Here is a 144,179-nt window from a genome sequence, read left to right as displayed (position 1 = left end):
GTTGCACGGCCCCAGTGCGTTCAGATAAAGTGGGGAAAGCGCCGTTGGTACGTTCACCCCTCCCGACTGAAACCGTTCTCGCCTCCATATGGCCTCCCCGTGTGTCGTGATGGCCGGGCGTGTGACGTGACCGGCGACCCAGAGGGGGAAATGTCTCTGCCTGATCCACACGTATTTTCGCCTGATCTGCTCCCAGGTGTCTCGGAACTGACAGCTGCCGATCACCGGCGGCCGGATCTCCGCGGCGGGGCCGGCCCCTTCAGGCCCGTTCCGCGCCGTCTGGAGCAACCGGAACCGCCGGACGGTCGTCAGTGTCCCGCCCCATATGATGGACCAGCCAGACGGACTCGCGCCAGGTCGTGCTACTTTGCATGACCTGCCTCGTGAGGAGTCGGGGCAGTTGGAGCGCCTCGTCACTGCGTGTAGTCGCAGGGACGTGGGGCGCGTTCGTTTCGAATTTGCTCGTATCGTGTTATTGTTGACTTTTCGTGTTCATTGTCAATCTGTACATAGTTATTCTTGTCGTTGTTGTTGTTGTGTTATGTTACGGGGCACACTCGGGGGGTTACGGGGTTTTTTTTTGTTGGTTGTCGTTTTATCATCGCGGTTGGTTGTTGTTAGCAGCCGGGCCGGCTGCGAGCTATGTGGGAGGGGGTGATGTAGTGGTGATACGCGCTGGGTGTATATGTCGTGTGCCAGCGCGTATGTACGGGTGTGTGTGTGGTGACGCGCGCTGACGGGGAGGAGCAGGCGTCAGTGCGCGGGTGGGGGTAGTGCTGCTGATTGGCTGTGTGCCGGTGACGCGCCCAGAGGGAGTGATCGGGTAGCAGCGCGGTGTGATTGGTCGGGGAGTGGAAACACGCGCTGAGCGGAACCGGATCGTAGGGATAGCGCGTGTGGATTGGGTAACTGAGGAGCGGTGCCGACGTTGAGGTCCGCATCCGCTCCGTCTCCCGGGAAGAAGGGGTATATAAGGTGATGCACAGAGGAGCAGGGGGCAGAAGTGGAACCATCTAAGAATGAAGACGAAGGTGCAGAGATAGAGCCAGTAGAGGAGAGTAATGGAGAGTAGAGGGGAGTAAGGTATAAGTGTGTAGCCAGCGAGAGAGAACGGTCTACACGAGCCGAGTAATGTATAGTGTGTAGCCAGCGAGAGAGAACGGTCTACACGAGCTGAGTAATGTATAGTGTGTAGCCAGCGAGAGAGAACGGTCTACACGAGCTGAGTAATGTATAGTGTGTAGCCAGCGAGAGAGAACGGTCTACACGAGCCGAGTATGCATACGGTGTAGCCAGCGAGAGAGGAAGGTCTACACGAGCCGAGTATGCATACGGTGTAGCCAGAGAGAGAGATGCAAAGTCTACACGAGGCGAGTGGAGAGTGTAGCAGAGGCGCAGAGTCTACACGAGGCGAGAGAGGAGTGTAGCCGAGGCGCGGAGTCTACACGAGGCACAGAGAGCCGGCAGCACAGAATCCAGAGTCAAGAGAAGCGCATTGTGAAGAAGAGAGGCCACGCGTTGTATTGTTACAAGTCAAGATTTAATAAAAGAAGTGTGTTCCCGTCAAGGAGTTTCCTGCCGTCATTTTCCAATACTTCACTATTAACACTCCTTCCCTTTATTAATGCTACCCCTATCCCCTCTCTTTGATGCTGCTAATCCTGCATAATGCGCGGGCATAAGTAGTACTATTCACATACCTGCATTTCCCATATCCCCTCCTTTTGATGCTGCTAATCCTGCATAATGCACGGGCATAAGTAGTACTATTCACATACCTGCATTTCCCATATCCCCTCCCTTTGATGCTGCTAATCCTGCATAATGCACGGGCATAAGTAGTACTAATCACATACCTGCATTTCACATATCCCTTCCCTTTGATGCTGCTAATCCTGCATAATGCACGGTCATAAGTAGTACTAATCACATACCTGCATTTCCCATAAATATGCTAAATTCCTCTTGATATGCATATTCTTTTGTCAAGGTGCCCTTTTCCCCCCTTCCAACCCAGCTTATATATATGCTCCAAGCACGTGTGCTGTTTCATTCAGACGCTGTCGCCTCGACAGACCTGGTTTTCACCTAATGACGGCTGCTTGCGTTGTGGCCGAAACGTCGTGAGAATTATTTTATTATATTTTATTTTTATTATTTTATTACTTCCCTTCTACGTGACTTTACCGAAAGAACCAAGAAGATGAATACCCTCTTGGTTGACAGACGTTACCGATGTTCAAAGCCTAGATAAAAAAAATCGACGTTCAAACCCTGGATAAATGGCTCATGATCGTTTGCCAACAAAGTCTGCGCATACAATAAAGCTATACCACAATCAGCCTTGTTGGAGGGGACCAACAACATCCCTTCCATGGTCGTTTCCCATCGAGTTATTTTTTCAAGCGCAAGGGAACGAGCATCTGTGCACCAGGGGGAATTTTAACGGTTTGTCTGGCCAGCGCTAGGACCGATGCATTAGCTGTGCGGAATTGAGTAGGCAATGACAGAAACGCCATTCGGCGGCCCGACGGCAACTCAATGCAGCCTTGATCCACAAGGATATTCAGCGGCATTTTCCCTATAAAATCGGTCCCTAACAGGCAGGGTACGGCTAGAGACGTTGAAACAAGTACAGGACCTATTAATCGAATGTCACCAATGCAGACTGTAGCCGATATCTGACCAATAATCCCTAAGAACTGTCCATTCACGGCAAAACATGGGACGTTAACGGGCCAAATGGTGGACGATTTTGGTGGCAAACAATTAAAAATCATTTCCGAAATGATAGTCGCAGATGCGCCGGTATCAACAAGCACTCACACCTCCACACCCTCGACGGTCCCGATAACAGTGGATGATCCCGCCGCCTCGGCGATAACACGGCGGCCCAAGGCCGACAATTGAGCAGGACGCCGTGGCCAACCATCGCCCACAACAACCCGGCCGACACGCGAAGCACTCCGGCAAGAATGCACGACCCGCGATTCCGAACCTGATGTATGAGGTAACTGCGAGGGCTATGTGTGTGGTGCGCCGCGACTTGCCTGAGGATAACCGTAGAATGGCGGAGATGTGAAGGGTCTCCCTCGTCGAGCACGGCAGCCCATCGAGACGTGTCCCGGCAGGCCGCACCTGAAGCAGACGACCGGATCGTCCTTCTGGCGAGGGAAGGTTCCCTTCAGTTGGTCCCGGCCACCTTGATGACTCGCGTCCGACTTCCTCCCCTTTGCACCGGGAAGGCAAGCACAGACTCAATTATTTTCTCCGTTCTCAGGGGCTCCATTGTCCTCGGAGGGTCCGATCAACGCGGTCACGTTGGTGTGTCGCTGGGTGTTGAAGTGCACCTCCAGGCACCACGCGACCTTGAGTGAAGACAGGTCGTCCTCCTCCGTGGCTGGCATCACATCTTGAAGTTCTTGAGCCAGCTGTAACATTATTTCGAGGACCAGTGAGTTTCTCCCCACTTGGTCCATCCCGGGATATGCCGATTTTGCCAGCGCCAGAAGCTCAAAGTGGAAGGCGAGGAGCGTCTCGGCCTCCCCCCACCTTCACGTGGTGAACTTCTGGTGCTTGTTTGATGGAGGAGCAAAAATCGCCCCCATCTGCGCAAGGGCTTGGGACAGCATGGACTTGTCCTCGTCCGGGATGGCATGGAAAGCCGCCAAGGCATCGTCATCCAGCGCTGTGGGAAGCGCCCACAGCGCCTCATTCTCCGTCCACCCCGAGAGATCGCAGACGGCGGCGAAGCGGCGTCGGAAGGCTTCCCAGTCGCCACTCGAAGCCGCAAACTCCCGGACGAACAGAAGCCTCTTCTTGAGAGCTAGGTCACCTTACAGAACAAGGTCGGAATTTTTCTTCTAAATTATTAAAGGAGGTGTGCGACTCCCTGGATACTAAAACGATCCAGACATCGCCCTACCATCTCCAGACTGACGGGATGGTAGAGCGCTTGCACAGTACGTCCATGCTGTGCCAACAGGTTATCGAGGCACAGTTTGACTGGGATGTGTACGTTCCGGGTGTTCTGGCCACGTATAGGATGGCCCCTCACGCCTCAACGGGGTTCTCCCCCTTTTTCCTCATGTATGGGAGGGAATGTGATACCCCCATGGAAGCACAGTAAAGCGTGGACCTGGGCAAAAAGAAGGTCGCTGTGCCCATGCCCATGCAGCTTACGATCAGGCAGCTGACGGAATCGCGGGAGGCGTCTCGAGGAAATTCAGCCAAACGGTAAGCCACCAATTAGAAGCTTGTGGGACTCCGTGAATCCAGAAACCCATGGACCGCTTCTTCTGGGTTTTCCCTGTTTCTCTTAATGTATGGAAGGGAGCGTGACCCACCAATTGATGCACAGCTCAAGCCACTACAAAATTGTAAAAAGATATTGAACCCCATGCGTCTTACCCTACAGCGTTTGGCAGAAACTAGGGAGGCGTCTCAGGGGAACTCGGCCTTACGGCAGGCGGCCAACGAACGTCGCGTCAAGCCCCGCCAGTCCACAACTATATGGACGCCTAGGGACAAGGCGTGGCTCCACTGCCCGCATGTCCTGGTGGGTACTTCCCCGAAATTACACAAACCATGGCAGGACCCGGTCGAAGTGGTGGAGGTGAGGAGTCCGCAGTGCGTGCGGGATCAGTGTGGCCGCCACCGCTGGTTTGTGTACCCGTCGCGGCTAAAAGTTTTTTTTCCACCTGCCGTTAGTCTTTCATCTCCACTTCCCGAGGGCTGGGTGTCTGGTCAGTCCAACAAACTGGGGCCCGCGTCGGCTGATGTCCTTCCTCAGGACAGTTCTATGGTTCCGCCAACAGGGTCCAAGTGCCTAACGCCCCCAACGTCGCCGGTAGTGACAGCCCGGGGTGGACCGGGGAGTCCGGAGCTGCCATCGCCCGACCCCCCACTGCTTGGCGGTTCTGCGCCTCGGGAGGTGCCGTGCTCATCGAGTCGTCTTCCGGCTGTTCCTGGAACCTCCCTCGCTTGACGGCCCGGCATTAAGGACTTGGGAAAAGACGTCTCGATTTAAATGACGATCCTCCGGCGTCTAAGTGCACCTACACCCGTGGTCCGCGGGCGCCGCTCGTGCCAGATGGGACAATGGCTGATGGCTGATCCGGGATCATCTTGTGCTCAGGAGCGGCGTCACATGTACGGGGTGTAGTGTGGGCTGTCCGGGGGGGTGGGTCCGCCATTGTAAATAGTTGCAACTTTTGTTTCCCATTCCCTCCCACTCTCCTTCCCCCTAGTCCTGTATATAGTATAAATATTGATTTATTCTTGAATTTAAGCTTTCGTGACTGCAGGAATCCATACTCTTTGGTTCTTTCAGTAAAGTCACGTAGGTAGAAAAATAATAGATCACGACGTTTCGATCGCAACACAAGCATTCGTCATCAGGTTCGTCATCAGGTGGGTCAACCACAGCAAGAAAAGACTGCTGAAGTAGGCGAGAGATCTGCCGTGGCACGAGGTTATATAGGACTTGGCAGCAGGGGGGAGAGAGAAGTGGGGGGGGGGGGAAGGCGGGGCAGAAAGTGGACCCCGCAGCACCCCCCCCACTTCTCTCTCCCCCCCCTACTGCCGAGTACTATATAACCTCGTGCCACGGCAGATCTCTTGCCTACTTCAGCAGTATTTTCTTGCTGTGGTTGTCCCACCTGATGACGATTGCTTGTGATCTTGATCGAAACGTCGTGATCTATTATTTTTCTACATACGTGACTAGAGTATTGTTTTATTCCTCGTTCGAAATTATTATTTATTGTTGTTATTGTTCTTGTTATGTTGCGTTAAAAGTTGGAGGCCCACACGTTGCATGGGTAATACATGTCGGTCAGCCGGGATGGCTGAGTTTCATTAAGGGGGGGGGGGGTGATGTCGAGACGTAAATAGCGTCTCTGCGGCGTATAAGCCGACTACAACCACAACTGTTGAATGAGTGCGCACTTAACCTCTCGAAGGGTGGCCAACAGAGACGTGGCGGGGAAGCAGGCCCTACTGAGCAGGGTCCTATCGGGCAATGCACTATCAGAGTAATGAGAGCTCGGGGTGAGCATCTACATCATGGGACCTCCTTTGCCAGTACCAAAATATGATAATAGGGTTTTCCCCTTTTTTCTGGCAACAAAACAGGTGTTAAGATGTTAAAACACCAAACTGAAACCTTTTACGAGGAATCATGCCTGAATTAACCACAATGCTTGTGGTCAGAATGCAAACAAAAAACATACTCTGATAAAATATGCATTGTCCATTAAACTGATTGAGCCACACCAACGACAGCTTTCTTTTGAGCCTGATCACAAACGGTGTGAGACCAGAGAACGCCAAAAAGCATACAGCCTAAAGACAATGCACTATTAGAGTAATGAGAGCTGGAGGATGAGCATCTACATCATGGGACCTCCTTTTCCAGTACCAAAATATGATAATAGGTTTTTCCCCTTTTTCTGGCAACAAAATGCAGACATGATTCCTTGTAAAAGGTTTCAGTTTGGTGTTTTAACATCTTAACACCTGTTTTGTTGCAAGAAAAAAGGGGAAACCCCTATTATTATGAATTGAGCCGTTTGGCTTTGATAAGAAAAAATGGCTTTTTATTTAAAAAATAAAATCCCCAGATGCCATCACCAAATTGCTAGAAAAGTAATAGTAATTTGGCAAGCATTGGCAGTAGGGCCTTCATGAAATGTTCTTGAAAACCTAATTTTATATTTTTCTGGGTAAATATTTGTTTTAATATTTTAATTGCTATCATTGGGGCGTACGTAACAGCCCACTGTGTGAATGTGGAGAGCAGGGGATCGTGGCGCACATCGTCTTCGGCTGTGAAGTCTGGTCGTTGCCCTGCACGTGCTGGAGGAGGAGGGAGGCTGCCGCATGGCTCTGTAGCTACGTGGGCTCACGTCCACTCACAATATAACATTGACATACATTTGCATTTATTTAATTATGTTTGTGTATCTGGTGCGCAGTGTAAAAGTCACGTGTAAAAGCATTCACTAAATAAATTGAAATTATTAATTGTAAAACATTCAATATCAACAATAACATTATTGGTGTGTACATTTTGTTTATTAAAAGGATAGGTAATCTCAAATTCGAATTACCACAAAGTTAAAGGTGCAGCTCTAAAAGTGCTTACACATACCACTGCTGGAGGAAGGGCATCCAGTAGAGTCGCTTTAGAGGGAAATTCTGGCCTACTCGTCCACACTGGCCAGATGTCTTAGAGAAGATGGGAGTACCCACAATTCACACCACCACATGCACCTGTGGTGTAGCCATTTACTGCTGGGTGGACAGAGGCAGTGGGGGACTCAAAGACATGTTCCCATCGATGTCAAATACACAAAGTTCAGACCTGTCAGTTTATAACTCAAATGCTCCAAGACAACCAGTCAGTTGTCCTCAAACCCCATCAGATGAGGCTGTAGACTTCACCAGAAAGGAGTCTCTATTACTGTATCAGCTTACATCTTAGTGACATAATCAGACTGATGTAGGCATAGTAATATCCACAGAAAAGAGGCATAGGCGGTTCAATTTCAAGCCCATATTCTGCTATCCATTGCTAGTCACAGCGACACGTGCACAGTGCATTCATTTATAAGGACGAGACCAAAGCACTAAGCCACACCGTTCCAACTGGTAGCGTTGTAGTGTATTATAGGATTATTTTTAAATGGGATTAAACGCTTGGTAGTGTGTCACGTGATTTTTTTTGTGTATATGGGATTGACAACGAAACCAGTGTCATCCTATTCCGGTCGGAACGGCGTGGCTCAGCGCTTTCTTTGGCGAATGTCAAACGATCACAAAACGTCCCATCGAGCTTCACTTTGGGGTTATGCGATTGAAAATCACAGCGGCTGCATGCGATTGTGTGGTCGCGGCAGACAGAGGCAACCGGTTCCACGTGGTGCTGCATTTGGCGCGGAGCGCTACAAACTCTGGGCGCGGGGCAGCAGTGGAGAGGCCGCTCGCTCGCTCGTCTGCCGCTGTCGCTGTTTGCTCCACGCCGGTCGTAAGTGCCAAACGTCGCTCGCCATGGGGCTGATTCGCTTCTACGCGAGTCCAGAGCGCGGCTTGTGGAGCAGGAAGATCGTGAAGAGCGCGGAGGCGGCCGCCTCGCTGGAGGCGGTGAGCGGCACCACCGCCACGGAGCTCTGCTACAATGTGGAGTGGGAGGGTGAGTGAGGCAGCTTCAGCAGCAGCAGCCATGGTCAGTCCACTGCTGGATGTGAACGCCTGCCACAGAGATGCCACCACGCGGTACTGTATTCTCCACCACTCGGGAGACAAAGGCGGCCCGGTGTGGTGCTGTCCACCCACCCCCTCGTGTGCCGTGCCGGCCTTCGTAGGTGCTACTCGCTAGCAGCACTTGCCCCGACAGTTTGTGAAGGCTACACGGGGATCATTGTCTTTTTATGCACACAACACAACTCTTCCAGTACGTCTGATTAACTTATACAGTACAAGTCTGGTCACAGATACACGTGCCCCGTATAGCCTTAACAGCGCCACGCTCGCACCAGGAACTCATTTGAGGCTGAGTCGACCTAGGGAAGATCCAGGACCGGTTCAGATAATCGCCACCGGTGTTGGCCGTGAGCGGGAATCGAACTCGGGTCGCTGGGTTCGTAGTGCAGCGCGCTAACCACTACACCACCGCTCCCCACAGACACGAACATCGATCGGGTTGCACCCCCCCCCATCTGCTTTAAACACAACCGGCAGAAGTGCGTGCGAATGGTGGACCGATTAGCACGGTTGGCTATGTACGGTGCGAAAGAAGTTATATATACATACAGCCGTGTTAATTGAAGGTGCGAACATAATCTGGTGCCATCCGATTTGGTCTCTCCATCTCCTCTTCGACGCGTGATATTCCTTGGCCTCCACTCCGTCACTAATGTTGACCATCGGCCACCACCGTCCATTCTCTCCAGCGGTCCTACCCAACCCCCCTTAGGGTCCTGAACTTTGTCAATGTTGTCTTCACCCTGCGGATGTCCTCTAATCCACGTGCGCCTCTTTCTATCAGCATCATTCCGAGCGTGCGTCTCTCCGTCACCTGCCGAGGAGATGGAGCGATGAAATCGGCTCGTGGCAGGGGCTAAGGGGGCATTGCCACACCGCAGGATCGTGAGAGATGGTGGCGGCTTGGGGAGACACGGTGGCGAGATGGGTGCCATGGTGGCTAGGAGATGTTAACTTCCTCGCCTGGTATACAGCAAATCGTGGGTTCAATCCCGACATTGACGATGCCTGCTGTGTATTTAGAGTTTGTGTCTCTTCTCTCCCCGTGGTCACGTGGATTTTTCTCCGGGACCTTCGGTTTTTCCCTCCACATTTAGAAGCATGGCTTTAGAGTATTTGGCTTGGCTGCTGCTATAAATGTCCACGTGATGATGGGCCACTTAGTTGAGCTGTCATTTGTGGCCAGGTCGCTTCTGAAAAGGAGCTCCAAAGCTCAGTGGGGCCTTACCTGGTGATGTTAAAAATAGACCTTCATCCAGCAGTGGATTCACCAAGGCTGGCGATGAAGGTCCCAGGGTGGCACGTGCCGTCAGTTTTTGTTGTTGTTTGGCAGCACCGTGGACGCAATGTTCCTAGACGATCTGGGCTCTCTGTTTGCGGATGGAGAGTTTCATGAATTGTTCCCGCATTGCACTTTGAACCGATTGAGTGATTGGCCATGGCTGACATCAGTGGCGAGTGCTATTTAAATCGATATTCCCCCCCCCCCCCTTCAACTTTCATTCACCAGCGTAGTGAAGTACAGTCAACCCCCCCCCCCCCACCATCAAAATGTATTGCCTCGGGAGACCCTCATCCAGCAGTGGATTGTCCAAAGGGCTGAACACATCTTTATTTTATTGTGCTCAACCGTTATGTATTTAAAGGCGATTCTGACCTTTCCAATGAAACTTGGTAGGGTTAAGAATGTGTCTCTGAACGACTGACTGTGATTGTAATGCTGTGGAATCCTCCCCCCCCCCCCTTCACGGTCACTGTCGCACAGGCCCCGAGGCGCCATCGGCCGAGGAGAGGCGCAAGCTCCTCTGGCTCTTCCACCCCATGCTGGGCGGCCCGGCCGCGTCGAGCCAGAGCTGCCTGAACCCCGAAGGGAACGACTGCCTCATCGAAGTCGGACCCAGGTCGCGTGTCCACCGGGGGCACGACGGCCGTGCCAGGCCCAAGCTAACCAAGCAAAAGCTTAGAGGGGGCCCCAAGCAGTTCAAGGGGCATCCACATCCGTGACAAAAATAGGGGTGCATCGAATAAAAGGGAAATTCCATCCTCAAACTTAGCGAGCTAATTCATATAAGACGCCAATTACTGTAATCTGCTTGTCTGCTTCTCTCATCTCGCCACGTGTATATGTCTGTCTCTGTTTCCCTCCTGTCGCTACAGCTATATCTCTTGCCTCTATCTTTTCTGTCCTCTCACTTGCAGTTTATCAGTTGAAGGGGACCCTGAATATAATCACTGATTAGGGCTGGCGCCATCACAGCCAAGTTCAATATTCTCGGTGCCTTAGAGTCGTGTATTTTACTGCGTCTGGGCCGGCCTCCACGAGGCCACCCAGGCCCCTCGAGCCCTTCCATCCTCCTGGAATGTCACAACACAACTTGGGATTGGCCCAATGCCACGCACTCGCCTTCGGCAGTACTTTTCAATCAAGAGTCTGGTTGATAACAGCTGGTTGGTGTCGAAATCAATTCTTGCCAGCCAGTATCAACCAGAATCACCATGGGAACGCATTACATTGGTATCAGCCATATTATTCGGTGGCAAATTCACTTTTCTGGCTAGGTCCCCAAGCCCTATTCCTGCCATGAGCCGGGCTGTGGTGGCTCCGCTGCACGTGGCCTGTAGTCCAGCGCTGTGTCGGCACTAGCAGGAGGTGTCCCTTATTCCTTGCTCCCTGTGGTTACGGAGATTTTTCTCCGGGTCCTTGGGTTTTTCCCTCCACATTTAGAATCAACTTACGTTTAAAATATTTGGTGACTATAAAGTTGCACATAAGCCACTGTTGAGCTGTCATTTGTGGCCAGGTTGCTTCTGAAAAAGAGTTATATACAAGTACCTGGTAAAATACATAGTTTAGTTTAGAAAGCGTTACAGCAAAATGTAGACTAATCTCTATCTTTCCCATTTGTATAGGATATTCGATTTTAACAATCCAACCACAATACCAGGTTGGGAATGTATGTTGAACTTATTTCGCACCAAACGTAGCCAATCGTGGTTTGAATTGACCAGCTGTAATGGGTACGTGACCTTGATTTGTGCCTTCCCCTGTGAATGCGTGGCTGCGGTCTTCGTGACGTGTCGGTTCACAGGCTCAATTTCTCCACCGCTTGGTCGACCAACGCGGTATCCATCTGCCACTCCATCGGGCTGCATCACGTGAAGCGAATTGAATGCTCGCAGCGCCATCTCTTCAAGGTGCATCCCTCTCAGTGGTGAAGCTGCTGCTTGTGTTTTAAGATTCGATTTTAACTTTGTGGTGGGTGGGGCGGCTCGTCAGGGTGATGCCTTGTCGTTGAAACTGAGCTGGCATCGCTGGGACTCGATGGTCGATGTCAGCCGCACGTGAATACACATTGCTTCTCAAGAGTAATCATTAAAATGTATAAAGTACCCTTAAATAATCGAGTCAATCTCCTGCCCAATCCCCCTTAGGATTCTAAATATTGTAATTAATTTCACCCTGTGGATGTCATCTAATCCACGTGCGCCTGTTTTGATCACATTCCGAGCGTGTGTCTCTCTGTCAACAAATAAATTACGGTCAATTTAATTTTCTTCGAATCATCACAACTTTGGAGAATAACAGTATTTTCCGTACATTGCCATATATCCATTTATTGGGGGATCTGGCAGAGGAAAGATCTGGCAGAGCAAAGAAAGCATTGGTGAGGTGTGGTGGTGGCATCGATGGCTTTGGCCATGATGATATCTTGATCATGATGATTTAAGTAGCGTCACAATACGATATCCAAACTTCTTGGCCAGTTGATTGCTTTTATTCAAAGATGAGTTGCGTGTGTGTCACCCATACCTCCTGGTAGTGTCTGTCATGCACAGGAGTTTCGGTGCGTTCCATTGTTTTGCGCCTGCTCCGGTGTTCGTGGTTCACGGGGATCTGCGCCTTGCGCCTCCCTCAGTGTCACCGGTTTGGTGCTCTAAGCCAGGACGGCGGAGTAAAATGCCACCAACCTGTTCATTCACTTCGGTCCCAGAGTCTTCAGAAAAAAAACTGGGAAGATACCATCTGGTCGTGCAGCTTTTTCAGCTTGGATTGGCAGCTACTGCATCATTTATTTCTGTACCTGGTAGGGGTGGTAAACATTGCCACTGTGGAAACAAAGGCGACCGGGCGTGGTGTTGGCCACCCACTCCCTTCATAGGTGCTCGCTAACAGTGCTCGCCCCAATAGTGTTTTCAGGCTATATGGGGGTCTTTTGCCTTTTGTGCTGTGGCTGCTGGTGAATTAGCACATTGTTGTGTAGCGGCCCGGCTCAGCCCATGGCAATGCAGCATCTTGAGACGTGGTCGCATTTAGACGCTGTATGAATACACACGTTGTTTAGGGCGCGGGGCCCGGGTCACATTGAGTGCCGCCGCATTTGCTACGCCGTGCAGTTTGCTGCAGTTGCTCATCGAGCAGTTTCAGGCATTGCACACAGAGATTGAACGTTGCAAGTGTTTCATAAACAAACGGCAGCAAGTTATTCCGATTGGGCCATCGGTGTCTCGTCTTGAGATGCAAGAATCCATTCAGAAATTGCAAAACGGTGCGACCCTTCGTGTTAGAGAGCTACTTCTGAGATCCTTTGAAGTGAGCTGTGGCCCGCTCATGGATATTTACGAATGTATTCGGTTTTTCGTGGACCAGAGTTCACTTGAAGTAGTGGCCATCAGTTTCCCACCCACCCTGCCACATGACAGTAATGTTCGTCACATGACGAGCCGGTATTTTTTATCCTGACAGCCGTAATTTAGCCAAATTAACAGCAGAACCGATTTTTAATTATGGGGTTTTTTTCCTACAATCATTGTGAACGGGCTGAGACCAGCAACTCGTTCCACTTTAGAAGCCGGTCTAACCGCGTGAGTCCGGCACGCGATTAGCCTCCTAATCCACCCGGCCACTTCTGCGCAAAGCAGCTCCAATACCGCTTTTTCCACTGCGCAACCGAGCCGCGGCGGGTCAGTGCTGGAACCGGCACTGGGTTGCTGTTCATCGCCGAAGCCGAGCCGTGCTGATCAAATCTCACGCAACGAACGTGCAGAGATGTGCGTAGGCAAATGCGTCGTTGGCCTCGCTCCTTCGCCCTGTTTGGCCCCGAATACAATTCCGACGCCTCGCGAAGCCGGCGTGTCACGGATCGGTTCCGCCTCGGCACGCGCAGGTCCATGGCGAGGAGGCGGTGGGCGAGCAGGCCCGGCGCGTGCTGGCGAGCGGCCTGCACGACCGCACGACGGAGTGCGTGTACGACCATCCCCTGGGCTCCTTCGCACTCAGCGTCCGCACGGAGCCCGTGTACGACGTCGACGTCCTGGGAGAGGGACGTGCCGCCCTGGAGAGAGCCAACCGCGAGCTGGGTACGCTTCTCACCGCAAGCCCCATACAGTCGCTCGTTCTGGCTCACAGGCCGGGCGCTCGGTCAGACTGCGCCGTGCAGGGACGACTGCCACTGGGGGTGCCCTTTCTCTTGTTTGAGATGACATTCCATGTAAATAGATTCCTGATCTGTAAAGCGCCGAGATGCCCCGTTCTTAAGGGCACTCTCAAAATCACGTTATAATTATGTATTTTTCATATTGATTGTGCTGATAGTGCAGCAGAGCTGCTGCAGCTGGATCACCGGCGTGCTCAGACAAGCACGTTCCGGTGACCCCTGCCAGCGTCGGGCCTTCGCTCCCCCACACAGGGGATGACTCTGGATAGCATCACGTGACGAAGTCAACCAGGCATCCCTTCTACTGGCCCCTCACAACGTCATAACGCGCTGTGGCTTGTGTGCCGAGTGGGTCAGAGGTCAGAACAGTGAGATGGCAACGCTGAGATCCTGGGTTCGGACTGAGGCAGCTGCCTATGAGTTAGTTGATGGGCACTGCCCCTTCGTAGCGTTAATACCATGAAAAGGGCCATTGCCAAAAAACGTCGCTTATTGATTACGTTTCCTTACAAGGCCACAGTGTTATTGACGAATGTGTTGCGTTTTTTGTTATTTGTGCACCACTGCTAATTTCAGCAGTAACATCACAGAATATTATTTGTTTCATCATTAAATTCGGAACCTACCATAATTTGACGTAATCCATCTCTGATGGTTACATTCTCAGTTTAATTGACATGCGACAAACATTGTCTGCAGGGCATATCAAGGTATCAAGCAGCGTGCACAAGTAATAAAGGATCGATCCTGAATGTACGTGGCGCGAGGTGTTTTAGCGAGGACAAACCTAGAATCGCTCCTAAGTCTGGGAAATGTCCTCGGCTCTGAAAGGCGCTCAATCTGGCGCCGGTCGCTTTGTTGCCAGGGACACCCAAACACGTTTTAGTTGCTGTGACACAACGGCCAACGGCTACCTGTGACCTCTCCCGGCTGTCTGTGACTTCTCCTGGCTGTCTGTGACCTCTCCCAGCTGCCTGTGACCTCTCCCGGCTGTCTGTGACCTCTCCCGGCTGTCTGTGACCCCTCCCGGCTGTCTGTGACCTCTCCCGGCTGTCTGTGACGTCTCCCGGCTACCTGTGACCTCTCCCGGCTGCCTTAGACCTCTCCCGGCTGTCTGTGACCTCTCCCGGCTGTCTGTGACCTCTGCCGGCTGTCTGTGACCTCTGGGCGGTGACGTGGGCCAGGCCTGGCGCTGGATGAGTGGGACCTGGATTACTACACGCGACTGTTCCGCGAGCGCGTGGGCCGGAACCCGACGAGCGTGGAATGCTTCGACATCGCGCAGTCAAACAGGCAAGCGAAGCCAGCGCCGGCACAAGTGATTTAGTTGGCATACACACACACACAACAACCACCAATCGCCACTAAGTGGCTGTGACATCATCAGGGCGGTTGTGCCAGCCTTGGTGCACTTTGAGGCCACATGAAGTGTCGATGCCTCACCGGCCGGAGGTCATGGATCAAACCCAGGTGCCGTGGGTTGACTGACTGAAATAACTGGTAGATAAACCACCTGTGGCCCCCTACTGTGCCAACCTGCAGTGCTTTAGCCGCTCCTTTGCCCTCCGCTGTGGTTGGAGAGCTACTGCCTCCAACTGTCCAGTAACGGCCTTCACGAGTCTCCTACGCACCACACCCGGCCACCTTTGTCTTCCTAATGGCGATGTTTACACACCGTACCAGGTACTCATTTGAGGCCGAGTCGGCCTAGGGGAGTGCCCGGACCGGTTCAGATAATTGTCACTGGTGTTAGCCGTGAGCGGGAATGGAAGTCGGGTCGCTGGGTTCGTAGTGCAGCACGCCAACTGCTACCTTACCGCTCCCCACGGTGGTACATACACGCACAGATCTCCATCACGATTTTAATCCAAGCGACGAGAGACGCGCAGACACACACAAATCCCGTTCCTATAAAACATTGCTTATGTGGCCTATCCCATAAATTAGCTGCCAATCAAAGCCATCCGCGTGTGACTTTAGGTTTCCCGTGATGTGGGCCGTTTAGTTTGCATCAGCTTTTTCATGATCAGATTTGCGCATGAATTACATTTCATAATGATGCCACTTGACACCGCTATTGGCAAGAATTGTGGACGCGACGTCACTTCCTGTGACATCATTTATCCGTGTCAACCAAAAGCTATTTTTCCGCACGGATCGTCCAAAATTTTGTGGATATTCCCTGGTTTGTGTCCTGTGCCTGCTCGTACGGCTAGCGCCGGGAGACGCCATCACGCCTTTATGTGACTCCCCACCTCCTGCGTCCCTCCGCAACCCCGCGACCCCTCACGATCCCGTGACCCTGTGACTCCGTGTTGTGCAGCGAACACAGCCGCCATTGGCTGTTTCGCGGCCGCCTCACCGTGGACGGCCAAGCCCTGGAGGAGTCGCTCTTCGACATGATCATCGGCACTCAGCAGCACAGCAACCCCAACAACGTCATCAAGTTCAGCGACAACAGCAGGTCGGTTGGGGCATCACAGTCTGAGCAGCATTTCCTTATCCCACGGTGCTCTCGGCATCGCACCAATAGCACTCGGCCTCTGTGCGTTGTGCAAGAAACCATGAGCACTTCCTGAAGAAATGTATTGTGGTGCATCAAAATAAATTGGAGTAAATGTGACTGCCTGACAGCAGCAGCAGCGGTGATGTAGTGGACAACTTGGGAATCGTGTCATCCTGATTGAGACTCATCAGTGCAGTGTGGTCACCAATGCTCGCTGCTGCAGACTGGGAGCCAGAGATGTGGAGTCCCCACTGACCACACTGGGGCACTCTGGCTGGGCTCATGTCAGCAATGATCGAATCTCTTAAGTGATGAGAAAATACCATCGCAACGGAATAATAGTGCAGGCGGACAGCCAAGAGAATACAAGGGTACGCTGATTAGGTTTGTAATGATTCACTCCTGCTGATGATGGTGTTGCTGCTGCTGATCAAGTTACCAATAATGCAGATTTTGCTGGTATTTTTATTTATTGTTATTATCAGTCCCTCCAGAAAAACGCGGAGTTTTTTGGTGATTGTTGCGGGCAAAAATTGTTGATTATGCGGCACGTTTTCTTAAAAAATGCGATGGAATATGCGGGATATTTATGCAATTTTATGCGATTAAATTGCGGGAACTTGCAAAAATTGCGGGAACTTGCAAAAACTGCGGTTTGATGAAAAAGAGAAAAAAAAGTGATTCCCCCAACACCCTATTCACTAGGCTACTACTTTAATGTAAAGAGTCATTTCTTATTACTTCCTATGATAAGCAAGCATACTACATCACAGAAAGTGCTGGGAATATTTAAGTTCTCATCTTGTTTTATTTCAGACCTTAACAAACAGATGGCTCAAACTTACAAAACATTGAGTCGAACAAGTTCTTTAGCTTTACAAAATGAATATGCTACAACTTCTGTAAAAATGAATAAATAAAATATTAAAAAATAAAATGTGTGCTTCCTGTTTTACAGAGGTAGCTATACAAAACAGACATCTTCTGTTAAAATAAGTGTTTTCAGTGCACAGTAACGTAAGCAATACATTAACAGTACAGTCTTACAGTAATGTAAATTTACATACTACTAACAAAAAAGTGCAATCTTACAACTGTAAAGTTGCATAAACTCCTGAATAAAACTAACTACATAGCCTCTAACACTGGCCAATCATTCACCATCCTCATCCTCCATCCCCTCTCCCTCAGTGTCCATCTCCTCCCCCTCCACCATCTCCTCCCTCTCAAATGCTCCACGGCGGACTCGTTGGTTATGGTAAAGGAAGACCAAGGCTTTGAGGTTTTGGTTGGTAGTTGATCTTCTTCGGTTAGACAACACTAGTTTGTAGATGCTGTTGCTGCGTTCAGCATCAGCTGAGTTTGAGACAGCATCTTTGTACCGCTTGGCCAAGGAACTCAGCACAGGAAGTCTCTCCTGTAGGCCAACCCAAAACACATCCAAATCCACCACGCCGAATGGTGCAGCTCTGAGTGCTGCTGGACCAAGAGTCTTGAAGTAAGAATCAAATTCATCACCCTGCACTTCAGTGAAACCTGGAATGGCCTGGTAGCTTGCTACGGAGTCATCTAGGAATGCAATGTGGCGAGGGTCAAACACCCTAACCTCCTGGAGAAACTCAATGGCCGGCTGCCCATGTGACATGTACTTGGTGAGCTTTTCTTCAGCGTTTTCATATGCCTGACCAACTGCAGAGGATCTGTGTCTTTGTGGTGTAAGGTAAGTTAAACCCTTCAAAGTATTCGGCACACGCCTCATACTGCAGCTCTTTGTTGGCAGCAAAGACCACCTGCAGATCCTCCAGATAAGTGAAGATCTTTGTGGTCACAGGACGTCTGCTCTGGAAGATATCGAGAAGACTTAGGAAGCGTTTGCACTTGTCAGCCATGATGTTGATCTGGACATTCAGGGACTGAGCTAGGTCTTTGGTCTTGAAGCATCTCGTGGAGTCTCTCCACAGACTGTGGAGCACTTCTGCTACACACCTATAAAAACACAAATAGAAAGAAAGGAATTAGGTCAAACATACAATATGTTCAATGCAATTATTTTTTTTACTTTGATCTTACTAAACTATTCATGTTTGTATGTGCAAAGGGGGTTAACTGATGAAGAAAAGGAAGTGTTAATTGTATTGAGGAATTATGTGAAGGAAGTTTTTACCTCGATTTCCATCTCTATGAACTCCTTGTACAGTCCAAAGTGCTGTGCGTGGTACTGCACTGCAGAGAACCAGGAGTTCCAGCGTATTGCACAGGGGTTTGGAGGCATGACCGCCTTTTTTCTAGGCAGCTTGTTTGACAAGAAGCAGAGGTATCTTCTCTTGCGTGATCCAGCATTGAAGAACATCTGGGAGAAACTTAGCATGAAGCTGTTCAACTGAACAAAAGGTTTGCGGAAGGCATTGCCAATGAGATTCATTATGTGTGCCATGCATGTGATGTGTATTGAGTTGGGGAACAACGACTGCAGAGCTGCTGTGAATGCCTTCTTCATGTAGGCTGCATTATCAGTGTCGAACACAATCACATCCTCGTTGTTAATGCTGTATTCTTGAAGGCACCTTACGACAGACATGGATACAGTGGAATGATTGCATTGCTCAAGGAAAACAGTATCTGCAAGGTAGGCCAAGATCCTCCCAGAATGATCCTTCTCAAGTGGTGCAAGGAGGATATTCAGGACACATCTCCCCTCGACATCTGGAGTCTCATCAAATATCACAGCAAGAGGTTTTCTGGCAAGAAGTGTCTTCAGCTCCTCTTTTTCCTTCTCATATACTGCTCCCAAGTACATATCTTGAAGCTGGTGAAACCCTGGAATGGCGCCGCCATTGATGACTTTCTCATTCAGAAATTTCCTCAGTGCAGGGTGGTCAGTCTTAGACAGTGGGATGTTGATGGTAGTGCAGGTGGCAACCCAGGTTTCACAAATCTACAAACAGAAAAATACTTTTGTATCATTGGGCTGTATTACACACACACACACAAAGTCCAGTGTAACCTACAGAAAACTGCTGTATAAAACTGAATCATTTACAGTAAGCCTTTCACAGAACAGTAGTGTTTCTGCAAATAAAACATAATTCTTTCATGCCAAAATCAATCATCTTGCATGGGAAATTACACTACTGTTAGTCTATCTAACCCTAACGTTAACTTACATCCACACACAACATACTTGGAAATCTCATTCACACACACCTCTCTCTGTTTCAATTTAACTATCAGCCTTTTCATAATTTTACAAGCTTTAATCTAATAGGCTACTGACCTTGATTCTTTCAGCCCTAGCAACTGTTTTGGAAGTTGACGCCTCGGTGTAGGTGAGCTGCTTCATCTTGGCTGATTCCGCTGCTGCTTTAACCATCCTCGAATGTTTGTCGGTTGCAAAGTGACTGTCCAGCGTCGACTTCCGCCTGTGGTCCAACACGCAGTTGCACGGAGTGCAAAATAATTTGCCCCCACTGTCATGTAACACACTGGGAAACTGCTTTGCGCGGTCTTTTGCGCTTATGTTTGTTAGCAAATGAGAAAGATTTGCGGGCTTCATCATGGTTTCATTGGCATCGCGGGGTTTGCAGCTTTTCAATGATGTCGCGTAATGAGTGACGTCACTTCATAACGTTCCCATGGCAACAGGGGAAATGGCTGCGCTTGTGTGAAGTAAACGCAACATTTTTCAACTTTCTGCTAAGATATATGTGACTTTTTGCAACGAAAATGCGGGGATTATGAAATCATGCAAGCCCGCATATTTTGCGCGCGGAAATCTGCAATTTATGCGGCGAAAGTGCGGCGTATTTGAAAAAACGCGCCCCCTGCATAAATATGCGGACTTTGGCTGATTTTGCATGGAATCATGCGATCGCATAATCGCGTTTTTCTGGAGGGACTGTATTATGCTTTGTTTACCCAGGAGGGCCTCGGTAAGTCTCGAGATTTTCTTCAGGAGGGTCCTGCCAGGTTGTCGTCGTTGGGGGCGATGTTGCAGCTGCTGTGTAATTTGCAGAAACATGTTCAGGATTGGGATGTTTGGCGAACAGCAGTTACATTGAATGTTGAGTGTTTTGGCTATGGGAGGGAACTGAAGAACCTGGAGGAAAGCCATGCAAAAGAGGGGGAGAGAATAAAAACTTCACACACGAATTGAACCCAGGCCCTGCTTGCTGCATCACACTGGTGTTTGTGACTTTGACACATGTGTGTGTGCGTGAAGCTGGCGTGTTTGTACTCGTGAAGCTGGCATGTGTGTACGCGAGTAACCTTAGCGCGTGTGATGCTGGCGTGTGTGTGGTTGACACTGGCGCGTGTAACGCTAGTGCATGTTGGTGTGATGCTGGCGTGTGTGTATGGCACTCGCGGTTGTGCGTGTGATGCTGATGCGTATGATGCTGGCATACATGACGCTGGTATACATGACGCTGGCGCGTGTGACACTGGCTTTTGTGCGTGTGACGCTGGCCTCGTGTGCGTGTGACACTGGCGTGTGTGTGCATCTCGGAGCGCAGCGCCATACGTGGAGGGGAGGTGCGCTGCCTGGTCCCCGCGGAGCCCGGCGCGCCGAGTGCGCTCCAGGAGACGCTCACCACACGGCACGTCATCTTCACGGCCGAGACTCACAACTTCCCCACAGGTACCGCCGCCTCCTTTCTCAGTTCCCTCTCGGTGGCGATCCAATGAACGGTGCGAGCGTCGATGCGTTGATGCTCGTCTATTGGCTGAAGACGTTTCAATTGATAGAGGACTGCAGAGAGATATTGGTTCCCCAGTGACTGTGAGAGATGCAATTTGCTGCTTAATACGAACACTTTATACAAGTACCATTATGTCTGTCTGCGACGGAGTATTGGGCTCTCCCAAGATCTCCACGTTCTTCCCCTTCCCATAAAGCAATCATCTCTATTAATCGGCTTTCGTTCCTCTCTTAAAGCAACCCCCAGACCATCATCGTCCTGCTACTCCCTGCCCCCCAGCTACGACCAAGCCTACCCCAACCACCATCACTACCCCTATCACTACTCCAGCCCCTATCACTACTCCAACCACCATCACTACTTCTAGATTTGAAGCTTTCGTGACTGCAAGGATTCATACTCTTAGGTTTTTTCGGTAAAGTCACGTAGGTAAAAAATTTAAATTAATAATTATTTTACTTTTATTAATAATTATTTTACTTTTATTAATTTGAATTTTTTACCTACGTGACTTTACCGAAAAAAAACCTAAGAGCACCATCACGACCCCAACCACCATCAGATGAGTGGTAAGGTCCCAAGCGCTGACTCCGTGGCTGCCGTGCCAGGTGTGGCGCCGTTCAGCGGAGCCACGACCGGGACGGGCGGGCGGATTCGCGATGTGCAGAGCACGGGCCGCGGCGCCCACGTCATCGCCGGCACCGCCGGGTACTGCTTCGGCAACCTCCTTATCCCCGGTGAGTCGTTGTTGGCGACGGTGGCCGACCTCCTCCTGCACAGCTCCCATGCACGACTCCGGCACACCACCGATGTTGTGTTTGGATGGCGGTGCGTGGTCGCGTGTGCGAGTGAGTGCGCCCCTCCACGTGCGCTTGCCCGTTCCCAACCGCGCGTTTCTCCGTGCACTTGAATCCCCCTGTCGTGGCGAAGCCTGCCTTACCGGGCTAGTTCTGCCAGCTTGTTGACGTCAGATACAGACGGATTCGGCGTCTCCCAGCTCCGCTTGTTGGCGAGCGAGCGGCTGGGGCCCGCGCCGAGCATTCGACGGCCAAGCGCGGTTATTTATTTATTTGTGTAATTGTGAGCGCTGGCGACGTTGCCGTGGTGCAGGGCGACGTTGCCGTGGTGTTATGCGGGCGTTGGCTATTTGTGTGCCAGCGTCGCAACGAGGCCCCGCGATCTTTGACTCCCACCGCGAAGCACACGGCAGGCAGTACTCGTGTTTCATGGTTATTGCGACCGCGGTGCTAACCGGGGCGGCCGGCCGGAGTAGAACCGCGAGCCCCCGTAAGTAGCGGCCGGGCCTCGCCACGACCCCCACGGGAGAGGTCTGCGATGCTGAGTGAGCTGCACGGTCCGTGGGCCAGGGTACGAGCTGCCCTGGGAGGACTCCTCGTTCCGGTACCCCGGCAACTTCGCCACCCCGCTGGAGATCGCCGTCGAGGCCAGCAACGGGGCGTCGGACTACGGCAACAAGTTCGGGGAGCCGCTGCTGGCAGGTTGGTTGGTCGGTGGCCCCCACCCCCCTGGACCCCCCTTGCAAGGCCCCCTTCCCAGGGTCCCCCCATGGTGGCGATGGGCACATGGAGCGAGTGCTCGGATTCCCCCCACCACCGGGCCCTCCCCCCATGTGTGATCGTATGGCAACCGTAGTTTGATTCCTGGTCACGGCCAACAACAGTGACGAATAAACTGAACTGGTCCCCTAGGTCGACTCAACCTCAATGAGTATCTGGTGCAGTGTGTATACACCTGGGAGACAGGTGGCCGGGGATGGAGCTAGCCACTCACCCCCTCACATGCCATGCTGGCCTTCCTAGGTGCTCGCTAACAGCACTTGCCCCCAACAGTCTGTTACAGGCTGTATGGGGGGATGTTTTGTGTGTGTGAACTCGGTGACCCCTGTTGACCCCTGATGACCCCCATGTGCTGCACGCAGGCTTTGCGCGCTCCTTTGGGCTGCGCCTGCCGAGCGGCGAGCGTTGCGAGTGGGTGAAGCCGGTGATGTTCAGCGGCGGCATCGGAGCCATCGAGGATCGGCACGTCGGCAAGATGCCGCCAGAACCCGGTGCGTCCTTCCCGCTCGGGAGCCTCGCTGATCGGACCGCGGGGATTCTCGTGGGTGGCCTGCAGAATGCCGCGATGTGGTGCCTAGCGTTTAGCATTGCTTTCTCGGCTTTGCGTTTTCCATGTTTTATTTCCTGATGGTGTTCGTGAAATAACAAACTTGTTGATGACCGTGGTGATGATCACGGAGCTATTGCCCATAACTCATTGAGTGAAAACATCTTAATATGTAGAGAACTGCACAGCGAATGTTGGTGCTGCTGGCTCATCGTGTGGCAGCCCTGCAGCTCGTACATTGAACTTTTTTTGCGCCGCACGTAGCACGATTAAGCGTATTAATCGTGCTAATCGGAGGTGTCTGTGGTTCCTCAGCGATTGTGAAATGCAATTGGCATAAACGATGACACTATATTTTATTTTTGTTCATATTCGGGCAACAACTGCAGTTGACTCACTTTGAACCGATCTCTGTTTACACCGGAAGTGCGTGGGTGCGCAGCAAGGGAACGATACAATTGTGAAGTGCGGGGAGACGGTTTCGCGAGAATTGCTGTGCCCTGATGAACGGCGGCGTGCCGGCGGCCCTAACGGGGGACTGTGCCGTGGTCACGCAGGCATGGCGGTGGTGAAGATGGGAGGCCCGGCGTACAGGATCGGCGTAGGAGGAGGGGCAGCCTCCTCCGTCGAGGTGAGAGCAGGAGCCGGCACCACCGCCGTTTTCGTCGCGCAAACGGAAGACGCCCCACAGGCGATGGGCGCCGCTCTCGTACCCCTGCGAACCCCGGCTCCCGTGGCCCCCGCCCGCCTTTACAGGTTCAAGGGGACAACTCGGCGGAGTTGGACCTGGGCGCGGTGCAGCGCGGCGACGCGGAGATGGAGCAGCGAATGAACCGTGCCCTGCGCGGCTGCATCGAGATGGGTGGCGACGCCAACCCGGTGCTGTCCATACACGACCAGGGTGCGGGCGGCAACGGTGAGACGCCCGCAGGGTAACCCGGCGTGTGGCGCGGTGGCGTGAGCCGGGCCATACCGGGGCCGTGCTGAGGCTGCGCGGCTCGGGAGGGCGCCAAGTTTTTCGACTGCAGAACCGAGCCGTGCCGCCGACTTTGTCACGCGATTGATGAGTTTCAGACGCATGCAGGTGACGAGGCGACGCCGCGTCTGATTGCTCACCCATTGGCGTCGCACGCAACGAACGAGTCGAGATGCGTGCAGGTGACGCGGTGCACAGGCCGCAGACGAACGGATAACGTTTGCACGTCGGAGTGTTTTTAAACGATGAAACGTAACAGCAATGCTAGCGTGCTTTCCATTTCAGGAGCAATCGTGCCGATAATGCACACATTGGGGACTGTGATGTCATCTTGATGTGCAAAGCATGCTGGGACTATTTTTTTGGTTTTCATCTCAGAAGACTCCTGCGAATAAACGTGGAACGTCGGGCCTATGTCGGCCCAACGGTTCCAACCGCACGCCAACGTCGGCCCAACGTCGCGCTCGAACCGGGTTGTTGCGGGCGAGAGATCCACGCTGAAACGTCCGCTTTGTTTTTTCTCCTGACGAGGTGACGCCAGACGGCTCAGTTGAACTCCCTGTGGGAGGGATCCCTCCAGCTTATGAGATGGATTCGGTTTCGTTGCAGGAAACGTTCTCAAGGAGCTCGTGGAGCCCGCCGGAGCCGTGATCCACGCGTCCAACTTCTCGGTGAGAACCCCGTGCCGTGCTGTGTCGGTGATGCTGGGCAGGGCGACTACGACTGAAGTGTGTGAAGGGGAGCGGTGGTGTTGCAGTTAGCGCTCTGCGCTACGAACCCGGCGACCCGAGTTCGATTCCCGCTCATGGCCAACACCGGTGACGATTATCTGAACTGGTCCTGGGCCTCCCCTAGGTCGACTCAGCCTCAAGTGAGTACCTGAGGCGGTGTGCAAACATCGCCACTGGGCAGACAAAGGCGGCCTGGCGTTTTGCTGGCCATCCTCCTCGTGTGCCGTGGCATCCTTCATCGATGCTCACTAACACTTGCCCCAACAGTCTGTTAAAGCTCTACGGGGGATCTTTGTCTTTAATGGAGGTGATGGTGACGCCGGTGGTGACGCCGGTGGTGACGCCGGTGGTGACGCCGGTGGTGACGCCGGTGGTGACGCCGGTGGTGGTGATGCCGATAATGGTGACCATGGTGATGCAGATGGTGACGATGGTGGTGACGTCGGTGGTGACGCCGGTAGTGATGCGGATGGTGACGACGGTGGTGATGACGATAATGGTGACGGTGGTGACGACGACGGTGGTGACGACGACGGCGGTGACGACGACGGCGGTGACGACGGCGGTGACGACGGCGGTGACGACGGCGGTGACGACGGCGGTGACGACGGCGGTGACGACGGCGGTGACGACGGCGGTGACGACGGCGGTGACGACGGCGGTGACGACGGCGGTGACGACGGCGGTGACGACGGCGGTGACGACGGCGGTGACGACGGCGGTGACGACGGCGGTGACGACGGCGGTGACGACGGCGGTGACGACGGCGGTGACGACGGCGGTGACGACGGCGGTGACGACGGCGGTGACGACGGCGGTGACGACGGCGGTGACGACGGCGGTGACGGTTACCATGGTGACGTCTGTGCAGGTGGGGGACCCGACGCTGAGTGCACTGGAGCTGTGGGGCGCCGAGTACCAGGAGAGCAACGCGCTGCTCGTGTCGCCGGGCGGGTTGCCCACGCTGCGCTGCCTGTGCCGCCGCGAGCGCTGCCCGCTGGATGTTGTGGGCACGGTCACCGGCGACGGCAGGGTGCGTCGCCGGCGATTGTGCGGCCGAGCTTCGCCGCTCGATTTTGTCTCGCGAGGGGTTCGTAACGCCGTCGCCGTCGCGCGGCGCGCCCGGAGGCGGCCAACTTGAGTGGCGGACATCTGCCGAGCCGGTCCTGGGACTCCCGTAGATCGACTCGGCCTTAACTGGGTAATCTGGTGCGGCACGTAAACTTCAGCAATGGGGGAGACAAAGGTGGCAGGGGGCAGTGCGGGCCACGTAGACGTTCGCCAGCAGCGCTTGCCCCAGCAGCCCGTGAGTGTGTTCAACTTCTTTCGCACCGGACGTAGCCAACCGTGATAATTGGAGGTGCAGGGGAAGGACAACAAATTAAACACAACAAACTGTTCGAAAGAAATGAGTTTTCATTCTGGCATAAATTGCATAGCTCCACTGGCTTCTTATTATTGGAAAGAAGAGCATTCCAGACGGCTTTTTAAGTGTATCTGAAAGCGATTAATGCAGTGACCCTCTTTGTTAGATCGTTAGCCAAAAGCTGCTATGAGGATGACTGGAGTCGCTTGATGGTTTACACTCCTTAACTAAATCTGCAAGGTATTGTACTTCATTTGTGGCAAGCACTTTAGTGTAATGAGTGCTGAGCTGCATTGGCTTCTGGCAGTCGGAAGCCAATGGAGCTCGGCTATCACCGAACGGACATGGTCAGAACTTGCAGTACCCATCACGACACGGGCCAAAGAATATTGTACACGCTGTAGCTTGCTAATGATTTTACCATACGTCCCATAGAGTAGCGAGTTGCAATAATCGAGCCTTGTAGATACTATGTATCGTAGGGCCCTGATATGATCATTGCAGGCCCTCGCTGTATTTTGCACGTGGTGATCAAACGACATTTTGGTCGAGTATGATGCCGAGGCTCTGTGACCGCCAAATCCCGACCAATGTTTTAGTGTGAGCCGCGCGTGGGATCTCCGTGGGTGGCGGAGGGGGCGGCTCGTATTCGTGAGCGGCGCTCGTTCTCCCGGTGGCGTGCTCCAGGTGGTGCTGGTGGAGGACCGGGCAGGGCAGGGTGGCGGTGCCGGTGGTGCGGACGCGGCCCGCCCCGTGGACCTGCAGCTCGACTGGGTGCTCGGCAAGATGCCCCGCAAGGTACCCGTCCACCGGCACCCAACGAACGTCGAGCAAGCGACGGATTGCGCAGGTGGAGTGAGTTGATGGCCTCAGCCTGGCTCGCATAGAGACCCACAGACTCACACAGAGACACACATACTAACATATGTATGTATGTTGAACTTATCTCGCACCGCACGTAGCGAACATTCGAGGTGCGGGAAAGGACAACAAACTAAACTCGCAGAGAACTACAGACTCACATAGAAACCTATTGACTTTTGCATAGAGATCCATAAACGATAGACTTGCATAGATACCCACAGACTGGGTTCTCAATTGTAGTGAGTATTGTAGTCTCATCCTGGACACCAATGCCTGTACACAAAAAAAACCATTCACGTTTAATTAGAACTTCATTAATCTGCGGGAGCGGGGAGACGGTCACGCGAGAGTGAGGGAGCGGGGAGACGGTCACTTGAGAGTTCCCTGCGCCATGTTACCTGGCTGTGCAAAGGAGTTCGTGATGGCGCACGAGAACGTCGCCCTGGCGCCGCTGCGTCTGCCCGATGGTCTGAGCGTTCGTCAGGCGCTGGAGCGAGTCCTGCGCCTCCCGTCGGTCGCAAGCAAACGCTACCTCACCAACAAGGTACGGCGTCGTCGTCATCGTCGTCAGCATAGCTATTGTCGCGCCGTCGCACGTCTCGATCAATCGAACCCCGGCCAGTGCGGTCTCTGTGCACGGTGGTAGATGTTCACATATCTGACCTGTAGAATTTGACATCTGACCTGTAGATGTTCACATATCTGACTTGCTCACAAGTCTGCCTCTACCCCTATCCATGACGCCGCACTGCATTGCGTTTCCTCGGAGACAGCAGGGTGGAGTGGTCGGGCTGTTCCATCGTGTTCCCTTGGGCCTACGAACCACGACCGCCACAGACCTGGCCTGTCGCATTGTACTATGGCGGAGGCTGGGACGGGGACAGTGGTGAGAGGCGGTGGGGCACTGCCGTGGAGGGGTTTGTAGACTAATTTTTTTGTGCCTCTTCTCCCCCCGGTGGCTGTGGTGCACGGCGCTGACAGGTGGACCGCTCGGTGACGGGCCTGGTGGCCCAGCAGCAGTGCGTGGGGCCTCTGCACACGCCGTTGGCCGACGTGGCGGTCGTGGCCCACTCGATGTGCGGCACCGTCGGTGCGGCCACCAGCGTCGGGGAACAGCCCATCAAGGGCCACGTGGACCCGGCTGCAGGGGCCCGCATGGCGGTGGGGGAGGCCCTCACCAACCTGTGCTTCGCCCGCGTCTCCGCCCTCAGGGCAAGTTGGCGTCGCCTGCTCGCGGCCTGGGTCTCTGCTACTGGGGCCCAGTGCTGCTCGATCATCGCGAGTCACAGAGCCAAATAAATCCCAACTGTGAAATGTTCTTCTCGTTTTCACACTGCCACTCAAAGTACCCAAAACTTTAATACTCAAACATAGAAAAAAAAATTCTATACAATGCGAAAACTATAAACACGATCTGTAGTTTACAATTTAGAAGCAAGTTGTGGCAGTGAGTTGTTGTATGCAACCAACTCGCAACAGAGGCGAGGAGGGCTGTGGGTGGGGGTGGATCGGCCACTGAGCGGCACGAAGTAGGGGAGTCTGTCCCGGAGAACGGCTTTGGTCGACCCGAACCTCCATGCAACGTTCGGTGTCGGTTTGCGATCCGTGCTACCAATCAGCCTCAAGGCCATCGGGCCAAGCTGATTTGCGCGCAGGGGAATGATAATTTAACTTTGATTTGACATTGATTTGTGACTCCTACAATATGTTCCATTCCTTGTGCTACATGGTTGTTTTTTGCGACATTGCTGTACTTTATTTTATTTGTTTTGGTTTTGTCATTTCGGTGACCCAGGTCACCCTTGCAAATGCAACTCTTTTATGCTGGGTCTCTTGAGTCCTTGCCTTGGTTAAATTTCACGATGGGATACGTTGATTCCATTCGCCGTGCCGTCGTGTTGCGCGTTCGCGTCGTCTGGTTTCCACTCGACGTCCTTCCTAGCATTGCGTTTCTCAAAACGATCCTAAAGTCTGCGGTGCATCCGACATGCCCTGATGCCCCTTCTCACCCGGGGATGGTGATTCGGCGCCTCCATTGTTTGCTTGGACGCGTGGTCCGCAGGACGTGAAATGCAGCGGGAACTGGATGTGGGCCGCCAAACTGCCCGGGGAGGGCGCGCGCCTCGTGGCCGCGTGCCGGGCCATGTGCTCGTGCATGCGCCAACTCGGCATCGCCGTGGACGGTGGCAAGGACTCGCTCAGCATGGCCGCCCGTGTCGGCTCCAACACCGTCAAGGCTCCCGGTGACCGCCCTCCTCCCCTTCCTTCTCTCCCTCCTCCTGCTGCCTATCATCATCCTCCTGCTCCCCCTCCTCCTCCTGCTCCTCCTGCTCCTCCTCCCTCTCATTATCCTTCCCCCTCATTTTCCCTCTGCTCCTCCTCCTGGTCCCTCTCCTGCTGCTCCTCCTCCTCCCTCTGCTCACGCTCCTCCTGCTGCTCCTCCTCCTGCTGCTCCTCCTCCCACTCCCCCTCCTGCTTCTCCCCTGCCTCCTTCCCCTGCCCATACGCTGTGTGTCTCGTGCTGCGGTTCCATGAGTGGAGTCCACGGGAGCAGACTGTTGGCGCAAGTGCTGTTAGCAAGCACCTCTGAAGGCTGGCACTGCACAAGAGGGGGTAGGTGGCCAGCACCATGCCTGGCCGCCTTTGTCTCCCCAGTGGTGATTTTTACACAATGTAATCATTTGAGCCTGAGTCGCTCTAGGGGAGACCCCAGACCGGTTCAGATAATCGGCACTGGTTTCGGCTGTAAGCGGGAATTGAACTCGGGTTGCCAGGTTCATAGCACAGCGCTCTTACCACTACGCCACCGCTCCCCTTCACTCGCCCACTCACCCACCCACTCGCTCACCCACTTATCCACTCACCCACTCGCCCGCTTATCCACCCACTCACTCACCCACTCACCAACGAACTCGCTCGCCCTCACACTCACCCAACCGCACACACGCACACGTCCACTCACCACACTGCAGCCGACCTCCCTTCTTCCCTCGCACCACTCCACTCTGCAGATCCCTGCCATCGTCTCTGTCTCCCCAAGCCCTGACAATCGTAACCTTGCTCAATGCAGGACACCGATTACCTCTTCACTATTACACCTTAAGTTAGTGCTGTTTGTTGCCGACCACTTGGCGTTTGGGCCCCGGGTCAGGCGACTGAGATGGTAACGACGCTGGCTGCCTCGTCCGTGTGTGCGTGCTCCCAGGTGACCTCGTGATTTCGGCCTACGTGGGTTGCCCTGACATCACGGCCACCGTAACCCCCGACCTCAAGAGCCCGGATGGCGAAGGTTCGCGTTGGGCTCTCGTGCGTGCGGGGGGGGTGGGGGGATCCCTACTGTTCGCTGGAATTATCTCAGAAGCTTTCCAGGAGTTTGTGGAAATCGGGGGCCGTCGTGTAAATTGTAATGGACACATCGGTCGTATTAATATTATTACGTGGGAAAATATCCAGGAGTGAAAACGGCAAAGTTGTTAGACTCCAGCCATGGTAACCGCACGGGAGCCTGCGCTCGGCGACACAACAACAACAACAACCAGAAGGGGACGTGAGGAGGGGACGCTGGAGAGTAAAGCAGGGGGATTGGCACAGCGGGAGGAGGAGAGCTCAAAGAGGCGCCTGAGACCGAGCGAGGCAGCGACGCAGGCTGAAGAGAACCACGGACGATGACCTCGTTGCGTTACCTGCAGAGTCACGAGACGGATCGATATCCGTTCGCGCTTCTGGAGGTCACCCGAAGCAGGGCCTCGTTAGCGCTGCTTCCAACGCCCTGCGTTAGAAGGCGGCGGCCCTCGATGTTGGCGCCTAGCCGCTGAACTTCTTTCTGTGCGCAAGGATGCAGTGTAACACCCCCGCAGATTGCTCGTGGCTTGCTCCAGTCAGACTCTGCAGAGGTTCATTGCCGTCCGGTCGTTCGCATCATTGCATTGTGCGAACGATAACGGAATGCCGAAGAGTGGGAAGCTGTATCAGGGCGACGTCCATGGCGGAGCGTCGATGATCCCGTGACATTCAAAAGAGAGTGGGCCACGCGTGCCGGAGTTGGGCAACAGCGGCTTGGCATCCTGGCTGCCTGCCGTGGAACTCCAGCCAGAATCAGAATACAGTGGAACCTCGGTATACGTCGTTAATTCGTTCCAGAAGGTAGGACTTATCCCGAAAATGACGTATACCAAACGAATTTTTCACATAAGAAATAATGGGAAAGGAAATAATCCGTACCAGAGGAAAATAAATGATATTTTTACGGCATATTATACATTAATGGGGTTGTATAAAATAATTTAGACACTAATTACTAAAATGCATACAGAAGCCACGTGACCGCGCTGCTGCCAGCTGCACTAGTCACGTGGCGTGCCTCAACCCCGCACGTAGCACGCGCTTCGACCCGGGGCTCCACCCTCCATGAGGGCAGCCCCCCACGCCCCCCGCCCCTCTCCCCCACGCTTCCCGCCCCTCTCGCTTTGTTTCAGTCGTGAACGGAGCACACACGGCTGTAACGCGGTGACTCATTCCGACCCATGCAAGTTCTAGCAAACGCGTATCCCAAGAAAGATGTCGTATCCCAAGACATTTTTTTCTCGACAAAAAACGACGTATACCAAATTCGACGTATTCCAAAGCGGTCGTATACCGAGGTTCCACTGTATTCATTGTGGAGGAATCCAGTGAGCTATTAAGTAATTTTTTCACAACGCCAAGAGCGCTCGCGGTCTGATTGAACATTGCAGGGGGTGGGGAAGTATGGCCGTGCGGTCGTGGACAGCTTTGTCGGCTGGCGTGTGCGTGCAGGCGTGCTGCTGCACGTGTCCCTGGGGCCCGCCAGGCACCGGCTGGGTGGCAGCGCACTGGCGCAGTGTTACGGGCAGATAGGGGACTCGAGCCCCGACATGGATAGCCCGGAGACGGTGGTGGCCGGCTTCAACGTCACGCAGGAGCTGCTGGTTGGTGAGTCGCCCTCCCACCCACTCGCTCCCCCGCTCCCCTCACCCCCACTACCCCCCCTCGCTCTGATGTCTGTGTGTGTGCGTGTCTTTGTGGGGAGCGGTAGTGGAGTAGCGGTTGGCGCACTGCGGTTCGAACCTGGCGACTCGAATCCGATTCCCCGCTCTTGGCCAACACCAGTGACGTTTTTTGTGAACCAGTCCTGGGCCTCCCCTATGTCAACTCGGCCTCAAATGTACTTGGTGCTATGTGTAAACATTGCCGCTGGGGAGACAAAGGCGGCCGGGCGTGGTGTTTGGCCACCCACCCCCTCGTGCGTCGTACCAGCCTTCATAGGTGCTCGCTAACAGCACTTGCCCCAACAGTCTGTGAAGGCTATACTAGGGATCTTTGTCTTGAGGAGCTCACAAATCCTTGAAAGATCTGGACACAGTACCATCGGTGAGCTCCGGCAGGCAAGGCTGCGTTTGCTGGGTCATGTAGCCCACATGCTCAGCCGCCACATGCCTAAACAGCTATTGTTTAGCCGGATAGAGGGGGCTAAATTGGCGCGGCACAGGCTGGAGAAGGGATTAAATGATGAAGTGATATGGTCCGAGAGGATATGGAGTTGAGTGGACTTTGCCAATGATTGGTACCAGCGGTGTCAACATCCGCCTCTGTGGAAGAGGCTCGTGAAGGATACTCCTGGGCAGTTGGAGGCAGTCGCCTTCGAACAACAATGGAGGGCAGAGGAGCGCTCGCAACAACAAGCGGAGTGACGGACGGCTAAAACACAGCAAGTTGGCACAGTGGGGGGCATAGCTGGTGCATCTGCCAGTCATCTCAGTCACTTAACCTATGGCACCTGGGTTTGCCAGTGGGCATTTCACACTCTACGGTTGTTGTGTTTGCATCTGTGTGTGCGTGTGTGCGTGTGTATCTGTGTGCGTGTGTGTCTGTGTGCGTGCGTGCGTGTGGCAGAGCACGCGATATCGGCGGGACACGATGTGAGTGACGGCGGACTGCTCGTGTGTCTGCTGGAGATGGCCTTCGCTGGGAACCGCGGCATCGATGTTGAAATGCCGGGCGAAGCCGGCTCCTCCGGTAGCGATAGCCCCAACACTCAACACACTGACCCTGCCCTGACCTTAACCACAATGGCCCTGCCCTGACCCTAACCACACTGCTCGTGTGTGTGTGTGTGCGTATATGTGTGCGTGTGTGCGCTCGTGCACACGTGTATACGCGTGTGCGTGAGTAGCACTGGAGCTGCTCTTTGCCGAAGAGCTGGGCCTGGTGCTGGAGATGTCTCCGGCTCTCGCTGATGCCGTGTGCCGTCGCTACCGCAGCGCCGGCGTGGCGTGCAGGCGTGTCGGGCGCATCGTCGGAGAGGGGGAGACGGCGCAGGTCGCCCACTCACCCACCAACTTACTTACTCGTCCACCAACTCATCCACTCGCTCACCCATTCGCTCACCCACTCACCCACCCACTCACCCACCCACCCACTCACTCACTCACCTTTTCACTCGCTCACTCATCCACCAACTCACCAACTCACCCACCAACTCGCTCACTCTCCGACCAACTCACCCACCCACTCACACGCTCACCAAACTTACCCACCCAAGCACCCACCGACTCCCCCACTCACCCACTCACCCACCAACTCACCAACTCACTCTATCAATACCCACCATTCGCCACTAAGTGACGGTGACGTCACCACGGCACGTGTGCCAGGCCAGGTGCACTCACTCATCCACTCACCCACCAACTCACTCGCTCACCCACTCGGTCGCTCACTCACCCACTCACCCACCCACTCACTCACCTACTTACCCACCAACTCACTTACACCTCCACTCACTCACTTACTCACCCACTCATGCACTAACCCACTCACCCACTTACCCACCACCACCCACCCACACATGGTGTGCAGGTGCGTGTGTGCGTGTCGGGAGAGGAGCTGCTGAGCGAGCCACTGGGCGCTCTGCGCGATGTCTGGGAGGCCACCAGCTTCGCCCTGGAGGAGCTGCAGGCCAACCCGGCCTGCGTGCGGCAGGTGAGGAGGAGGAGGAGGCTCGCTGGTGTCGCACGTCGTCCCCACCCCCACCCACCGGCGCGGTCGTATAGAGCGCAGAGATGGCGGTACCTTCCGCGCTCTGCGTCACTACGCGAGCGCGACCCGCCGATTGCGGCGTTCCGATCTCCGTCTGGGGAGTTTCCCAGGAGCCGGGGGAATTTCAGGAAACGTTCTCATCGCTCCAACCGCCGCACCTCTGCATGGCAAGTCCAGTGCATCGAGCGTGACTCCGCTACTTGTTGTCCATGACAGGAGCTGTGGGTCGTGTTGGGACTTCCTTGATGAGAGCTGTGGGTCTGTGTTGGGACTTCCTTGACGAGAGCTGTGGTCTGTGTTGGGACTTCCTTGACAAGAGCTGTGGGTCTCTGTTGGGACTTCCTTGACAAGAGCTGTGGTCTGTGTTGGGACTTCCTTGACGAGAGCTGTGGGTCTGTGTTGGGACTTCCTTCACGAGAGCCGTGGTCTGTGTTGGGACTTCCTTGACGAGAGCTGTGGGTCTGTGTTGGGACTTCCTTGACAAGAGCTGTGGGTCTGTGTTGGGACTTCCTTGACGAGAGCCGTGGTCTGTGTTGGGACTTCCTTGACGAGAGCTGTGGGTCTGTGTTGGGACTTCCTTGACGAGAGCTGTGGGTCGTGTTGGGACTTCCTTCACGAGAGCTGTGGTCTGTGTTGGGATTTCCTTGACAAGAGTTGTGATCAGTGTTGGGACTTCCTTGACAAGAGCTGTGGTCAGTGTTGGGACTTCCTTGACAAGAGCTGTGGGTCTGTGTTGGGACTTCCTTGACAAGAGCTGTGGTCAGTGTTGGGACTTCCTTGACGAGAGCTGTGGGTCGTGTTGGGACTTCCTTCACGAGAGCTGTGGTCTGTGTTGGGACTTCCTTGACAAGAGTTGTGGTCAGTGTTGGGACTTCCTTGACAAGAGCTGTGGTCAGTGTTGGGACTTCCTTGACAAGAGCTGTGGGTCTGTGTTGGGACTTCCTTCACGAGAGCTGTGGTCTGTGTTGGGACTTCCTTGACGAGAGCTGTGGGTCGTGTTGGGACTTCCTTGACAAGAGCTGTGGGTCTGTGTTGGGACTTCCTTGACGAGAGCTGTGGGTCGTGTTGGGACTTCCTTCACGAGAGCTGTGGTCTGTGTTGGGACTTCCTTGACGAGAGCTGTGGGTCGTGTTGGGACTTCCTTCACGAGAGCTGTGGTCTGTGTTGGGACTTCCTTGACGAGAGCTGTGGGTCGTGTTGGGACTTCCTTGACAAGAGCTGTAGGTCGTGTTGGGACTTCCTTCACGAGAGCTGTGGTCTGTGTTGGGACTTCCTTGACGAGAGCTGTGGGTCGTGTTGGGACTTCCTTCACGAGAGCTGTGGTCTGTGTTGGGACTTCCTTGACGAGAGCTGTGGGTCGTGTTGGGACTTCCTTGACAAGAGCTGTGGGTCGTGTTGGGACTTCCTTCACGAGAGCTGTGGTCTGTGTTGGGACTTCCTTGACGAGAGCTGTGGGTCGTGTTGGGACTTCCTTGACAAGAGCTGTGGGTCTGTGTTGGGACTTCCTTGACGAGAGCTGTGGGTCGTGTTGGGACTTCCTTCACGAGAGCTGTGGTCTGTGTTGGGACTTCCTTGACGAGAGCTGTGGGTCGTGTTGGGACTTCCTTCACGAGAGCTGTGGTCTGTGTTGGGACTTCCTTGACGAGAGCTGTGGGTCGTGTTGGGACTTCCTTGACAAGAGCTGTGGGTCTGTGTTGGGACTTCCTTGACGAGAGCTGTGGGTCGTGTTGGGACTTCCTTCACGAGAGCTGTGGTCTGTGTTGGGACTTCCTTGACGAGAGCTGTGGGTCGTGTTGGGACTTCCTTCACGAGAGCTGTGGTCTGTGTTGGGACTTCCTTGACGAGAGCTGTGGGTCGTGTTGGGACTTCCTTGACAAGAGCTGTAGGTCGTGTTGGGACTTCCTTCACGAGAGCTGTGGTCTGTGTTGGGACTTCCTTGACGAGAGCTGTGGGTCGTGTTGGGACTTCCTTCACGAGAGCTGTGGTCTGTGTTGGGACTTCCTTGACGAGAGCTGTGGGTCGTGTTGGGACTTCCTTGACAAGAGCTGTGGGTCTGTGTTGGGACTTCCTTGACGAGAGCTGTGGGTCGTGTTGGGACTTCCTTGACGAGAGCTGTGGTCTGTGTTGGGACTTCCTTGACAAGAGCTGTGGATCGTGTTTGGATTTCCTCGATGATAATTTTGAGCAGCATGAGATCGCTCCGTAATCACAGGGGGCGTGACTCAAAGGCGGCACCCATTCTGCGATGATCGGATCGCTTGGTCCGTTGGGATCTTCGGCGGCGTGTACCGTGTGTCCCCCCCCCCAACCCCAGGAGCGCGAGGGGCTGTCCCGGCGCGTCGCCCCCCCTTACCGCCTGACCTTCGACCCCAGCGGTTCTCCAAGTGTTCCAAAGAGCCTCGGTAAGCTGACGAGTTTGCAAACATCCAGCCGCCATAATCGAGCGAGAAGAGGGGGGAATGTTATGAGCCTGGCCAGTATGCTCAACGTGTTTGCGCATGTGTGTGCATGCGTGCATCCCTGCGTGCCCGTGTGTGTCAATGTCTAGCCCACCTCAGCTGTTTGGAAGTCATGTTCCGCCCTCATCAGCTCGCGTGCGGGTGCTGGGCGGACAATTACGTCGCAGGATCGTGAGACGATGACGGCTTGTGGGGGAGGCCTTCATCCAGCAGTGGATTGACCATGGCCGACGACATATCGAAGCGAGAAGCCCATTGCCCTCCCCTCTTCTTTGCAGCGTCGGCGCGGCCCCTCGTGGCCACGGTCCGGGAGGAGGGCAGCAACGGGGACCGGGAGATGGCGGCGGCCCTGCACATGGCCGGCTTTGAGGTGAGGGAGTGCACGGCACGAGAGAGAGCACTCCGCTCCCACGGTTGCTCCACTCCGGATCGCTATACGGTGAAGAACGACCTCGAGGGGAGAGCGAGCAGTGGCCTGGAGCATGGAGCTGGCACGGCTGAGGTTCGGCATTCGATCGCAGGCGGCCGCCCAGCCGACCGCGATGGGACCGGTGTCTCGAGTGCAGCGAGCCGTCGGGGACAGCCCGGTCACCGGTGGCTGGACGGCAACAAAATCACGTTTGGTTTAATTTCGCGCGTACTTTGGCAAATTTCTACCTCAAAAAACTAAAAGTATCGTTTTGACAGTCACGATGACTGTTGACTTGAGAGGTCATGGAATGCGTGGTGAGGCCCCCCAGCATCCCCTCACGTCTCCACTCGAGCGCCGCGTGTGACGTCAATGGCACGGCTCCGCTTCTGCGGTGGAAACAAAACGTGACCCCTCCTGAACCGTTTGGCGGTGGCGTTGACGGTGGCGGTGGCGGCAGTGTGGGGCCGTGTCCCCGCAGGCAGGTGTGGGACGTGACGATGAGCGACGTGTGCACGGGCGCCGTGACGCTTGAGCGCTTCCGAGGCCTCGTCTTCGTCGGCGGCTTCAGCTACGCGGACGTCCTGGGCTCCGCCAGAGGTCTCCCATGCCGGCCGCGGCACGATGCGAAGTGACCATCACCTCTCCGCGTCTCTCCGGCGCGACTCCGGCAGCAGTAGAGGCCTCGGAGAGCCGCCTACAGCCGCGGAGAATCAAAATCTTTCTTTATACTGGAGGAATCCGATGAGCTATAAAGCTCTTTTTCAAATGTGTCCAGTCGGGGCGGGTCAGAAAGTTACAACAACAAACAATACAAAAACAAGATAGGAATGCAAAGTATAGGAAAGGTAAACAAATCACTAAATATGACCAGGTAAAGACCACTGAGCTCTATTAGCATCTTTGTCAGGTGCGACCTGGCCACGAATGATAGCGCAACAAAGTGGCTGATCGGGCCGCTGCTGCTGCTGTCGTCTGGAATTCTCTTCCTCCGCTTGAGCTCCGTGCTGCTGCTCCACCTCCCTCTACTCGAGGCTTGAGACCCCCTTTTAGTTTTCCAGCTCATTTAGATTAACACCATTTAGATTAACACCATTTAGATCAACACCCTTGTTTAACACCATTTAGACTTAACTACATTTAAATAAACACCATTTAGATTTAACTCTATTTAGATTAACGCCATGGATTTATTTATTTCCTCCTCCCCTGTGAAGCGTGTGGAGATGATGCAGTTGGCCTTGGACGCTATACACATGATCTCTATGTGATCTACATGCGATACACATGTGATCCACACGTGATTTCTGTGATCTATACGTGCCCCACACGTGCCCCGCATGCTGCAGGCTGGGCGGCATCCGTGCTGTTCAACGCGAGCGCCCGCGCGCAGTTCGCGGCGTTCCGGCGCCGATCCGACACCTTCAGCCTCGGCGTCTGCAACGGCTGCCAACTCATGGCGCTGCTGGGCTGGGTGGGCGATGGCGCCGGTAAGGTTCCCCCATGCACACGCGCGCACACACGCACACACTCGCAGACACGCGCACACATGCACACACGCTCAGACATGCACACACGCTCAGACACGCACACGCAGACACACGCGCAGACACACACGCAGACACGCACACACACACATGCAGACGCGCACATGCGTACGCACAAAGATTCCCCGTGTAGCTTGCACACACTGAGGGGTGAGTGGTCGGCACCGCGCCTGGCCGCCTTTTGCAGGTGGCCCAGGACTGGCTCGGATATACTCTGCCACTGTTATTGGTCGTGAACAGGGTTCGAACTCGAGTTTCCGGGTTTGTAGCGCAGTGGGCTAACCACCGCGCTACTTTACGTGTGTGTATGTATGTTGAACTTGTTCCGCACTGTACCTAGCCAGTCGTGTTAATCGGAGGTGCAGGGGTAGGACAACAAACTAAACACAAAGAGCAGCTCTCAAGAAATTAGATTTCAATCTCGATTTAAAAGTGCATCGCTCCAGTGGATTCCAAATACTGCTTCCCAAAAACCTGCGCGTGCGGTCTGTCTGCACGCACACGGACAGTGCGCATCACAGCCTGTGTGCTATGTTTGTGCACACAGACAGCACACGGCACACGGCACAGCTGCACGGTAGCCAGCTGAGCAGCTTGCTCCACTGCTGGTGCAGGTTTGTTGAATAGTCATTAAAAGTCGATTCTTAGACGCGTGACGCGGGGATCTTCAGAGTCTCCGTAAAAATGTGACGGAGAGGTTCAAACGAAGGGACCACGCGGATTGTCCAGACACACCGACGGGTCGGAGACGAAACCCGATGAATGAATGTGCGTGTGCTGCCTCGCCTTGTCAATCTACTGCCGGATGAGAGCCTGCCAACGTCTTGTGGGCCACGAGTGATATTCTTCACCATGCTGGTCGGCGCGTGTTGGTGATTGGGGGGCGGGGGTGGAGACCAACGGTGAAGTTTTCTGCACGAGTTGAGCGGCGGTGGCTATGCACGTGGCCAGTAATCCAGCACTGGAGGCGGCAGCGAGGGTTGGCGGATCACGCACAGATGCTCCAGAACTCCCTTCCCATGGGCTGCAAGGTGGTGCCGTACCCTCGCGAGCAGAAGGTGGTAGACAAAGCGCGGACTCCACCTGTCCCGTCCGTGCGGGGATAGAGCGTTGCACCTTCGCACGAGTGGCCTTTCTCTGGCTGCTCCGGTTTCTGACCAATAGCCCCTGAATACATAGAGGACGGCAGAGCTTGGGCAAGTGTTGGTGCCGGCTGTCTGGAACGGAGTTCCATGTGTCGGTGGTTCCTCCGCCCTGCGCCGAGCGGCACGTTATTATCCGTACATCACCACACCTGTACAACACGCACGGCGGTGGTCGGTCCATCCAAGCACGGTGCAGGCTGAGGCCTTGCTTGGCTTCCAAGATGTGCAGCGAGTCCGGCCGCGTTTCTGCATTGGTGTCGTCGCGAGATCGATCGATCGCTCCGCGCGCCGGTACCCGAATGGTGGTGGCGCCCGAAGGACATTACCATGCATGTGTGCGTGTCCGTGCGTGTGCGCGCATGCACGCGTCCGCCTGTGTGCGTGCGTGTGCGCACATGCACGTGTCCGCCTGTGTGCGTGTGTGTGTGGGGAGCAGTAGTGTAACGGTTAGTGCGCTGCGCTACTAACCCACCGACCCGAGTTCGATTCCTGCTCACGACCAACACCAGTGATAGCGATTATCTGACATGGTCCTGCACCTCCCCTAGGCTGACTCGGCCTCAAACGAGTACCTGGTGCGTTGTGTAAACATCGCTATTAGGGAGACAAAGACGGCCGGGCGTGGTGGTGGTCACCCACCCCTTGGTGTGCCATTCCAGCCTTCATAGGTGCTCGCTAACAGCACTTGCCTCAACAGTCTGTTAAGGTTCCACGGGGGATCTTTGTCTTTTTGCGTGCGCTCTGAATTTAAAAGGCGGCGTGGACGATGGCGGTGACGGCCACGAGGAGGCACTGGCGCCCGGCGTGGTGCTGGCGTCCAACGTGTCAGGCCGCTTTGAATCGCGCTTCGTGAGCGTGCGCGTCCAGGAGGACTCACCGGCACTCATGCTGAGCGGCATGGGGGGCTCCGTGCTGGGTGTGTGGGTGGCGCATGGAGAGGGTGAGTGGGGCAGGGAGAGGGTGAGCGGGGCAGAGGGAGGGCGGGCGGGGCAGAGGGAGGGCGGGCGGAGCAGAGGGAGGGCGGGCGGGGCAGGGAGAGCGGGGCAGGGGCATGGCAAGCGGGGCAGGGGCAGGGCGAGTGCCCCACGTGCCCCCCACTCTCCCTCCAGGTCGCATGGCGTTTAGCAGCGAGGAGCAGCTGGAGCGCCTCATCGCGGGCAAGCTGGCACCCCTCCGCTACGTGGACGACCAGGGCAGCCCCACCGAGAGCTACCCCCTCAACCCCAACGGCTCGCCACGGTGAGCACTGCACCGTCCGCCGTGTCACCCGCCGCGATGCCCGTCGTGCTACCTGCCGTGTCATCTGTCACGTCACCGACCGTGTCACCCCCGCCACGTCAACCCCGCCGTGCCAACCGTCATGCCACCCACTGCGCCATCACCCGGGTGGCCCCGCGTGTCCCCGTCACGTGTGAACGGCCGAGAGCCGTGTGGGCCCAGAACCGGCGCGACTCGGATTGAACCTCGGCGGCCACCCTGTTCAATAAAAAAATCTCGCCGCAAGTTACTCAATTGGGATTCAACTTATTTCGCACCGTACGCAGTCAACCGCGCTAATCAGAGGTGCGGGGGAAGGACAACAAACTAGACACAAAAGCATTTCTAAAGAAATGAGTTTGTCAATCTGGATGATTTAACAGTGCATAGCTCCAGTGGCTTCCTAATATCGGAAGGGTGTTCCAGACGGCCGCAGAAGCGCACCTGAAAGCGCGCGATGCCGTGACCATCATTGTTCGATGGCTCGCTAAAAGCTGCTGCTGCTGCTGCTGGGAGGGTGACCAGAGTTTGCGTGATGGTAATTTATGCTCGTTGAGCATATCGTGTTTCGTGATGCGATGCGTTGTTGAACGATAATGTCAGCGGGGAGCCCATCGGTTTACAAACCTGGGCCCATGATGACCCAGCCGGAGGCACTCCGTGATCGCCTGGCACAGCGCGGCGTTGACCCCCCCCACCGCCCCCCCCTTGGGTGCTGCACCAACCTTCACCGGTGGTCGCTCGCCGCGCTTGCCCCAGCGACACGGCTACACGGGGGCTTCCGGGGGCTTCGTCTCCGCCGTGAACTCCTCCAATTGTGACGTCTCGTCTCCCCCGGTCCCCCCTTGTGTGCGAGGTAGCGGGGTGGCTGCGCTCTGCTCGCCGGACGGGCGCCACCTGGCCATGATGCCGCACCCGGAGCGCTGCGTGCTGCCCTGGCAGTGGGCGTGGGCGCCCGCCACGTGGCGCGGCTCCGTCACGACCTCGCCGTGGCTGCGCTTGTTCCGCAACGCTCGCGCCTGGTGCCTGCAGAACGGCGCCGCGGCGTGCCAGTAGGCGACGGCGCCGCGCGACGGGACCCGCGGTTGCCGCCCGTGTCCCGGTGGTCCCCGCGTCGTCCTCCCTGTGGAGCGCCCTCTGGTGGAGACCCTCCTGCCGGCGATCGAGGGTCCGCACCCTGGCCCCGATGTGCCGCGGTGGGGGGGGCCTCGTTAACGACGCAGCTTCTGAACCATCTCTTCTGCTTCTCACGTCTCTGTAAAGACGAACCTGATTCTCCGGGACTGTTCACATGCACAACTGTTCTCCAGCCTAAATAATGAATGGGTCACAACCCACAACCTCTTCACCCCCCCACCCCAGAACCAGCAGTGGAAATTCCACATTGCAAAGGCAATGGCCGTACCTGGTGGGACGTGAATACGTTGCGATTGGAGAGACAAAGGTGGCCGGGATTGTCGTTGGCCACTACTCTCCTTCGTTGTGTGCCGTGCCGACCTTCATAGGTTGCTCTCTAACGACATTTGCCACCCTGCTAGTCTGAAGCTATACGGGGATCTCTGTCATTGTTGTACGAGCTCATTGGCCTTGGAGAGATGCTGTACGCACAAGGGGTGACCCCAAATCGCTGGTGTTCAACTCAATTGATTGCAGTGTGGAAATTCCACCTTCCTGTGGTTATGGGAATAGTGCAGGCTTACTGCTGTACAGCCGGCATGCCTCTGACCATAGCTGCCTGCACTCGCTGTCTGCTCTTGGTGCCGCTGCTGTCCTCAGCCGGCTGTAGTATTCCACGTTTCGCTGATGATCCCTGTTCCGAGCGAAGCTCCCCCGTCAGTCGGAGGCCCTTCCGCCAGCTCGCGGTGGCATGGAGCAGCCACTCGCACGGCTGTTAAAACGCTCGGCAATGCTCACCCACGCAAAACGTGAATTATTTTAAATAATGTCCGTCCCCTGCGTAGCCACTGCTTGATGGAGGGGCTGCGCACTGCTCCGACAAACGCATCGCGCTGTATTTGCCGTGACCGTGCCTTAGGAACGTTTGCAATCTTTATTCATTCGTTCAACTGTTGCTGCTAGAACGCCGCCAATAAAACAAACGCAAGACCGCACGAGTTGTTTGTTTATGCCTCACTCTTTATTTTGGGTACAATTCCCGATGGTGTGAATTACGCAGCGGTGGTGGTGCTGACAATGATGATGATGGTGTAGATGGTGGGTGGGTGATGATGATGGTGGTGGTCGGGCTCGGTGTGACCCGGCATGGCTTCCCAGCGACACCATGCCAAGCGGTCTCCTGCCAGGGAGAGAACCCAGTGGGCATCCTCTGGGCTGAAGCTGAACGCGATTGGCGGCCGAGCACAACAAAGGCAATACACGCAATCGGAAACAAAGATCCCCCGTATAGTCTTAACAGACTTTTGGGGCAAGTGCTGTTAGCGAGCACCTATGAAGGCCAGCATAGCACACGAGGGGGTGGGTGTCTAGCACGACGCCCGGACCGCCTTTATCTCTCCAGTGGCGATGTTTACACCGCACCAGGTACTCATTTTAGGCTGAGTCGACCTATGGGGAGTGCAAAACGGCCGTCGTCAGCCGCGCCAGGGCACCGTTTCTGGCACTAGCAGCCAAATCCAAGAGCACGCGCACAACACAACGTGTGTGCCAAGCAGCAGCGAGCCAGAAATACACACATCTCCATACACGAAGGTCCGCGTATCTTCATCTCTTCCTTTGCGACGTCCAACCGAACGCCTTGTACAATAAACGCTCGCCAGGTGGTCGAGCGAAGTCTCATACCCGGGATCCCGGCACCGCTCTCGAAATCGCCGCGCCACTCGCCCTCTATGCTTGTCTCATTGCCCGCACGCGACCGTTTTATCCGCGCCTCGAGCGAGCGGATGCACAACGAGAGAGAGGGGGGAACACCGCGTGCCCTGCACCGTGGCGAACCAATCACGCGGCTCGCGATTGTTGCCGGGCGAGGAGAATGGAACCACGTGGCTACGAATCCGCCGCTTGGAGGAGTCCCGAGTTGCACGCAACCGATCGCTGCGGTGCGAACTCTGCGTAACTCGGGCACACACAGGCGCACAACTGTTGACAGGCGCGGGTGATTCCCGAGTGAGTGAGATACGGGGGAAGGACAAATGGCTAACGCGGGATGTACTGTCGTTCACGCCGGAGATGCTGCCCTGTGGAGGTTTTGCCGTGGGAGCGACCGCTTGGGCAGCAGTGCTACACCACCGCTCTGTGTCTCTCCCCACGGCACCACTCCCGTTGGCGCAACACACAAACATTGCTCCGTCTCCGCGACTCGGCGATCCGTGACGTCACTGTGGGACTGGGGGAGAGGGCAGGGCGGGAGGTGGGGGCTGGATCGGCCACTGAACGGCACGGAGGAGGAGGAGAGTTCGTCTGTTCCAGCGAACAACAGCGAGGGTCTCTCCTGCGATTCTGAAAATACCGCGGCGCACCGGTTATGAGGCACCGGGAAGTGATCGTGCGTCTTGCCTTCATGTGCCGTTGTCAGCAACAAATCCTGGTGTTCATTAACAGATCTGCAGTAGCGCTAGTATAATCTTCTTTTTTCTCTCTCTCTGACTATTTGTTCTCTCTGCCTGTGTCCTCTCTTTGGAATGTTCACACTTAAATTCTAACTTAGCAATCTTTGAAATACGTAATCAACCAGGCTATGCGTTAATTGTGTGTTGACCGACCCTCTGTTGTATTACATTACATTTCGATATTTTACTAGGTTATTTAATTTTAGTGTGTCCTTCTGATTTTCAGGCTTGCTTGCCGTGTCATCGCACTTGCAGCACCACGTTTTGTTGTCCACTCATTGATATGCTAATTTTTTCTCTAACCCCCCTCCCTCTCTCTGCGTCCGCCCTCCTCTGTCTATTTAAGGCCACCCCACAGAGACGACCGCCTCTCTCTGTTACCTGTGTAATAGAGTTCATGACTCTTGGACGCCGGAGTTGGAGGCACACGGGTTTTATTCACACAGCACGGTTCTGGCATACAACACTAGAGGGGGTGTCGGCCCCCTCACCCGGCTAGCTGGGGATACACGCGCTAGCTACTTCCTAGCCTGCCTCCTAGTCCTCCTCTAACGGGCTAGGGGAGGCTATCTGGCCCGACACTGGTAAGTCGGGCCCTGTACCCTGAGTTCCAGACCAGCGCTGACAAGAGCACCGGCTCTGGATCTCGGGACCACGCCGCTGACTCGGTCCTGTTCGGCCCTGATAAGGACGGCGAACCAGGGGAGTCCAGGGCTCTATCTAAGACGTCTTCAGTCTTCACTGGTTAGCTTCACAAGAACCCCGAGCCCTCCGATACATCCCCTTTTATACCCAACCCCCCGCTGAGGGGTGGGGCCCCCCCGGGGTGCCTGGCGCGGACGTCGTAGAGAGCACCTCCCCGTGCACTCACGTAGCCCCGCCCACTGTGTTTGTTTGCCATAAGCTGCCATGCATAACGGGCTCTCTCTCTAACACCCCTACACCTGTGTTGCTCTCTCTATGTATCTTGGTGATATCTGTCTGCTAATATGTCTGTCTATAGTTTTCTGGTTAGATTTTGTGTCGCTATTTCATTATACCTGATGATGATTGCTTGTGTTGCAATCGAAACGTCGTATTCTATTATTTAATTTAATTTATTATTTTATCTTTAGACGTGACTTAACCGAAAGAACCAAATAATAAGCGCTAGTATATTTTTTGCTGCGTGTATTTTTTGGAAATAGTCTTGTTCATTTATGGTTCAGTTGGAAAAAAAATCCTAGACTTATACTTGTGTTTACCTTGTTGATTCGGGGTTCCCCCGTGTGGCCAACTGGGCCCCTTTGTGTTGCATCACGCCCTACACAGACACCACCAACAATACAAACGAGACGCCCTACACAGACACCTCCAACAATACAAACGAGACGCCCTACACAGACACCACCAACAATACAAACGAGACGCCCTACACAGACACCACCAACAATACAAACGAGACGCCCTACACAGACACCAACAACAATACAAACGAGACGCCCTACACAGACACTTCCAACAAGACAAACGAGACGCCCTACACAGACACTTCCAACAAGACAAACGAGACGCCCTACACAGACACCACCAACAATACAAACGAGACGCCCTACACAGACACCACTAACAATACAAACGAGACGCTCTACACAGACACCACCAACAAGACAAACGAGACACCTTACACAGACACCACCACCAAGACAAACGAGACGCCCTACACAGACACCACTAACAATACAAACGAGACGCCCTACACAGACACTTCCAACAAGACAAACGAGACGCCCTACACAGACACTTCCAACAAGACAAACGAGACGCCCTACACAGACACCACCAACAATACAAACGAGACGCCCTACACAGACACCACTAACAATACAAACGAGACGCTCTACACAGACACCACCAACAAGACAAACGAGACACCTTACACAGACACCACCACCAAGACAAACGAGACGCCCTACACAGACACTACCAACAAGACAAACGAGACGCCCTACACAGACACCACCAACAAGACAAACGAGACTCTACACAGACACCACCAACAATACAAACGAGACGCGCGACACAGACACCACCAACAATACAAACGAGACGCGCGACACAGACACCACCAACAAGACAAACGAGACTCTACACAGACACCAACAACAATACAAACGAGACGCCCTACACAGCCACCACCAACAATACTAACGAGACGCCCTACACAGACACCACCAACAAGACAAACGAGACGCCCTACACAGACACCACCAACAATACAAACGAGACGCCCTACACAGACACCACCAACAATACAAACGAGACGCCCTACACAGACACCACCAACAAGACAAACGAGACGTCCTACACAGACACCACCAACAATACAAACGAGACGCCCTACACAGACACCACCAACAATACAAACGAGACGCCCTACACAGACACCACTAACAATACAAACGAGACGCTCTACACAGACACCACCAACAAGACAAACGAGACACTATACACAGACACCACCACCAAGACAAACGAGACGCCCTACACAGACACTACCAACAAGACAAACGAGACGCCCTACACAGACACCACCAACAAGACAAACGAGACTCTACACAGACACCACCAACAATACAAACGAGACGCGCGACACAGACACCACCAACAATACAAACGAGACGCGCGACACAGACACCACCAACAAGACAAACGAGACTCTACACAGACACCAACAACAATACAAACGAGACGCCCTACACAGCCACCACCAACAATACTAACGAGACGCCCTACACAGACACCACCAACAAGACAAACGAGACGCCCTACACAGACACCACCAACAATACAAACGAGACGCCCTACACAGACACCACCAACAATACAAACGAGACGCCCTACACAGACACCACCAACAAGACAAACGAGACGTCCTACACAGACACCACCAACAATACAAACGAGACGCCCTACACAGACACCACCAATAAGACAAACGAGACGCCCGACACAGACACTACCAACAATACAAACGAGACGCCCTACACAGACATCACCAACAAGACAAACGAGACGTCCTACACAGACACTACCAACAAGACAAACGAGACGCCCTACACAGACACCACCAACAAGACAAACGAGACGTCCTACACAGACACCACCAACAATACAAACGAGACGCCCTACACAGACACCACCAACAAGACAAACGAGACGCCCTACACAGACACTACCAACAAGACAAACGAGACGCCCTACACAGACACCACCAACAAGACAAACGAGAGGCGACACAGACACTACCAACAAGACAAACGAGACGCCCTACACAGACACCACCAACAAGACAAACGAGACGCCCTACACAGACACCACCAACAAGACAAACGAGACGCGCTACACAGACACCACCAACAAGACAAACGAGACGCCCTACACAGACACCACCAACAAGACAAACGAGACGCGACACAGACACTACCAACAAGACAAACGAGACGCCCTACACAGACACCACCAACAAGACAAACGAGACGCCCTACACAGACACCACCAACAAGACAAACGAGACGCCCTACACAGACACCACCAACAAGACAAACGAGACGCGCTACACAGACACCACCAACAAGACAAACGAGACGCCCTACACAGACACCACCAACAAGACAAACGAGACGCGACACAGACACTACCAACAAGACAAACGAGACGCCCTACACAGACACCACCAACAAGACAAACGAGACGCCCTACACAGACACCACCAACAATACAAACGAGACGCGCTACACAGACACTACCAACAATACAAACGAGACGCCCTACACAGACACCACCAACAAGACAAACGAGATGCCCTACACAGACACTACCAACAAGACAAACGAGACGCGCTACACAGACACTACCAACAATACAAACGAGACGCCCTACACAGACACCACCTACAAGACAAACGAGACGCCATACACAGACACCACCAACAAGACAAACGAGACGCCCTACACAGACACCACCAACAAGACAAACGAGATGGACAACGCGAGTGAGACAGTCGACACGAGACATCACAGAAGCTACTTTTTAATCTCATCTTGGGGGTGGCTGACAACACAAACGTGGCGGTCTACAGGAGCCGGGACTAACGACACCAATAAGAGTCGAGACAGCTCAGTGGTGAATCACGTGGAGGGTGGCACTGTGACTCGCGATGTTCATCAGCGAGAACTCATTCAGAATGCACGTGTGGTTTAGCCCACTAAAGCTGGACTTGGCCAAATAAAATCCCAACATCATCATTATTATTGTGCAGTCATTTCTAACAGGGGCGATACCTGAGAAAGAGAATTACGGACGGACTGGGTTCCAAGAAAGATCCGAGATGTCTTCCTGCTTGAAACGAGCACGGGGTGCTCGGATGCTCATCTCCTCTTTTCACAGCCCTGAGCCAGTGGTAGACATTCACCATTCCTATGACAGGGTCGATACTATCCGAAGGGCGACCACAAAGCAGAAGCAATCTTCTCGACTCAGCAGGGAATGATGGGCTGAGTCAGGACCCAGCCGGCATCTGGAATGGAGTCGCTCCGACCGCTCGGCGAGCGGAGAGCTCTGCCCACTGCTGCACCGTCACCCTCTGAGAGCGCCCAGATTCCAGTCCCAGGAGTTAAACAAAGCTCACTCGGGTGATTTAACTCGCCCGCATTCACCTCGCAAGCCCAATCTGCGATCGCAGCCTCGCCACTGAGCGAGTGCTCACACCGCTGTCTCCCCGCCGCGTTCTCGTGTTGCTCGGCACGATTAGTCCAACGTTTCAACTTGGAGTGCTGGGAGCTCTTTCGGGAACTGAAGCGAGCAGCTCGTGTTTGCCACTGTACTGCACTCTATTACAAAGCCTCGTTCGTTGCCGCTTAGCGAGCGAGCTACTCAATTCGGTTCCTGAAGGAGCTCCCAGCATGCCGAGTGAAACGTCGTACATCGCGACGAAAGCACGCGAGACGACCACGGGAAGAACATGAAATCTCCAAATATACACGCGTCAAGGTCGGGATCGAACCCACGATGTTCTCTATACCAGGCGAGGTAGTTAACATCTCCTAGCCACCGTGGCACCCCATCTGATGTCTGGTCACGCTGCTGAAATGAAATAATCGGCTGTGCGAGGTCATGGTATCAGTCCGGTCACGAAAGTAAAACCGGAGTAAAATTTGATTCAGATTTTTTTTCTTATATATTAATATTTCCAGCCGTGAGAAAATTGTGAGAACTGGACAGTTGGAGAAGTGCCGCCCCCTACCGTGTGGATCTGAGGTCGCTTGAGGTAGTTCTGTGATAATCACTTCCGTGGGCCGTTCTCTGCGATGTTAAGGTTGCGCAGCTGCTCTGCGGGAGATCGGAATGCCTCGTCTCATCACGCCAATTGCCCAACTGTGATCTAATTGTGGGGAAATCAACGTGGTTTTAATTGATCAAATTATTCGGCGGCGCTGCTGCTGCTGCTGCGTTGGCAGTGGAGAAAAATCAACAGAACAAGTCCCGTGTCAATAACAACCATGCGGCCTGAACAGCAAGAAAAACAAAACACAATGGCCGACGTTTCGGGCAGTGGCCCTGCTTCAAGTGCCGTTATTGACGAGTGAGTGCGTTCTCCTACGCGAATGCTTCATCGACGTCGGAATCGCACCGTCTTGCAGCGTGCGGGAGAGAGGCCCAACGTCATCTCCAGCCCCACCGGTGACCCCGCACAGGAGCCTGGGTGGGCGCAGCTCCCCCAGTGGCCTGTGACCATTCACTCTCTTTATTATCGGGTCACAATCGTGCGTGGTAAAACCCTGCTCCACCGACACGGCCACTTGATGAAGTTGTCACACGATGAGCAACAACACGTGGCCAATGTAATACTGCTTCAGCACTCCACTGGGGGCGTTGGAGTGCAGCTGACCGCTGTATTGTGGGGTAACAGCACACCGCTGTGTGATGTAGGGTAGCAGCTCACTGCTGTGTGTTGTAGGATAGCAGCTCACAGCTGTGTGATTTAGGGTAGCAGCTCACCGCTGTGTGATGTAGGGTAGCAGCTCACCGCTGTGTGATGTAGGGTAGCAGCTCACCGCTGTTGTAGTGTAGCAGCTCACCGCTGTGATGTAGAGTAGCAGCTCACCGCTGTGTGATGTAGAGTAGCAGCTCACCGCTGTGTGATGTAGGGTAGCAGCTCACCGCTGTGTGATGTAGGGTAGCAGCTCACCGCTGTTGTAGGGTAGCAGCTCACCGCTGTGATGGAGAGTAGCAGCTCACCGCTGTGTGATGTAGGGTAGCAGCTCACCGCTGTGTGATGTAGGGTAGTAGCTCACCGCTGTGATGTAGAGTAGCAGCTCACCGCTGTGTGATGTAGAGTAGCAGCTCACCGCTGTGTGATGTAGGGTAGCAGCTCACCGCTGTTGTAGGGTAGCAGCTCACCGCTGTGATGGAGAGTAGCAGCTCACCGCTGTGTGATGTAGGGTAGCAGCTCACCGCTGTGTGATGTAGGGTAGCAGCTCACCGCTGTGTGATGTAGGGTAGCAGCTCACCGCTGTGTGATGTAGGGTAGTAGCTCACCGCTGTGTGATGTAGGGTAGCAGCTCACCGCTGTGTGTTGTAGGGTAACAGCTCACCGCTGTGTGATGTAGGGTAACAGCTCACCGCTGTGTGATGTAGGGTAACAGCTCACCGCTATGTGATGTAGGGGAGTAGCTCACCGCTGTGTGATGTAGGGTAGTAGCTCACCGCTGTGTGTTGTAGGGTAACAGCTCACCGCTGTGTGATGTAGGAGTGTGGCCCACACAATGTGGGGTCGAGTTCAGGAACAGCATTGTGGACGTGGCAGTTTCTCGTACGACTGTTCGGGATTAACGAGGATCACCTCCTCGGCTATCAAAGTGTCGTGCCCGTGATTACGACCGCTACAGTACGATGTCGTGCGTGGATTTTAAAATACAAAAGTGTTTAACTATTTTAAAAGATCATGGGACCTTTTTTTCCAGTATCAAAGTATGAAAAATAAGAATAGGATTTACCCTTTATGGCAATAAAACAGCAGGTGTTAAGATGTTCAAACACCAAATAGATAAATGTTGCAAGGAATCAAGTCTGCATTAACCACGCACAGTAACTGCTGTGAACATGCAAACAAAACATGCTCTGATAATGATATATCCATTGTCTTTGAAACTGGTTGGCCTCCACCAGAGACGCCCTTCTTCATGGCCTGGCCTCACACCTCGTTCTGTACAAGACGCAGAGAGGGCAAGGAGGCGTCCATCCCACGTCGCGCTTTAATCCCGTGGCCTCAGTGGCGCTTACCACAGAGCCCACAGTGACACCATCGATCAGAGCGGAAAATTGGTTCCAACAAGGGAAGCATCACATTTTGAGCAGCACCCACGTGATTTACACGGCTAATACCAGTTCATTACCATCGCCCACTCATTTCAAAAATGTATCCCATCATTCACTCTCAGTGGCCACATTTAAGTTTTAGAGGAGTTGTACACCCCTAGCTGCCACTGCAGTTCAGTGGCCTAAAATACAATGTTCGCTCCGGATGATCGCTGCAAATTATGATCTGTGTTTTGATTTAGTGTGCTGATCTTAAAGGTGTGTAAAGTAGAGCCGATACAAGATTACAGGGGGTTTGTCTTTTAATCCTTTTCTCCCATCCACACCTGTCCCCAGCCGTCCCAATCTCGTTCCCGCCAAAGGCCCCCTCTTCTCGCCCGTTCTCCCCTTATATCTCCTCGATTACTCCTCCCACTAACCCTCCTATTGGTGGGAATCCTTCCCCTGACACCCCTACATTGAAAAATGTTGATACTCCGACTGATGTTCCTGATGTTGTGGAGTGACTCATGCAGCCAGCTATGGCTGCAGAGTTTGGTAGTACATGTTGTTTTCGTCGTTTATTGTGAAAATTCGGTCACAGTTCCTATGATCACTTTGATTGCTTTTATGGCTTTATTTTGGTGATTTTCGAAAAGTTTTTTGGTTTGGCAATGTTTGTTTGTTGTAGTACAGAGTTAGACTGATGGCCTTAATCTAAGTTGTCTTGTGGTTGTTGTTGTTTGACTTGCCATCCCACTGGGAGTTTTGCACAGCGTTGGTGTACGGTGTTATTTCTGCAATATTTTGCTGTCTTTTCTTGGATTTTCTGTTTGCACTTAGTCACCTAGTCACTTTAAGATGTTTTCTTGTTCATGTTTTTGTTTTTTGTTTGTTGTGGTTGCACCCGATTCAAGAGCCGAATGGCTCACAGGACTATACCAAATAAATTAACTTGAATTTGAACTAAGTGAAATGAAACAATGCAGTTACGCCGCCTCGGGTGGTAACCAGAATATAGACGTCTGGTCTGGACTCGCCAACGATCAGTAATGAAACAAGCTGGGCCCTAGAGACGCTTTTAAAACAAGTTTTACGAAACTGAGCAAGCAGATTCACGTTCAGGATTCCCTGCTCTGAAAGACGCGTCAGCGTGCACATGAGGGCACATCTACACACTTATTAACTACGCTCGTACCGCGTAACGCATTGATTAATTGTAACGGTGACTCGGGCTTCATTTCACCCGGTAAGGCCCCAAATAAGCCATGCAGCTCATGCACGAGGACGGCTACAATCCACGACCGTCGGCAGTGGAGACCGTGACAGGACATAGAAGGGTGGCAATGCCCTTGGCACCGCAGTGCAAAATTATACAATTAGATTGTTCAATCTTGATTTGAAGCTTTCGGGACTGCAGGAATCCATACTCTTTGGTTCCTTCGGTAAAGTCACGTAGGTAGAAATAAAAAAAAACATATTTCTAACTACGTGACTTTACCGAAAGAACCAAAGAGTATGAATTAGATTGTTGTTTTATTGAATGGCTCTCCAGTTTGAATGTTGCTAAGGTGACAGCATCCCCAGTCCCATCCCGACGCCGCGTCGCTTGTGAGCCGAGCGAGGGGTGGTGGTACGGACCACGTGGGATGGATGCGGGCCACGTGGGATGCGGCACCAGCAGGGTCTTCACGGCCTGCAGGAACACCTCCAGTCGGGTAACGCGACGGTTACTCACGCCAACTGCTGGCGGCGGGACCTCCGATTAAGGAACGTCTGAGAGACCCCCCAAAGTGGGAGAGGGGGTCTCGAGAGCCTTCCCAGGCGTCTTGATGAGAGCTACCCACACTCTACCCCCCCATCACACGCGCGACCAGCAGCTTGACTGTGGCGAAGCCGTTCAGAATATTCTTAGGTTTTTTCGGTAAAGTCACGTAGGTAAAAAATTAAAATTAATAAAAATGTTGGGTTGCACGGAGGCATGGGGAGCAGGGGACGGTGGGGGGGGGGGTAACGCTCACTCCGTTGTCTCCACGGCCGCTCCCTCTCTCATCAAAGTCGTCTGTTTTGCGATCAGTTGAAACTTTACGTGGCCGCGATTCACGCATTTGTCGCGGGAGCACCCTGTAATAGGGTCACACGAGACTCATTCAGAATCCCTTCACATTCACTGCATCTTCATTGCGTTTATTCAGAACGATATAAAGGTTTGCATTTCCATCCTGGTTTGGGAGTCGGATACATAATTATCATAGTCACAGTTCACTATTTAATTGATGTGACAATGTTATCAGCATTGATTTGATCAAAGATTGAGTTTGGAACTAAATATATGCGTGTGCGGTGGTGGACATGGGCTGGACACGGGCTGGACTCGGGCTGGACTCGGGACCTCTGGTGTGCCCCGTGTCGCAAACACTTTGTACCCTTGACGTGGAGCGGCAGACACGTGGTGAGGGAGATGCCGTGCCTGTTTCCCTTACTCCCTGAGTCCACGCCACGATCTGTCTCTGGGCGCTCCCCAGCGGCACAGCAATCCCCTGCTACGTTGATGAATCCAGTAGCCACGTGCCGGCCACTTCACGGCGGACGTTAAACATCTCCGTGGCGTCATTCGCAAGAGGAGGCCATCGCGCGCCTCTGAAATTTTGCCAAATTCGAAAATGACCCCCGCAGGTCACTCCACCGGGACTCAGACACCCACAGTGGCGACCATCGCCCCTACCGGCGGCAGGCCATCGCCCCGGGTCAGACTTGCAAACGAGACACGTCCCGGTCTCTCGAGGCGACGCTCGCATGGAATAAACAACATGCGTTTGAACTTTTCCGTGGCCAATCAAATTTTCCCTGCAAAGGTAGAACCGATACAATTAGCATCTTGAGATGCAGCTATATTTTGACGCTAGATAAATACTAATGCATTGTATAACTTACTAGTTACAGATGTACATTCCACCTCGCAATGTACAGGGCGATCCATTCATAGCTACCCCACTTAAAATATGGAGAAATTAGAGAACACAACATTTCACTTCTAATACTTCACATATCTTGCACCAATTTTAAGACAACTCGTTAAATCTCTTAACACTCTCCTCTGTGAGATACGGTGTCTTCGCTCTCAGAATATTCAATTGGCTGTTGAGAAGAGGGCCATTGAAAATCAATGAGGTATATATAAATGGATCACCATGTGTTACTGCTTGGCTAGTGTTTATTTCAGTTTTCCCTGCATTTAAAATTCACCCCTTTTTAGTGACTTCGCAACTGAAGATCGAGCACCACCACGAACACGGCCGCGGAAACCGATGCCCTGCATCGTGGCAGCTTACAGGAATATGTGACCCGACACGGACTCAAAACATACAAACAAAAAACCCGACATTGTAAAGCAGACTCGTGTACTCGCTGACAAACATCCCGGGGCCCGAGTACAAATGCTCAGAGCAGGCGGTGCAACTGCACAGGAGAGTGGATTTGGACGGGGCGGGTGCTCATTTAGTTCCTTGTGAGAGAACCCATGCCAGCCACACTGCGCCACTGCCTCAGATGCTCAGTGTGTTCGCTCGCACCACTGTTGGCGGAAACGCCTCCGCCGGAGGAAGAACTTGGCAGATTCTCCATAGGGCAGCTTGGCCTAGTCTGCCACGCCGACCAGTGCGGAGTAAAGTGTGCAGTACCCACACTTTACCCCACCACACGCAACCCGCCAATCAATGTTTCTAGTCGGTGAGGGCCCTGATGCATAATTTCAGTTAGTGTTATCATCTTGTGCTCTTGCTCAGATTTTAGAACGACACCACACATTTTCCCTTTCCAAACTCTGCATTCGTCATCATCTCCACAACCGTGACACCGGGAGTGAAATCTTTCCCACCACGTAGGAAGGAAGGAGTGCGTCACTACAATTAGCGTGGCGAGTAACTTCGCATGCACGCACAGCCACACGGCTGCAAGGCCCCTGGCAGAATACCAAGGCATGTCGTGGTTCGCGGATGGAGCCGGGAGTTAAAGCACCTCCCCAGGACGGCTCTGAAACGAGCTTCCACAGCACTGCGGACCAGGCACGCTGCCCGGCACGAGTTGGGGCCTAACCGTCAGTTGCCGAACGAGCTCTCGGCACGTGGAGCGAAAGGTCGCAGACACATCGGAGAACCGTGCGCGTTGAATACGGTGACGTTCGTGGGGCCCGACTTTAGTGAACAAGAACCACATCTCGGGGCTGGAAGGCATCAACAAAGGACGTAGAGGCTCGTGTCCTGTGTAACCGTACGCGGTCTAAGTGCACATACGCGGCGTGACAAACACCACCAACAAAATGGGAATACAATAAGACTGTGGTTTGTCAGTAAGATGAAGGCATGAGCTGAAATAAAGTATTATTACCGTGGTATTTTTTTTTCATTTTGTAGCAAACATTAATGTTTCTAGAGCAACGAGATGTTACAATAAGTGTGGCAGAAGGTCTTCAGAAATAGCGCAGACTCAAACCTATCAACCATCACAGCTATCACCACCATTACCACCACGCCTACGATTGCCTCCCGGTGCCCAGTAGGGATCTGCGAAGTCTCTTGGTCCTGGCGCACAGAGCGACGTGCACGCCGACATGGGAACCAACTTGTTTGCCATGCGTGGGTTTCGCTCTTTCAAACGCCAGTTTCGACTCCTGACACAAAAGTGATTTAGTGAATTATTACATCGCAGATGTTCTCACCAGTGGGCAGTGGAGGTAACTGAACCTTAACATATATGTAGATGGGCTCGTTAAGTCAGCGTGATGATGGTAAGGACTACACAGCCCACTTTGTCTAACACGAGGTCCGGTCAAAGAGCTCATGGAATTATGATGTATCATTTATTTACGCTTATGTACCCAGGAGAGCCTCAGTAAGTCTCAGGTCTCTTTTCCAGGAGGGTCCCTGCCAGGTTTTCACAGTAGGGGGCGATGCTGCTGCTGTGTGATCCCTGATGAGTAATTTGCAGGACATTGCCACATTTGGATGTTTGGACCAACAGCGGTTACAATGAATGTTGGGTGCTATAGCCATGGGAGGAAACCCATGCAGAAGAGGGGAGGACATACACACTCCAACGCAGGTAGGAGACCGAGTCGGCAATCGAACCCAGGCTCTTGTTGCTGCGCTTTGTGTTAAAACTGTGTTAACATTAACCCCACAGCCAATTGTTATATAATTTCCCCCAGGTATTATCCAAACAGAGTCGCACGACGCATCCTGAGATAAAGAATCCACTCGGACCTCTCAAGGAGCAGCGCGACCTCTTTTGTGAGAGAATGGCCCACGGAAGCGGATGTCACAGAACTACCACGGAGCTTCCTTTGAGCGACCTCTGGTCCATATGCGTATGAGAATGGCGTCCCCCCCGTCGCAAGACAAACTGATAATTTAATTCTCAGAGCTGGAATCCGGCCCAATTAGAGCGTAGGACGAAGTGTAATGTGGCCAGGCTTTTTGTGTGTGGTCGCTGGTGAGCGGGCTGCCACCATCATCAACTCACTGTGCTTGAGATCCCAGTTGAGCTAACCGGCATTCCCAACGCTAAAATTTGCGGATGTAATAAACCGATCGGGTGGCCTTATTGACCTGACCTCGTATCTATGTGCAAGTCGATGATATTTAGGGTGTATTAAAAGCACTCGACACATTATTTAAATTGATATCGCTGCATAAACATGGGGGAATTAAAATTCTTGGAGGTGCGCGATTTCCAAACCTTTCAACCCAACGCGCGCGCTCGTTGCCGCGAGCATGCTCCGTACCCGAAATTGTCACGCTCTAAAATATTCCCAGGCCCCCGAACGTTTCACCCTCCCGACGGTACGACGCATGTTGACAATTTGCCGTCACGATTCGTGAGACAGAAAAAAATACTCGATATTTGTTTTCGCCTTGTTTGTATTGTCCGTCTCGTAGGCTTTGTCTTGTTCGTACGCTAGTAAATCATCACCACCACACCACCGTTAGCCAGGCTCAATCCATAGCTGGATGAAGGTCCGTCCCCACCATCCAAAAGTCTCCGCCAAATCTTACGGTTCCGCGAATAAACAGCCCACCGAGCACCCCGCGACGCGAGTGGACTTCGTCGCTACATCTCCCCCCCCCCCCCCCTTCAGACATGCGCGTCCCTTCACAATGAAGCATACATTCGTAAAATAATTTGAGCAAAATTTGCATACGTCGTAAATGATCCTCAAGGACGCAACGATCGGACGCGGCGTTGCACACGCCAACCGGTGACGCCCAGACGCTGGAGAGCGCAACAATGGCGGTGGCGACGGCGGCGGCAGTGATAAATAACGAAGCGAGGGAGTCGCGATTGAGCCGCCGAGCGGGTTAGTTACTGCGACGCTGTGGCCTGCCCGCCAGTGCCCGGGCAATGGTTTGCCCGACAGGAACACAAAGTCTCTTGTATTGCCCAAACACAGAGCTCGGGACGTTCGCGACGCACTTGGCACGGCTGTCAAGTTCACACATGCCCCCCCACCCTCGTCAGGGTTACTGCAGTTTTCAAGTAGAATACAAACCGCCCCCCCCCCCCCCATGTCTTTCATATATTAATATAAACAATATTTAGGTTTTTTTTTTACAGTAAAAAAAAAAATTACGTGCACTAAACTATACAGTTGCTTAAAATATATAACAGAAACAACGCGCCCCACATTCAATTAACACCTTATTCTTTTGTCGATTAAATCAAGCAGCTAACATTTCAATTATTTTCATTAAAAGTATTCGTAAAAATTCCAATTTGTAAAAAAGAAAAGTGAACTCAGAAAGGCTTAGCGTCAGTGTAGAACACTGCACCGATATTCAAAAAAAACACAACTCAAGCCACAATAGAAATAAAAATGAAATATATCACGTCATAAAACGGGCTCAAAAAGACATTGGTATCATTTCAGAAAAAACGTAGCGTCAGAAAAAGTGTGCACGGATATGCATTGTAAACCGAATATTTGTTTTTCTTACAAATCAAACGCAACACCGGCGTGGGCGAACTTCCCTTGAACGCTGTCGAGCCGACGCCTTGCGCACGATGTGGACGTTAGTCGGCGCGCGCGTTTAAGACTTTGTGCCAAAGCTGCGATGCTCAAAGCGGCAACCAGCGTTGTCGCACGACCATTGGGGGCATCATAAAATTCCCTGGCCATGGCTGTCACCCGCAGGGGCTGTCGAAAGGTGGCGGTGGTTCAACTATACGGCAATGTCAACGGCCTTCTCCCACGCAGAGAGGCGATGACGGATCCTTTGGCACGATTCTTGACCGCAAAATCTTCCAGTATTCTTCTCTTGGGCGAAGGAAAAACAATTTTCTGACAGCACGAGAAAAATAAAAACAGATTTGTGGAAGCTTACGCCGCTACCCCCTGTAGTGTGCAAGAGAGAGGGGCATGAAGGAGGGGTGGGTACCCTTGACGTGTGTCGAATGCTCCGATTAGTTTATGTTTGCTCTAAATTTCCATTCTCGTCACTCACCGTGATTTATAGATCACTGCCGGCGGTTCCACATTGCTCCCTGGATAAATACCACGCATGTCCATCCGTAGGGTGCAGTTCAGCGGTCCCGTATCTCTCGGGCGGATACCGACAAGAGAGAGGCGCCGCTCGAAGGCCATTAGAGCATTTCCCGCACGTCGTGTTCACCGTGCCGGAGCAAGTCGAGCCGCGCTCGGAGCGCGCAAAATTCCCTTTGCTGGTGGTGGCGCCTCCGGACGCGTGCCCTTCAGTGAGCGCCCGGTTGGGCTAATAGGGAACTGCGGTCAAGAGCAGGAGCGGGAGGTTCACAGCAGCACCTTAGGGCCGCGGCACAACTGCCGATCGGCCCGGCGCTCTCTCCAGGCTGGTACGACGGCTACTGCTGCTACTACCGCAGGAGTTCACAGTAGTAGCAGCAGTACTACTCCAGTAGTAGCTGCAATAGTTCACATAAGTAGCAGTACTACTCCGGCGGCAGCAGCAGTAGCGGCTTCGCGGTAGCTCGACGAGGCTGGTGCTCTTCCCGGCTCGGCCAGGTGCTTCCGTCGGCGACAGGCCGCCCCGCTACTCCTCGTCGAGGGAGAGCTGCGACGACACGGCGTGCTCCTGCGCCACGGCCGCCAGCTCTTTGAGGAACTCGGCGTAGACAACGGCGCAGTAGACGGCGTTCTTGACGCGCAGCGCCTCGCTCTGCTGCTCGGCGATGTTGCGGAACGGCGACGATGAGGAGAGCGGCGCCGCCGCCCGCTGTCCCAGCCGCACGTGCTGCAGCGCGTGCTGCGCCGCCTGTCGCGCGCGGCTCGGGCTGTTGGCGTGCCGCAGCAGTAGCTCCCCCAGAGAGGGCTTCCGGCTCTTTGCTGCACGGGGGGAGGGGAGGGTCTGAGCGTTTCTTATCGTGCACTCTTACGAGTCCAGTCCGTTAGAAATGCGCACTAATCATGCGTAGCAAAGCTCTTGGAAACAACACTGTTTTAAGTATCTTTCAAAACTGGCTCAGCCTCAGAAACGGATGCCGAACGCGAGCCGGTAACTCGATCGAGGTCTGTGTAACTCAATCCTGTGGCAGGTGAACAGGAAGATTAAGACTTATCCAACAAGAATACTTTAATATTTTATGCGGAGATAGAGTAATCCTTGCCAAGCACGAATTTACCGTCCACGAGATTTGAGTATACATGGATGTACTTCTGTATACCTGTTTTAACACGTAGGCTTTCACGACCAATTTATCCATGAGAGGTTTTTGGGTTAGATCGCGTAAATATAAAGGTGTCCGCCCGACACAGCCAATGTGTCATGAAAACAGAATGTCAATCCGTGACTCGTATAGCACACCGGTGTGTTAGAGAATAAATCCACAATTCAGGTACGACGTTTTGCCAGGTGACAGCCAGATTTGTGGAGAAATGTATGTACATTGTGCATGCACATTGTTCTTGTACATCTTGCCTTACTTTGTGTGCACAAAAATCACAGTATCTGTTCTTGTCTGCTTACAGATAAGGAGGATTTCTCCACAAATCTGGCTGTCGCCTGGCTCTGTCGCTACCCACTCCTCTCTCTTCTCCACGTTGCTACCTCCGCAATCGTTCACATTCACGCTCCATCCCACAAAATTATTGTATATTTTATTTTGTGATTGGCGTATTACCGTGTGTTGCTTAAATATGACATACTGTACTCGTATCGCGTGCCACTCAGCGTGGTAAATAAAAAAAAATTATCAATTAATTAAAATGATAAGTATGGCCCCTGAGTGTAGTGATGAAAGTGCCTCACTATTATCATCATCATCAAAGGTAAATGTAATTTAATTTGCCGTATATTTCATAATTAAACATGTCTTGAATGTTGCTGCCATTCTCTTCAGTCTGTTCGTTGGTTAATTTTTTGTGAAAGTAAGAAATATTGACATGGGATTTAATCGGCTCACTCACGACCTTGGTCCCCCCCTCACCCTATTATCCCCAAAAGGTCCTAAGTTTACCAGCCACGAATTTACCAACCATGAGGGTTTTCAGGAACCTAAAACTCGTGGTTGGCAAGGGACTACCCCGTGTATCACACGCATATTCCAGGGGGTGTCGAGGGAAGGCCATACCCTGGATTGCCAGAAGGCAGTATAACAAATGTTGACTCCTGCTGTTCCGTCTGTACGGGATCGAGCGTTGCCCCCACAAATGTGTGCGTTTTCTCCAAGTGCTCCGGTTTCCGCCCATACGTAAGCACTCATTAATTGTCCAATGATTTACTTAATACAGAGGACCGCTGGAGCTTGGGCAATTGCTGGCACCGGCTCCTCACCCCACGGCCGCCACTGATGTTGCAGCTCCTCCACGCGCAGCGTTACAAGCTGAGATTATTATTCATTATTATCGTACGAAGAAGACTTAATGTCAGCTGACCTGTGTTTTGTTTGTCTCCACGACGACGCTAGCGATGACTTTAAGCCGACCGAGCCGCGTTACTCCGACGTGGTGGCTGCGGCGTCTCCGCGCCCAACCTCGTTGCTGATCCGTCTCCCCCCTTGCACCCGGCCACTGGAATCAACGCTCCCTGTACATCCCCAGCAGTGCCCCTCCTCAACCTCCTTCCGTTTCCCCTCTTAAAGCCTCACCACCTCCTCTCCATTAACAATTCCCTTCATCTTCCCTCCCCTCGCCCCTCCACTCCGTCCCGTCCCTCCCCTGCAGCCCTTACCGTGACCCCCACGTGCCCTCTGTTACGGTCGCTCATTCCTCGGACCTTGCGCACTGTGCCCTTGCCATCTCAATCAATCCATTTTTGTAACCGCTTTTAAACTCTGTTATAGAGCGCCTTCAGCTAAGACGCTCGACAAACAAAGTAAGATGCGTATCGCTCCACCGAGCCACCTCCTCCCCGCCCGACAGGCGCTGGTGCTCACAGCAGCAGCAGCCTCACCGAGTTGTTCGGCGCGGCTGAGGGCCGGGACGAAGAGCGGGGAGTCGACGGCGCCGCTCTGGCCGCGCGTGATCAGGTACTGCCACGCTCGCACCACCATCGGCGGGAAGTCGTCGTAGCCCGCCGCAAACGCTTCGATCCGGTTCTTCACCGTGCCCAGCACCTGCACGCGCACAGCCCCGGCGACAGCGCGCATGTGTATATATATATATGTGTACCATTGGACCTTTTTGCCAGTATCAAAAAGGACAGTACGGGGCCTAGTGGGTGGCGACAAATAATGATTGCAGCGATGAGGACAGACAGGGTCAAGTGAGGTAACTGGGTGAGGAGTCACCGCAGGGGGAAGGGTGGAACCCACGAGGTGTTAGTGATGCAAAGGAAACCTCCGACAGGAGAAAGTTTTGGAGAAGGGGCGTGGCAGAGGCGAGGTGAGATCAAAAGCAGCGCGGAGTGGGGCTCGAGGCTGCCGTGGGGGAGTCGGAGTCCGGACCGTCAGCGCTGTCATCGCTGTGGATCGCCCTCATAGTCTTGGAAGACGAGCGAGGGGAGTTGTATATTTACGCCGTGGCTACTACATCGACGGCTCCTATAGAGTCCGTCAACTATGTGGTGAGCGTCGTGTAGCAGCTACATAGAAGTCACCCAGCTGGAAATGAGTCCACCTGCGTCCATCTGATAACCTGCCATCGAGTCGGGCTGACTGCATTGTATAATAAATATATATTTAAGTTAAGAAGACAGCGTTTTTAAGTGCTACATTACACAAGTATGAAAAATAATTGGTTTAACCCTTTGATACTGACAAAAAGGTCGCATGATATAGCCGCTCACCCCGCGCTATAAATGCCCTGATAGTGCATTGTCTCTGTACTATGCATATATCAGAGTTTGTTTGCGTGCTCACCACCAATACGTGTGGTTACTGCAGACTTGATTCCTTGTAAAATGTATCTATTTGGTGTTGGAACATCTTAAAGAAAGGCGAAACATCTATTCTCATTTTCATATATATATGTGGAACTTCTTTCGCACCACCATACATAGCTAACCGCGCTAATCGGAGGCGCCATAGCGGCGTGCGGCTGCTGCCCTAAATTTTTGTCCGTGTGTTCCTGGCAGGCCCAGGCCGGTGTTCCGGTGGGGTTGACGGGTTCCCCACAAATGGCTCTTGCGAGGACGAGAGCTACGATCTCACTCTGGCTTACGGTCCGTATTCTCTTAGGGCATTTATGATCGTGCTACAATCGTAAGCAGGTTAACCTAACTCTTACAACTCTCTCCTGACAGCAAGTTTAAGAGAGAGGTAAAGGATTTGAGAAATAATGAAAAGACCTGGGGGGCCATCGATGCTTCTGTTAAAGGAAAATAAAACAAGCAGAATTAGGCAGCACGTGTCAAGGGAACATCCGGTGAGAGACGGAACGAACGCTATGGCGGTGGAGACCGAGAGAAGGGAAGAGGAGCGGAGGGGATGGGGTGAGGGAGAATGGGGGAGGCCATTGCCTAGCAGTGGGGAGTTTCACAGGGAACCACAGACTCACTCAGAGAATCACTCAGAGAATCACTCAGAGAATCACTCAGAGACTCACTCAGAGACTCACTCAGAGAATCACTCAGAGAATCACTCAGAGAATCACTCAGAGAATCACTCAGAGAATCACTCAGAGACTCACTCAGAGACTCACTCAGAGACTCACTCAGAGACTCAGCGACTCGCTCAGGGACTCACCCAGAGACTCACCCAGAGACTCAGGGACTCACTCAGAGACTCACTCGGAGACTCACTGCTGTCGGTGCCCTCGCTCACCTGCACCAGGGACTTGACGCTCGGCTGGAAGACCATGTTGGTGTTGAGCAGGAAGGAGCGCACCAGTGGCTGCGGGTAGCAGGCCAGCTGCGTTACGACGCCCGTCAGCAGCAGGTTGACGTACAGCGAATTCTGCATCATGTTCTCCAGCTTGGCAAACAGCGCGCCCACAAAGGGCCCTTGGACAACGGGAGCAACGGAGGACAACGATGGACACCCAAGTGTCAACGACGCCCGTGACGACGAGGGCGTTTTAACGCGAGACTACGGCCTGTAGAATGCTGCCGTGGTGGTAACGGTCAGCACGCTGGACTTGCAATCCAGAGGTCGCCAGGTTGATTCGATCTCCCAGCGCGAAAGTTAAAAACTTTATTCAAGTTTCTTAAATCCCCCTGTCTCTATCACCCCAACAGGTACACCAAGGTTAGACGATCGGCAGATCACGTATGGTGGAGTAAAGTGTGAGTATTTCACCTCTACTCAGATGTCTGACCAGCATGGAAGAATCGCCCAAAATACTCTCGAGAGGGGAAGTTTATCCACGAGTGGAGTTCCTTCCGTGAGCAGTGGCGTGAGCAGGGGATTGCAGGGATGCACCTTTACCTAGTCTACAGTAGGGGTGGCCAAACGCTGGCTCACAAGGAGCACGTGGCTTGACATGGACGCAGCTAATTTTGATTTTCCAATAACAACCTTACGTGCCAGTACAGAGTGGATAGACGACACTCCCGGTACAGACGAGGGAGGCAGCACAAGAGACGTGACCGAAATACCCGGCACGAGGCCGCAGCGACAAACCCAACCGCACGGAGGAGGGAGACCGCAGAACCGAGACGGAGACATTCGCCAGCACGGCGCGACCCCGCAACCCACGCCAGTCCTCACCGGTGAACGGCGTGCCGATGGCTTGACTCGGATGCTGTGCGAGCAGGGCAGGCAGGGTCACCACGTGGGCCTGCGTCGGCGTCTCCACGCCCCGTGGCTCCACCTGCTCCGAAAGTGCCGAGAAGTCGGCGGCGACGCAGTTGGGCGCGATGGCGGCGGCGGTCTCATCCACTCCGATAACCGCATCCCCGGATGATTCCTCGGCGTCAGCGGCACCGGCCATAACGGCGACCAGCGATTGCTTGTGCAGGTCGGCAACGAGGCCGCTGGCGTCATCCGATGAGCCCTCCAGGAACGTCTGGATGAGGCTGTCGACCGACTCGTCGAGAGCGGAGGGCGCTTCCGCCGGCGTGTCGCCCGCCGTCATCCCCGCCGCACCCTCGTGCCGAGCGCAGGAGGAGCCGGCGGGAGCGGGAGCCGGCGCGTCCGACTCCGTCTCCTCCCAGGCAGCGCTCTCTGCCGACGGCTGCGGCTGTCCGCGGGGCGGCACGATCACTGGCGCCGGCTCGATGGGCTCGGCGCTCCCGTTGGCCACGCTCCCGCCGCCGCCGACTTCGTTGTCGTCGTGCGATTCTCGTCGCTTCTCCCTCCTCTGCTTCTTGGCCATGGGATCGTCGTCAGAAGTTTCCGGGGCCTGCACGACGCCACCCTCCCCGCTCCTCGCCGAATCGGCGCCGTTCAGACTGGATGGCGCCTCCAACCGCGAGTCGCCCTCCAGGATCACCGACGTCGGGGCCAGGCCGTTTTGGTCGCCCACCGGCTTCGGGGGGCGCGGCACGGCAGCGTCGTTCTGAGCGCCCTGCCTCCTCCGCCGCTGCACGCCGCGCTTCTTGGAGTGCGGGAACACGGTGATGCGGTACCGGTCGAGGCAGATGTCCCACTCGGGGCTCTCCGCCGGCGGCTCGAGCTTGCGCTCCAGAGCGAAGTGCTCGGCGTCGAGCGGCAGCGAGGAGAGCGCCTCGCTCGGCGCGATCACCACGCTGCCCGGCGCCGGCGTCTCCCCGTCGTAGGGAGCCGACCACGCGCGGCACGCCAGCGCGCAGCGCCGCACGCCGCAGCGCGCGTCGCGCAGGTACTGCAGGTAGCCGGGCTCCGCTTCCGTCCGCTCCTCGAAATTGCCGCTGCCGGGCCGCAGCTGTTGCCGCTGTGGCGACGCGAGCGCTGTCGACGTGGGGGACTGCGGACGCGCCGGCGGTTCGTGAACAGCGGGCGAGCGCTGCTGCTGCTGCCGTTCGAAGATTTCCGACTTCTGCCGCGAGAAAAACCCCATGCGGGCCGGAGTAGTGGGTTTTGGTGCCGGAGACGCCGCGGGCTGGCCTTCCGAGGCGCCGCACACCACCAAGCCTGGGCGGTACGAGACACAGGGGGAAGGATGTCACGTCGAGGCCGGGAGTCGATTCAGATGTGCGCAGCGCCACCTCGCGCATCCAGCCCTAACGAATCTGCCCTGACCAATTAAACCCCTACATCTGCGCAAAGCTGTGTAACCGCCATTTGTTACAGATGTTCACACATCCGATCTTTTCACACGCGCAGGGGCACATTCTTGGTTCCGCGTACAATCCCCTCAGTTAGAAAGTACAGTCGAATGCATTACCCACGTTTACAGCACCTTGCACAATAGTTGTGTCCGGTCGTCTATTTCCGCACAGCCGCATATCCGTCACGATTGCGTAACCGTCTATGCCTCAATCTCGAGCGAGCCAGATATGCGACAATGGACTACAAAAGAAGGCTCCTCGATTTGGTGAAATCTTCACGCTGTGCGGGTTGCAATCTGATTCCAGGATCGGATCCCTTTCGTCCCGTGCCGCTTGCGTTCATTCTCACTCTTTCAGTCTCGTTTGTACATCAACATCAACAAATAGGTCGTGTAAATTGCAAAAACAATTCCTTCGTGCGCAACTCATTATTGGATCTACCATGGCAGTAATATTTAAATCTTGAAACGATAAAACCGTTCCTTGCGATTTACAAACTGGGCAGAGGTAGTCCATCAAAGAGGTCATCATGCCCCGTACCGATTTGCCATATCGGCCCCGTTTTGATCGTTTAGATCAGGGGTGGGGAATGTCCGGCCCGCGGGCCGTACAAGGCCTGCAAAATTATTTGGTCTGGCCCTGCCAAGGCAACTGCAGGCAGGACTCAAAATTCAATAAATCTAGGAGCAAACCTGGAAAAGCAGTTGCGAGTAGAAACATCATCAATACCAGCTAACATCACACGCCTCACCAAAGAGAAGCAGTTCCAGCCATCACATTAGGGGTGAGTTAATCAAATGTTTAACCAAATATAACACACTAATTTTAAAGTTGATAATTTTGTATGGCCCGCGAATGATGTTATAAATATCCAAATGGCCCTTGGCAGAAAAAAGGTTCCCCACCCCTGGTTTAGATAAACAGGAGATATTTTGATTTCTGTTCCCGCGGAGTTCCGCTGAAAGCTTCCCGATTGCTAAGTAATCATTCGAATGGAAAATTGTTCCGCTTCTTTTAGCGGTGACAGCCAAAAACAGTGCTCGCCACATTTAGAAACATGCCCTTGGAGTATTTGGCTGCTATAAATAAGCTAGATCGCTGGGCTATCGTTTGTGGCTTCTGAAAGAGAGCTACGTAGCTAAGTGGGCCTTACCTGGTTAAATAAAATATAGTTTAGTTTAAAGAAGGGGAACAGGTCCATTGCAAGTTTAGGGCATCACTCTTTCTGAATACGAGTCACCAGTACACGGCGATGCTACATTGTACATCCCAGGGTATAGGGTCCACGAAGATCATGTCGTCCATTCTGCAAAGTAGCGTCAGTATAATGGCTGTCTATGTTGGTCTAATTGTTGTTATACTTTAATTCCTGACAATTTTTTTGATTGAAATAACAATCATGAAAGTTCATGATTCATATTTAGTTTATTTTTGGTTAGAAAATGTAGCTATATCAAGTTTTTTACGAAATGAAGTTGTCATAACTTAAATCAAGTATCTACAGAGGTTATTTTGGGTTAGATCGTGTAAATATCAATGTGTTGTTAAACCCGCCACCACCCGACACAACCAATGAGTAAGGTTTGTGACGTACAAGAAACGTGCCAATTAGTTACGAGTTAAGCACACCAATTGTGTGCTGGAGAGTAAACCCACAACATTTACAATTCGAGTATGACGTTTCGCCAGTAATTATGAATCAAGTAGTCATGACAACTTGATTAGATTGGCTATGCCGTGGTGGAGGGCATCACTGAAAACTGGCATTATATCTACACCATGATCCTGCCCAAAATGAAACAATTATAAATCATATTGGTTGTGAAGCCTACGTAAAATAATATTAATATTAACATTCACGATAATAAAGTTACAAAAAATAACCTATTGACCATTAAATCAGTCCCATGCAAAAGCTCACTGCGGAGTAATCGTGCGGCATGGAGGTGACGTCATCCTCCTCTAACAAATGGTAGGCTAGATGAATAACTATTAAGGTAAATCTTCACATCAAAGCACCAAAACAAGACGGTAAAAGTGTGACATGCAATTAGGGGAAACCGACATGGTGTTAATCGTCATTAAGCTAGAATTAATAATGTGCGGTGAAATGTTACATCGCTCGACCCCCCTGTACGCCAAGACCGATGCTGCAACGTGCAGTGTGTAAGGGTGCAACGTGCAAGGTGCAGAGCGCACCTTTGGACCAGAGCACGTGCTCGTCCTCCCGCTCAGCGAGCAGCAGCTGCTCTAGGCGGCAGCACTCGGGCGACAGCGACAGCAGACGGTCGGCCGTGCGCCCGTACAGGTCCACCTCCTTGACGGCGCGGCGCTGGCTCAGCATCACGTGGTTGCACGGGATGAGGAACCTGGCGGAGGAGAGGTGGGCGTTGTTGGGGGAGGGGTGGGCACGGAGGTTCGGTAACGGCGACCAGCGGTGAATTGTCACGAGTCGAGATCGTGACCCAACGTGCGGTTAGTTTATTGATTTATCTCAAGGTTTATATATCGCACCTCCGATTGGCGACGTTCGCTGGGTAAGAAGTTCGACATACATACATATATAGCGACCTGCCCTTTGTACAAGTAAATTAATTGTAATTTTCTGGATCATCCAAGGCATTTCACGATTAACTGCCTCTACAATTCGATGCAGATTCGATTTGGGGTCATTGTTTTGTCCGTGATAATTTTTTCCTAGGCCTATGACAATTCAGCCCCTCTTAACACGGAGACTCGCCATCGCTTCCTTCCTTTTGCCAGCTCCTGCAACCGTACAGCAGCAAAAAGCGTGCTCTTGAAGAGTCCCCGAACCCCGACCCTTGCCTTCCAGACAGGCGCCAGATGGCGGTGCGAGCGTCGCGGTGAGCAAGGCCGCGCCTCACCTGAGCACCAGCTGCAGCATAACGTCCTCACAGTTGAGGCTGAGCAGCGTCCGGAAAAGCGCCAACGACACCATGCACAGCTGTGTGACACAGAAACGGCACTGTCGCGTCACGCGAGCGTGGTGGGGGGCTCAAACCACAAGCAAAATATAAACAGGGGAACGAACAATGGCGCGCACGCACGCATTCTCAAACGCTCTCCTACACACGTTTGGCCATTGGGAGGGTTTTTAAACTGGCGATGATCACATCGACGCTCCAGGCCGGTCGACGAGACGATGTCGTCACATGTAATCATGTCATCTCAAACACCCAGTTAGACGGTTGAGGCGTTGGCACGAACGAAACAGCAACATGGAACTTTACACAAAACTTTAGTTCATATTGGATGAAGATGGACGGAGGAATAAACGGAGGGACGGACGAAGGGACGGATGGATGGACGCGTGAACGCGTAAATGCTTTTATCCTCGGTTATTTAGCAGATGACTAGGCTCGTAGGCTTGGGTGACCGCGAGGCGCCGTGGTGAGTGGAGGGAGGGAGTGGGCCGTGGAGTGACGGGGGCCGTGAGGTGCCGGGGGCCGTACCCGCGAGCTGCTGCTGATGCGTGCCACGAGCAAGTCCAGGACGCGCTTGTCATCCTCGGAGTGGAGCAGCACAAAGTGCAGGAAGGTGCGCAGCAGCGACGGCTCCGTGACCATTCGCAGGAAGAGGTCCAGGTAAGCTGTGCTGGCGATCTGCTCCTCCACCAGCGTCTGAGCACCGAAACGCATGCACGCGCGTAAAGACAAAGATCCCCCGTCATGGCAAGTTAGCGAGTAGCACATATGAAGGCTGGCACGGCACACGACGGGGTGCCGTGCCAAGAGCACACCCGGCCGCCTTTGTCTCCCAAACGGCAATGTTTACACAGCGCTCCAGGTACTCATTTGAGATAGTTTACACTGAAAGGCTCACGGTCACGAACAACTTCATCACAGAGCGACATTATTGGGGTGAAGCTGGGAAACAAACGTTCTGTACAACAGTTGACGTGACATTTGTCTATATGAGCCTTTGTAGTGCAATGCACTTGGGGTCCACTGTTGGTCTTTCAAAGTTTTTATCTGTGCCCAGAACAGCTCCTCATCCTGGTCAAAGACAGAAGCTCCGGCTGACGCAGCGGTAGGGTTGAACGTGTGTACGCGCGGTCTATCTCACCTTGTCCAGCGCTGGGCCCATGACTGGGATGAGAAACCCGTGGTAGATGTACTTTATCAGCTGATTCCTCACCACCTCGTGAGCAACCTGCGGGGAGGGGAGCCCGGTGAAAGATGTTAAAAAACAGACGGCGGAAATCTGACAGTTCAATCGCAGGAGCATGACGTCTCAATTACAAACATATTTCAATAAAGCAATCGTTCCGTAACCTATGTCAAAGCAATTTCAGTCAGGATTGCACACTGAATAGGGCATAGCTTTTGTCACTAGATGGCAGACGTATCACGTGATCAATGATGAGGACACCCTTGCGCAACCGCACATGAGAATTCTGATATGGGCAACCCATTTAATGATTTGGCCGGTTTTCTTTAGGATAAATCTGCAATAGCAATGAAAGATTAACAATTGGACCAGGTATACGGGAGTAGTCGCAACTGCCCCCCCCCACCAATTCCCAATCCAGAGACGGACAGACAGACCACTTAAAAATTGTCAAAAAGCATTTAGAACGGATTCTCAAATCCTGAATCGTAACAATTCACTGGATCGTTGCGTGAGGGCGCAGAGAATCGATCCGAGTCCAGCAGCCGGCCGCATTGTGGAGGGCGCACTCACCCACGCTCACGAGCACTCACAAGCCACGCTCACCAAGCACACTCACCAAGCACACTCACCAAGCACACTCACCCGCGGTGACCCACACTCGCCGGCGCTCACCTGCACCACGGCGTTGCAGAACTCCAGCGAGTTCATGAACCTGACGAGGGCCGGCACGCCCAACCAGTCCTCCCGGCGCAGCGAGTGCCACTCGTCGGAACTCACTTCAATCTTCCGCGGCAGCGACGAGTACAGCCCGCTCAGCCCCGTCGCCAGCACCTGCAACAAGCGTCGCACCAGCAGGCGGGGTCAGCGCCGGCAGCCGCGTGAATGACGCGACGCCGTGGACCGGACCGGCGCGAGCTGCAGCGTCGGTCTCGGAACACAGGAGGGCTGCCCGCCAGGAATCCGTCACAGGGCCGTGCGATGTAACATTTCACCGTAACATTATTAATTCTCGCTTAATGACGATTAACACCATATCAGTTTTCCAGAATTGTATTTCACAATTTAACGTCTTGTTTGGGTGAACCCGAGCCTGGGCAGTGGGCATTGGAGCGGTGGAAGAAGACATCGACTCCTCCATTAAAACGGCAGCCGGGAACGTTAGTTGCGTTTTGTTTTCAATAAGCAATGTAGCAACCTGTTTGCGATTGTTTACTCGGGCCCTTATTTAAAGTGACGGCTTGCCCCACATCCTGCCTCCTGAAGGTGGGAAACCCCGTACAAGACAGGCCCAGCGCGACATGGCTCGTGATGCCGATGAAATCACCAAGTCCGGCCCATCGCATCCTGTTCAGGGACAGCTGCTGCGTCCAGGGAGAGCGAACTGGCGACCTCAAGAATGCAACTCCAGCATGTATTCCATTACACCACGGCAGAGTCAAAATAAGATTTATGCAGATGGAATGTAATAGGGAGGAAAACAAAAAAAACACAATCCTAAAATGGAAAAAAAAATGTGATGAAAGCGTGTGCACACCAATGGCAGGCTTTGCGGGTGCGGTAGCGACCGCCCGATGCTGCTGCTGCCCAGTTGCTCAACAACGTGGAATTTATGGAGCGTCATAAACGCCTGTCAGAACTGCCTTGCCTGTTATCCGATATTCCGGATAACATGCAAGGGGTGCAAGGTGCACATTGACACACATTCTCAATGAACCACTCGCCCTTCCTGCATTTCTGACGTCAGTTACCCATTAAGGATTTTACAACGTTCTACACTGCAATGGGTAAAGTTTGCAGGGTCATGCAATGTCAAACAAATCCACAAAAAAAAGTGTGTGAAGAGCACACCAAACATTGTGCACTGACGCAGCACCCAGAGGCCAGCGGGGTCTACGGGACGACCAAAAGCCAGAAGCTGAGAGAGAGACCCTTACAAGGTCCGGTGTTGACCTTACAACGACGACCGGATCTCGTCGCCGAGAAAAACGATGTGATAGTGGCCACGGCGACCTCCTGACAATGCCGCAACATTAGGCACCTGGAAGGTTCGGGGATGAGGCTAAGTTTGTGTGCAGCTGTGAAATTCCCCCTCCCTCCACACTGCAGCTGTCTTTCCACCATTTATATTAAGTCATACAGTCTGTTCACCTATAACGCGGTGGGAGTAATTGCATTCCTGAAGAACACCGCGCTATGGGAAAATCGCGTTAAAATAAGAAAATATAGGGGAAAGCACAGTCCGCAATAACATACGAGATGCGTACGCAGGCTGAACAGGGATTGAGGCACGTGGGTAGGCATCTAGAACAGTGGTTCTAAACTGTTACTGCAGCCTGCACTCCTTTGGTTCTCAATCGTAAAAAAAAATGTAAAGTGTTAATAAACACTTAGGTTTGATGACACAAAGTAGTTGTACTTACGTCCCCGTGCTTAATTTGTGTTCCGATGATTTACCTTCTAAAATAATATGGCCACGTCTCGCACCCCCAGATAGGGCATCTCGCACCACCAGGGGGTGCGTGCACCCAGGTTAAGAACCACTGATCTAGAAGCATCCAGCAGCATCCCGCTTTGTGCAATGTTACGCCGAGGCAGCCGTACAACCGCTTATTCCTACCCGCCCGACCTAGTTCTGTTCACTCGATCGCGTTATAAAAAATGTGTTACCTGAAACATTCATTGCGTTATATCCAATTCGCATAATGAAAACATGCGGCGTTATATCAGAAATCACTATATTTTACAAACCACAAGTTCGCTTCCTGAGAATGCTCCCGGCACGAGCGAAACGTCGGGCATCGTGCCAAACAACACATGGCAAAAACAAGCAAAATACATCAGATCGCTATTTTTGTATTATTATTCGTGATATCAGATATATTTTGTTCGAAATGAGAACGTTTTGTAAAATTAAGATCGACAATCAAACAATATTTTCCAAAATAAGACGATAGAATTATCTTTACGCATAAAGATCTGACCAAATGTGTGTCATGAAACCACCCGAAACAGCCAAACTAATTAAATTGCCACGCGGTGTACGAGGGGGTTTTTTTTAAGCGCAAATTTGACCACAACTCTACATTACATTTGGAATAATTTTTTCCCAGACATTTGACAGATATCCAAATCAAACATCGTGCCTTCATAAACATGAGAATTCCCCTCCAATGTTCCGGTGAGCTGATACAATAACTGGCCCAGTAAAATGCCTCACAAAGTGATAATTTAATTTGTTTGACCGTGTCGGGTTGGTGGTGGAGGATTTCAAGACACATGTTCAGACAGTTAGGTGGCCTTGGGTGGGCGTGGGCACTGTAGTCTACGCTCCTCCACTGTCTCCTGAAGCCCTCTCGTTGTGGTCAGCAGCACACTTCGACATTGCCCTCCGGCTCCTGCACAGATCGCTGCTGCCTTCACGCTCAACAAAATATCATCGATGGCCCGACCCGAACACCAATTACGGATTCAGTCATCGTGGACCTCGCGCCGCCGAATCGGCAACCCCGGCAACGCCGGGCTCTCACCGGGCAGAAATCAGAGCGGTCGGCGATGTACTCCCCGAGCGAGCGGTTCTCCGCCGTCAGTGACATGATGAGCAGCAGCGCGTCGCGCGCCTGCTGCCCCAGCGAGCCCTCGCGGTGCACGTAGCCCACGAGCAGCGCGAACACCAGGGCGTCGTTACGCGGTGCGAAACCCGCGATGCCGGCAGCGCCGCCGCCCGATGGGGCGAGCGGGGACGGGTGGTCGTTGAAGACGAGCTCCAGTGTGGCCGGGTCCTTGACGAGCACCGAGCACAGCTGGCTCAGCAGTAGCACCAGGTTGGTCTCCACCTGCAGGCGACAGGGACCACGCTGCTGCTGGAATCTCACCCAGGTGTCCAAGTGAATCGATATCTAGAACAAGGGACCTCGCAGTATGCCGCTACGCGCTTCGATCGTCCAGATGACCAGCGTGAGGCTGCTCCACTCGCCCACTCGCAAATCTCGACACGAACACGGAAACATCACCGAGCAGCACCCCGCCGTACAAGACGAGAACGAGGAGAGGGAGACGCAAAGCTTTCCCGTTGAGTTCCGGCTCCCGCCATCCGCAGCGCCACAGGGGTGGGGTGGAGGGAGGGAACGGCCTCACCTTGGGAGAGCGCGAGTTGGCGCACGCGGCCATCAGCCCCAGCAGCGGGTGAAGGATGGGTTTGTGATGCAGTAGGGGCTGGTGGGACTGCGACACCAGCACCTCGTACATCTTGAGCTGCTCTGCTCTCACCTCCTCGTCCTCCTCGTCAACAGCATCCTGCGCAGCACGAGGTTCACGGAGATTCCCACTTGAGCTCCCCCCGTGCTCCACTGGGGCATTTCAGCTGAGGCCAGCGAAGGGTAAACTCACGGTACGCATGGTTCTGGACTGGGCGTTTGCCGTGCTGAGCCAGAACTAAAGGGCACTACGCTAGATTCACAATACGTCTGAATCTGGCTCGAGGCCAAACGGGGCCAAACGGGGCCAAACATGGGGAGAACGATGCAATCATTGCAGTATGTATGTAAAACTGTTTTTCGTACCGTACGTAACCAACTATGATAATCAGAAGTGCTGTGGAAGGGACAACAAACTAAACACAATAAGCAGTTCTAAAGCGCAGCGTCACCGCGCCCATATACGTGTGTCTCGACTCGTTCACCGAGCGGGACGCCTGTGGCACGGATCGGCTTCTGCGGTGGAGAAATTATCTAGCCCCTCCTGCACGGCCGTGGCACGGCTTCGGTGTGCAGTGGAAGAGAGAGATCATGCAAAGAGACAAATCAACCCGTTTGACCACCTTATAACCATGCCACATGGAAGCACCCAGAAGGTGGATGTTGGCAATATCACAGTCACAACTCACGGTCACAATTTTAGTCAAGAACCAATTATTTATTTGTCCCTTTCGTGCCTTCTTGTTTGCATTAGCATACGATTGTACATTATTTCCATGAATTACAAATAATACAATCTCACACACAGCTCTCCCTTGCAGGCTCGGGCCTTGTGCTGGGATGGGCAACCGCCGTGCATCGTCACAGGAGGTGTGGACAGGTGGCTGCTGCTACTGCTGCTGCTGGGTCACATTGTGGGCAGCAGAGGGGAGTGCTGCAAAATCCGTTGTTGTACCGTACTACGCTCCGATGTCTAAGCTCTCAGTCTACACTAACCCGCTTGGTGAGGTATGGTAAAATAACCCCGATGACCCATGAAAGCCTCACGGTGTCCAGTTAATATTAATATCGAATCCCGCGTGAACGAATCACTCGAGTTTGATTCGTAAACATGGAAATTGGTTCGCGTGACGCATCCATTTAACAGACGCTTCAAGCACCACGACATAAATAACAAATATTTTAAAACCTTAATTCTTGGATCAAATCACAACCCAGAATCGTGGTAATTCCCGCAATCAGGCGAGAGCTGTCGCACGTCGACTGCCCAGCGCAGCAAGAACACTCTTCCAGACGCAGCCAAATGTCGTGAGGCCCGCAGCTTCGAACGCAGAGCTTGCACAACACAAGCAGCCATAAAACACACAACACACACGCATGTGCGCACACACGCACACGCACATGCGCACAGCGCGTTCACTTTGCTTTGTGACGACGGCAAGTTCGCTGGCGTGGAATGACGCCGCTTCGGGACATAGCCCTTGCAAAGCTAAGTCAAATTCAAGGGATGGTGGGAGAGCGGGGGGTGTGGTGGTGGTGGTTTGAGAGACTGGGGGAGGCATGAGCCAGACTTTGGCGGAATGTGCCCAGGCTACATTGTCATGCGAGCGTCAGTGCCCCCCATCACCGTTGGCACTTTTTAAAAACCAATATTTTCTTTAAATGGCAAATGACAGTGTGAGGCAATGAGTATTATTAGCAATAGATAACAACAATAAACTCGACACATGCATCCAGCCTACGTGTTAAATCAACATATTCATTAACACCACTGTGGCCCTTCAAAGGAGAATGTGTACAGTAGGTGACATTTTGGGCAAAGTTCCTTCTTCATAGCAGACGGATGGGCCACTCGCACGACTTGCGATGATCGGGTGCTTTCCAGGCGATTGCGGTCATTGCGATATCTCAGTATAAGCAAAACCAAGTGACCGCTGTGATGACTGCGGAAACGCAAATGTGACACACCGAAAAAAGCGTAAGACAGTGCAGAACTGGCAGACCTGATGGATAGAACGACGCAGACTGCACAGACAAGACAAACACGGACGGAACTCGGCAAAAACGAGACAACACAGACGAGACAGACTCAATGAGACAGCAAGAGTTGCATTGAATCGCAATACCGAATGGTGACGATTCACCGAGTACCACGGGAAGGGAGCGGGGTGTAGCGTACACGTGCGCACGTGGCCATTCTTACACGCCTAGCAACCGCCCCGTTGGTGCGCGTGGCAGCGTGCCCGGAGCACGAACTAAATTGCGCTCCCGAGGCATGGAGCTGACGAGCGGAGCTCACACCGTGGTGCGCGGACAATGCCTCGCCTCGCTGAGACGCTGCATTATTTAGGGAGTGGCACTTGGAAGCCAAGCGAGACACAAACACCACTGAGCCCCCCAACCCAACCCCACTCACCCCTCGCCTCCCGCCATCTGTCCCTGCAGGTGGCGACACGTTGGTACTCGTGCCATTCTAATTATTATTACTACCACCACCCCTGTTCACCCAGGAGAGCCTCACCGGGTCTCATGACTCTTCTTCGGAAGGACTCTGGCAAGTTTTTTTTTTCGCAGGAAAGAGGTGGGGGGGGGCGATGATTCACTATCACAGATTCCAACCGAGTCATTTGCGTTGTCGTTTTTCAAATTCGGACCAAAACGCCAGCAGGCAACGGCCCCACCCCCGGCAGACGACGTAACGGTATCGTCGTCATTGTCGCCGCGATGACCCCCCCCCACCGCCACACCCAGCGGGGCCCATGGGAGGTCATTCGGAATATCAACGCTTTTATTTTGTCTGCGTACAGATTTTAGGAGCCGGCGACGGAGCCCTCACCTGGCCTCTGACGCCCCCGTGGGCGGTGCGCATGCGCAGGCCCCACGACACCACGCGGCCCAGGACCTCGTCGGAGACGGTGAACTCCAGGATGGGGCCCATGCCGCCCGTCCTCGGAGGCAGCTCTTCCGCCAGCAGGTACAGCATCTGGTCCACGTTGTTCCGCACCAAGTTCTTCTCGTCGGCAGGGGCCGTCGATGATGCGACCCCGTCGCGCCCCCCACCCGCATTCCTCTCGATCACCTTAAGCACCTGTAGCGGTCGGGGAGCCAGTGGGGCATCGGACGGTGCTCAAAACTGTTAACTATTTTTTTTTGATCAGGTAAGGTATTAACTTATTTTTCAGAAGCAACCTGGCCACAAATGATAGCTCAACGAAGTGGCCTATCGTGTCGAGATTTATAGCAGAACATGCAAACTCCAAATATACAGCAGGGTCGGAATTGAACCGACGACCTCCTGTATACCAGGTGAGGTAGTTAACATCTCCTAGCCACTGTGGCGCTTGCTCACGGGGTGCACCGCGTGTTGTTGGGCGCGGTGGAAGCAGGCGAATGTCGGTGCCGAGTGTCTGCTGGAGCCCTGCCCCCCCCCGCCCCCCCACTACACCGCAAACAACGACCCTGACTGACCAGGCCGAGGGATGCAGTGGGGTCATAACCGAGGCCTTTAGAAAACGTTCCAGCTACGCAGTTGAGGTGTTTCATTCATTCGCTAAAGAGCAAGCAAATGCATAGATAGCTCTGATGTGACCAATTCAAAGCGAACTCAACTTAAAAGCAGCGATCGCCTGAAAGGCCTCTTCAAAGAGCAGCCCCGCAGTGAGAATGCTGCCGAGAGGGCCCAGCGTGGACGTTTACATGCTCACAGAGATTAAGAACTCCGCTTTAATGACCATAAATACTGCACGTGAAAAGCAACAGACAGCAGCCGTGATTTCCCACTGTGGAAGAGATCAATGTGAAAGGAAACTCAGAAAGTGCCCGGGAGGCTTATAATGTCAGATCACTGGCGATCCCGGGTTCAAATCCAGGTCTCCATCTGCACGTGATGGAATGGGGTTCTCAAGTGGAGCGCATTGCTGGTCTGTGGGGGGAAGCGGACTGTGGGGAGAGAAGCAGACTGTGGGGGGGGGGCGGAATGTGGGGGGGGGGGAGCGGACTGTGGGGGGGGGGGAGCGGAATGTGGAGGGGGGAGTGGACTGTGGGGGGGCGGAATGGGGGGGGAGGAGCGGACTGTGGTGGGGGGGAGCGGAATGTGGGGGGGGAGTGGACTGTGGGGGGGGGCGGAATGGGGGGGGGGAGCGGACTGTAGTGTGTTGTATTGGTGTGGTCTAGGACCGTTCTTGCAGTCGTTTTGCTGCCTTGCCAAAGATTGGGAATTGAACTAATGCAATTTGATCGCATATACTTAATTTAAATTAGTGATTCGCTTACGTTTCCTATACTTTGCATTCCTATCGTGTTTTTGTATTGTTTGTTGTTGTAACGTTCTGACCCACCACTGGACATCCGTGAACGCGAGCTTCATAGCTCATCGGATTTCTCCAGGATAAACAAACATTTTCATTCCCGTCCTGGGGGAACGAGTTTGTAAGTGGCGGCATGCTAACGGCTGCGCCACCGCTCCCCGAATCCGCCTGAACACGACCGCGACGGGGCACGGAGAGAGCGAAGAGCGGCGCGAGGAAGCCACCCACCTGCATCCAGTGGTTCCTGTAGACCATGAGGCACGTCTCGGGGTCCGCGCCGGGGGAGCTGGGGGGCTCCGGCTGAGCGGCGGCCACGGCGGGGGCCACGGGGCCCGCCGCGGGGGCGCCCGCGGCGACGCCCGCGGCGCCGGCGGCCGCTTCCCGCTCGGCCTTGCGGCCCCCCGGCCCCCCGCGAGCGTTGAAGCGGCTGAGCCAGCTCATGCTGAGCAGCGGTGGGGGGGAGACGGGGGGGGGGGGGGGGCTGGGGGGGAGAGCGGCCCCCCCAACTGGTCCAGATGGACCCTTCCGCCAGCGCCCGCTGCGATCGCTGCTGGGGAGACGGGCGACAGGGACAGACGGTCAACCGGAGCCGGCGAGTTCCGGCTCGCAACAAATGGGCGAGTTTCTTGAATTGCCCCCCCCCCCCGTGGGCTCTGTCCACTGGGGCAGAGTGAATGGGTGCTCACTGCCGTGGTGAAGTCTCAGTCAGCAGGTGCGGCGGGTACCCCGCGCCTCTGCCAACACGCCTGCTCGGGTGTGGAAAAGTAGACCAAATACCCTCGAGAGCTCTTTGGTTCTTTCGGTAAAGTCACGTAGAAAATAAAATCAAATAATAATAGAATGCGACGTTTCGGTTGCAACACAAGCAACCATCATCAGGCAAGAATGAATGATAAAACACAGACACGGGAACAGCATAGGCACACACACATGCAGAGAGAAACACACACAAAGACACGCCAAGCGAGACACACACCAAGACAAACAGAAGAACAACGACTCTGTGCCGAGGCCTTAAATAGAAAGAGGGGGGAGGGGCCGGGGCAAAGAGAGGACTGGGGAGGAGGACAAACGTGGGGACAAGGAGGGAGCAGTGTGGAATTCGGGACCACAGTGGCCGGAGGAGAGACAATGGTTTAGAGCAAGAAAATCGAAAGTTGCAGAAAGCAAACTTAGTAAAATTAAGAAGTGTAATGCAATGCAAAACACAGAGGGTCAGTTAACACACAGTTAACGCATAGCCTGGTTGATGAACGTTCTCCCAAAGATTGCTAATTAAATTGTGAGTTGTGAGTAAACCCTCCCCGTAGAGATGGTTCAAACTAGATTCGAAGCTTTCGTGACTGCATAAATTACTCTTTGGTTCTTTCGGTAAAGTCACGTAGAGAGCTCCCCCCTAGTGGTGTGAGAAGACGATTGCAGGGCTGCACCTTTACCTTCCCGCGTAAAAACAAACGAGTGGAGGAATTGTAAAAATAATAACCCAACACAGCAGGACCCTCCTGAAGGAGTCTCGAGTATCAGAGAGGCTTTCCTGTTATAAATATGAATATTAATTGCGTTATCTGCAGTGTAACGTTACGACTGAAAGATGCGCGCACTTATGACCACTGCACTGCCCGACCGGTCAACGTTATCGTTATTATAAAAAAAGTCCTCATGGAATCCATCGGGGGCAAAGGAAAACACGCAAAATGTGTTTAAATTTAAAAACCGCCAACACATTTCTGGGCAGCATTGGCAACCGAGTCTTGGAAGGCAGCTTTGAAAAATAAACCGACACTGGCATCGGACGAGCGACGTGGGGTGTGTGGACCACCACGGGGACCCTCGCTCCACCCCCGGCGGCGATCGGGGGGAGCGTATGGGGCAGGGTGGACGAAGCGGAGATGGTGCCATTGCCTATGGGGGAATTGAGGCAAATATAGCCATGCCTGAAGGAGGCAGCACCGAAAGTAGGATTGCCAAAATCTGCCCTGGACAGCTCTGGGTATCCAGAGTCGCCAAGCGTTCCCCGGTCGCGACTGACCACTTCCGGATGTGGGCGGGGTGGTGTGAAACTGCCTCTCGACTTCACACAGAGACCCACAAGCGCACCAAGGGACCCAAGGGCTACCATCGAGACCCGTCGACTCGCATAATAGAGGCCCACGACACTCGCACAGAGACCCACAAACGCTTATGCGGAGTCCAACAGACTTATCCCAGACATCAAACACCATCAGGACAAGATCCAGTAAGTTAGAATAAAAATACACAAAGTCAAGATCGTTATTCTGGCTTAAAACTAAATGTCGTTCATCTAAATCGCTGCTCAATTTGCGAGTGAGAATTGTTCTTCAACTTACCAGTGAGCCGAGCTAATGATAATTGGGTGGGTTAAACAGTACATATGATCACTTAATTGGTTTGACTGTTTGGTGGTGGAGGGTATTTATGACTTAAATGTTCATCGGCAGCAAAATCCTGCATGTGTCAAATTCCCTGTCTGTGATGAATAGATGGATTGATGTGGGAGAGATGGATGTGGTGTCAAGATTGGCCTCTGGAGGAGGCTCGTGAAGGACGCTGCTGGGCAGTTGGAGTCACCACCTTCGAACCACGACAGTGGGAGGAAGAGCGACGCTCACAAGAATTAACTGAGTGGGACAGATAAAACGCAGCAAGTGGGCACCAGAGGGAGCACAGCTGGTGCCAGTCATCTCGGTCAGTCAACCCATGGCACCAGGGTCTGTCGTGGCCTCCTGCCAGCGAGCCTTCGACACTTCATGTGGCCTCAAGGTTGAACACCTAGCCTGGCCAAAGTGCGTGGTGACGTCACTTCCACTTAGTGGCCAAATGGTCATCTTTGTTACTTAGTGAGAAGGCAGTGTAACAAAATCCATTGATGTACTGTACTTCCATGTTGCCACATCTATGCTCCACGCGTTCACCAACTCGCACTTGCGAGGCTGGTGAGGTAGTCACGTACCACCGCCTCCCACTATCCCCCAGGCTGTACATCTACATGTATACAACAAAATGAAAGGCATAGGTTACACAGATTCGGCACGTTATTCGTAATGCTGCTTCACAAGCGAACGCCGTATTGTAGAATGGTTCTTTAGAGTAGAGAGAGGGGCCACAGGGATAGTGACTCGCAGATGGAGAACGCACTATACAGGTGTGGTGAATTCAACCCTTTTAAGTTGGCATATAAACAGTTTTTAAATTGAAACACGAGCTGTTTTTTTCCATTCACAGATGTCAGGCGCACTGCAGCACTTCATCATGTTAACAAGGTGCAGGCGCAGCCCCGCAATTACTTATTCACGTCACTGCTGGTGGAAGGGCCTCCACTGTAGCAAGCTCTGGAAAGCCCCTTGAGAGGGTGTTTGGCCTACTCTTCCATGCTGGCCAGACGTCTTGGAAGAGGCTGGCATTTAAACCACACTTTACCCCACAGCACGTGACCTGTCAATTGACTGTTGTGAACCCACTTACTGTATGCTGCTGCTGGGTGGGCAGAGGCAAGGGCGATATTTTGGAGACTCGCCCCATCGTCTCGACTGCCGCGCCGGGAGATCGAATCTCTGGATTCCAAGTCAAGCGTGCTGACCACTACACCACAGCAGCAGCATCATCACAACACTTTACGATGCAAAACTCTGCTACTTATTCTAGATTTGAAGCTTTCGTGACTGCAAGGCATCATATTCTTAGGTTTTTTCGGTAAAGTCACGTAGGTAAAACATCAAAATTAATGAAAATAAAATAAAAACAAAAATCACGACGTTTCGGAGGCAACACAATTCTCCGTCATCAGGTGGGACCGTCACAGCCGAATTAGCTGCATCAAGTGAGGCAACGATTCAAGAAGTAATCCCTTATAAGTAAGTTGAAGGGGGGAGGAGAGGGGGGGGGAGCTCATCAGAATGTGGTAGCCAATGAATGGAACGTATCGGGAGGGAGGGGGGCGGGGCTCAAAGACAGCACGGAGTGCTAAGCACAACGCATCGGGAGGGGGAAGGGGGGGGAGCGGGGCCAAAACAATGGACGACGACCTGGACGCGGCTGCTGCTACACACGCCAACACAATGGACAGAGAGGGGGGAGGGGAGGTCTGATACACATGATAGACAAAAGAACGAAAATGCCCATGTTTATACCAATGCTGGCTGAACAATGAAAAGAGCACTGCCAAAAAATAACTGGGGATGTTAACACTCGGTGAAGTAAAGTAAAATAGTGCCTGTCAGATAAGATGGTCCAAAAAAGTGTAATTAAGTCTTTTTTGCGTGGTTGATAACATCTTTCCAATGATTACTAAGTTTGTACCCATCATCACGGTTGAAATTATGTCTGTGTTTGTATATTTGTATGGCTTCGTGTACAAACCTTTGATGGTAGCCGGGAGGTTTGCAGAGAACCTTGGTCTCGGAAAAGACAATTTCATGAGAGCCCACCGAGTTGTAGCAATGATCGGCAACGGCAGAAGAATCAGTTCTGCCGTGTTTCAGATCTGACTTGTGCTCGCGGACACGATCAGAAACATGACGTTTCGTTTCTCCAATGTAGCAATCACCACAAATGCAACTCAATTTGTAGACTCCAGAATACTGTAAGTCAGGAACAACATCCTTCACAGATGGAATCAGATCACGGATTTTATGCACTGTACTGAATCGGACTTGGATCTTATGTTTGTTTAGAATTTTGGAGATCTTTTTGGTCACGCCTGCTATGTATGGTAATGTGATGGTTTTGGTCGGAGTTTCAAGTGGCTGTTTCTGTGTGGTGGGAGAGACAGCTTGGCGGATAGTACGGTCAGAGTATCCGTTCATCCTGAGGGCCCGATGTACATGTCTTAATTCACCGGTCTGCTACTTATAGCAGCAGCCTTACAGTGGATCTTAAGATGCACGCCAAAGGATACTACTGCGTGGTTGTGGGCTGTTTCCTATGTGGCTTGGCATCGTAAACCAGCACTGAATTACACTGCGCCAGGGTGGCGCGGTGGTATCGCTAGGGTCGCGCGGTGGTATCACCTGGCCTGGCGCAGCTTCACTAAAACATCTTTACGGAGAAACAAATACTTTTGCAATCCGACCGCACAGAAATCGCAGCTGTCTTTACCGCGAGTCGAATGAGAGGCGACTCGCCTTGTGACGCCAACCTCCCACCGAGTGCGCTGTGGGGGCACGTCCACGCTCGCTCTGGCACGCCACGACGACCGGGGTCAACGTGGCAAGTGGTACAGCACCTTCCCTGCAGTGCTGCCAAGAGCGGCCCCTTTCTGGCCCAGCTGCTGCCGCCGCCGCCTTCGTCTCAACCGTCGCGTGGCGGTGCTGGATGCAAGAAAGGGGGCAGTCAATGGCCCCTTTTCTTTTCAGACTCTCTCTCTCTGCTTCCTCCGTCTCTCTCTCTCTTTCGGAGTGGGGACCCACTGCCAACGTCTGGCAACTCTCTGACTGGCAACTCTCTGACTGGCAACTCTCTGACTGGCAACTCTCTGACTGGCAACTCTCTGACTGCCAACTCTCTGACTGCCATCATGAAGGAAATGAGCAAAAGAGCCACTTGAGAGTAAAAGACGGAGGCGCCGCCTCCAAAACGAGGAGCGGCGACGCTCGTTTTGGTAGCCCACATTTTGGCGCTTGGTTTTTATATTCACAGCAAATGTGTGAACGCGACATCTAGGCACAGAACGTCATCTATTCATCAAGTAAAACGGATTTCTTTCACTCATGATACGTCCGTGAAATTACGCATGAGGAATAAATCAACGTGCATGCAAATTATAAACACATTATATGCTCATGTAATATTTAGGCAAACTGCAGAAACAAACACTGAACATTAAATATACATTAACAAAATCAATAAACAATATAAATATGGTACAAATGAGACAACAATTTCCAATCCTTATATCTTATCACAACGCCCCGAATAGAAACAATTCAAGGCATCGTTACTCGGGGTGATATGTTACATACTTCATCGACATTATCGGAGAGTCTCGCTCACACTCGAGAACCCAGAGAGGACCCAACCACACGCACAAGGGCTCAACACTCACCAAAGCTCTACACCGACACGCTCGCAACCCACTCGCCGTCCTGGTCAACTCCTGGCCACCACCTCGCAGCCCAGATGAATGCGCATGATCCACCACAGCCGTGCCACCCAAGCACTGACAAGGGTGTGTGTGCGGTGTTTGTTTCCGCCATTAGAGCTTCTAAACAAATCAGATTACAATGCACATATCCTGTCCTCTGCACCATTAACAGCTTGATTAACAACTGACTCAAGTATCTAAATTCACAACCCCTCCTCGCCCTCCCCCGCCACCCACATAAACTTTGCAAATGCAAATTTACACGCACACAGACGTCTACAGACAGGGTCTGGAATGCGATGGAAAGTAGTCTTGTTGGATTGGAAACTGAACGGTATACACTATTGTCTAACCGCCCCCTCCCACCCTCCAATCTGTGCCTAAATAAGTTTCCATGCCTACTTAAGCCGGTGGCGAGTGGTGAAATTTCAGGCTGATGACTGTAGTAATATCCCTGGCTGTAGCTGCAATATGCCTGCTGTAATAAGCAGCCGTGCACCAACTTGTCATCGTGGGCGTTGTATGTATGCACTGTCGCTACGAGCGTTAGAGTGTCCCGTGTGGCCATTCAGCCACTTCCAAAAACAGCCGTGCGCTGCAAAGCATTTGAGGATCCACGCGCAGGAATTAATCTTCTTCCTTCTTATTGTTTTTTTCTTCAATTAAACACACTCGGACGGTGAGCGAGGACGAAATGAGCGGAGGCGCAATGAATTCCTAGCAATCGGAGATCGCTGCTTGAGATTACATTGCAAAGATCACGCAATGTGCGATGACAGTTGATCATCGATTATCCGGCACTGCGCGATTATTATCCAGCTTCCAACATTATCTGGCAGTCTAAACGGGCAAAACCACTCCAAAAAGCTGTAACCCAATCCTGCAATGTGCGCGTGAAAACAAAATTCAGCGTTGTGTACGGTGCTTTTTTCTTAAATATTTTGCTGTTTTTTCCTGAATTTTCTGTTTGCACATAGTCACATATTCACTTTAAGATGTTTTCTTGTTCATGTTTTTGTCTTTTCTTCTTGGTTCTTTCGGTAAAGTCACGTAGAAGGGAAGTAATAAAATAATAAAAATAAAACATAATAAAATAAAATAATTCTCACGACGTTTCGGCTACAACGCAAGCAGCCGTCTTCAGGTGAAGAATAAGACACTACCAAGCTAGGAGTTTATATATAAGCTGGGTTGGAGGTGGAAGAGCGCCTTAACAAAAAGAATGTGCATATGAAGAGGAATTTAGCATATTCATGGAAAATGCGTAGGAGGTGGGCGGGGGGGTTTCAAAGTCATATTATGCCCATGCATTATGCAGGATCAGCAGCACCAAGGGAGGGTGCAGGGAGTAGCATTAACAAAGGAAAGGAATGTTAATAGTATGTAGCTGCAGTTACTAAACAACCACGTAGAAAACTAAAGTATAAACTACATAAAAAAAAACTAAAGTATAAACTGCATTGCACCATCAGTATACTTACTATACTCTACAATAAGCTGAGTTACTAACAGCAAGTAATACATTACAATTCTACGTCGTAAAAATTATATAATATGCTTCCATCTAAACTTTATTCTCTTACATCACACGAGCATACACCGTACTATATACTGCCATAGATAAACCCTGCGAAGAATGCAATGCCAGTGAGTGGAACGCGGTCTGAAAGTCACCGTAAGCGTGAACACAATCAGTTAAGATCCGAAATGGTTTATTACGTCCTTCCAATGATTGCTAAGCCAGAATCCATCTTCTCGGTTAAAATTGTCTCTGTGTTTGTATATGTGGATCGCCTCATGAACGAATCTCTCATGATAGCCAGATGGCTTGCAGAGAACCTCTGTCTTGGAGAAGTCAATGTCATGTGAGCCCACTGAGTTGTAACAGTGATCTGCCACGGCTGAGGTGTTTGTCCTACCATGTTTCAGGTCTGCTTTATGTTCACGGATGCGGTCCGAGACATGTCGTTTGGTTTCCCCAATGTAACTGCTACCACAGAGGCAACTTAGTTTGTAGACGCCAGGGTACTGTATGTCTGGAACCACATCTTTTACAGACGGTACCAGATCACGGATTTTATGTACTGTGTTGAATCGGACCTGGATCTTGTGTTTAATCAGGATTTTGGAGATCTTTTTTGTGACCCCAGCAATGTAGGGTAAGGTGATGGTCTTGAAAGGCTCCTCAACAGGATCCTTCTTGATGGTTGGAGTGATGGCTTTGCGGATTGTGTAGTCGGAGTAACCATTAGCCTTAAGAGCTTGGCGTACGTGTTTGAGTTCCCTGGAAATGTGTTCATGGTCGGAGATGCATTGGGCTATATGATATAGAGTCTTGATGAGGGAATTCTTCTGGGATGGATGGTGGTGGGAATCCGGTTTTAGGTAAGCATCCGTATGGGTGGCTTTCCTGTAGACAGAGTGGCTCATTGAACCATCAGGTCTCCTTTTGATTAGGACATCCAAAAAGGGTAGCTTGCCATCTTTTTCGACTTCCATGGTGAATCTGATGGCTGGGTGTATGGAATTGATGTGGTCGAGAAATTGGTCTAGAGCAGGCCGGCCATGTGGCCAGATGACAAAAGTGTCGTCTACGTACCTCTTCCATAAGGTCGGGCGTAGAGTGGCAGTCTGGATGGCGTCCGTCTCAAATTTCTCCATGAAGATGTTGGCTACAACCGGAGATAGGGGGGAGCCCATTGGGGTGCCCTCAGTTTGCTTGTAGAAAGTTCCATTCCAGGTGAAGTATGTATTGGTTAAGCAGTGTCTCACCAGGGGGGGTACCCCAGCATTCAGTCCTTGATGAACCAAGTCTTCAATGATTGCGATGGTGTCAGGTACAGGAACCTTGGTGAATAAGGAAACCACATCAAAACTGATCAGGCAGGTCGTCTGGGGACAGGGCAATCCCCTTGATTGTCGATACCAGGTCAGTAGAGTTTACTACCGCAGAGGTGGTTTTTCCAGTGAAAGGCCGTAGGATTTCAGACAAAAAACGAGCCAATTTATAGGTGGGGGAGTTGATAGTAGAGACAATGGGACGAAGAGGTGTATCTTCTTTATGTATCTTTGGCAAGCCGTATAATCTTAGTGGCCTGGCTGCAGAAGGTTTCAACAAGAACTGTTTGGTCTGATCAATTAATGCGGTTGAATCAGAAATGATTTTGTTGGTTTTAGTGACGAGGCTGTTGGTGGGGTCTCTTTTTATTTTTGTATAGCTGCCATCGTTGAGTAGTTCTTGAATTTTGTTGTTGTATTCTATTTTGTCCATGATGACAGTGGCATTGCCTTTGTCGGCTGAGAGGATGACAATGTCATCCCTCTTTTTTAATTGAGCTAATTCAAAACGCTCATCTTTGCTGACGTTGCTAGCTGGCATCTTAGCGTTTTTGAGGGTTGCAGAGATTTCAGATCTTGCTACGTCTGCAGCGATGTGACTCAAGCCCTTGAGAGCTACATCTACTCGAGCAATTATATCATTAACTGGTATGTGTCTAGGTGTGACTGCAAAGTTTAGTCCTTTAGCTAAAACGGATTTCAGACCTTCAGAAATAGAACTGTTACTGCGATTAATTACGACTTTGTTAACATCTAGCTTTTCAATGTGTGGGTCCGGTTTCTTGTTTGAGAGGCGGTTGAATTTGGAAATCAAGTTGTCCTTACATTTAGTCGACATAGCGGCAGCTGAAGAGGCAGTCATTTTGTACATGTTCCCAATCCGATGTGGACATTGTTGCACTCAAAGATAAGAGTGATTTGTAGAGTGTCTTGTCTAACTGATCTAGTTCGGTGCGCGTAAGTCTGATTTTCTCTGAGATAAGAGCTAAGCTAGTTCTAGATAGAATTCGTTTCGCATTAGAAGAAGTTACAGCAGCAGATGTTAGTGTAAATGCGTTTGGTATTACCTTAGAGTCGCGGCATCTCTTCAGAAAGGTGAGAGACTCGATTAGCTGAGCCTTCTTATCACGGAGCTTGTTGAAGGATCTCAAAGTTATGTGGAAACCCTCCCCGTAGAGGCGGTTAAATTTCGATTTAAAGCTTTCGTGACTGCAGGGATTCATCTTCTTGGTTCTTTCGGTAAAGTCACGTAGAAGGGAAGTAATAAAATAATAAAAATAAAACATAATAAAATAAAATAATTCTCACGACGTTTCGGCTACAACGCAAGCAGCCGTCTTCAGGTGAAGAATGAGACACTACCAAGCTAGGAGCTTATATATAAGCTGGGTTGGAGGTAGAAGAGCGCCTTAACAAAAAGAATGTGCATATGAAGAGGAATTAAGCATATTGAGGAGCCTTTCAAGACCATCACCTTACCCTACACTGCTGGGGTCACAAAAAAGATCTCCAAAATCCTGAATAAACACAAGATCCAGGTCCGATTCAACACAGTACATAAAATCCGTGATCTGGTACCGTCTGTAAAAGATGTGGTTCCAGACATACAGTACCCTGGCGTCTACAAACTAAGTTGCCTCTGTGGTAGCAGTTACATTGGGGAAACCAAACGACATGTCTCGGACCGCATCCGTGAACATAAAGCAGACCTGAAACACGGTAGGACAAACACCTCAGCCGTGGCAGATCACTGTTACAACTCAGTGGGCTCACATGACATTGACTTCTCCAAGACAGAGGTTCTCTGCAAGCCATCTGGCTATCATGAGAGATTCGTTCATGAGGCGATCCACATATACAAACACAGAGACAATTTTAGCCGAGAAGATGGATTCTGGCTTAGCAATCATTGGAAGGACGTAATAAACCATTTCGGATCTTAACTGATTGTGTTCACGTTTACGGTGACTTTCAGACCGCGTTCCACTCACTGGCATTGCATTCTCCGCAGGGTTTATCTATGGCAGTATATAGTACGGTGTATGCTCGTGTGATGTAAGAGAATAAAGTTTAGATGGAAGCATATTATATAATTTTTACGACGTAGAATTGTAATGTATTACTTGCTGTTAGTAACTCAGCTTATTGTAGAGTATAGTAAGTATACTGATGGTGCTATGCAGTTTATAATTTAGTTTTTTTTTTATGTAGTTTATACTTTAGTTTTCTACGTGGTTGTTTAGTAACTGCAGCTACATACTATTAACATTCCTTTCCTTTGTTAATGCTACTCCCTGCACCCTCCCTTGGTGCTGCTGATCCTGCATAATGCATGGGCATAATATGACTTTGAAACCCCTCCGCCCACCTCCTACGCATTTTCCATGAATATGCTAAATTCCTCTTCATATGCACATTCTTTTTGTTAAGGCGCTCTTCCACCTCCAACCCAGCTTATATATAAGCTCCTAGCTTGGTAGTGTCTCATTCTTCACCTGAAGACGGCTGCTTGCGTTGTAGCCGAAACGTCGTGAGAATTATTTTATTTTATTATGTTTTATTTTTATTATTTTATTACTTCCCTTCTACGTGACTTTACCAAAAGAACCAAGTAGATGAATCCCTGCAGTCACGAAAGCTTTAAATCGAAATTGTTGTCTTTTGTTTGTTGCGGTTGCACCCGACTCAAGAGCCGCATGGCTCACAGGGCTATACCAAATAAATGAAACTGAAAACTGAAACAGGGTTAAGTATTACATAGAGTACATTATACACTACATACAACTTAAACAATGAAAATACTGCATGTAGAAACATCACCCCATGATGATTTCGATATTGGAGTGGAAAGTACGGTAGAGTCAATACATTAACTTCTTAAAGTAGGAAATGTATTTGTGTCTATTTGTATGTTTATTTATGTCAATTTCCCAGAGTTAACATATTTTAAACATTAAAACACATAAGACTTAACAGCATAATGTACTACAAGAATGTGCAAAAATAAGCTATTTTACATGCTTTTATTTAACTCACTCCGTCTGTTGTTGTCATATCCTCAAATCTTGTCACTCAATTTTAACCCACTTCCCAATGTGGTATCGACTGCAAACTTCGTATACTTATGTCATACTGATGACAATACTATATTCTATCATAGAAAAAAAATTAAACATTCTTTATTATGTTATGTTTCGCCTTGGGTCTAATTGTCCACGCTCAACTCACGTTGGCTGTAAATCACCACGGTCCCTTATGTTCTGGCAAGCCTCGGGGCCACTTCCTGGAGTCGTGGAGTTCTGCCATTAGTCGTAAAGCACATTTTATTAAAGCGTGTTTTTTTAAGTATTTTCAAATATTACTTATTAAATCATGATTTAGTGACTATCTTGCGTTTTTGAAAATCCGGCGCCCCCCCCCACGGCCAACAGATAATTATAATCGATGATCTTCGATGGACTGTAATTCCTTACCATCACAGACAGCTCTAATGAGGAAGCTACTTTGAGAACAATACACAAACATCACAGCGCACCACAACACCGTGCTGCTGAGAGAAGTTAATTGATTTTAGCAACAGGAGGTTGCTCTAACCTACAGTCCTACACACATTTAAATATTGCAAATGTTGATTAGTACGAGGTTAAGCTATTTCCTCCAATTCTTAATGGGAACCCAGTATCATTTATAGTCTAGAGACACCGACTGCGTCTCAAGACTCTTCATCAGGAGGATCCTCCATCCAGATGTTTGGCCAATTACCGGATTTTCCCGCATATAACCCGCAGACGCATATACCTCGCAAAAATTGCGTTTTGTGTAAAACAAATTTCAGATAGCCCGCACCTCCATATACCCCGCATGCATTCATATCTTTAACGTCGTTACCGCAGCTTAATTCCATCATATTAATACGAAGTTTACATTTGTAAATACATTCCACTATCAATTGTTAACATTAAAATCATAACGTGCACAAAGAAAACAAACTAACTGGAAACGAGTGAACTTAAAACAGTAAATAAGTAACTAAAGTAAATATCCAATAAATAAGTAACACGTAACTGGTAGATAAGTAAGTTCAGTTTTAGCACTGGGGGATTGCGCCCTGCGCAGTGACTACGGCGTTGCCTCGCCCCCAACCCCCACCACTCTCCCTCCCCCCACCTCTCTCCCTCCCCCACCTCTCTCCCCCCACCTCTTTCCCTCCTCCCAGCTCTCCCGTCGTCGCCATAAAAAAGTGCTCCCACTTCAAACATTGTCGTTTCATTGTACAAACAATTCGAATAATTTAAAACGTGATAACATGTGCAATTTCAGTGTGAGTGGTTTATTCAGCAGTGGTTTAGTCAAAGGTAAGTGTTGCACAGTGGATAGTCCTACCATGGAAACATTTTACGAGTTATGACATGTCACACGTGTATCCATATACCCCGCAGGGTCTTGTTTTGTTTGTAAAAAGTGGTATACCCCGCGGGGTATATGTGTTGTGCATTTTAGAGGAAACCGGAGTACACAAAGACAGCTACTACAGCAACTCACTAAACTACGACTGTTTTTATTTTACCAGATAAGGCCCACTGAGCTGTATAGCTCTTTTTCGGAAGCGACCTGGACACAAATTATAGCTCAACGAAGTGGCTTGTGTTCAAGTGGAATTTTATAGCAGCCAAATACTCTAAACCGGTGATGTTGATTTTAAGTGTAGAGGAAAAAACCAGAGGACTCCAAGAAAAATCCAAGCACCACGGGGAGAACACGTGGACTCCAAATATACAGGCGTCAGGGTTGGGATCGCACCACAACCGACTGTATACCAGGCGAAGTAGTTAACATCTCGCCACTGTGGTGCCACAACTCCCGCCCCATTTGCCACTAAGCGTCGGTGACATCACCACGGTGCCTGTGCCAGGCCAGGTACACTTTGAGGCCACATGAAGTGTCGAAGGCTCACTGACAGGAGGTCTCGGGACAGACCCAGCTGGCATGCGTTGGCTGACTGAGATGACCGGTAGATGCAATAGCTGTACCCCCTACTGTGCTAACTTGCTGCATTTTAGCGCCCGCCGCTCCGCTCGTTGTTGTGAGTGTCACTCTGCCCTCAGTTGTTGTTGGAAGGCGACCGCCTCCAACTGCCCATGGTGGAAACGCCGAAATAAGCACAGAGACAATGCGCACGCACGCAAATCAAAGCACTGCACTGTGGGCTTAGGGCAGCGTTTCTCACGAAATCTTTCAATCCTCGGAACCCACTTTGCGGCAATCACTTCGGAGTTCACCTAACTAAAAAAAATCCCAACTGTGCATGCATGAGCGAGGGACTTGAGAGGGCCGGGGGTGAGGGCTGACGGCCGTGTGCTGCCGCACTGTGCCAGGGCGACCGACGGAGAGGGGAGGGCAAGAGGTGTGAGGGGTGGATCGGCCACTGAACGGCACAGAGAAGGAGTTTGCCTGCCCTCGCTTGGGAACAGTGAGGTTCTTTGGTTCCCTACAATTGCCAAAAATAACACAGCACACCCGGGACTTTGCCGTGTTCGCCACTTTGCAGAGGGTGCCGGTTCGATGCGGCAGGCCGTCGTGGTTATTACTGCGGGTGGATTGATCATAATATACGTGCCATCTGATTCGCAGATGATATTAATGATCCTGTGCCATAATTTGAAATGAGCAGGATATTGTGTGTGGGCGTCACTGTCCAAATTTGCAAAATTCAGAAGTAATGTTGGAAATTACTCAATTGGGATGACCCGCAAAAGCATCGCTCCCTACTGTGAAGCTACTGCAGCCTGTGAAACACAGCACCTTCCTTGGTGGGAGCCTCGTGCTATAGGAATAGTGCGGATACCGAATGTCCTCAATTATTATTATGCTATCTCAGTGGCAGAGTGGGTGGGCATGTGCTGACACTACAGTATGTGGAACAGAGGTTACTTGAAGGGATCTCAGAGCTACCCTCTGCTGTATCCGCTTCTGTGGACCATTCTCTAACACAGAGCATTGCACTGGGAGATCCGAATGCATTATTCATCGCATGACGTGATGCCGATAGCACAATGAAGATGAAACTTCGGTAAAAGACAAATAAGATAAAACATAGAAGAGTGCACGAGTGAAAGAGGGGATTTCCTGAACTGTGCGTCCACGGCCAGGCCACAAGGATCCCACCACACACGCTCAGACACTCAGACGTCCAGACGCCCAGGCGACCATTCACCGCATAGGCAAACTGTCGGCGATCATGCTATTAGCGAGCACCTATTAAGGGTGGCGAGGTATAGCACGTGGGTGATGCGACACCACAGGTGGCCACCCTAGAGTGCACACACGCAGGACATGTCCACACGCCTCACAGACACGCACGGCAGCCACCTCAAGGGCACAGTATTAAAGGCTCACAAAGAATATAAATATATGGACACGCAAACCGGCCACTCGTGGAAGATGGACAAACACGCTTATTAAACGGGGTGGTGGGGGGTATAGAAAAGAGAGCACGCCAACCGATAAAGACGCAACACACCTGAATAGCGCGCACACACACACAAACGGAACACACCTGGGACACACAATTGAAGGCACCACAGGAAATGGATAGGGCACACAGATAAACTCACGCGGGAGATATACACCGGAGAGACACACAAAGAGAACGCATCACATAGAGACACACGCACAGCTCACGACATATACACGCGCAAGGCACCTAAAATAAATGCATCATACACCTGAAATGACACACACACGCAAGCACACACACACGTGAAAGAGACACACACATGCACGCACCACCAAAATGCATGAAAAGAATGCACTTGTAAAGACACATCGCACACAACTCGATAAAATACACACACCTGAAGGACACACACAACGCAGTAAAGGAGACACGAGTGTGAAGGTCACACACACGTGAAGAATGCACAGAATAAAGTCACAAGCAACTTGAGGTAATGCAGGAAGGCCACATGCAGAACACACTTCACAGACATACAGAACATATCTTTAAATACTCCTTAAAAACACACGTGAAGAACACACAGGAGACACACAGCACATACCTTAAAGACACAAAACAAATAAAAAGATCCCCCGTATAGCCTTGACAGACTGCTGGGACAAGTGCTGTTAGAGAGTACGGTACCTATGAAGGCCGGTGCGGCACACGTAGGGGTGGGTGACCAACACCACACCCGGCAGCCGTTGTCTCCCCAGTGACACACAGACCTGAAGCACACACACAAGAGACACACAGAAGATATGGGACCGGCCAACGACACGAGAGCACAGGGCGAGCGAGTCGGGTGCCAGGCCTACTGTTGGGACTGTGTTTATATATAGAATCTCTTACGTGTGCACACGATTGCACATTAACCTCTACTGTAAGTGTGTGTGCATGCGCGTGTGTGTGTGTGGGAACCCAAGTGGGGAGTGGTGGTGCAGCGGTTAGCGCACCGCGCTGTGAACCCGGCGAACCGGCTTCGATTCCCGCTCACGGCCAACACCAGTGACGATTATGGGAACCGGTCCTGGGCATCCACTAGGTTGACTCGGCCTCAAAATGAGAACCTGGTGCGATGTGTAAGCATTGTCACGAGGGAGACAAAGGGCGTGGTCTTTGCCATGCACCCCATTGTGTGCCGTGCCAGCTTTCATAGGTGCTCGCTAACAGCATTTGTCCCAACAGTCTGTTAAGGCTACACGGGGGATATTTTTCTTTGTTGTACCATCGAGTGATGGTGGTGCCACCCTGATGCAAGGCCCAAGATGCCAAACGGCCAGCAACAAACAGCACGATCGCAGGTGTCATCGATAGGCGTGAACGCACTTTTCTTGAACTGAGCAAGGTATTAATAACTTGGGGAAAAAGGACGATGCAAGAGTGCGAGGAAAGAAGCAGAAAGTGTTTGACCAGCAGTGTGGTGGTGAGTGTGTGGGTAACCTGCAGTGTGGTGGTGAGTGTGTGGGTAACCTGCAGTGTGGTGGTGAGAGTGTGGGTAACCTGCAGTGTGTTGAATGAGTGAATTGAGTATTGCTGTGACCTGCTGTATGGTGAGTGTGTAGGTGAGTGTATTGTTGTGAACAGCAGTGTGGTGGTAAGTGTGTGGGTAACCTGCAGTGTGTTGAGTGAGTGAATTGAGTATTGCTGTGACCTGCTGTATGGTGAGTGTGTAGGTGAGTGTATTGTTGTGAACAGCAGTGTGGTGGTAAGTGTGTGGGTAACCTGCAGTGTGTTGAGTGAGTGAATTGAGTATTGCTGTGACCTGCAGTATGGTGAGTGTTGTTGTTGTGAACAGCAGTATGGTGATGAGTGTGTGGGTAACCTGCAGTGTGGTTATGAGTGTGTGGGTAACCTGCAGTGTGTTGAGTGAGTGAGTTGAGTATTGCTGTGACCTGCTGTATGGTGAGTGTGTAGGTGAGTGTATTGTTGTGAACAGCAGTGTGGTGGTGAGTGTGTGGGTAACCTGCAGTGTGTTGAGTGAGTGAGTTGAGTATTGCTGTGACCTGCAGTATGGTGAGTGTGTAGGTGAGTGTTGTTGTTGTGAACAGCAGTGTGGTGATGAGTGTGTGGGTAACCTGCAGTGTGGCTATGAGTGTGTGGGTAACCTACAGTGTTGAGTGAGTGGGTTGAGTATTGCTGTGACCTCCAGTATGGTGAGTGTGTAGGTGAGTGTATTGTTGTGACCTGCTGTATGGTGTGTAGGTGAGTTGAGTGTTAATTCTAGATTTGAAGCTTTCGTGACTGCAAGGAATCATCTTCTTAGGTTTTTTCGGTAAAGTCACGTAGAAAGTAAAATAAAATAAAAACAAAAATCACGACGTTTCGGAGACAACACAAGTCTCCGTCATCAGGTGGGACCGTCACAGCCAGATTAGCTGTATCAAGTGAGGCAATGATTCAAGATGTAATCCCTTCAAAGCAAGTTGAGGGGGGAGGGAGAGGGAGCTTCCCCCTCCCTCTCCCTCCCCCCTCAACTCGCTTTTAAGGGATTACATCTTGAATCATTGCCTCACTTGATACAGCTAATCTGGCTGTGACGGTCCCACCTGATGACGGAGACTTGTGTTGTCTCCGAAACGTCGTGATTTTTGTTTTTATTTTATTTTACTTTCTACGTGACTTTACCGAAAAAACCTAAGAAGATGAGTTGAGTGTTGTTGTTGTGAACAGCAGTGTGGGTGAGTGAGTGGGTGCGTGAGTGGCTGGGTGAGTGAGTGGGTGAGTTGAGTGGGTGAGTTTGGTGTTGTTGTGATCAGCAGTGTGGGTGAGTGGTGAGTGGGTGGGTGAGTGAGTGGGTGAGTGAGTTTGGTGTTGTTGTGATCAGCAGTGAGGGTGAGTGAGTGGTGAGTGAGTTGTGACCTGCAGGGTGGTGGTTGAAGCCAATGCGGATGAAATGACAATGCCAGTGCATTAGAGACCGGGTCTGCACGTCCGGAACAGATGATATCATAGATATGTAGTAACGCTTACGACTCGTTGACACCGGAGTTGGAGGCACACTTGTTTATTTGAATACCAACTTTGTGACATACACAATTGAGGGGGTATCGGCCCCCTCACCCGTCTATCTGAGGACACACCTCTAGGCTAACCTTAGCCTGCCTCTGAGTCCTCCACTAATGGGCTAGGGGAGGCTATCTTGGCCCGACACTGGTCAGTCGGGCCCGGTACCCAGAGTCCAGACCAGCACTGGCTCTGGCTCTGGTACCACGCCACTGGCTCGAGCCTGCGCGGTCCTGATAAGGACGGCGTACCAGGGGGAGTCCAGGGCTCTATCTCAGACGTCTTCCTCCTCCTCTTCTTTAGCTAAACATCACTCCCGAGCCTCCCGATACATTCCCCTTTTATACACCCCCCTCCCTGAGGGGTGGGGCCCCGGGGGATCGTAACGTCCGAAGCGCGGACGTCGTAGAGGGCACCTGCCCGTGCACTGACGTAGCCCCGCCCACTGTGCTTGTTTACCATAGGCTGCCATGCATAACGGGCTCTCTGTAACAGCCCTACATCACTCCCCCCCACATAGCATGCAGCCGTCCCGGCTGCCAACATACAAAAATTTGACAATAAAGGTGCCTTCACCCCCTCACGTGTGCCTCGCTATTTTTTGAACCATAACAGGAACCAGAACAAGACACAACAACAAGATGAGAAACAACCCGTCGCACCCCCCCGAATAAATACGAATTCCGTAAAAAAAACAGCTTATATACAACCAGCAGGGAACCCACCCCGCACACACAACAAACGGTGAACCCAACATATGTACATCCGAGGAGCGGGAAACACACCATCCACACAACACCCAATAAACACAACAGCTATGTACACATTTTCCGGCCTCACAACAGTTTGCGCATTTTAGCGCGCGTCCTTGCAGCGGGCCCCTCACACGGGGTAACCCCGCGTGGCGGACCATCAGGTGGCGACTGTCCGTCTTGAGGTGAGCTTTCCTCTGACTCCGCGTGACCCTCGGCATCCGCAGGAGGGGTGATCGGGCGTGAGCCCGTCACTCCTGATGCTCCTGAAGGTGGCACAGCCGGCAAGGCATTAGGTGAGAGCGACGGAGACGGACCCAGCAAGTCGGCCGACCCCCCACATGTTTGGCCACGCGCGTGTGAAGTGGGGTTGTGTACCGCAGCGAAGGGTTTTAATCTGGAGGGGTGCACGAACCATCGCCGCTTCCCCCACTTGATGCGCACGCACTGCGGACGTAACACCTCCACCACTTCCACAGGGCCCCGCCACGGCCGCACCAGTTTAGAGGAGGTTGCCAGTGGCACCTGGGGGCAGTGCAACCATGCCTTGTCCCCCGGCTTCCACTGCAGCATGTGCGCTCGACTCAATCTGAGGCGCTCATTTGCCTTCTGACGGAGGTCAGAGTTTTGCATTGCAGCATCCCGTGCCTCGGTCAATTTGTCCAGATTAAATTTAACGTGGTCAGCCAGATTAGTTTTTCCCTGCGGCACAGGGATCCGCAACTGGGCACGAACAGGCGGGTCTGGTTCTCGGCCGTACATGAGGTAAAAGGGAGAAAACCCCGTAGCCGCATGGGGTGCCATCCGGTACGCCGCCAAGACCCCCTGAATTTGTAGGTCCCAATCCGTTTGCGAGTCCGAAACTTGTTGTGATAACATGGACGAGATGGTGCGATGCAAACGTTCGACCATCCCGTCAGTTTGTGGGTGATATGGGGAGGTCCGAATTTTCTTTGTGCCCAGGAGATCGCAGACTTGTCTGAGTAGTTTACCGGAAAAATTTCTGCCCTGGTCGGTCAGCAGCCTCTCCGGAGCACCTTTGTCCAGGACATAACCCTGAACAAAGGCCTCCACGATGGCTGCTGCCGACTGGTTGGCCAGAGGCCAGGCCATAGGCCAGCGTGTAAAATACTCGACACCCGTCAACAAATATCTATTCCCTCTGGGGGTGGCGGGGAATGGTCCCAAAATGTCCAGAGCGACCAGCTCGTTTATCCTGGACACTTTGATCGATTGCAAGGGCGGGTTAGACTCCCGTGCCGGCGGTTTGCGTTGTGCACATTGAGGGCACGATCCCAACAAATCCCCAACATCCCTCGTCATGCCAGGCCAGTAAAAATCAAGTTGCAGCAAGGCGAGAGTCTTTTGGGTCCCCAGGTGTAGGAGGCGCTCATGAGCGGCCCATACCACCCTACCCCGCAACCCAGTAGGGACAACCAGCCGATGTCGACGTGACTTCCCGTCCCAATGCATTAGCAGACCTTGGCACATTTCCCATGCGTCGGAAGCACCTCTTTTTCCCCCCGCCGCACCGCCAACGCGACGTCGCCACCCGAGGAGGGAGACATCCTCCATCTGGAGGCGCCCCCATTCAATGACGGGCAACCCCAACAGGGAATCTTTGCCCTGTTGTTCGATCGAATTAGGAACCATTGCATCGTCGTCGTTGGCGGCCGCCAAGACAGGTACCGATGTGTCCCCTGGAGGCCTGCAACGTCCAGACCCCAGGAGGCATGCACACTCGGAGGTGGTTGGCAAGCGTGACAGAGCGTCCGCGTTGGTGTGGCGAACGCCCTTACGGTATGTGGTTTGGAAATCGTAATCCTGGAGGACCTCCAACCATCGGGACAATTGTCCCGATGGCTGTTGAACCCTCAGGGCGTACTGCAGTGCCGCATGATCTGTGCGGACGGTGAAATGCCGACCGTACAGATATGGGCGATACTGTTGGACGAAATGGACAATTGCCAACAGTTCCCTACGGGTGACACAATACCGTTGCTCCGCTGGAGACAACACCCGACTGCCGTACGCAACCACACGTTCCACGCCGTCAACCACCTGGGAGAGCACGCCCCCAATACCCGTGTTGCTCGCATCGGTGTCGAGCAAGAACGGTTTTGAAAAATCAGGGTAAATCAGGGGAGGAGCGTTTACCAAAGCGTCCCGAAGGGAGCAAAAAGCAGCTTCCTCCTCCTGACCCCAGCAGAACCGAACCCCTTTAGATGTCAAAGCATGTAGGGGTTTGGCGATAGTCGCAAAATTAGCGACGAAGCGTCTATAATACGACGCAAACCCAATAAAACTCCTAACCTCTCCCACTGAGGTGGGAGTCGGCCAGGAGCTAACACACTGCGTTTTGGCGGGATCGGTAGAAATACCTGAGCGCCCCACGATGTGCCCCAAATAACGCACCGACTCGCGTAACAAATGGCATTTTTGGGGCTTAAATTTCAAATTAGCAGCCCGCATCTTTAGGAAAACTGCCCGCAACCTCTGGAGATGTTCCTCAAAAGTTTTGCCAAAGACAATGACGTCATCCAAATAAATCAGGCACGATTCCCATTGCAATCCAGCCAAAACCAATTCCATCAACCGCTGGAAAGTTGCCGGCGCTGAGTGTAAGCCCATCGGCAACCGGTTGAATTGAAACAGGCCGTGCGGAGTACGGAAAGCAGTTTTAGGCTTTGAATCATCGTCCAGAGGAAGCTGCCAGAATCCCGAAAGTAAGTCCAATGTGGAGAAGAATCGCGCTCCCGCCAAGGCGTCAAGCGATTCGTCCATCCGTGGGAGCGGGTATGCGTCGGCAACCGTAATTTTATTAAGGCGCCGAAAGTCAACGCAAAACCGCAACGAACCGTCCTGCTTCTTAACCAGGACGATCGGCGCTCCCCAAGGGCTGTTGGAGGGAGAAATGATGTCGGCGGCTAGCATGTCATCAACAGCCGATTTGACATGGTCCTTTTCGGCGGGACTCAACCGAAAAGGATTCTGGCGTATTGGCGCGCTGTCACCCGTATCAATATGGTGACGCAGCAGATGAGTGCAGCCCAAATCGTATTTATCCCGACTGAAAACGTCGGAAAATTCCCTCAGTAGTGTCTTAAGACGTTGGCGCTCTAAATTTGACAGGTCCGTCGATCCCGCGCAAAGCGCCTCGAGCCACCCTTCATCGCTGTCCGAATGTGGTCGCGGTGCAGGGACAGCGCCGACATGACTCGCGACGGGTTCCTCACAGGGCACCGGCGTTGCGTGAGCAAGCACGGTCCCCTGTGGAACCACCACCGTCTGCGAGCCCACATTGAGGAGCGCGATGAAGGGTTCTCCTTCCCCTCTCACTATGGTCTGGGCCGGGAGTAAATTAGGTCCACTGACCCCGGCCCTAGACGGTCCCAGCAGAACCCCTTGAGCCCCAATGCCCTTAGCGAAGGGCCGCCGAAGTTTCAAAGGAATTAACATTTGCGCCCCCGGAGGAACGCGCACCGTTCTATCTACGAACGCCGGCACCGTCGCGAACGCCGTCCGGCTCGTAGCGGGGGATGGCAGAAACGCCATGCGTCGGCCCGATGGGAGCTCAATGCATCCCTGGTCGATTAATATCCTAATCGGCATTTTGGCCAGGAAATCCGTCCCCAGCAGGCACGGAACCGCCAGCGAGGAGGAAACAAAAATCGGCCCAGATAATTTAATATCCCCGACACAAATCTGGGCTCGAATTTGTCCGATGATGCCAAGTGAACCCCCGTTAGCAGCAAAGAATGGTACATTAACAGGCATCAAAGGACGGCTCTGGGCAGGGAGAATGTTATAAATCAACTCCGAAATAATGGTCGCCGATGCCCCTGTATCGACCAGGATGCGCACCTCGACCCCATCGATGTGACCCACAACGGCCGACGACCCCGATGACGCGGCTACAACCCGATGGGCCAACACGGACCACTGGCTGGGTTCAATGTGAGTACCCAGAGCGGTGCGTGTTGGTGCCATGGTACGCGATATTTGCCCCCCCTTCGCTGCGGTGTTCGAGTGTGTGACGGGCGTGTGCGTGGGCCAAACATGAGGGGTGCCGCGACTCGCCGGATTATGATGGTGGAGCTTGTGACGAGGGCCGGCGTCCCGTTGAGGTGTCGTCCCGCGCTGCCGAGGAGAGCGGCACCCCGTGGCGACGTGGCCCCGGATGCCGCAGTTATAACAGCGTGGAAGCGCTGGTGGCGACGATGGACGTTGTAGATGGCTTGAACCGGCCCGGTCCTCCCGCGCTCCCGCTCCGTGCTGCCGTCGATGGTTGATGGCGCAAACCTCTTCCGCCGGGAGGGTGGCCGCAGCGACGGCGCGCCCGCTCGCCGCCTTGCTGGCCTTCCGTCGTTGAGAGGACAGGTTTGCGTGGAGGAGACGGGCCGCTTGGAGGGAGCACATTTCTGCATCGTCCTGTGCGACAATGACGATGTCTAAGTCGTCCGCCAGCAAAAGTATCTTTTCTGTCACCATGGCGTCGATCCCCTCGTCGTCCATTCGTGGAAAGGCTTCCTTTGCCAGCGCCAGGAGGCTTGTACGGTACGCCAGGGGCGACTCCTTCGTCCCCCGCTGGCGATCGTAAAAGAGTTGACGACAGTCTGATGGTGGCCCATACACAGCGGACAGCACTTGCATCGCCTTCCGCAGCGTGGAACGCCTCTCCTTCGTTGCCGATGTTAGTGTGGCGAGGGCGTCGCTGTCGAGGAGTGCTGGCAGTGCTCGGAGAGCCTCGGCGTCTGTCCACTGTGCCATCTCCTGGTGAGCGAGGAAGCGCCGCTGGAAGCCGCCCCAGTCGCCCTCCTCGCCCACAAATTCTTTGAGCGGCGGCAGTCGCTGATGTAAGGCAGCGGCTGCAGAGGACGATCGCGCTCCCTCGTCTCCCTCACTCGACTCAGCGTCGGCCCGAAGCAGCGATGGCATCGCCGGTCGCACCCGTGGTGACGCGGCAGGCACTGTACTCCCGCCGTTGGACGCGATGCTTAGAGCGGCCACGCCCTCAACAGCAGCTGCGGCGATGGCGGGAGTTTCAAAATGTTGCTCCGTTGAAATGGCGGGAAGGCGCTGTGGTCGTTGGCTGCTGTCGCCTCGTGGCGGTCCCGCAGCCCCCAGCCGCGTGATGTTGTCGAGCATGGCGGCTGCGGCGTACAGCAGCTCGGCCAGCTTCGCGTGCGCCTGCCTCAGCCCCTCCGTCGACGGCTCCCCTTCCTCCAGCTGCTGTGGCGTGGATGCACCCAGCCCCGGCTGCTCGATGGCATCTTCAGCCATCTCGGGCCCTCCAACTGCAGCGGTGTCCTCCGCCCCTGGTACTCCGACTCGAGTCGTCCGGCGTGTATCCATGTTCGTACTTTGTTTCACTTCTGACGCCAGATGTAGTAACGCTTACGACTCGTTGACACCGGAGTTGGAGGCACACTTGTTTATTTGAATACCAACTTTGTGACATACACAATTGAGGGGGTATCGGCCCCCTCACCCGTCTATCTGAGGACACACCTCTAGGCTAACCTTAGCCTGCCTCTGAGTCCTCCACTAATGGGCTAGGGGAGGCTATCTTGGCCCGACACTGGTCAGTCGGGCCCGGTACCCAGAGTCCAGACCAGCACTGGCTCTGGCTCTGGTACCACGCCACTGGCTCGAGCCTGCGCGGTCCTGATAAGGACGGCGTACCAGGGGGAGTCCAGGGCTCTATCTCAGACGTCTTCCTCCTCCTCTTCTTTAGCTAAACATCACTCCCGAGCCTCCCGATACATTCCCCTTTTATACACCCCCCTCCCTGAGGGGTGGGGCCCCGGGGGATCGTAACGTCCGAAGCGCGGACGTCGTAGAGGGCACCTGCCCGTGCACTGACGTAGCCCCGCCCACTGTGCTTGTTTACCATAGGCTGCCATGCATAACGGGCTCTCTGTAACAGCCCTACAGATATATAAAACTTGTTCTCAAAGTCCACGGCTGAACGATGGCCTTTATGTTGCGTTAGGTGCACACAGTTATGTGTGTGTACACAGTTGTGTGTGTACACAGCGCACGGGTAGCGGTAGCAGTGTGCCGGTCTGTGATCCCAGCTACCCCCAGTTGGATTCCTGCTCAGTCGCCGTCTTCCAAGATCATCCATTGACTCCCATCCTCCCTGCCTACTTCTCCTCACTCATCCCCACTCTGCTCCCCCAGACGCACTCTCCTACCGCTCTCCCTGCTCATCTCACTCTACGCATTCCCCTCCAGACGCTCTCCCCGCCAACGTCACGTAAGAAAGCCTCCGGCGAGATGCCACCACATCAAACCAACTGGGCAGTACCCGAGGTAGTGTAGACCTCCCGTGAACACCGACACCCGCTAGACCCTCTACGGGCACGAGTGAGACTACGGAAACCGACGTGAGATCACCGCACAATACAACTGGATGAAGCACCTCTGATTAACACGGTTGGCTATGTACGGTGCAAAAGAAGTTCAACATACGTACACACAAGAGGTCAACTGAAGACCGCGGGCGAACGCCGGGGAGTTCTGCTGCCGAGGTTCCTCATCAAAGCTTCCTTGAGGGCCCCACCGCAGCTCCACGTGGCTCCACGTGGCTCTGCTCTGCCAATAAACCTACGGTAGTCGTGGCTCCACCAACCGGTGGGCTGACCAGCATTAGTCGCGCAACTCCAGACGCTATCACAAACTACAACCTGGACGTGTAAGTTGTAAGCGACACCATGCTGTACTTGCCATAGGCTAGAGGAAGTGTCAGGGTGCTCGTTCCCCTCTGCTGCCCCCAGTCTAACTACCCTCCCCCAGCCATCCGTGCTGTCAACTCCCCTCCTCTGTTTTAAATACAGGTTCAAGATCTCCCTTTCTTCCCACATCCTGGGACTCTCTCCATAAATAAATACATACGGCCAATGTTTCTGTCGTGTCTGGCGATGCGGTCGCATTGGAGTGCTCTATGAATCCGAACTGCCTTGTATTGCACGATGGGAATCGTTATCATCCGCAAACCGCGGCCTGACCGATATGGACACTACGAGACATCCCACTCTCGTGTCCACGTGCCATGCTGGACGTACAGGTCATTTCAGCAACAGGTGATTGCACAAGTATATTTCTCCCGGTATTATGTGGTAATACAGGATATGTACACAACCCCACAATAGCATTGAATGTTTACACATGTGTCATACCTCCATCTTTATCTGTGTGTAGTAGTGTTCCGAGACCATCAGGTCATCGCAGCCAATAAGGACACCAAATCTCACCGTGGCTCCCTTCCTTGTGCCAGATGCTCCAGGTATTGCCCACTGTGGCCATTAAGAAAACATAAGTAACACAAGCCGAGAAGGCTGGAGAGATGCATGCTATGAACTACACTGAGACAGCAAACGAGGAACATGTGGACTCGAGAGGAAATACTCAAGATTCATGACACCGTTCAACCTCAATAATAACGTTTTTTTGTGTTCGATCACGTAAATATAAATGTGTCGTGAACCCACTTCCACCTGACACAAACACTTAGTAAGGTTTGTCACGTGAACACAACGTGCCAATTAGTTACTCAGAATCAGAATCTTGAGACTGGAATACTCCAATGAGCTAAGAATCACTTTTACTGGTAGGAACTCCTGGTTACACCAGCCCACAGGGGATTATTGTGTCCGTCCGTCCGTCGTGCATCCAAAAATGGGAGGGGTGGGGCTGGGTGGAAAGGGGCTGGGTGGGGAGGGTGGGGAGGGGCTGGGTGGGGAGGGTAGGGCTGGGTGGGGGGTGGGAGGGGTGGGGCTGGTCACCCCGTGGTGCCCTTATAAAACTCAACGTTTAACCTACTCACGCCGGCTTGTGCCCGCCCTCACAGTCGGCCATATTTGCGGAATAGACCACGCCGCCATTGACCCTGGCCATTGACCGAGCAACCCAACGTTCCTACCAGCTCCCTCCGCAGGAATGTGTTTCTAAGATGTCCAGTAGGGACAGGTCAGAAAGTTATAATAAACAATACCAAAACCGATAAGTATAAAAAAGCAAAGCAAGTCACTACAAATAAATAAGGTATATAATTACTCCTCTAGGAGTCCAAACTCACGACATTTACAATGCGAGTACTGTACTCGAACCCTTACTGTCTGACTGGTGGATGTGGGTTTACGACACGATTACATTTGTAGTGACATCAGGGATGTCACTGTGTGGTGCCGGCCCGGGAGGGCCGTGGCATGCGATGTCCCGACATCGCGGACAGCACCGGGTGGGTTGCTGTGTGAGGCCGGCTCTAGCACAGCACGGCGAGCGATGCACCGTCATCGCGTACACCCCGTAGGCGTGTGTAGTACCAGCCCTAGCGGGGCTTGGTGTGCGCTGGGATAGCGCGGGCACCACGCATAGCGTGTAGTGCGGGCTCCCACAAGGGGGAGTGGGAGAGTGTCAGCCCAGGGGCAGGGTTGCCCAGGGCCATGGCACTCTGGTTGACCCCGTAGACACGTGATCCGGAGTGTCCACAGAGAACGCCCCAGGTGGGGAGGTGGGGGGGGCTAGGGGGGGCTAGGGGGCGATCACTTGTCCAGGGAGAACTCTCGAGGGGGATCGAGAGGGAGCTAGAAGGTGGGCGGGGCCAAGGGCGGAGCGGAATAGACCCAGGAGGATATAAGGTGGGTCCCTGAGAGGGACCGGGGTCGCTGCATTCTACAAGCTGAAGCTCTACGTCTACAAGTTGGAAGCTCTACGTCTACAAGCTGGAAACTCCACGTCTACAAGCTGGAAGCTCCATTTCTACAAGCTGGAAGCTCCACATCCTACAAGCTGGAAGCTCTACGTCCTACAAGCTGGAAGCTCTACGTCCTGCGAGGCATCAACACATGGTCGGGACCCGAGTGAGCGTCTGACCCTTCGTAGCTGTAACTCCTACGTGTAGTGTAGTTAGCTGGGTGGTCACCACCCTCGGCTGTATCTGGTAAAGGGGCAGTTACCCCTTTGTGTTAATGTGTTGATGTTACAATAAAAGTGTTGCCTCTAAAGAGAGACGTCTGCGACTCAGTTGGACTCACTACACATTCACGCGATCCGACCCAAAAAAAGCACCTTATTACGAATGTTGTAACATTGGCCGCGAAAGCCTTCGAGTTAAAGTGACCGCTCAAACAGCAACGCGATAGGACTTGGGCAGGACACAGGAGCGTGGCCCGCAGCGATGCAGGCCGAGTGGGGAAGAGTGAAGGGAGCAGCCAGGGAGTGGAGACATCGACCGCGGAGATGGAGCGGTGGTGACATCGACTACTCTGGCTGGATCGTTACATCGCGGGCATCGAGACGGGTGGCCACATACGCAGATTCACCCCATGATGATGATGCACTACAGCAGTTCACAGTAAAGTGTACGGTGTGCGTTAGAGGGGGGGGGGGAGCGTTAGAGTGGGGGGTGGGGGGGCGGTAGTGCAGTGGTTGGCGCGTTGCGCAACAAACTCGGCGTCCAAAGTTCGATTCCCTCTCACGGCCACCGACACAAGTATCGATTATGTGAACCGGTCGTGGGGCCTCCCTTAGGTAGCCTCAACCTCAAATGATTTACCTTGTGCGGTGTGCCAACTTCGCCACTAGGGAGGCAAACAGGGGGCCGGGCGTGGTGCTGCTGGCCACCCCGCCGCCTCGTGTGCCCCACCGGCCTTCGTAGTGCCCGACTGTCGACTTCCTCTCCCGCACATGGCGGCACGTTTATTCACTAGAACTGCAGTTTAAATTCCCTAGAGTGGTCAGTTCAACACGTAGGCTTTCGCGACCAATATCATCCATAATACAGATTTGTTTTGGGTCAGATCGCGTAAATATGTGTCGTTAAAGCCCGCCACCACCCGACACTGACAACTAGTACGGGTTGTCACGTAAACAGAACGTGCCAATTCGTCACTAGTACAGCACTAACCGTAACCGGTGTGTTGGAGAGCCAAGCCACGACATCACTAGTGGTGTTTGTGTATATACCATAGTACATTATACAGCGTAAACAGTACATCACCAACCTACACTACTCTCTAATGAATTGTGACTACATTAGAGACACAACTATAATGGTCTGCTGCGTGTAATACAGTTGCCACGTGTAATAGTGTTGTGTGTGCCGTGGTGTTACGTGTGCCGTAGTGTTGCGTGTATCACATGACATACTGTGATGTCGTGGTGCTGTATGTCATGTTAAACAGCAGCGTTGTATACACCAGAGGTCGCAACCGGGTACCCGATACCCGTACGGGTACCCGTTTGCGACCCTGGAGCGGCCGGGTACGGGTAGACCGTGAGTCACTGGTGAGTAACTGTTTGTCACTCATTTCCCAACGTCTTGTCTCTTCTCACAATTCAAGTTCCTAGAATCAACCCACCCACGCCTGCAACATGGCTTCATCCCAGAGGTCGCAATCAGGTACCCGATACCCGTACCCTACCCGGCCGGGTACGGGTAGGGTACGGGTACGGCCGGGTACGGGTACCCGTTTGCGACCCTGGTACGGCCGGGTACGGGTAAGGAATCAAAACCCGTTTGCGACCTCTGGTATACACTAAAGTGTACACACGTCATCGCTTGTATTGATACGCGTTTTAACACGGGTGTGAGAGTGTTATTGTATTATAACTTGACGTGTAATGGTGTTATAAGTGTTATACAATTCAGCATTATGGTGTTAAACGTGTAATGCAGTAGTGTTTAGTGTACGGTGTGTATGACAGTGTCACCGTGTGACGGTGTTACTGTGTGGTAGTGATACTGTGTGACAGTGTTATTACTGTGTACAGTGTTACTGTGTGTGACAGTGTTATTGTGTGACAGTGTTACTGTGTACAGTGTTACTGTGTGACAGTGTTACTGTGACACTGTACTGTGTACAGTGCTGTACATTACCTCGTCCCCGCTGCTGCTACTGGCGATGATCGTCAACAGTCGGCGCACATCCCGTCAGCTCTGCCCGAACATCACCACCACCATCACCACACCACCACATCACCATCACCACATCACCATCACCACATCACCATCACCACCTAAACCACCGCACAAACATCCACCACCCTCGCCATGTTACACCCGTGACGTCACAGCCCCGCCCCTCGCCACCCAGGTTCCCCTAAGCCCCGCCCCTTACAGCCCCGCCCCTCATTACACGGACTTGTCCCCCCCTCCTTCCCCACAGCCCCGCCCTCCTCCCCCACAGCCCCGCCCCTCAATTAACCTGAAGCCCACAGCCCCGCCTCGCACTTTACTTTGAGCCCCGCCTCTCACTACCCAGAATACCCCCACAGCCCCGCCCCTCACGCCCCAGGCTACCCCCACAGCCCCGCCCCTCACTCCCCAGGCTACCCCACAGCCCCGCCCCTCATTGCCCAGGCTTGTCCCCACCCCCTCCTCCCCCACAGCCCCGCCCCTCACTCCCCAGGCTACCCCCACAGCCCCGCCCCTCCCCACACCTGGAGTCTAACATTCAAGTCCTCAAGACGGCCGTCAACACTGCGGCCTTACAAAGCACACAACACAAAAACAGGCGACGTCTCCGCCTTCTTTCATAGAGTGATAGATTCACAGTCGCCTCCAGAACGACGCGAGTGATGTCCTTTGAGTGATAAAGTTAATTGGAACATTGCGGATCGTGAACGTTGAAACGCGGTGTTTTTTCTGGAAGACTTTGCTGTTGCGCGTAGTCACTTTAAGATGTTTCTTGTTCACGTTTTGTTGCGGTTGCACCCGAGTCAAGAGCCGCATGGCTCACAGGGTTATACCTCATAAATAAATGTAAAAAAAACGTGTGGACAGGTGACGGGACGAAAGATGAAAGAAAGTGCGTAAAGAAGCGCTGGGAATGTTCGTGAGAGAGGAGGCGCCGTGGGTGGCTTCGAGGCAGGGGGCTCCGTGGCGAGTGGTGGTGGCCTGGTGGGCATGGGCAGGGCGCATGGCCAGGAGAAGCTACGGATCACGATGGCATCATGAATGGAACAAGTCAGAGGGGATACCACAGCCAAGAGGACGATGGTTATGGAGTGACTCATGCTGCCAGCTATGGCTGCAAAGTTTGGTCGTACATGTTATGCAATATCGTTTATTGTTAAATTTGAATCACAGTCCCTATGATCACTGTTACATTGTTTAATATAGCTTTATTTTGGTGGTTTCGAAAACTTTTGGTTTCGCCATATTTGTTTGTTGTAGTACAGAGTTAGCTGGTAACTTTAATCTACATTGTCTCATGGTTATTGTTTGACTTGCATCCCACTGGGATTTTTGCACAGAGCGTTGATGTACGGTGCTTTTTCTGGAAGACTTTGCTGTTTTTTCCTGAATTTTTCTGTTGCGCGTAATCACTTTAAGATGTTCCTTGTTCATGTTTTTGTTTGTTGCGGTTGCACCTGAGCCAAGAGCCGCGTGGCTCACAGGGCTATACCTAATGAATGAAAATGAAATGGTCACCACCATGGAGGTGTATGCGAGATGGATTGTGGCAACAGGGCTCCAAGCTGATTGCATAACAACGGCAGCGTCACTCGCTACTCATCACAAGATAATGTTACCCAGCATGAGGTCGTTAGCTTTTTTTATTTAATTCTTAATACTCCAGACGGGTGGGGTTCAGGAGTTGTGGATTGTCTTAGGATAAGTGTAATGTGTATTGACGAAAGCCATGAGGTGATTGCACGTGTACCGATATGTATTGAATCACTTGCGTCACGAGGCTCTTTACTGGCACAGCTAGAAAGTAAACTTTGTCTGCAAGCAGCCTCTGACAAAGGGCTGCGAGTGACCGATCAAAGTACAGGTTTCTCCTTGCTCGACTAGCATCGTGCTGTTACTGGAAGTACAATTCACTTTTTGGTTCTTTCGGTAAAGTCACGTAGGTATAAAATAAAATAAATGTATTTTATTTCATACCTACGTGGATCCCTGAGTCACGAAAACTTCAAATCTAGTACAATGCATGTCTGTGGAAGCCTCCCAATACACGCCAAGTTCAATAATAAATGACAGGGGGCTGTATTGCTTGTTGCAGAGGCTTGCAGTGTTAGCCCAGCGGTCGCCCTGGTTAATCCTGCTTCACGTCTCTCGTTAAGAGAGCCCGTGGTATTATTTGACACGGAGTCGGCATGTGCGCCTGGGTCATCAGGCAATTTTGCGGCATTTTGAAAAGTGACTCGCAAAAAGGACGAAACCCCGGCGCACAGTGCTCGTTTACAGGCCGGTGCTGTGTAAATGTTGTGCCGCCCAGGGGTAACTGCCACTGGGGGTCCCCCTAGGCAAGACTGCAGCAGGACATTGGATTGGCTGAAATGAGATGCAACGTAACTCGCTCTGAGTTGCGGAGGCATTTACGCATGGGCTCTATACAGTCAAAGCACATCCTTAGCCTCTTCCTGTCATATAGTGTTTGAAAAGATCGGCAGCAGGCTACAATTGTGTTTAATGTTGTGAGCCGCTGCACGGCATCATCCGAGGTGATAGCGAAGTGGACCTGTCCGCATCTTCCACCAGATCACGCGTGGTTGTATTGGGCAGCCTGATGGTTTGCACCTCACCACATTCGTAGTTTGGTGAGGTCCTTCCTTGCTCGTTGCTATTTATGGGGGGAATATCCCCACCGTCTTCCATGCGTTATCCATAGCCGTAATAACGAGGGACTTGGGGAGTGCACACTGCTATAGTATTGCCTCGTCACCATACATGAATCTGACAAAAGCAATGGGCAAGGCTCGTGGAAGGCAACAGGTGGAGAGCGAGCGAAGGAATGAGGTGGACTGAGGGAGAGGAGGAGGCACCGGAGTGGAGAGCAATTAGAGGGAGACTTGAGCAGCAGACGGAAGGGATACGACGATGGAGATCGCAGACAGTGGAGGGCTGCTGCTGGCATAAGTTCATGGACCCAGCGTTCTCCATAACTTGGCTGGAGAGCAACAGTTTCATTTTTAAATCCTTTATTTTAAGTTCACTTGCTTGCTTGCTTAGGACCGTGCAAATATTTCGGTCGTTTTTTAACCCACTTCCCGTGATCCAATGGAGCTGACATTTTCCACACAGACTCGTTGTGCGTGACAATTAATGTTCGTGAATATTTTTTTCCAAAATTTTACACTTTTTAGGACAAAAATATTATATTTAATTACCAATTGCTTAATGCTGCCATGCAATCATCTGACCCATAGGTGGCAGCCATCTCAAGCCAGAGGATGAGAGGACTCTAGCCGCCACGCATATAAAGGATTTATAGTGAAAAACTTTGTTTTTACGGGTTATACTTGTTCAAGTTGATGTTGGTTGTGTAACGAGGTCAGGGGTGCCATTAGAAATGTGCTTTTATAGTATTTGGCTGCTATAAGTTTCCACGTGATAAGGCACTTCGTTGAGCTATATCATTGATGGCCAGGTCGCTTCTGAAAAAGAGCTAAACAGCTCAATGGGTCTTACCTGGTAAAATAAAAAATTGTTCATGGTTGATATCACACCTTGAAGACACAGGTGTAACCATCATCTACATCAGAACATCAGCAGGCTGATGCGCACATCTCCTTCATATGAACCTTGTGGCGGGACCCCAGGGCCCATAAGCCACTGGCTCTCGCATAAATTACGTCGCGACGTCATTTTATGTCTGTTTAAGGCGAACGACACGGCGATCTGTTCCTCTCGACGAGCTCTACACGAAACAAAACTTTAATAAGCGCATCGTGTAGAGCTATCTGCGCGAAGGGACGGAGTCGCGTATTCGGGCCCCGGGGTCCTGCCATAAGGTTCAGATATGGAACATTTGATTAAATCCAGAGACACCTAGAGATACATATACTCGTAGAAATATAGAGACACAGACAACATACAGAGATACCGTACATTAAAGACAGCCCACAGCAGTGCGATTGTGGCCGTGCAACCCAAACAATGGACCATATACTCTTTGGTTCTTTCGGTAAAGTCACGTAGGTCTAAAATAAATTAAATCTGATGATGATTGCTTGTGTAGCAATCGAAACGTCATGATTTAATTTATTTCATACCTACGTGACTTTACCGAAAGAACCAAAGAGTATGGATCCCTGCAGTCACGAAAACTTCAAATCTAGAATGGACCATAGAGTAAACCACTGTAGTCGATGCTCCTTCAATGGAGGAGCAACACCAAAGCCTCACGAACTCATTTCTGGACGACATCACAACAGAATGTGGCGAGCAGCACACATCTCGCTCCTGAACGCATTGCTGCTGCTGTCATCATGCGCAGGAAGAGAATGGATGAATTTTTTGCAAAGCACCGCGCCACTCGCCCGCACTCGCGCTCAGAATCTCGCATCTGCACGTGGCATCTAACGGCCTCCGTGACCTCGTACGGCCTCCGCTGCTCTAAGCAACAATGTTACTGCCGCTAGAGGCGACCAAAAGCCAGCAAGCTGGCGACTATGATGAGCGGCACTTGCACTCCTGTAGGCCCTCAGTTCCACGTTAAAGTCACAGCTGAATTGCGATTGTTGAATTCATGACTTCGGCACAGCTAAGCAGGGAAGAAATGTTGCTTGAAGAAATGAGTCTCGTAAGTTATGTTCGATTCATTTGCTTGCAGTCTCGTAAATGCGTTAATCTTACATGCTTCGTGATTGATTTTTTTTTGCAAAATGTGATTCATATTTAAGCCCTTCTCTCCAATCAGCCTTCACCATCAGAAGTTGATTTCTGGCGAGCCTCGTGTGGTCCCTGCGCACCATCATCACACCTTCACTTCTTTAACGGCTCCTAGGTCGTCAGAGATATATATATTTTTTTTATTATAGTTGTATTGAGTTGTTGAGCCGTGCTGGGACAGGATTAGGTAACGACATAGGCTATATACCTGTGTTTTTCACGTGTGAGAAGCGCCAGACATTTGAAAACATTGTGTTTGACAGCAGCACGATGATGATGGGTTGTTTTCACATTTGTGTATTGTCGGGGGCCGCACGACAGACCACCAGGCGGGCCTTGCAATGAAGAACGCTGCCATAGCCTGACGTTGCCCCAACACGTGTTGTGTGTTGAGCTGTTGAGCCGGGCTGGGCCAGGATTGAGTACGGAAACAGCTCCATCACGACCCAGCCAGTGCCGCCGGAGAGAGACGCGGACTGACAACAGAGTTCTTGACTTATCACGCAACAAGTTTCATTTAAATATTCCGATGTTATCAACGATGCCCCTGAATCTGCGGCCGTGCGAGTAGTAACCACGCCGTGGAGATGCAGCACGAACAGCTTCGGGGCGGTCCATAAATGACGTCACGCACCTGGGGAGGGGGGGGGTCAGACATTTGTGACGATGTGTGACGAGGGGGGGGGGGTGTGAGAAATGTGACGTCACGTAAAAATGCGCAACTTTAAATAAATATAGACAACAAGTTCTACCTAATTAAATAGTCTGACTTTTTGTGACGCCGTGCAACGAGGGGGGGGGGGGTCAAAAATCGTCCAAAATCGCGTGACGTCATTTATGGACGGCCCCTTACGTGCCGCGGGGCCCCACAGAATAACGAGGCCTGCGGCCCTCACGGAGTGGGGGGCCCCCTGTAGGCCCTCCGTTCCACGTCAAGGTAACAGCTGCATTGCGATGGTTGAATTCATGACTTCGGCACAGCTAAGGAGGAAACATATGTTGCTTGAAGAAATTAGTCTCGTGAGTAATTTATGTTCGATTAATTTGCTTGAAGTCGAGTAAATGCGTTAATCTTACACAAATGTTTAACGGTTAATTTTTTTTGCCAAATGTGATTCATATTTAAGCCCTTCTGTCCAGTCAGCCTTCACCATCAGAAGTTGATTTCTCGAGTGAATCCAAATGAGCTGAGAAGACCTTTTTTTAATGGGGGACTCGCAGGCAGACAGGACCAAAGCATTTCACAATTACAGATGTAACAAAAACAAATCTTAATCGTGGCAATTAATGTTGCAACCTTATATTCACACTTAAACTTCAGTGATTTTAAAGAGTCAGTTTAAATTACGACAGAGATGGCAGAATGGAGATGCCAAGAGGCGAAACTTAGGTGGTTCCACACACTTTGTGGCAGCAGCTACATTAAATTGTGAACGAAAACATACAAATATCTTAATAAGCAGACAATCAGACGCGCATCGCAGATTTTTACGATTGTCTCATGGGAATAACACCAGTCAGACAAAGAGAGGCAGATCTACGGGGAATATCCTTGTAAATGTAAGTAGCCTTAGGGCCCTCATAGCCCTAATCCCCTGCGCACGGAGGATTTTCACTCTCGTCTCGAATATGTTTGTGCGTTGTCGCACACAAACCGCAGTCGGACACCGCACGATTCCCCTTCACATGTCTGAGCCGGTGGCAGAAAATCCACATTCCTATGGCGGGTGTGGGTCTTACTCATAAGACAATCACTGCAGGCTCTCCACAAAGTGGTACCTATTTTACCTACCCCGGAATAAACGAAAGAGTGAACGTCACCAAAAGGATTGGATCGGTTCTCCCCGACGTGTCTTCGAGTTGTACCGCGTGTTGTTCGGCAGTGTCCGACGTTTCGCTCCACGTGCCGGGAGACGTTCGTGAAGGGGCTGACATCGAATGCTGATAACGCAATGAGCATTACGGATTGTGAGGTCGCGGCGGTGATGGATTTTTCGTGTTGACAGCAAATCTGGGCCCTGGAGGCAGCGAGGGTTGGTGGATCACGGGAATGTGAAACTTCCCGTGGGCGCCAAGGAGGAGCCATGCCCTGCCTCTACCGGGGGAAGGAGGTAGAGGCATGTGAACTCCATCTGTTTTGTCTGTACGGGATCGAGTGTTTCCCCGTCGCCTGGGTGGGTTGTCTCCGGGGGCTCGGGTCTCCTCTCACATCTAAATACTCATTAATTGGCCGACAACACCTGAATATAACTACAGAGGAACGCAGAGCTTGGGCAATTGCTGGCGCCGTCTCCTCACCGCGTGGCCGCTGCTTCTGCTGCAGTTGAATAACTTTTAAGTCACCTTAACTTGGACTTGAAGTGCATCAAAGAACAAAAACAATGAACTGAAAATAAAAAATGTCACGACCAATTTAAGGGGACGTTGTTGATACGCCAGACATCGTTCCTTTTTGCAAGATTGGCAGCTCACCAGTACTGATTCAAACAAGCCCGACTCCGCTGATGATGAGACACTGCAAGTCGAAACTGGTCCAGACATTTGCTTGTATTGAAACATTCCTGATGAAATGTAGCACTCTCAAAAGGCGGTGCGGCTGATGGGTTGTGTACGAAATATATATTTTTTACATAGAGAGACGGATAATTATAGTGGTGGAGACGCTGTCTGCGCGGTTCGTTAGGGTGATATATGAACAGAGATATATTATTATTTTATTGAGTTATTAAGCCGGGCTGGGCCAGGATAAGCCAACGACATTGCTCATAGACTAACATTGCCCATAGGTTACCTTGGCACGACTCAGGTGGGGTGCCACGGTGGCGAGATATTAACTATTTCACCTGGTATACAGGAGGTCGTGGGTTTGATACCGACCCTGACGCCTGCTGTATATTTAGAGTTTGCGTGTCTCTCTCCTCGTGGTCGCGTGGTTTTTTCTCCGGGTTGTCCGGTGTTTCCCTCCACATTAGAAACGTGCGTTTAGAGCATTTGTCTGCTATAAATTTCCACGTGATAAGCCACTTCGTTGAGCTATAATTTGTGGCCAGATCGCCTCTGAAAAGAGCTACATAGGCTCAGTGGATGCTTACCTGCTAAAATAAAAAAATAATGTGGCCCCTCCACACTCTGTTCACTGTGTTTGGGAGACCTTTGTGTGAGCAGCATTCCGCCTGCCGCGTTTCCATGACCTCTGTGCACCCTCTCGCTGTACAGCCGTGGGTTAATGTTTCCAAGATTGAACTGCAACGGGAGTTTATGTGTGGGCCTGTGGAGTTTTATGGGCGTTGAATTGGCAGACCAGGTGCCATTTTTTTATCATTCCACTAGTTTACCCAGGAATTTATTCGGCTACAAGTTTTATGTTAGATTTTTTTTCTTTATTTAGACTTGTTTATCCGGCAAAGCCTTGTCTAGTCTCATGACTCTGAATCAGAAGATTTATTTATACCGGAGGAATCCGATGAGCTATAAATCTCTTTATCACAGATGTCTTTGCTCAGGAGGGTCCTGCCAAGTTTGAGGAAGCGGGTGGAGCGGAGAATTCTGCTGCATAATCCCAATTGAGCAATTTGCGGTGTATAATCTTTTATAATTTGGCAAAATGTGGACCATGACGCAGGCACGCAGACGGCGTCACGGCATGTTCAGCGTGCACCGTGAAGCATAGCATTGTGTATGGTGAATACCGTGGTGCACACAGTGTTCTACGGGGCGGCCGTGGGATTCGAGCCGCGAGGCTCTGCGGTGAATGGCGAATAGAGAACGGCGAACAGTGGACGGTAAACGGAGAACGGTGAATGGCGAATGGAGAAGGGGAGCGGCGAACGATGAACGCGCCACCGCTGGCGCGCCGCGTCGAGCACAAGCTGCCGGGGAGGGCGGGGAGCTGCCTCACCAGCGCGGGGGAGCTGCCTCACCAGCGCAGGGGAGCTGCCTCACCAGCGCAGAGGCGCGAACTGGGTCGGCGCGGTTCTCCAGCGACAGCCACCCTCGCTCGGGAATCGATTCCGACGTTTGCACCTTGATAAGGTCGTGCTCGTTACACACAAAGTGCTTGCCACGAATGGACCACAATAGCTGGCTGATCTCGTCAAGATGCATAAACCATCATCACGGAAATTCTGCTCATCCTCGCAGCAGCAGCAGATTTTGGCTAGCCATGGAGCAAAGATGGTCATCGCATCACGCGGAGGTTTCAGATGCGCTTCAGCGGCCCGTCTGGAACACTCTCAATCTAGATTGAAAACTCGTTTTTTTAACTGCTTTTTGTGTTTCATTTGGTGTCTTTCCCCTGCACATCCGATTAGCACGGTTGGCTATGTACGGTGTAAAAGAAGTTCAACATAGAACAAAAACAAGTCGTGAGCTGTGGGAAAAATCCGAGTGCGGAACATTTCACGAGTGCTCTACTGCTCGACTGCGGTATTGGAACGCCAGCAGTGTAACATTTAGATTCAGTGCCCAATGTGGCTTTGAGGTACGGCCCAGTGGCAGCTTCGGGCTGTGACCCGGCAGGAGACCTTGGGGATATGGATTCGAACCCTGGCTCTCAGCCGTTGTGGGCCCAGCGCCGAGACCTCTGCGCCATCTCGCAGCCCCGTTCGCCACTTTTATCGGAGACGCTCGCTCGCACCGCGCATCCCACATTTGGTAATCGGCGTGAACATGCCGGGCGCGTTGCCAGGCCTCTCTTACAAAGAACACATTGACTCTCGGCGTGTGGTCACAAGGTTAGGTAAAGGCAGTTTCAGTTTTATTACAACACGTCATGGCACTGATGCTTTTGATTTCTTTGGTTGAGCGGTGGCTGATTTGTGAGTGCGCCGCGCGATGGACCCGGCAACCCGAGTTCAATTGCCAGTCGTGACTGTGACGGACGTTTTGACTTGATCAGCGGTGTCGTCACAATTTTCCTCTTTTTTGTACTTGACCATACTTCACCACGCTGGTCATTGTGGGCTTGTGATGGGATTGGAAGGAGATGGAGCAGGATCACCAGTTCACTTATCAATCCCCTCTAGATTTGATGTTTTCGTGACTGCAGCAGGGATCCATACTCTTTGGTTCTTTCGGTAAAGTCACGTAGGTAGAAAATAAAATAAATTAAATCACGACGTTTCGATTGCAACACAAGCAATCATCATCAGGTGGGAAACCCACAGCAAGAAATGTTTTTGCTGAAGTGGGAAAAATATTTTCTTGCTGTGGTTTTCCCACCTGATGATGATTGCTTGTGTTGCAATCGAAACTTCGTGATTTAACTTGTTTTATAAATCCCCGTTCGATCTTCTTTCCAATATTCGGAAGCCACTGGAGCTATGCACTTTTAAATATGAATGTAAAGCTCGTTTCTTTAGAACAGCTTTGTGGGTTTAGTTTGTTGTTCGTCCCACGCACCTCCAATTAGCATGGTTGGCTACATACGGTGCGAAATAAATCCTTACATAGATACAGTACAACTAATCTATTTGCACTTGCATACAACTAACAGCGACAACTTGCTTTTACAATTGTTTCATGTTTTAAACAAGGGTAAACAAGGCTGTTTTAAACACATTTATCCTCATTGTTTAGAATCTTTATAATTTAATGTTGAGTCTGAATGCGATGATGGCGTTTTGAGTGGCAGATTCGTGCCAGAAAGTCGCTGCGGATTTCACCAAAAAGCAATGAAACGGGGGTGTGCCTGGGCCCCGTGGGAGAGTGCTGAGAGGGCGAGTCCGGGCGCGCTGCGGCCTTCACGGCACTCGCGAGGCCGCATTCCTGATGCCCTCTGCGCACTCGAATGGAACACCTCAGGTTAGGCTTCAGGGTAACTGCCAGTGTCAGACCGCGCAATTATTCAGTGGGGGTGTCACTCAAAAATAGTACAATCCCACGATGATGATGATGACGACGACGAAGATTTAGCCAAGGAAGAGGAAGCTTTTGAAGATTCAGTACAAAGTGATTTAGCCGTTCAATTGCTTTGTCTGGGAGTTGGTTAATTGCAGACACACCAACTCACCTACTCATTCACCCACGCACTCACTCAATCATCTACTCACTCATTCACCCACACACCCACCCTCCAAGCACTGCCCATTGATTCCACGTCAATTAAAGAAACTCATCATTCATAGTAAAATAAATATACACACATATCTAACATTTGCAACGTTTCGGACAATGGCCCTACTTCATCACATATTTTTTCCTTTTGAGGCCACAGTGCTGTGATGGTTGACACGGCACGTGTTGAGTTGTTGTTGTTGGCTTCCCTTGTGCACCGCTGCCAACGCGAGTGGGCACATGTAGGCAAACATGCTAATGGGATGTGGTCGTCTCGTCTTAGGCCACCGTGAAAATAAATTCGATAAATTGTAACCGACTGGCAGTAGCAACATTGATGTAGAGATGGACCACTGTTTCATTCTCAATTTGAATCTGTTAATACGTTGATTTAAACGCGTTCATCTGTCAACGTCCTTATGGCACTGTTAAGCCATTGCATGAGAAATATGGAGACGTAAATTATGATCGTGTAAAGTTGGTGTGTCATTCTTTGGTTCTTTCGGTAAAGTCACGTATAAAGATAAAATAATAAATTAAATTAAATACTAGCATACGACGTTTCGATTGCAACACAAGCAATCATCATCAGGTATAAATTAAATAGACACACAAATCTAGTATACTTAGAAATGTAATGTAATACAACAGAGAGTCGGATAACATAACAGTCAACACCCTATCTGGTTGATTACGTTCTTCCTGAGAATGCTAAATTTGAGAGAGATTAAACACAGAACCAGAAACATATAGACAGACATATAAGCAGACAGATATCACAGAGATACATAGAGAGAGAGCAAACATAGGCACAAAGAGAAACTACGCCTCTGTGTCGAGGCCTTAAATAGAGAGAGGGGGGGGCGGGGGCGGGGAGAGAGGGAGGGTTTAGAGAAATTAGCATGTCCATGAGTGTAAACGGTGAGTGGCAAGGTGTAAAAAGCTTGAGAGAGGGGGGCAGGGGCGGAGAGAGAGGGGTTAGAGAAATTAGCATGTCAATGAGTAGCACGATGAGTGGTACGGTACGAAAGCTTGAAAAAATTAGGAGGCAGGGAGAGAGACACACTAAATTATGCCCATAATATGGGTTCTCTGGGCGTACACTTGCCCATATAAGGAAATTTTAAACAGGAATCGAAAAATAATATCGATGCCGATATCATGCACGACCCCATGCTCAAACCCACGACACCTCGACCCCATGTGAGCTCCCATGCTCAATTAAAATTGATGTTTTCCATTCGTCGGTCATTGTGTGGCATCGCTCCCCATGGGATAGAAAAGGCTCATACTTGCACAATACCTCCGTATTTCACTGACTCGTTCTATCGCGCCACGGAGCAGTGTAAATTGCGATTGCCGGCCAATTCTAAAATTAAATGAAAACCCAAATGAAACGCGATGTCGATTTTGTGCAGTCATTGGTGACCGGGCTGAGAGCACAAACTAATTGCCCTCGAGAACCCGGCGTAATCACACAGGCAGTGGCTCAAACTGGCAACTGAAATCCAGGCTCTTAGCTCAGCGTCTCTGACCTCTGAGCCACCGGGCCACGCCGGTGGGGCCACGCAACCCACTGGGCCACGCGTCCCACCGGGCCATACCGGTGGGGCCACGCGTCCCACTGGGCCACGAGTCCCACCGGACCACACCGGTGGGCCACGGTGTCTCACCGGGCCACGCATCCCACCGTCATTTCCCGTTGGCTGTAGGCTTGAGGCGCGCTCCACCTGCTGGCCGACACTAGCCGAGCACTCCTCAGATCCTTTCAAGAGGTCACGGGAGAGAGAGAGAAAAGAACACTCTGCTTGCAGCAGCAGCTCCTGAGCGTGAATACGTCTCAAGTTGGTTTTGTCTGACCAGGTGAGCACTCAAGAGACCGCCACGAGTCTCGATTTCAGAAGTGACCTGGGTTGAGGCTGGAGGGGGTCGCCCCCCCCCTGCTAAATGCTCAGCGGCCCCCCTTCTACATACTATAGGAGTCCGGTAAATCCTCGCTTAGCACGCGGTGTTCACGCGAAAACACGTTTTCGCTATAACGCAGTTCTTCGGTTTGGGAACACTTTTCGCACAAGGTGGAGCGCGCCCCGTTACAACGCGGAACACGCACGGTTATAACGCGGAACGCACACCGTTATAACGCGGTTTCTGAGCAGTCGACAACGAACTACTTTCTTGAACTGTGCGGCTGAGTGGTACGATATGGTACGTGGAATGACACAGTAACGTGGCGGCAAACCTTCAGTTAATAGGCAAGCCATCTCACTGCGCGTGTGCGTAGTAATACATCGTATTTCGCCAAACTTTATCTTTGTTTATGGGTAAATTATTTTTCGCTCAACGCATCTCTAGTTGAACGCGACACTTTCCAGGAACGCATTTACCGCCGCGTTAAACGAGTGATGGCTGTACCCTACAGACAATGGGAAAGACGCAGGAAATGGAAACAGCGAAGCGAAGGGCATTGAGTCGCCCCTCAGCCACTGAGGGGAGCGAGGGCGGAGAGCGCAAACAACGGACGACGCTGGCGCATTCCGCAGGGCGTCGCTTGACGCGAGCGCACACCCCGAACGCACGGCAGGTGGAGGGTCAGGACGCGAGAAATGGCACCCACGAGGTGATTACAAATAAAGGCGAGAGCGCAATCGGTTACAGAATTCTGGCCCTGGTTTCATGACCGTGCCAAGTATGTAACCCGGGGAAGCCTCACTGAGTCTCATGCATATATTGTTGTTTTTTCAGGAAGGTTCCTATATTGGGATGTTTGGCCAATCCCATTCGTGTTTTCAATGTGGGAAGAAGCCTGGAGTAGCTGGAGAAAGCCCCACGAGTGCGAGGGGACGACACTCTCAAAGCTTTAAGAGTGCGATCGTGATGATGAAAACAAAAAAATGTCACGTTATTTCAATTTGTATCCGCGCGCACGGTATCCACTCCTCGCTCTTGCAGAGAGAGTGAGTGAGATGACGACTCAGAGGCGCCAGGAGGAGGAGCCGTAGATGAGTGGAAAGGCAGCATCAACAGCCGGTGCTTCCTACAATTGCCCAAGCTCTGCGGTCCTCTGTATATCAATAAGTTATCGGCCAATTAGTGAGTGTTTATACATGCTGGACGAAACCGGAGCACCCGGAGCAAACTCACACATGCGAGGGGGCAACACTCGATCCCATACAGAAGGGACAGGTGGAGTCCACATTTTTGCTGTACCGCGTTCTCCTAGAAAGCCAGGGTACGGATCCTCCTGGATGCCCACGGGCTGCAAGCGAGTATCACAGTGCGCGTGATCCACAAACCCTCGCTGCCACCTCCACAGCGCTGGATTACAGCGCTGTGGAGATGTCAACTCCCTCGCCTGGTGTGCAGGAGGTCGTGGGCTCGATCCCAACCCTGACGCCTGCTGCTGTATATTTGGAGTTTGCGTGTTTTCTCTCCCCGTAGTCGCGTGGATTTTTTTCTCCATCTGGATCCTCCGGTTTTTATCTCCACATTTGTTCATTTATCAAATTATTTTATACGTAACTTTCACACAGAGCACCAGATACGCAAGAATGTAGAAATTAAACATCCGTTTAGATTATTGGCTGCTATAAAATCCCGTGCGATGATAAGCCACTTCGTTGAGATATAATTGTGGCCGGGTCGCTTCTGAAAAAGAAACTTCTAACTCAGTGGGCTTTACCTGGTAACATAAAATTATCTTCTTGGTTCTTTCGGTAAAGTCACGTAGAAGGGAAATAATAAAATAATAAAAATACAACATAATACATTGTATTTTATTATGTTTCATTTTTACTATAATAAATTGCATTTTATTATGTTTTATTTTTATTATTTTATTATTTCCCTGCTACGTGACTTTACCGAACGAACCAGGAAGATGAATCCCTGCAGTCACGAAAGCTTTAAATCGAAAGATAAAATTTGTTTCATTTTATTTGTATAAAATAAGTACAACTACTCTCTTTCTTTAAACCCTATGTATTTATTAACATTATGCATGTTAATAAGGAGTGCAGGCTGCAGTAAAGGTTAGGAACCACTGGTCTAGAGTATTCATCTCCACACGATGAGCTGCATTGCAGAGCTATCATTTGTGGCCAGGTCGCTTCTGAAAAATAATCTCATAGGTCAGTAGACTTTACCTGCTCAAATAAAAATAGTTTAATTGTATTTTGATATTTTTTGGTTCTTTCGGTAAAGTCACGTAGATAGAAAAAATAAATAAAATAAAAATTAAAGCTACGACGTATCGATCACAACACAAGCGCTCGCATAATTTATTTTTATTTTATTTACTTTTATTTTTTTATCTACGTGACTTTACCGAAAGAACCAAAGAATATTATTTCCTGCAGTCACGAAAGTTTTAAGTCAAAATGTATTTGTATATGTTTTAAGTGATTTGTTTACCTTCCCTATCCGTGGCACCGTCGTGTTGTTTTGTATTGTTGTAATGTTCTGACCCCGGACTCCCCGCTGGACATCTGTGGCAACAAATCTCTTTATAGCTCCTCGGATTGTTCCAGTACAAATAATAAAGATTCCGATTCTGAAATCCGGAGGTCGTCGGTTCGATTCCATCTCCCGGCGTTGTCAGCGAAACCATGGGGGCGAGTTTCTCAAATCCTCCCTCCCCCTCGTGTCGTCCCTGGCGCCGCCCAGCAGCAGCAGCGTGAGTGTGTGTGGTGGGGTAAGGCGTGGGTAGCTCGTGCTCCCTCCATGCCGCCTGGCCAACGTTGAAGAGGAGGCTAAACAAAGAAGTAACCCCCGGAGAGCGGCTCTCCTTGAGCTTGCCTTCCACCACCAGCAGTGGCTTGAGGAAGCCATTGCAGGGCTGCGTCTTTGCCGAATAAGAGATTGTCTTGGGGCGCGGATTAATGTTTCATCGTCCTGCATATACACGTACAGTACAAAGAGGACACCATGGTTACATCAACTCAGAAAAACCCCAACGCAGCCACAGATCCCTTGGGAGCTGCGGTGCGCCCCCCCCCCTCTCTCCCCGCTGCTCTCACCTGGGCTGAGACCTCTGCCGAGCTGGTAGCACGGGCTGGAGGTACCGGCGCCTGAGCTGCTGCTGCTGCCACCATGGACGAGGCGAGGTGAGTCTCTTACCTGAAACGACTGCTAACTGGCGGGTAAAGAGGTCTTTATCCCTTTGTGTCCACCCACCCATCTAGTCATCCACCCATCTAGTTATCCACCCATCTAGTCATCCAACCGTCTAGTCATCCACCCGTCCACTCATCCACCCATCCAGTCATCCGCCCGTCCAGTCATTCGCCCGTCGAGGTGTTTATGAATCTACCCACTCACCGATCCATCTGCTTCGCCATTGAGGTGGCTGTCCACCAATTGAATGCATCCGTCTAGCCACTCATCCATCTTTCTATCCATCGATCCAACCACTAATCCATCCGTCCATCTAGACATTTATGTGTCTGTCTTTCCATCAAACCATACACCTATCCATTTATCAATCAATATATATATACCTAGGCACCGATCCAACCACCCATTCTATCATCTGCATGTAATGGTGGTCGTCATCATAATCACGAAGGACTGCCTACGTCGATTAATTTATGCACCCATCGATCCACCCACTAATTAATCCATCTAGCGAAACATCTATCTAAGAGACTAGGCTAATCAGTTTCAAAGACAATGCATATATTATCAGAGTATGTTTTTTGTTTGCATTCTGACCAGAAGTTTTGTGATTAATGCAGACATGATTCCTTGTAAAAGGTTTCAGTTTGGTGTTTTAACATCTTAACACCTGTTTTGTTGCCAGAAAAAAGGGGAAAACCTATTCTCATGTTTTGGTACTGGCAAAGGAGGTCCCATGATCTATCTACCTACCCATCCACTGATCCATCAACACAGCCATTCATCTATCCACCCACACACCCATCCAACCACATATCAATCTATCCATCCACACACCCATCCACCACGAATCAATCCATCCATCTGGCTATTCATCCATATATCCACTCAACGACCCACTAATCAATACATCCATCTGACTATTCATCCATATATCCACTCAACCACCCACTAATCAATCCATCCATCTGGCTATCCACCCACACACCCATCCACCCACTAATCAATCCATCCATCTGGCTATTTGCCTACCCACCCACCCAGGCATTCATCTATCTGCACCTGTACCGTGTCTGCTGCCAGTGCTGCGCACATCAACGTTGTGTCTTGGTGTTGCATCTCCCCATTCTCCCCGAGTCCCTGAACCCGACATTCACCCCTGGTGTTCTTCATTATTGATTAAAATAAACTGTACGATAACGATAATAACGGTAATAACGGTAACAACGATAACGACAATAACGATAACGAAAACGACGTTAATGATAGCAATACTCTCTGGTTTCTTCGGTAAATTCACGTAGGTATAAAATAAAATAAAAAATAAAACAAAACGTTTCGATTGCAACACAAAAAAAATGCTTGCTATGGTTTTCCCACCTGATGATGATTGCTTGTGTTTCAATCGAAACGTCGTCATTTATTTTTAGTTTATTTCTACCTACGTGACTTTACCGAAAGAACCAAAGAATATGGATTCCTGCAGTCACGAAAGCTTCAAATCTTGAATGATAGCAATGATAGTGATAATAACGATAAAAATAAGAACGATAACAACGATAACGACGATAACGACGATAGCAACGATAACGACGTTAACGACGATAACGATAGCAACGATAGCGACAATTACAATAACGATAATAATCATAACGATAATAACTAAGATAATAATAACAACGATAAGAACGATACTAACGATCATAACGACGATAATAACGACGATAACTATGACGACGGTAACAATAACGATAATTATAATAATGCTCATCACGACGATGACCGAGCGTCGCGTGTGCAGCAGCAAGGCGGCAGGCCGGAGACCCTTCGCCCTCGACCCCACGGGCGACCTCTACAACCGCTGGCAGGTCGTCTCCTGCGCCTTCACGCTCTTCAACTGGTTTTCCATCATCTGCAGGTAACGCTCATCGCCGTCATCCAATTCATCGCCGTCATCTTTATCGCCGTCATCTTCATCGCCGTCATCATCAACATCATTGTTGTCATCATCGCCGTCATCGTCAACATCATTGTTGTCATCATCGCCGTCACCGTCAACATCATTGTTGTCATCATCTTCGCTGTCATCATCAACATCATTGTTGTCATCATCATCATTGTTGTCATCATCGTCGCCGTCATCATCTTCGCCGTCATCATCAACATCATTGTTGTCATCATCATCATCATTATTGTCATCATCGTCGCCGTCATCGTCAGCGTCGTCGGCCGTGGTCTATCCACTGCTTAACGAAGGCCTCCCCAAGCCGCCGCCATCTCTCATCCCCAGCAGGCAGATGGCTGTTTGCAGTCCGGTGCTGCGTGCGCCGCGCACCTTGCGACGCACAGGGACAGCTGCTGCTGGGGGGGGAGAAGGGGGTCCCTCTTGGCTATGTACAGTATATTGAACTTCTTTCACACCGTACGTAGCCAACCGTGCTAATCTTAGGTGCGGGGGAAGGACAACAAACTAAACACACAAAAACAGTTCTAATGAAATGAGTTTGTAAATCTAGATTTCAAAGTGCTTAGCTCCAGTGGTTTCAAGGAAGAGCGTTCCATACGGCCGCAGAAGCGCATCTAAAAGCGCCACGCGGTGCCGTGGCCGTGTTTGTTCGATGGTTAGACAAACGCCGCTGCTGCGAGGATGACCAGAGTTCACGTGAAGATGGTTTATGCTCCTTGACGACATCAGCGAGGTATTGTGGTTCAGTGGTGGCAAGCACTTTGTGTGTAATGAGCACGACCTTATCAAGGTGCAAATGGCGGAATCGATTCCCGAGCGAGGGTGGCTGTCGCTGGAAAACCGCGCCGACCCAGTTCGCGCCCCCGCGCTGGTGAGGCAGCTCCCCCGCGCTGGTGAGGCAGCTCCCCCGCGCTGGTGAGGCAGCTCCCCCGCGCTGGTGAGGCAGCTCCCCCGCGCTGGTGAGGCAGCTCCCCCGCGCTGGTGAGGCAGCTCCCCCGCGCTGGTGAGGCAGCTCCCCCGCGCTGGTGAGGCAGCTCCCCCGCGCTGGTGAGGCAGCTCCCCCGCGCTGGTGAGGCAGCTCCACCGCGCTGGTGAGGCAGCTCCCCGCCCTCCCCGGCAGCTTGTGCTCGACGCGGCGCGCCAGCAATTGCGCGTTCGCCGTTCCCGTTCTCCATCATTCACCATTACCATTCGCCGTTTACCGTTCACTGTTCGCCGTTGTCTATTCGGAATTCACCGCAGAGCTTCGTGGCTCGAATCCTGCGGTCGCCCCGTTGAACACCGCGTGTGCACCACGGTATTCACCATTTTACCTAAAAAAATAATTTGTCTGTGTGTGTGTGGACACACCTTTGGACGCTTTAAACTGACAAACTGCTAGGTTTACGTTTCAACAAACTACACACATACAATGCAATATGCCCCTGGATAGCCCTCGGCAAGGTAAGGTAAAAGTTAAACGGTAAAAAAAACAAGACTACCTTTACCCTACCTTTTACCTTACCACAATACAATCGCTCTACCCTTTAGCAGGTAAGGTAAAAGGTAAAAAGCAACAAGCCTACCTTTTACCCTTATACCATACAAATTACCCGATTACAGGGAAATTACTGGGGTACAACACATGAAAAAGGTTTATATTGATAAATGCTAGGTAGAGCGCTTTATTCATATAGAATACTCTGGAATCGGGCGTTGAGGCTGTCGACGACACCGTCCTCCATAACCTCCTCGTCCCAGTCGTCTTGGTCGATGGCGATCTCATCAACAACCTGATATATTCATCATTGCCATCGTCCTCGGACGAACGACAGGCAATAAGATCCTGCGCCGCTCCGGCCCAGTTAGACGGAACCTTCAGGCAGCCGACGCCGACATCCCGACCTCACTGCCTGGGGCGAGCACGTTGTGCTTCTTGAGGTGGCCTTACCACCCCGACGCGTTCGTGTGGTGGAAAACCACTTGCGACAGTGCACGCACTGCCGTTTCCCTTGCTGTACATGGGAATCACCCTCCATCCAATCGTGCGTGTGCTCCCACGGGAACGCATGCTGCTGCCTCTTTCGATTGCTGTTCGCAGCAACCCCAAAAATGCCGTTGCTGGCATCCTCGACCTCGTCCTCTAGTACCTCTACCTTAAGAACGTGGACCGTCTCCATCTGGTCCGACATCAATTATCACAATTAAAAATGGAGGCCACGGACTGCGCCACGGAGCCTTTAGCGGTAAACAAGGTACCGTATCATCTTCTTGGTTCTTTCGGTAAAGTCACGTAGAAGGGAGATAATAAAATAATGAAAATAAAACATAATAAAATAATACAATTCTCACGACGTTTTGGCCACAACACAAGCAGTTGTTCGCACCACTCTCCCATTGACATATTTCGTTGCTTCCTCTTAGTACCTTTCACGCGACGGTCAATGGTATAGTGTATAGCAGATTGTATAATAATAAATAGCAGAGGTGTGGACTCGAGTCATGTGACTTGGACTCGAGTCAGACTCGAGTCATGAATTTGATGACTTGCGACTCGACTTGGACTTGCATAACAATGACTTTGGCCCACCTATGAGATGTGGACTCGAGTCATGTGACTTGGACTCGAGTCAGACTCGAGTCATGAATTTGATGACTTGCGACTCGACTTGGACTTGCATAACAATGACTTTGTCCCACCTCTGATAAATAGTATAAAAGTGTAATGTTTAATATAATGTATATATAGTATCGTAATTGTATAGTGAATATACAGCAGTGTGGTATACAGTAGGGTGGGTAGAATAATACATAGTGTAATATTACAATGTATAGTCTAATGTATAGGGTGGTGTATAGTAAAGCAGTATATAATTTAATGTTGGATTTGTCTATGGCAGTATATAGTACGGGGTAGATCCGTGTGATGTAAGGAAAAAGTTTAGCTGGAGGCATATTATATTTTTTGCGACGTGGAATTGTAATGTATGACTTACTGTTAGTAGCTCAGCTTATTGGAGAGTATTTTTAGTATATTGATGATATTGATGTAGTTTATATTTTAGTTTTTTACGTGGTGGTTTAGCTGCTACAGCTCCTTACTATTAAAATGCCTTCTCTTTATTACTGCTAACCCTATCTCCTCCCTTTGTTGCTGCTAATCCTACATAATGCACGGGCATAATATGACTTTGAGACCCTCCCCCCTCCTACGCATTCCACAAGTAGTGACTAATCCCATATCTGCATTTTCCATAAATATGCTAAATGCATCTGTTGATATGCAAATTCCTTTGTCAAGGCGCTCTTCCTCCCCTAACCCACCTTAAATATACGCTGCCAAGCTTGGTGGTGTTCATTCAGACGCTGTCTTTCCAACAGACCTGTTCTTCACCTGAGGACGGCTGCTTGCGTTGTGGCCGAAACGTCGTGAGAATTGTATTATTTTATTATGTTTTATTTTTATTATTTTATTATCTCCCTTCTTCGTGACTTTACGAAAGAACCAAGAAGATGAATCCCTGCAGTCACGAAAGCTTTAAATCGAAATAAAAGGTACCGTATTTACCGGGTAATTATTCGCGCTACCTTTACCCTACCGGGTAATTCTTCTGAGCTACCTTTACCCTACCCTTTACCTTACACCTTGGCATGTCGAAACCTTTACCCTTTTACCCGGTAAAAAAGGTAATTTACCTTACCTTGCCGAGGTCTACCCTCGGACGAAACATTGATATTTGTTTTTCCCATCCATCAAATGTGAATTAGTTAAATTAATATATTTTTTATGTTATATTACTACGCTGAGGGCGGCGCCAAAGCACGCATCTGTGAATGCTCAGCAAATGCTGACCTGTCGTTGCCCCGAGCAATGCACACGCTATCGGTGGGGACGGGGTGGGAATTATCATTCGTATTCAAAATGCAACAAAAAACACAACGCTGAGGTAAATTCTTCAAAGTGTGATGTCCTCTTCTCCCCCCCCCCCCCCCAAATGTACGCAGTTGCTACGATAGAGTCGGTAGATACTACTGTAGAGTTAGTAGTTACTATAGTCAGTGGATACGACTATAGATTCAGTAGATACTACTGTAGAGTCAGTATTTACTACTTTAAAGTTGGTTGATACTACTATTGTCGGCAGATACAACTATAGAATCAGATACGACTACAGTCAGTAGATATCACTTACGTCAGTAAATACTGCTACAATCAGTAGATACTACTATACAGTCAGTAGATACTACTACGGTGAGTAGATACGACTATAGAGTCAGCAGATACTACTATAATTTCAGTAGGTACTACTATAGTCATTAGATACTACTGCAGAGTCAATAGTTACTACTATAGAGTCAGTAGATTCTGCTATAGAGTTAGTTGTTACTACTATAGTCAGTGGATACTACTATAGAGTCAGCAGATACTACTATAGAGTTAGTCGTTACTACTGTAATGTGAGGTTACACCTGGATGATAATGATGGGCTCTCCTGGCCTCAGCCCACAACCAATGGGGAGTCGAGCCAGGGGTGTGGCCCTGATGTAATGGGAAGGTTACACCTGGAGGATGATGATTGGCTCTGCTGGCTTCAGCCCGCAACCAATGGGGAGTTCAGCTAGGGGCGTGGCCCTGGAGCTGTACAGTGGCTTCTGGAAAGTTCCAGGGGTGTGGCTGAGGATTGGCTGCGGGGCATCACGTGGGCCAGGGATTAAAAGGGGTGGAGAAGGACAGCACGTGGTCAATGTGCGGAGGAACGAAGAGGGAAGCCACGCTGGTGCCGTGGTCCGGAGCCTGCCACGTGGCGGGCCGCGGCAGTCTCTCTCCTCTCTCTCTCCCTCTCATGCTGTCTGCCAACAGCGTGAAGGGGCAGTAGAAGTAGAGGAACGGATGTAGTGAGAGCTGTGGACGAAACTTAATAAAGAATTCTGAATTCCCGACGTTGTCTCAACGGGGTTTATTACACTACTATAGAGTCGGTAGATACTACTGTAGAGTCAGTAGGTACTACTACGGTCAATAGTTACTACTACAGTCAGTAGATACTACAGAGCAGAGTAGATACTACTGTACAGTCAGTCGATACAACTACAGAGTCAGCAGGTACTATTATAGATTCAGTAGATACTACTATAGAGTCAATATATATTATTATAGATTCAGTAGATACTATTATAGAGTCAATAGATACTACTATAGAGTCAGTAGATACTACTGTAGAGTCAGATACTACTGTAGTGACTGTGATTGTCACTGTGTGGTGCCGGGTTTATGAAGCCACGGCGGATAATGTGTTGGCATTATGTGTAGCCCACTTACTGGGCGTAGTACCAGCCCTAGTGGGGCTTGGGTGAGCGCTGGTCAGCGCGGAGGCACCACGTACAGTGTGCGGTGCGGGCTCCCGGTGAGGGAGCGAGAGGGAGCGTCAGCCAGCCAGGGTTATGTTGGGGCATGATACGCTGATTGACCTGCTGACACGCGACTGGATGATATTGGAGGGGGGCCACCGGTGGACGGGGGCCGCTGGGTGGTCACGTGGTCTAAAAGAGCTCTCGGGGAGCCTTTTGGAAAGAGCTCGAGAGATCTAGAAGATGGGCGGGGCGAGAGGCGGAGCAGCCCCAGCCCAGGCCGATATAACGAGGGCCCAGTGAGGGACTCCGGGTTCTTCGTGTTGCTGTTGATGAAAATCCACGTCGGGTAAAAGGAGCCTTTAGCTACGCGGTCTGGGACCCAGCTTGTGGTCCGGGCCGGGATAGCGAACCGTGTCTAGTTCTGCCGTAGCGTGGCTAGATGAGCATTCAACAGCCAAGTGTAGGTTGTGTTATGTTATGTTGATTTATTGAATAAATAGTTTTGCTCCCAAGACAACGTCTGCGACTCAGTTGGACTCACTACACTACTATAGAGTTACTAGATACTACTCACTCTATTGTATGTAGGGTGTATAGGTATATATGCCTACGTGGGGGTAAAATAAATTTTTGAGGGGGGGGGGGGCGACAATTTTCGTAAACCTTTAAGATCAACTATTTACCCCCCACTTTCTATTACTTTTTGAACTTCTGCAAGCCTCTTAGAATTTTGTTGACGAACAAATGGACAGACAAACGGCACGCCGGGCTTTCACAATAGCTTAGTATTTGTATCTGTATATGCTATGTTTTTAAGAAAAGTTTTGAAATATATTTCCCCCCTGGGCAATGCCGGGTACTTCCCGCTAGTACACAATACTATGCTTCACGGTGCACTCTGAACATGCCGTGAGGCCGTCCGCGTGCTGGCGTCATGGTCCACATTTTGCCAAATTACAAAAATATTACACACCGCGAATTGCTCAATTGGGATTATGCAGCAGAAGTCTCCGCTCCACCCGCTTCCTCAAAACCTTGGCAGGACCTTCCTGAGCGAGGTATTGTGATGCATTTGTGGCAAGCACTTTGCAAATCTGTCAACCTTATTACAGATCAATTCAGACCTTATTGGTCACCCCGTGCCCTTATAAATCTCAACGTTCATCCTACAAAGTCCCGCCAGAAGGGAGAAACACAAACAAATAGACACAACTTATTGCCCGTATTGAAACGGCTGTACGCCGTATGGACCTAAAAACTAAATTTCCCTGTATGAGAATACGGGGCAAACCATGTGGTTTAACAGGTATGGCTCAGTGTATAGTGAGCGCAACCTTGCAATGTGTTCGTTCGACAACCAGAAGCCAATGCAGCTCAGCGAGCACCAGACAATCACGGTCGGATTAAGCAGTGCCCGTCACGACACGCGACAGAGAGTTGTGTACACGCTGCTGCAGCTTGCTAATTTTTTTGCCAGACGTCCTATAGAGTATCAATTTGCAATAATCGAGACTTGTCGGTAATAGAGCGCAGCAGGGCAATGGAATTGTGGACGCGAGGTGCGAGGCGTTTTTCGTTGCTGGAGCGTAGTGAGCCAGCGCCGCTCTATGTCGTCTGCTGCCTCCGCTACTCGAGCAGCAAAATGTTTGGCGTGGGGGTCCATGGGGGCCCCCCAAAGCTCTAGCAGTTCGCCGTCAAGGTTCAGCGCGCTAGAGCGACGGCACCGCCAGTGACCGTGCGACCCACGTCCCACGTGTGTGCGTTTGCATGCGTGTCTGTGTGCGTGGTCTGTGTGTGTGTGTGTGGTGTGTGTGTGCGCAGTGCCTGTGTAGAGGTGTAATTGTGTAGATGTATGGGCACGGATGGGTAACAAACACAAGGGGCGTGGTTAGGGCCGTACACAGAGGAGGTGCTCACACCGACGTCCGCACCTGCATCCCCCACGGGCCCCTCCCGGGGGCCGAGTGCTATAAAAGGTGGTGAGCCGGAGGGCTCGAGGTCGAGTGTTAGCTTTAACCAGCGAAGAGTGAAGACCAGCTAGAATAGGCCCCGGAGCTCCCCTGGCTCGCTGTCCTTGTCAGGGCCGACCAGGACAAGCCGGTGGCGTGGCCCCGAGAGCCCAGACTGACGTTCTTATAAGAGCCGGTCTGGAGACTCAGGGTGCCGGGATCCCAGCTTGACCAGGGCTGGGATAGGTAGCCTCCCCTAGCTCCGTAGTGGAGGACTCGGGTGTAGGTTAGCGGGGTTAGACGTTGTGTCTCCCTGTTAGACGAGTGAAGGGGACGATACCCCTTCAAGTGCTGTGTGTACCCGTTACTGTACACAAGTTGGTATTAATAAATAAGTGTGCCTCCGACCCCGTCGTCCAAGCCTCTTGCAACTTACTACACCTGCGTGATGCGAGCGTCGTGTATGCATGGTGTGTGTGGTGTGTATGTGTGCGTGGTGTGTGTGTGTGCATGGTGTGTGTGTGCGTGGTGTGTGTGTGTGCATGGTGTGTGTGTGCGTGGTATGTGTGTGTGCGTGGTGTGTGTGTGCGTGTGTGTGTGTGTGCGTGGTGTGTGTCGTGTATGTGTGCGCGGTGCGTGCGTGATGCGCGCGTCGTGTGTGCGTGGTGTGTGTGGTGTGTGCGTGTGTGCAGAGTGAGCTTCATGGACGTGCAGGTGCAGTTTCTGCCGGTGTGGCTCACCCTGGACTATGTGTCAGACGCTGTCAACCTGGTGGACATGGTGTTCCTGAGCAGGACAGGTGCGCGTAACCCGGGGAGGAGGTCTGAGGAGTTGTCGCGATGTGGAGCAAGTGTTCCGGTCTTCACGTCTCGTGATTTTGACCGTCCCGTTTGCGTTGTTCCTCGTTTGTTCGGTCCCGTTTGTACAGAATTGTTCCTCCACAATCCGCATGTAATTTGCATGCGTCCTAAATGCTTCACGCCCCCCCACATGAGCGGTGAGGCTATCGTGAGAGTGAGAATCAGGCGGGCAGACAGGGAAAGACGAAACATAAAACAAATGGAACCGGATGGAACGAACGGAACAGACAGTTGCATTGAACGAGCAAAACATGGAAGGCACAGACGAACACACTCATTTGCACGGAATACAACCGAACCGTTTTTGCTAAAATTAAATGGCATTTGAATGTTGTAAGCTCCCATGGATCAGTGTGTGTACACGTAATTTACCTGAGGATGTGTTTGCTTCTTCACGTCTGTTCATGCAACGGTCGACATATCTCCAACGTGCGCCGGGCACCAGAGCGTGGAGTGCGATGTACAACCGCAGTGCGGTGACTCCGCTGCAGGGCAGCCACCGTGCGGCATCGTAGCCCCGTGTTGGCGCAGCATCGATGATAAATTTGGCTTCCAGCGAAACGAGAAGTGACAGACGTGTAATATTCTTTTTAAGAAAAATACCGCTAGAAATGTCAGGTCGAGACAGACACAAGGGGAGTGACATAAATGTGTTATGGATAGCATCAGGGTACACAGCAAGAACATTAATGAGAATAGTTTGAAGAAAGGCGAAGTTAAATTTTTTGGACGTGCCATGAGAAAGCAAGAGACTGAATGTGAATGCGTTTTGACTGGGAACACAACAAGGCCCAAGAAGGCGGGGAAGACAGAAAATTAAGTTACGTGAACAATTCGGATGATTGGATTCTACTGCGAGGAATAACCAATGCAGAGTTTGTCTGTGAACATCACGCACGGAGTTGAAGTGAAGCAAGACCACGTTCCGTGATCACCGACATCTTTGAGAAAAGACGTGGCTCACAGACGGAAATATGGACAGCTGACTCAGGGGTTAGAGGTCAGAGCCAGCACCAATGAGATCCTGGGGTCAAGACGGATGGACAGCGGTAACGCATGAACGCTCTCGACGTTAACAGAAGAGTGTTCTCTATAATAGGGAGAGTGTTCGAGGGTCCAAACCCATCGCAACCCAGCACCTCCGATTAGCACGGTTGGCTACGTACGGTGCGAAAGAAATTAAACATCCATACATCGTACATACACCGTACGTACATACAACAGAAAATCAGCGCGCGGGCCCCCGTGTGCCACAGGCTTCATGGAGTGCGGGCTGCTGGTGACGGACGTGGACCGCATGCGCCAGCACTACGTCCGCTCGTCACGCTTTCGCCTCGACGCGCTGGCGCTTGTCCCCACCGACCTCCTGTACGCGTACACGGGCGTGCACTACCCCGTGGTGCGTCTCAACCGCCTGCTGCGCTTCCCTCGCATCTTCGACTGCTTTGACCAGGTCCGGCACGAGCTGCCCCACGTTCACAGGGAGCACCTGTGGTTGGGTTCACGTGGAGGTGGTGGGTAGGTTCATGTGGAAATGGTGGCTTGGTTAATGTGGAGGTGGTGGCTGGGTTAATGGGGAGGTGGTGGCTGGGTTAATGTGGAGTTGGTGGCTGGGTTAATGTGGAGTTGGTGGCTGGGTTAATGTGGAGGTGGTGGTTTGGTTAATGTGGAGGTGGTGGCTGGGTTAATGGGGAGGTGGTGGCTGGGTTAATGTGAAGGTGTGGGCTGGGTTAATGTGGAGTTGGTGGCTGGGTTCATGTGGAGGTGGTGGCTGGGTTAATGTGGAGGTGATGGCTGGGTTCATGTGGAGGTGGTGGCTGGGTGGCAGTCATTAGTGACACTTGAGAGCCCGGTTTAATCATGGGTGGCTGAAACCTGAATTAGAATCCAGCATTCTCAAAGGTGCCGGCTCAACGCTTTGACCTCTGAGCCACCCGGTCATCTCGTCAGTTCCTACAATTACAGAACAGACCCCGTACCACCACTCCCTCTCACCACCCCCAGGACGCGTACCACGGTGTTGCATTGTGGGTGAAAGTGAGGTGAAGCCGAGCTCGAGCCTTCCAGCGTGCACGGCGGGTTTGCGAGTCCCATGCGCACATTTGTGCTTCCAGACAAACATTGTCGGGCGGCACTTGACCACACCTGGGAGGCTGAAACCGGTCCAGGCTTTGCCTGCCTGACGTTGGTGTGAAAAGTCAAGGGACTGGTTACATATAACCATGCTTATTTACACATGGAGACGGGATGCAGATCTGGTGATATTTACAACACATTTGCTCGGGAAAGGGGGTGTATTAGAGCCCCCTATGGCTTAGGCCAGGGGTGGGGAAGGTCCGGCCCGCGGGCCAAAAAAGGCCCGCAAAAATCATTTAGTGTGGCCCTGCCAAGGCAACCGCAGGCGGGACTCGAAATTTAATAAATCTTGGAGCAAACCTGGAAAAGCAGCTGCGAGTAGCAACATCATCAATACCAGCTAACATCACACGCCTCACCAAAGAGAAGCAGTTCCAGCCATCACATTAGGGGTGAGTTAATTAAATGTTTGACCAAATATAACACACTAATTTTAAAGTTGATAATTTTGTATGGCCCGCGAATGATGTTATGAATATCCAAATGGCCCTTGGCAGAAAAAAGGTTCCCCACCCCTGGTTTAGGCGCTTCTACCATCGGTGACGTGAGCAGGCAATTGCAGGGCTGCACCTTTGTTTCGTGTTTACCCCCCATCACCACCACCAACCCAACTGACCGGCCCCAGGTGGAGACACACACCAACTACCCCAAGACATTCCGCATCATCAAGCTGGTGGTGTACATCTACCTGATGGTGCACTGGAACGCCTGCTTCTACTACCTGCTGTCCGCCTACATCGGCTTTGGGCAGGACGGCTGGGTGTACCCGGCCCATGAGACGCCGGGCTTCGGCGGCACAGGCCGCCAGTACATGTTCTGCATCTACTTCTCCACGCTGATCCTGCTCACCATCGGCAACATCCCTAAGGCGGAGCGCGAGGCCGAGTTCCTCTTCGTTGTCGTCGACTTCCTCATCACCATCTTCGTGTTCGCCACCATCCTGGGCAACGTGGCGAGCATCTGCGCCAGCGTAAACGAGGCCGGCGACAAGTTCCTGGCCGAGTTCAATGAGGTCAAGGACTTTGTGCGCTTTCGCGCCATTGGGAAGGACATGGACCGCAAGGTGGGGGCCGGCGGGCAGTGCACGGGCGTGCGCATGTGTCCGTTGAACTTCCTTCAAGCTTGGTTAGATTATTTCCACATAGTTTTGTGGTAATTAAATTGAAGGTGGAGGGGTCACCAGCCCCTCGCACCCGTCCAGAGCCCCCATTGGCCGCTGTGGTGGCCACAAACACCATGAGGGGGAATAGCCAATTGAAATTGGCTATTCCCCCCCATGGCATTGCTCACCACAGCGTTACCGTCCAGCACCACGGAAGAGGTCGGGGCTTGCTTTTCCGGACCAACAATGCATTTCGCTTGGCACAAGTGCCACGATGACGTCACCGCCACTTAATGCTGAATGGTGGTTGTTGTTGTTGAACTTTCTTTGCACCGCACGTAGTCAACCGCGCTAATTAGAGTTGCGGGGGGAAGGACTACAAACTAAACACGTGAAGCAGTTTTAAACAAATTAATTTGTCAATCTAGATGATATGAATGTACGTAGCTCCCAGTGGCTTCCTAATATCGGAAGGAAGAGCGTTCCAGACGGCCACAGAAGCGCATTTGAAACCGCCAGGTGATGATGCGGTGACCGAAGCTCTCGATGCCGCGTTCGTCAAAATCTCCGTGGCCTTCAAACTGGAAAAAATTTGGGCAGCACATAAATAAAGAGGATAGAGAGAGAGTGGATGAGAGTTGACTTTATGTTCGGCATCGTGCGGTTGATAGCAGCAGCAGGAGCCAGATGTGTGCATGTATGTTTGTTGAACTTTTTTCGCTCCGTACGTAGCCAACCGTGCTAATCGGAGGTGCTGCTGTTGCTGGCACCATGAGAGGGCTTCGACAGAGTTCGTGTCGCTTTGCTCTCCCTCCTCCTCCTCCGAGATGAGAGTTGAATAAGACTGCACTTGACACATGATGCCTGATGATGATTAATTTTAAAAAACGCATTTCCCGATGAGCAAATTTCAATTAGGCGTGCGAATAGTTACCCATCGGTAACCATTGAGTAACAAATACACCCTTCAATGATAAAAACATACGCAAATTATTTGATGACGTTGCTGCCACACTAGCAGTGGTGCACAAACTCAGCTGTGAGTAAGCACGGTGTGGCCGTGAGGACTCGGAATCTTCACAGAGTCCATGCGACGAGACACTCGGAGTGATGGTGCTGCCACAGGAGGTGCTGCCACTTTGACAGCTCCCGATTCTGTACGCGGCCAACAGCAGCGAGTGATGTTACGCCTAAAACATGTCTGAGAGACCTTCACCGATGTCCGCACGGCATTGTTTGACTTTTAACAGCCACCACTGGCGATATTTGGCAGCAGTAGATGGATGGCAGAGACTAACGTGCCTCCTCTGAATTCCCGGCCGCTGCGTGTGACGGTGTTGGTGTGGTACGGGCACCTGCGTCTCAGTAACAAGTCCTCTCCGCTCCGCGCGTGCGTGTACGACGGTGCAGGTGGTGGAGTGGTACGAATATCTGCATCTCAGTAACAAGTCGTTGGGCGAGGAGGACGTCCTCAAGGAACTGCCCGTGACGCTGCGCGCCGCCATCGCCATCAACGTGCACATGCAGACGCTGCAGAAGGTGGAGATCTTCAAGAACTGCGAGCTGGGCCTGCTGGAGGAGCTCGTGCTGAAGCTACGACCCAAGCTGTACAGCCCCGGCGACTACGTTTGCCGCAAGGGCGACATCGGCCGGGAGATGTACTTCATTAAGGAGGGCAAGCTGGCGGTGGTGGCCGACGACGGAGTGACGCAGTACGCCGTGCTGGGGGACGGCAGCTACTTCGGGGAGATCAGCATCCTCAAGATACCCGGTGGGTCACTGGCAGAGTCACAGACACTGGCGGGCAGTGGCTCCTCTTACTCGGCATTAAGCGAGAGACGCACGGTAAAGTAATTGTGAGTATTGCTGTGTACACCATGGGACTTGCTCTGTACACCGTGGACTTTCCGTGTAGACCATGAGGCCTGATGGGAATTACATCTAAGAATAAATATTTTATGGTGACCACTTTTTTAATTGGCGTCGGCATAGTGACACTGACGGTGGCTATCGAGGAGCAGGCAAACCCCTGCAATAGTTAAAAGATATCAATTGTGAAATAAATAAATGCATCTTAACTAAAAGTAAAAATTGTAAAATGTTGTTGGCACATTGCACAGCGGGAGAGGTTTAGTTCTCGTGAGGAGCGGCAATGATCCGCGTCACCCTGCTGGGCCCAGCAGCCTTTACCACGACATCCTTATCGCCTCGCCGCACTCACCTATTCAACTATTAAGCAGTTTTTTATTTTACCAGGTAAGGTCCCATTGAGCTATGAAACTCTGTTTTCAGAAGCGACCTGGTTACAAATGATAGCTCCACGAAGTGCCTTATCAAGTGAACATTTAAAGCAGCCAAATACTATAAACGTGATGTTGATTCCAAATGTGGATGGAAAAACCGGAGTACCCACAGAAACATCTACGCTACCACAGAGAGAGAGAGAGAGACGTACACTCAAAATATCCAGGTGTCAGGGTCGGGATCGAACCCATAACCTCCTGTACACCAGGCGGGGGAGTTAAATCTCGCCACCGTGACTGGGTGGAGTGGTCATGCAGCGGTTAACTGGCAACACTGGTGACGATTAATCTGAGCCGGTCCTGGGCTTCCTCCAGGTCGACTCAGCCTCAAATGAGTACGCGGTGTGATGTATAAACATCGGCGCTAGGGAAATGTTAGGCCAGCGGTGGCCCAAGATCAATCGCTGTTCGAGCAACGTTTGATTGTTCACTTGGTGGCAAATACTGAAATTGGTCCAGTGCAGTCCCCCTTGATATATTTTTTACTTTCCGTAAAAAAATTCCCGGAACGACTTTCTGGATTGTTCCGGCCCACAGCGACGTAGCAATAGCGTGTCGCCGTGACGCTCCCCGCCCTCTCTCCCTGCCCAACGCCGGCGGCGGTAGGCAGCAAGGCCGGTAACCGGCGCACGGCCAACATCCGCAGCATCGGCTACTCGGACCTCTTCCGCCTGTCCAAGGAGGACCTGCAGGAGGTGCTGCGAGAGTTCCCGGCGGCGGGCAACATGCTGGAGGAGAAGGGGAAGCAGATCCTGGCCAAGATGGGCCTCCTGGACACCGAGATGGAGGGAGCACGCGCCGAGCCACAACAGCTGGAGCGCACGGTGACCAGACGGAGCCTCCCACTCTGAAACCCTCCTCTGTCATTCATGCATCTCCCCCCTCCCCCCCCCTATATCTAACCCAGCTGGAGCCTCCCGTGAGCCACGTGACACCGCCCCCGCTGTGCGTGCGTGCAGGTGGAAACGCTGGATGGGGCGGTGCGTGCCCTGCAGACTAAGGTTGCGCGCCTGCTGGCCGAGCACAAGTCCGGCGACAAGAAGATACGCACGCGTCTACGCCGCCTGGAGCGCGTGTTCACCACAGCAGCAGCAGCCGGTGATGACCACAACGATGCGGAGGCCACGGGGAGCGGCGACGCGTGAAGTCCAACCTCATCTCTCTCTCTTGTCGTCGTTGTCGTCACCGTCTCTAAGTCACGGCCTGCGTTACCACCTTCTTGGGCGGCCTTCCGCACCCAGCCCGTGTCAGGGGTGCCAGTGGCGGAAGGGCGTCCGTGGGGGCCACGCCTGGCCGGTGGTCCAGAGCCTCGCCACAGAGATTCTCTCCCCCGCCCTCATTTAGCCCCGTGGTTCTTGTTGACCTGCGGTTCATCACGCAACCCCTGGGGGTGCGAGAGATCCTTTCCATGGGTGCGAGACATGGCCAGGTTTTTGTAAGAAAGTAAATAATCGAAAAAACAAATTAAGCATGGGCACATAATTACAACAACTTTCATTAGACCTCCTTTGCCAGTACCAAAATATAATATGGTTAATGCACACATGATTCCTTATAAAAGGTTTCAGTTTTGTTGCCCGAAAAAAGGGGAAAAACCCCTACTATTACAACTACTTTGTGTCATCAAACCCTCCGTGTTGATTAACATTCTACATTTCTTTAGGAATGAGAACCAAAGGGGGTGCAGGCTGCAGTAGAGGTGAGGAGCCGCTGGTCTAGATGATTCATCTCCACACGATGAGCTGCTTTGCAGAGCTATCATTTGTGGCCATGTCGCTTCTGAAAAATAATCTCATGGGTCAGTAGAATTTACCTGTTCAAATATCAATGAATGATGTCGTTGTATTTGTATATATTTTAATTTGTTTACCTTTCCTACACTTTGCACTCCTATCATGTTTTCGTAATGTTTGTTGTTGTAACGTTCCGACCCTGTGCCCCTCCTGGACATCTGTGAAAAGAGCTTGATAGCTCATCGGATTCCTCCTGCAGGACAAATAAATATGCTGAGTCTGAAACGCCGCTGCAATTCGTGCACCGAATGAGTTTTACGTAACGGGGCGCTGCAGAGAGAAGAGAGGCAGACGACGCGGTTGGTGTCTCTTTCTCATCGCGTCACTCTCGTGGATCTCGTCGCGCGAGAGACGAATCGTCGACAGGCGACTCGTGAAGCTACAAACAGTCTGCAGGTGGCGCTTCACCACCACCACCACACACTCGGAGCTCTGTTCACATCGCCACCACCACCGCGACTGGTGAAGCAGGAATCGGCTTTACCCTTTAAAGCACCAGAGGTGGGAGGCATCCGGCCCGCATTCGCCACCAATATTATCCTTGATAAAGGGTTTTTTTGGGTTAGATCTCATAAATATAAATGTGTCGTTAACCCACCACCACCCGACGCAGCCAATCAGTAAGGGGCCGTCCATAAATGACGTCACGCACCTGGGGGGGGGGTCAGACATTTGTGACGATGTGTGACGAGGGGGGTTTGAGAAATGTGACGTCACATCAAAATGCGCAACTTTAAATATAGACAACACGTTCTACTTAATTAAATAGACTTTTTTAATAAATGTTTTCTTCTACAACTCCAGAGTGCAGAGCTTTGTTAAATACGCACTACAATGACAATAGTTTAAAGCGATTTGAAGCATGTTTTATTTTTTTGGGGGGGGGCAGAGCTTTGTGACGTCATATTTGAGGGGGGGTCTGACTTTTTGTGACGCCGTGTGACGAGGGGGGGGGGTCAAAAATCGTCCAAAATCGCGTGACGTCATTTATGGACGGCCCCTAAGGTTGGTCACGTGAACAAAAAGTGCCCAAGAGTTTCTACTTGAGCCCACCGCAACATTAGCGCTGTGAGTCACGTGACGTCCCGCCGGTGACTAGCGTTGTGGCAAGACGACTGATAGAGCTGGAGTGGACGGTGAGTTGCGGTGGCCAGGAGATGTCAACTCCCTCGCCTGGTATGCAGGAGGTCGTCTGCCGTATATTTGGAGTCTGCGGGTCTTACTGTCTTTCCCGCTGTGGTCGCGTGGAATTCTTCTCCGGGTCCTCTAGATGTTACCTTCAGACGCACGCGTTTAGAGTGTTTGGCCGCTCTAAGTTTCCACACAATGAGCCACCGCTTCGTTTGGCTATCACTTGTGGCCAGGTCGCTTCTGATAAAGAGCTACACAGGCTCATTGTTGCCTTACCTGGTGAAATAAACAAAAATGTGCTTAGTTTTTGTTTAGCAATTGGTCACGGCTCCCGGTGAGTCACATTTCAACATTCCTCATGTCAGATTTTCTCTGTCGGATGTTGACATTCAGTACTTAACATCACGTGCCCATTTCAATTGTTGCGCTCACCACAGTGACGTCGCAGGACGCCACGTGACATGGAATTTGGCGGGAGAAGTGGAAAGGTCGCGGACCGTCGACTTCGCGTTGTCGGATCGTCTGACACCTCACAGATGAGGAAAACATCCCCACAATGCTCGGCCCTTTTGTGCCACCACTCCACTGCTGGGAGACGTTCACCCACACTCACTACGTACAAAGAGAGAGACAGCGCACAGGGGCCGTCC

The 144,179-nt window shown here is 51.8% G+C and overlaps 3 protein-coding genes across 10 annotated transcripts; 2 read left to right on the top strand and 1 right to left on the bottom strand.

Moving 5' to 3' along the window:
• Window positions 1-7,904: 7,904 nt before the first annotated feature.
• Window positions 7,905-42,945, top strand: PFAS (phosphoribosylformylglycinamidine synthase). Of its 3 annotated transcripts, none has more exons than XM_078618870.1 (30): window positions 7,905-8,194; window positions 10,031-10,166; window positions 11,355-11,460; window positions 13,431-13,623; window positions 14,885-14,993; window positions 16,024-16,164; window positions 20,718-20,842; window positions 21,512-21,640; window positions 22,271-22,402; window positions 22,843-22,971; window positions 23,585-23,658; window positions 23,784-23,943; window positions 24,613-24,674; window positions 25,606-25,767; window positions 26,788-26,898; window positions 27,377-27,508; window positions 27,946-28,176; window positions 29,027-29,207; window positions 30,170-30,253; window positions 31,759-31,914; window positions 32,875-32,997; window positions 33,155-33,300; window positions 33,838-33,960; window positions 36,332-36,419; window positions 36,755-36,846; window positions 37,371-37,485; window positions 38,235-38,375; window positions 40,332-40,517; window positions 40,687-40,816; window positions 41,695-42,945. In XM_078618870.1, exons 1-30 carry the CDS (start codon window positions 8,053-8,055, stop codon window positions 41,888-41,890), a joined length of 4,035 nt encoding a protein of 1,344 aa, XP_078474996.1. In that variant the 5' UTR covers window positions 7,905-8,052; the 3' UTR covers window positions 41,891-42,945. The 3 variants fall into 3 exon arrangements, 2 of the variants coding, with proteins under 2 accessions (XP_078474996.1, XP_078474997.1); XM_078618871.1 differs by lacking the exon at window positions 7,905-8,194 and adding an exon at window positions 8,250-8,277; XR_013588741.1 differs by lacking the exons at window positions 40,332-40,517; window positions 40,687-40,816; window positions 41,695-42,945 and having other exon boundaries at window positions 37,346-37,485; window positions 38,235-38,366.
• Window positions 42,946-53,904: 10,959 nt separating this feature from the next.
• On the bottom strand, window positions 53,905-109,065 carry FHIP1B (FHF complex subunit HOOK interacting protein 1B). The gene is made up of 15 exons (XM_078618994.1): window positions 109,047-109,065; window positions 95,049-95,131; window positions 79,198-79,516; window positions 77,499-77,750; window positions 74,604-74,762; window positions 73,997-74,302; window positions 71,142-71,300; window positions 70,422-70,508; window positions 69,809-69,976; window positions 69,221-69,300; window positions 68,535-68,704; window positions 64,855-66,198; window positions 63,970-64,148; window positions 62,160-62,322; window positions 53,905-60,094 (listed from the first exon to the last, which is right to left on the bottom strand). Exons 3-15 carry the CDS (start codon window positions 79,408-79,410, stop codon window positions 59,802-59,804), a joined length of 3,573 nt encoding a protein of 1,190 aa, XP_078475120.1. The 5' UTR covers window positions 79,411-79,516; window positions 95,049-95,131; window positions 109,047-109,065; the 3' UTR covers window positions 53,905-59,801.
• A 15,402-nt stretch (window positions 109,066-124,467) lies between these two features.
• On the top strand, window positions 124,468-142,627 carry LOC144736287 (cyclic nucleotide-gated channel alpha-3-like). Of its 6 annotated transcripts, none has more exons than XM_078618932.1 (8): window positions 124,470-124,948; window positions 126,763-126,876; window positions 134,897-135,003; window positions 136,321-136,517; window positions 137,826-138,263; window positions 139,713-140,073; window positions 141,216-141,429; window positions 141,565-142,627. In XM_078618932.1, the coding sequence occupies exons 1-8, from the start codon at window positions 124,935-124,937 to the stop codon at window positions 141,947-141,949; spliced, it is 1,830 nt and encodes a 609-aa protein (XP_078475058.1). In that variant the 5' UTR covers window positions 124,470-124,934; the 3' UTR covers window positions 141,950-142,627. The 6 variants fall into 6 exon arrangements, with proteins under 6 accessions (XP_078475062.1, XP_078475058.1, XP_078475057.1 ...); XM_078618931.1 differs by having other exon boundaries at window positions 126,760-126,876; XM_078618934.1 differs by having other exon boundaries at window positions 124,471-124,948; window positions 126,760-126,876; window positions 141,212-141,429; window positions 141,565-141,857.
• Window positions 142,628-144,179: the final 1,552 nt, after the last annotated feature.

This window comes from Lampetra planeri, chromosome 60, assembly GCF_965212315.1.
Source record: "Lampetra planeri chromosome 60, kcLamPlan1.2.h2, whole genome shotgun sequence".
Taxonomy (NCBI): domain Eukaryota; kingdom Metazoa; phylum Chordata; class Hyperoartia; order Petromyzontiformes; family Petromyzontidae; genus Lampetra; species Lampetra planeri.
The sequence above is the reverse complement of the archived record's forward strand: the minus strand, read 5'-3'. Positions and strand labels throughout refer to the sequence as shown.

Bases quoted from the DNA above. Each gene is read 5' to 3' on its own strand.
- PFAS (XM_078618870.1), top strand. From the start codon at position 8,053: ATGGGGCTGATTCGCTTCTACGCGAGTCCAGAGCGCGGCTTGTGGAGC. The intron at 31,915-32,874 runs GTGAGTCGCCCT...TGCGTGTGGCAG, and splicing joins CACGCAGGAGCTGCTGGTTG to AGCACGCGATATCGGCGGGA. The intron at 37,486-38,234 runs GTCTCCCATGCC...CGCATGCTGCAG, and splicing joins CGTCCTGGGCTCCGCCAGAG to GCTGGGCGGCATCCGTGCTG.
- FHIP1B (XM_078618994.1), bottom strand. From the start codon at position 79,410: ATGAGCTGGCTCAGCCGCTTCAACGCTCGCGGGGGGCCGGGGGGCCGC. The intron at 70,509-71,141 runs GTGAGCGCCGGC...CCCTCCCCGCAG, and splicing joins TCTGCAACGCCGTGGTGCAG to GTTGCTCACGAGGTGGTGAG. The intron at 66,199-68,534 runs GTGCGCTCTGCA...CGTACCGCCCAG, and splicing joins GCACGTGCTCTGGTCCAAAG to GCTTGGTGGTGTGCGGCGCC.
- LOC144736287 (XM_078618931.1), top strand. The intron at 136,518-137,825 runs GTCCGGCACGAG...GACCGGCCCCAG, and splicing joins TCTTCGACTGCTTTGACCAG to GTGGAGACACACACCAACTA. The intron at 138,264-139,712 runs GTGGGGGCCGGC...ACGACGGTGCAG, and splicing joins GGAAGGACATGGACCGCAAG to GTGGTGGAGTGGTACGAATA.